Source organism: Dunckerocampus dactyliophorus, chromosome 12 (assembly GCF_027744805.1).
Source record: "Dunckerocampus dactyliophorus isolate RoL2022-P2 chromosome 12, RoL_Ddac_1.1, whole genome shotgun sequence".
Lineage (NCBI taxonomy): Eukaryota > Metazoa > Chordata > Actinopteri > Syngnathiformes > Syngnathidae > Dunckerocampus > Dunckerocampus dactyliophorus.
In genome coordinates this window covers 30,665,518-30,787,500 of record NC_072830.1, presented here as the reverse complement: position 1 = coordinate 30,787,500, position 121,983 = coordinate 30,665,518, and the positions used below count along the sequence as shown (strand labels likewise).

Sequence of the window (121,983 nt, the reverse complement as noted above, 5' to 3'; positions counted from 1 at the left end):
CCTAACCCTAAAAAAATACAAAAACTTAAAAAAAACATATACATTCTTGAAAATAAATATTATGGACCCCACGGATGGGGAATGGACAGTGGTGCGTTACGGGAGGGGGTGCTCTCGTGGCCACCAGACCACAAATGTACGCCCACAGGCGATTGCCAATACAGGGACCCGCGTGGTCCCTGGCTCAGGGGCTCGGGGGCGGGCTCGGGCCCAGGGGAAGGCCAGTGCATTTTCCTCCTCCACCTCAGTTAGAGGGGGAGGAGCTCGAGCTCAAACGCCTAACCCAACCCTAACCCTCCCTAACCCTAACCCTAACCCTAACCCTAACCCTAACCCTAACCCTACCCTAACCCTAACCCTAACCCTAACCCTACTCACCTCCAGGGGCCCTAATTGACGCACTTGCAGCTCACCTGGCACCTTTCTTATACCACAAGCAGACATCCGTTTGGTACCAGATTGTTGCCAACCGCGCCAACTCAGGCTTCTCGCTGCAGTGCTCCTCAGCTCTAGTTGTGCTAAACCTTGCTAATCCTGTCATCTCCCTGCCTGTCCTTCTCCCGGCAGCGTGAGTGTTTTTCTGTTTAGCATTGTGCCTGCTTGGTTTTCAGCAGTGTCTTTTGTTCTTGTACTTTAGCATTTTTCTCTGCCTGATTTTTGGCAGCTCTCTTAGTTTAGTTATCTATTTTTCCCCGTGTGTATTCCAGGTGATTTTCTGTTTTGTATTTTTCTACTTTTTGCTATTTATTACTCCTGCCTTGTAATAAATAGTCCTTTTTACCACATCCTACTCTCGTGTCTTGGGATCCAAATTCCGGCTGACGCCGAACCCTAACAATTACAATTATTATAAAGTGATGACACATTATATTTTGGACCTAAGCCATTTGCTATCTTTTTCACTTGAGGTGAACAGTGGCTAAATTATATTATTTTAAAAAAGTTTTAAATAGTTTATTACAGCAGTGGTGTCCAAAGTGCTGCCTGGGGGCCATTTGTGGTCCACGGCACAGTGTTGAAATATAATTAAACAAGACCAAAAGAAAAAAAAAACAAGCGAAAATTGGGAAAATAAAGCAGAACGGCACAATGTGTGGACAAAAACCTGAGAAAAAAATCAATAAAAATGTCCAAGTGGGCCCCCACAGCCTTTGACTTTTCAGTTTGCAGCCCTCAATAAAAAAAGTTTGGACACACATATTCTGTAGCAATTTTGACACACTCAAATAATGCAGCCACAGCACGCAAAGCATCAATATACACCAGAATATGTCAACATGACCAATGATTTTGCACATTTGGGGCTCACTTCCGATTTTATATTACTCTTACTTATTTACTTACTAAAAGGGAAGACGGTGCAACACTACCATCTTGTGGACAATTGGAAATTACTCTTTTATTCCCCCCTACTACTCCTGTAACGTGTGCTCAACTACCTTGGCTGAAACAGGTTGTCGTGCCGATTCAAGAAAAATCGATCCATCCGTAAATATCCAATTTGGCGTCTGTTTTATTTATTGTTTGTAGAAATATCGTCACATGGATCGCCTGTCTTCATTTGGAAGTAAGTTCAACGGCACCCGAGTTATGTTTTTTATGTACCGTTGCGGTTAACAAATGCGGTACATTCGCTTCACCGAGTTATTATGCTATATTAGCATATAGCAGTACAAAGGACGAGTTTTCGCTGCATGAGCGATGTCCAACTAGAATGTGGTGCTTAAACTCCTGTTTAATGGCTGAATGAGCGTTTATACGTCAAAGCTGAAGACTGCAGACAGCATTGGTTCAACTAGCTTTACTTATAGCTTTGATGCTAACCTCGAACACGATTCACTTAGATGACCCCTTCGACAAACCACCATGCAGAGGCTGCTCATCCTACCTAACGGAGCCTTACATCAAGTGTGCTGAATGTGGACCTTCTCCTTTCTTACTCTGTCTCCAGGTGAGTAGATGGCAAATTAAACGTCTCTTGATACCAGCATCCCATTAAAATTCAGTTTGTCCATTTCTTTGTCAAGTGTTTTACCAGAGGATTTGAATACAAGAAACATCAGAGTGATCACAAGTATGAAATCATGGTAAGTCGACGTGAATATGTTCAGATTGCCCCAGCATGTGTCTTCATTAATCTTTTTCTGTATTCAGACATCAGACTTCCCGGTTCTGGAGCCCGGTTGGACGGCGCAGGAGGAGCTGGCGCTGCTGGAGGCCGTTATGGACTGTGGCTTTGGCAACTGGCCAGTGATTTGATTTGCTTCAGTCCTTCTCAAACCTGGCTGTTGTTGCAATCTTAACTGTATTTGATGTGTTTCTAAACCTCCAGGCAGGATGTCTCCTACCAAATGCGCAGCAAAAGCAAAGAGGAGTGCGAGAGCCACTACATGAAGAATTTTATCAACAACCCGCTCTTCTCCTCCACCCTGCTCAGCCTGCGCAAAACTAAAGATGCTTGCTTTGCGGATGGTGCCATTCCTTTCAAACGTGAGTAGCCATGTCTTGGACTTGGGGACTATGATTTCCGCGTTAACGGAATCGATGAACACAAAATGCAGTTTTTATTATGAAGGGAGGGAAAAAAAAGCCCTGTGTGGAAAAAGTGATTGCCCCCTAAACCTAATAACTGGTTGCCACCCTTAGCAGCAACAACTGCGACCTTAACTGAGGCAAGTGAGGCCTGCACTTCTTTGGATGTTGTTGTGGGGTCTTTTGTGACCTCTCGGTTGAGTTGTTGCCGCACTCTTGGGGTCATTTTGGTTGGCCGACCACTCCTGGAAAGGTTCACCACTCTTCCATGTTTTGGCCATTTGTGGATAATGGTTCTCACTGTGGTTCGCTGGAGTCCCAAAGCTTTAAAAATGTCTTTATAACCTTTTCCACACTGATAGACCTCAATTAATCTCAGTTTAAGTTGTTTTAACAGGGGGGGTCAATCACCTTTTCACACAGGGCCATGTAGGTTTGGATTTTTTAGAATAAAATGTAAAAAAAACCCTGCATTTTGTGTTCTGCTGTGTTGTCATTGACTAATATTTAAAAATGTATTTGATCTGAAACATGTAAGTGTGACAAGCATGCAAAAAAATATATAATATAGGAAGGGGGCAAACACCTTTTCACACCACTGTATGTGATTGAAGTATTTCCATTTTATTGTTTTCAACGGGCATGTCATAAAATTCCATAAAAAGAAAAGGGCATCATTTTTAGACAAAACTAGTATGTTTTCCTTTCTTACGCGCTTGTTTGGGCACCTCTCAAGCACCGGCAGTTTCAAAAGTACAGATTTGGCGCCGGTATTTGGATGATACGTAAAGGATACCGTAAACGATTGGGTAATGGGGAAAGATATTTTTGGCCGTGACAATGTAATGTCTATCATCTTTAATTACAACCTGTATAACCCAATTATTAACACTGTCAAGAAGAAATGTTGTCTTTTTTAATGGCCAACACATGCGTACTCATGTCTTTGCTAACATGTTCATTTCACAGCAACTGATGAGCCCCCTCGGCCCACCTTTGACTCTGTGCTGTCACAAGACATGGCGGGATACATGCCTGCTCGTGCAGACTTCATGGAGGTGAGGGGCTGTGCCCTTTTTAATTCATATGACCAAACTAGATGTGAGGGTCAATCATGCCCCGATCGCTGCCTCGCAGGGAACGTCTCATCCTTTTATTTACCTTCGCCTCTGACATTGTTGTCAAACATGAGCCCTTCAATCCAGATGACTAATAACTCTCTCGCTGTGTCAACAAGGAGTTCGACAACTACGCAGAATGGGATATCAAGGACATTGATTTTGTGGATGATGACTCAGACATCCTGCGAGGTGCGTAGTAACCGATGCGCTTAGTGACCAAATGAAAGATTTAACAACAGGACACGCAACTTTATTTGTGTGTCTGTTTCAGCACTCAAGCTGGCAGTGGTTGATATATACTATTCAAGATTAAAGGAGCGACAACGCAGGAAGAAGTAGGACAGCTGTTATTTATCACTTTGTAAAGACCACTGTCTGTCACTAGATGGCACTATACCCACCTGTACTTCCAGCATCAATAAACGTATTCACAGTAGACTTTCAAACCGATTCAAACTCAAATATGTTTTGCAATCCAACAAAGCCGTAAAAATGGCTAGAAGTGGTATTAAAATATTTAAGCCGTCTTTCAAGCTGCTTTGCCAAAGGATGTAGGTCCTCATCCATACCTTAAATGCTTCATATCGTGTATGATAACGCTACACAGCCTCCATGTTGCGCTCACAATTATTCTGTCTCTATTGTTATGTTTTTCTTTACAAAATGTGCAATAAATGACTTTACAAGGGCAATTTCAATGACCCAAAGGTACTACAGACCTGCCAACGTGTTTCCTTTTTTTGTACTTGGCACGCATTTTGACCCTTTAATACACTTGCACGCATCGCTGCGCCGGTTTCAGTTTTGAGTTCAGTCTGTGTCAAGGCATCAGCGTATACGAGAGTTATGGTTGCTCACAGAGTTTAAGTCATGTCACACGCTAAACCCAGACGAATAGCTTTCAAAGCAGGGGTGTCCAAAGTGCGGCCTACGGACCATTTGTGGCCTGTGGCTTGTTTTTATTGGCCTGCGGCACACTGTAGAAATAAAATTAAACAAAAAAAGCCAGGAAAAAATAGTGCAAACGACCTCATGTAACAAAACAGCAGTAATGTGTAATATGATTTATACGTACGGATAATTACACAAATTGAACAAACTACATGCAGTGAAAATATTGTACTGTTCAAAGTTTCCTCATTTTGCAACATGAACAGGATTTTCTTGTTTTCCAGAATTATTCGAGACCATGGACTGATCAACATGCGCAAATTCCAGGGTGAGTGTTCCTCTCAAAACCGGGGGAAGCGTCTGATACGTTGCTGTCTGCGGTCGCCATGGTTACGGGCAAAACAGCCGCAGCGTGAAATGAGCGCAGTTAACCCCTGTAGCCCTTCTCGGCGAGCGAAAAAGCATCCGGCACTGCTCGCTTCGACCATCAGGGATGCACAGAAGCATTATTACACTGCGAATGCTCCTCACCGGGAACGCCATGTTGTCCGTAATCCGCCTCATGTGGCCTCAGAGCTCAGACATTGAAATGAGACGTGCCGCCACGTGTGGCTGTGAAACTGATTGGGAAGTTGAAGTTGTCCGCTCATGATTTATTTATTTTAGCGCCCTCACTCCCTCCTTTCCTTCCACTTATTTCTCTGGTCTCTGGAGACAAAAGGCAAGTCAGAGTAGCCGACGAGCTGCAGACTGGTTGTCATGGAGACTGTCAGAGATTGTGTGTCTCCCTCCAGTGTGTGCTCAGGTGTGTGCGTGTGCGCACCATAATGGAAAGCACTACCCGGCCCTGAGAGGCTCACACACACACACAGTATCGTGTGTCGGCGCCCGGAGGGAAGCGCACAGTCAAGGCAGTGTGTTCAGCGTCATTTTGTACAAATGTATGATGGCACGTTGCCACAGTGACATGCCAGCATCCACTTTGTGTGCTCGGCAGCAGCTAATTATATAGGACGGTGGAACTTGACCGACACACACATCTTCTCTCACACACACACACACACACACACACACAAACACACGCAACCTCTCATTCTAGCCTTCTTCCCTTGAGCGTTACTCGGCAACGCAGGCCAAGTGTTGAGACAATGGGCACACCACAGTTAAAGACCGTTGTCTTTTTCCTCTCTCAAACACCTCCGTTATTCTGTAGTTCAGAGTTTCCCAACTTTTCTTGAGCCAAAGCGCATATTTTACAGAAGAAGAATCTCATGGCTCGCCACCAAACAAAAATGTTAGATGAATGGTGAACACAGAGGTGAATTTTGTACCTTCTGCCATCTAGTGGAAGAAATCCGTAATTTTTTTTTTTCAAAATGCCATTCAATTTTTTTTTAGAATTCTGTTTTTTACCTTTGCCACTTATTTCACCAGCATAGAGTGTGTGCTCTTTGGCCTAGGGAATAAAATGTATGTTCATGAAATGCAAAAATCCTAACATCTATCGATGCAATACATCACTGGACAATTTTACCCAGTAATTCAGCGACGGGTGTGGCTTGGGTAATTTTTTCTAATGGGGTGTCAGCCTCTGCACACTTTGCTACAAAATCCTCAACAAACTGTAATGCATGTGCTTGTGGGTAAGGAAGATGTAGTCACTAATGCAAGTCCAATTGTGTTATACTTTTGGATACTTTTTATGACACACTTATTACACAGTGAGACAGGATTTGGCCAAGGTCGCTGTTATTGTGAGTAGTTGAGTAGTGATGTTCGAGTACTTTGTGGAAATTCACCTAATGTGCCTGCTTAATTTTAAATAGTAGTGTATTTCATACCATAGCATACAGAATACAAGAGATTTTATGAATTAAATAAATTACTAATTCATTTATGCATTATTACGAATTGTTAATAAATTACTATTTAAGTTATTTATTTATTTATTGTAAAGTATCATAAGAACTATCATAAGAATGAAAACTTTATTAACAATTCACAAACGACTGTTTCATTCCACAAACATCAGCTCAAATGACTGAACTATCGAAACTATCGATATTATGATTTGAGAATCGATTTTAGAGCATGAAGAGCTTGTATCGGAAGTATTGATATTTTGGTATCATTCTGCACATCAGTAATGTTTAGCATGTTTGTTGACGGAATGAACGTGCCTGGTCTTATTTCACGCAGAACTTGCACGACGTCGCATTTCATTCACATTATGTCCATTTCTGTGAGATTCCGCGTTTAAAAATACGGTCTGTTAACACAGAAATCATAGGGCCGTAGATATATCGCTGGCAAACATACATTATTTGTAGTTCATAAATAAATAATTTTATCACCAATTAAATTAAATTCTATAATTTGCTGCAGCACAATGGTTGTGAATTACTCTTGTAGTTATAGCCCCCACAGTAACTTGTGTCTAAGAAAATATTAGCATTCCTATAACGATGAAATATAGCAATGAGGTGACTTAATTTTTTTTTTTTCTTTTTTTTTTTTTTTACCCTGAACCTGTTTTGTGTCTCAACTCTTACATTTGGGATAATCTGCTTAAAAAAAGAAAAAAAGTAAAAGTTGTCGTATTTCAAACTTTTTTCCAAGTGTATACTCAATTTCCACAAATAAGTATGATTTCAACTTTAAAAAAAGGAAGACCTTCTTTCAAGTTAGCTGATTTAGTCTGATGAAAAAATGTGCTTGCTGCTTAGTGTAGTTTTAGCTTAACGTGGTTGTAAGGTATATTCTATATATTATTATGTGGTATATTCCCACGTATTTTATTAAGCAGATGCTTGCTTGTTATGTCATTTTTTTAGGGAGATGTGTGTGCGTGCATGTGCCTGTCCTCACCTTCTCTTCTTCTCTGTCCCTTATGGTCTTGCAGTTCTGGAGCGTTGCTACCCGAAGGAGGTGCAGGAGCTCTATGACGTCATGAGACGATTTGCACGAGTCACTGGACCTGTTGAACACGACAAGTTCATTGAGAGTCACGCACGTTAGTATTTGGAAGCACCCGAATCTTAAATGTCAATTATATGCTTGCAACATGAGACACACTTGCACTTGCACCTGATGTGATGTACCTTTCATACATACTGTACCTGTGTACAGTATTCATACCAGGCATACATCATAATCTTCTACAATCATGCATTTGTATTTTTTATGGTTTTCGAGTTCTCGCACTTTCCCAGTAATGTGTCACCAGTGTGTTAAATGAGGAGTTCTATTTTTGTCCCTGCATACTGTAGTGGAGTTTGAGCTGAGGCGGGAGATCCGCAACCTGCAAGAGTACAGGAAAGCCGGGATCAAGTCTTTCTGCAGTGAGTCCAGGCCAAACCTATCCCACTTTACTCACTTGCCATTGCATCGTTTTTATAGCCGAGCGTGCTGTGTGCTCGGCAGGCGCCAAAGTGTACGAGCGGGTGAAGCGGCTGCGCGAGGACGAGCGCAGGAAGAGGACCATGTTGTGCGACGTGCTGCAGTACATCCAGGACGGCAGAGCATGCCAGCAGTGGCTCAGCAAACAGGCCGCCATGTGAGTTTGATGTCGTTACCGTGTATTTGTGTGGCTCCTCTGCAAAGTTCTGGTATGTATTTTTAGCCTCCTTAATGAGCCTCTTGTTTAGTTTTCCATCCCAGTGGGTTTATCTGAGCATGCGCCAAGCGTTTGTAATTACTCTAGCTTCACTTCAGTATGATGATTCATCTTTTTTTTAGTGCAGTAAACAGAAGCCAGAAACACTGTCCTTATATAGTGTGTGTGTGTGTGCCCGTGCACGCTCGTAGTGACTCGTATGTTCATTTTATCTCCTGGCTACAGAGATGCTGGCATCACACCGGCTGTCACTACAATCACAACATCAGGTATGAAGCCTCCCAGCACCTCCCAGCACCATCCCATCATTTGTCACAACACTTCTCCATGAATACTCCTCTATGCATCAGGAGCACTCTAAAGGTTCCAGTGTGCTCACTTTTCCACACACACACAGACTGTTATTGTTGTGTTTCCACAGCAACAGGCAGGCGGAGCGCCCCTCCCCTCAACCTAACCGGGCTGCCCGGGACGGAGAAGCTCAATGAACGAGAGAAAGAGGTAGCGTTTTTTTTTTTTAACATTTTTTATTTGAAATGTGTGCCCGGCGGGCTGGTGTCCACTATAAACTAGGTCATCTGGCCAGTGTGACGTGCGGCCGTATTTGAGCATGAAACCCATCGTCAGCTTATGTACGAACGCTGCCCAGAAATGCACATTATTTAAGAGCAACAAATAAATCCGACTAATATCATATGACATGTCATCATGTGTGTTTTTGTGCAGTTGTGTCAAGTGGTACGCTTGGTGCCAGGCGCTTACCTGGAGTATAAGCAGGCGCTGCTCAACGAGTGTCGGCGTCAGGGCGGTCTACGTCTTGCTCAGGCCCGAGCGCTCATCAAGATCGATGTCAACAAGACGCGCAAAATCTACGACTTCCTGATCAAGGAGGGATACATCACCAAGGCGTAGGAGCCTACGTGTGTGTGTGTGTGTGTGTACTGTCTGTGTGTAGTTTGTGTGACTAGTGTTTTTTTGCTCTGTGTTACGTGTATTAAAGTGATACGTTTGGAACACGAGTCAAAAGAGATGGATTTATTTCTAGGAGTGTACCGATCCAATATTGCCATCGGTCCGATATCAGCCAAAAAACAGATTATATTGGCTTGCTTCTAAAATCTCAGCTATTGGAATCCTGATACAAGCAGTCTATTCCATTATGCTTATTGTGGATGAAACGATACACCACATGCAGCAACTAAATGGGTGAGTTTTTCACATTCCTACTGTTGCTATTACACTCTGGTTGAGTAATATCACTTCAAGCCTTTTGTAACATTCCACCCTCCTAAACAAGTAAAAGTATGTATGATCGGTGCTGATATTGGATTGATATCCGTACTCCCCAATATTCAAGGCTGCAATATCGGGAGTGAAAAAGTTGTATCGGGACACCCGGATTTATTTCTGCTGTCATAAACTATGTGTGGTGATATGAAAAAACATACTTCAACTTGGACTTGGATTTTGTTGCATGCTCAACTGAATCGAGGATGGCCAGAGGGGTCAGTATCTGCTGTGACCACCATTTGCCTCAGATACCGTATACAGCCAAGCGGAGCATACCAAACATGCTGAATGGGTGTGTATGCTGGCCATGCAAGTATGGGGATGTACTGACATGAGGTGATGCTTGGGGATGAATGACACAACAATGGGCCTCAGGCTTGTGCATTCAAAATGCCATCAATACAGTAAAATGCATGTGTTGTGGATGGAAGGGCCCACACAGGTCACAGCACACACACACACACCCTGTAGCTCATCCTCTGGGTCGAGGAGTCGTGACTAACCAGATCGGCGCCCCGGAGCTGAACTCTGCTCCGCCTTTCTCCTCCGCCACCAGTTTACGTGCTTCCTCGCTCTTAGCCTTAAACAAGAAAGCCGTGCATAGCCCCCCCCCCACCCACTCCTATACATACAAAAAATAATAGTTAATTTTTTTTGCATATTCTGGCTGAGCAACCACCTAATATAGAAATATTTGTGTTTGGGGGAGGTACCTGTGTTCACTTCGGTTATACCATCAATCAATCAAAATAATATCAATATTATTAATCCAGAACAAGCACTTTTACACATTCATTTTGATGTAGCTCTTGTGGAACCTGTTAGGTGTTCCTAATGTTGTGGCTGTAGTGTGAACAAGCATGTGATCAGACAAGGCCTATCTAGATAGAAGCGTGACGAGTTTGGTGGTGGTATCACCATTATCTTGTGACACACGCACGGAGGTTAATCAAATTCACCGGTTGAACAATGTGGCTACGGGTGCTCATCATTGAGAATGTCTGAGTCCCTGACTCATCTTACATTTCTAAGTCTGTTCAGCCTGCAGCGCTCTATGCTTTTGTGACATTACTTCCTGTGTCCTGAAACACTTATCAAGGACTTTTCCACAGTCCAGAAAATTATAGTAAAGATCCACGCATCCACGCTCTATACCACTTTGTCCCCACACTAAAGCACTGCACATAAAGTACATAAAGTTTTGACAAGAGGTGACAGTTTGACCCTGGAACAGATTATTAGTACTTCTGATGACATATTGTTCAAGTAAACAAAGCTTTGTAAAGGCTGAATTATTTTAGTCATGCGTGTTATGGAAAGTGGTGGTACCTAAAACGGCCAATTTCAAATCTAACAAACACAAGCATCAAAACTTGCATGATTAAAAAAAATGTTTTAAGTGTAATGTTACGTGGCGCCGTTGCGTGTCGCCGTTACGCCCTTTACGTTGACTGTGACGGGTGAGCTGAGCAAGAAGGCGGACGCAGTAAGCCTCTGGCGTTTTTGGGTGGACTTTGTCGTCATGTTGGCGTGTCGTGCACATTGCGTGGACTCCGCCGACCCCTCCCACCCTGCCGGCACCTCAGCGTGATTTGAGTGGACTGACTTTGACGCTAAATGTGGAAAGAAGCCCACCCGAGCACGGTGCACTGTTACGGCCGTTGCGTTCAAAATCCTCCATCGTCATCTTCACCATCTTCCCGAGCGGTGAGTTGACTTTTCTAACACCCGACACCCAACACTTAAAAAAAAAAAAAAAAAAGCTGAGCTGTTTTTTTTTATTATTGACGAATGCATTCAGGGTACGATATACAGTATATAACTACTAAATACTACTATATATGTATATATACAGTACAGTCCCTATATACATATACGCACACACACACACACACACACACACACACACATTATATATACACAGTATATTCCAAAGGTGCTTGATAGTCTTGGAATTAAAGTTATTGCATAGCAAAGGCGAATGTGACGCAACAGATGAGGAATTAAAACAAATGTGCATATAAAATTGGTGAATTATCGCAAAATATGCAGTTTATGCATTAAAGTAAAACTATCATTTTGAGCTGTAAGGTGCTGGGAAGGCTTTATAACAGATCTTGGGTGTGCTTTAATGCACTGACACTTGTGGCATCAGTCACTTAAAAGTTAAAAGAAAAAGTATTATTTTGTTCCATCCGTAAAAAAAAAAAAAAAAAAATCTAAGCATCACTTCTGTATCCTGCCAACTGTTGAACACAGACATTAAAACGTAGACTGACCTGTTGACAAGGAGGAGGTAAGAAAAGTGTTTATGCCACATGTGTCAAACTCGTGCCCTGGAGGGCCGAGACGCTGCAGGTTTTCTCTCCAACCAGTTTCTTCAGCAGGTGATTTAATTGATGAGCTCCTTCCCTCAAACTGAAAGTGTGATCATTAAAATCACCTGCTTTAGTGACTGGCTGGAAAGACAACCTGCAGTGTCTCGGCCCACCATGGCACGAGTTTGACACCCCTGGTTTATGCTTTGACACGTTACACTCCTCTTGCAATACACCAGCATATCTAACAAAATGCTAAAGTTGCTCCTTATTTCCCCCTCCCTTTTATTTTTCTAAGAAGGCTAAAAAAATGTTAAAGAATGTTAAAGACATTAACTATTAGTTATTAGTATCAACTTGGTAGCTTCCTTCGTGTTATCCCGGCAGAAACCGACTGATCCCTTACAACAGCCCTTTTTACTGCAAATGTTGATCCGATATCGTAGGTGAACCTCTGAACACCTCGTATGCACGCAGGAAATAAGGCTCTTCCAGGAAGTTCGCTTTTTTTGGGAGGTGCCGTTAATGTTACACAAAGGGGATTGCAGGGAGAGGAGCGAGCTGGTTTAGCTAAGATGACGCCTCGACACAGTAAGGTTTCAATCCCGATTTCACGGACTGAAATCAAAATTGAAACCGGTGAAATGCAACAAAACGTGCACCTGGAGCACAGCGAAGCATATTCAAGGGTCAAAATGCGTACAAAAGCACAAAGAGTACAAAAAAGTCATTCATTTCAAAGAGACGACTCCTAGAGCCGATTCGTTCGCTACCGACACATCACTAGTTTGATCAGCAAAGTAAATACAAACGGAACGGAGCAGCACAAAATGGTTTGCGTTCACAGAGAGCCTACTTTAATACATCGCCAAAGGAATGTACAGTTGAAAAGCCAGCATTTAAAGAAATGCTGCAAACATCTGACAGCACAAATTGCCGGTGAGAAAATACACGTCACAAACGGCAATTCCACGACTTCACAGAGTGAAGGATGACATATTAAATATTCTCAATGTTAAATAAAAAAATAGTACAGTCCTGTCATCCTGTCCATCATCCTCCATGAACAAAGAAGTAGCTTGCTAACATACAAATATGGCAGTGAGCAATGTTTGTTTTTCACTTTGTACTGCTGTTAACAGTACCTGGTGGAGGTCTGTGTTCTAACTTTTCTAACCATTCCAGTTATTCTTATCACATGGCTATTCCACTACTTGGGTTCCTCAACACACAGTCAGTTGTCAATGTGCGTGCAGTCAACCTTTTTTGAGGAAGCGTGGCTCTCGTTTTTCCGGCTGGTGGCTCGGGTTTCCTCGTTTGTGTCAGGCAAGGTGGAACCAGAGCCCTGTGGAATCTTTCCACACCAAGCAGGTGCGTAGAGGCAGAGGCGCGGCGGTGGTGGGCCACCTACTGAAAGATAAGAATGATCAATGATGCTGCGTCAAATAAACTGGGATGGTGCACACTGTCTTCACTGTTTGATTCTTTTGAGTGACAGCATTCCTGTTGTCCAGCACAGAAGATTAGTGCAGCCATAACCTCCAAATTCAGTCCCTTCCTCCTCCACCATGTGTATAAATAACCATGTGCTGCTGGTGGTGCATCGTTTATTTGGTTCCCCTGTCTTCTTCTTCATGTGCCTGTTGATATGGCAGCCATGTTAGGGTGCTCCGTGGGTTGCCACAGCAACACGCTCGTTCGTGATAAGGTGATGTTTGCTGTTTCCTCTTAATTAATCAGTCGGCTCTTTCTCAATATCGACAATTTGGGGGCTATGTATTTATTATTAGTATTACGAGTATGGCAATAGAAAAGACACGGAAGCTGCAGGAAGGTAACAGACCTCATGTTGCCACAAAGCTGCCACAAAGGGGCCGAGGTACACATTTTAAAATACATTTTCTACAGTGCCTTTTAAAGTGTGATATATATTTTCAACATTTTGTCTCAACAAAAGTCATTAAAGAAATCATGACCATTTAAAGCAGTGGTCTCAAACTCGCGGCCCGCCGGCCATTTGCGACCCACCAAATTGTATCTTGCGGCCCGCGACTGGACATCAAAGAGTAGTGTAACTGCAGCCCGCAACATCCGGGCAAGCTCAGTGTTACTTACATACTTCCAGGGGCAAGTAAACACCAACACTGAACTAAGAGTGGTGTTATCACATGGATGTATTGTGAATTGTATCGTATCGTGAGGTACCCTGAGATTCCCAGCCCTACTCCCAATACTTGATGCGGCCCAGCCTCAACCAGACTCTACCTCCGCTGGCCCCAAGTGAAATTGAGTGTGAGACCCCTGATTTAAAAGGAAGACGCCTTACTTCCTCCTCGCGGAACCCGCGCTTTCATTGCGAATTGAAGCCGTTTCTCTAAGATGCGTTAGATGCCATCTGTCAAAAGCGTAGTGTTTTTAGTGGGCTGTTTTGTCTTTAGGCTTTTGACAGCTGTGTGGCGTGACAAAGCCACATCTGACAACTAAAAAGTGCCTCCTGTGCTCCGTGGCTGCTGTCCTCTCGGTGTGTTGAGCTTGCACGACGTCAGCTGGCATCTCATGAAGACCTTTGCTTACACATATTTACAATCCAAAAGGCCAAACTTGGAAATAATTCCACACGTCGGACGCGCTAACTGAGCTACCAAGCTTGTTGCTCTGTGGAGCATCTCCCCATCAAGCCGATATCATTTGGCACCAAAGTTTTTTCAATAAAATATTCAGTTTTGATATGACGATTTTAAAAGGCTGTAGCTTGAAAATGGTTAGAGATAAAGGAATACTGTAAATGAGAAAAATCATCAGTATGACGCAACGTTTGGGATGGGAGTAAATTTACTTATCACCAGGCCAGAAATTGTCAGATTCCCTTCTCCACGATACCTAACAGGCTCATCAATATGTCTGATACACTTGTGATACTCTTCCACATCTCTCAAGCAAACCCAGCCATCATCATCATCATCATCATTTACCACTGGATCTTGAACACCACTGCTGCCTCCTCCGCTATTAGTAGTGTATTTCCAGCCGCGCATTCTACCACGACTGCCCGTTTCCGCATTTTGTTACATTCCCGCTACCCTCCCCCCACCCTCCTTTAGCGGTGTTTTGACCACCCGTGCCACACGCACCGTACATTGTCTTTTAGGAGAAACATATGAAAAACATTTTCAGACAAAATAGAAACTAAAATGAAATCAAATTTGTCTTCTGAGCTAGTAAAATGCTCCTCTGGGATGTCCCCTCCTGCGACCCTGAACTCGTTGAAGCTCCAAAATGTGCTGCTTTGTGGACTGTCATAGCGGGCGGACTCGCTGCCACCAGCAGCCGTGAGCTCCCGTGTGCGCGGGGGTTCAAACTCCTTAAACTCCAGAACTTTGCTTAGAAACACATCCACAAATGTCGCTCAGATTAAAGTTACAGATGTCCACCATCTCCTGGTGTAAAATAGTAACTACATGAGGCATCATATTTGTCTCTATAGCGTGTTAAACTCAGCTTGTCACAATTTTGCGACTTTGGTGCGTAAAGGGGTAATTTACTTACTCATAGGCTGTTTTTTGTTATATATTTTTTTAAATTCACAGGCCAACAACAACAACAACAACAACAACAACAACAAACCTGAACAGCAGGCAGCAAATGGTGCACAGACCGGACTTTGGACACCCCTCTGCTCTAAAGCCTTCTTTTTAGCACCCTTTCAAAATGACATTAGCGTGCATGTGTCTGATTGTGATGAGTGAAGGAATGAACAGTCGCTCTATTTTGGGCTGCTGATTAATATTTGAGTACATGGTCCTGAGTTTGCAACTGCCGTTTCTCTTGACAGGGTGAATTCCGTGTGGAACCAGTTGACCCATGTCTTGTTATTGCTATGTTGTTACTATAACTAGAACATTGCTGAAGATGGGGAGGAGGGGTTGGGGTGAAGCAACAACAACAAAAAAAAGGTCCGCAGGGCAAAGCCGTGCACAAGGTGTGGATGACGCACGACGACAAGCGCAGCGGTGTGTGAAGTAACTCCTCGGGCTGTAGCAGCACTGTGACAAGAAGCAATTTCCGTCACACACATGCTGACACTTGATTCATTTGATTCTTCAAATGAACCTGGAATCGTACTAAAATGCCAAATGTGTCACCGTGGCACGCAATCTTAACGAGTACAAACAAATAAATCTCATCTTTGTGAAGGCAGATATTACCATGGAGCTGTTATATTGAGTCAGGTGTACCTCATGTTTATCATGCAGCATGTCTTTAGGAGCGAGATGTGTGAGAACATGAGATGAGTTGCTCGCCCCAAGGAATGATGGGGGGTGGGTTGGTTCTGCACTCACGTGTCGAGGACATACAGAGGGTAGCCTCACAACTGAGTGGCACATTGTGTCTGTTGTTGTGTCAAATTTGGCTTATTTGAGAATATATTGTTAAAAATGAGCATCACATGACTGCACGATTGTACGTGTGTTCATCAAAGGAGTATGACAATTCTTTATGCCGATTATGATGCGAAAAATGCATGTCTTTCAAATCTCTGATACAAATATGACGCACAATTGACTTGTTTGATACCTATGACATGCATTATATGATGCTAGGTGGTTGTACACAGTAAATGATTGGTAAATTTAGTGGACAACCAAAAGACGCCGCTACTTAAATGATGGTAACGAGAGAAGACCGGAGAGACCACTGGTATGTAACAACTATTGTTGCTTCAAGCTACAACAGTGGTTAGTCTGACTAGTAATTGGATACTATTCCTCTTTGATTCAAAGGTTATCAACCTAACCTGCCAAGCTCCGGTAAACAGATGAAGTGTGAAATAAAACTCAAGAAAATCTACTGGAGTTTTAGTTGATAGTGTCCTTGACGATCTTCTCAGCCTTCAAGTGCAGGCTGGCTTGAATCCAAAAGAACTTGACAGTTGACAACCACGGAGCACTTGCTGGATGGAAAAATTCCTTAAAGGGTTCCAAGTCAAACTGCTGATGAAACTGAGACCAGTAAAATGGAAGCTCAATTACCAGAACTAACAGAACTTGAAAGCAGCGGGCTGTTGCTAAAAGATCCCTTACAAGGCTAGTCTACCTTATTTGGTTTAAGGCAGACAAGATGAAGAAGGAATTCTGAGAAGAATTTGCTAGACTCTAGTTATTTTCTGATCCATTTGAATGCCTGATACAACTAAAGGTACATTTGTTTGGATGAATATAATAACAAATATAGCTCAGAAGAGTTTAATTTAAGAGCTGATATCTAGCAACTTCCATGGTTTTCTTGTCTTACATGAATAGCTATAGCACTGTACTGCCCAAAAAATTCCCTTTTATGAGCTATTTTTGTTGTCATCGTTATATTTGTCCAAACAAAGGTACCTTTAGTTGTATCAGGCAACTGAAGAAACAAGGGTGGTCTAATCATTTTTTTCCATGACTGTACATTGCTTAAGTGAACCTGTCAACACTGTTGAGAGAAAGCAAGCATGTATCATAGCATCAACCTCAACAAGTGACTCTGAAAGCACATGCGTTGTGTGTGGAGTTGATTGACATAAAATCTTCAAAAGGTCTTGGACTGCATGACAAAAGGTTTGCTATGGCTAAATTAGGAGCCTGCGAATTACGTCACACCCAAGAAGAGTACTGCGATAGAGCGTACCTCAGTTAGAAGAGGTCAGAAAGCTTGTCATCCAAAGGCGAAACCAAAAAAAAGCTTTTACCAACAAATCACTTTCATCAAGCATGATACATCAAAGATGGGTGAAAATAGCATCACTAAAAGTCAACACTGAAGACAGACCAACCGGTTGCATTGCTCAGACAACTATACAAGAAACTACATCTCAAGAAGTAGTTTCAAGAACACAAGGTTTCTGAAGTATCTGATATCTTGACCTATCCCAAATGTCAAGAAAAAATTGACAAAACCAATCTGACGACCTCTCTAAGTAGTTGAAGAACAAACCATTCTGACGACTTCTGAAGTAGCTGAAGAATACAAGGTCCTTGAAGTACCTGATGGATTGACTCGCCAAACCTCTCAAGACAGTCAAGAGGAACTTGACAAAACCATTCAAGAGATTGAAAAGATCCTAAAGGCGGGATACTTTTTCCTTAAACCTCGGGCTCAATCAGGCCAAAGTGGGAGGAGAAAGTCCACTAAAGCTCCAATGACTAAGCTCCCAAAACAAGTTGTCAAAGCCTTCTAGATGCACAAATCGAACTCCACACAAGTTTTGCAATACCAGACTAGCAAGGAAGTCTGAATAAAATCAAATTTGACGACGGCAGTGACAAACACATGGAAATGTCCTGTATCTCAAATGGAACACAAAGTGATCCAAGTAGGACTTGTAAAGTCAAAAGGCAGCTTTAACACCACTAGATCAGAAGGGCAGAGCTATTCAGACTGTTCAGGAGGCTACTCGATACTTAAACATTGCTAAGATCATCACAAGCGGATACACTGACGACACTAGATGGCAAAATGGATTTGAAGCAGTATGCATTCAAGCAAAATGGAGAGCAATTAATCCAAAAGAAATGGCCCTAAAAAGGTCAAACCATCAATGGAAGAGTGAGAGACCGCTCTGGAAGACCCTTTCCATTCTTCCCAGGACAAAACAGGTATTCCAAATGCAAACCTTCAATAGGTTAGCGGTCAACCAAGATGAAGATACAGAGCTCTTATTGCTCCTAATATTTCGAGTCAAAGCCCATACATTTGCAGCACAAATGCATCCTTCAGTCGACAAAAGAGTCGAACCATCAACCGAGTCAACCAAACTGTGGTCAAACATAGCAGCAAACATCGGAACAAACATTGCTCTTGGCAAACTTGCAAGTTTGAAAAAACGCTCAACACACCGCGTGACACTGAAGACACCAGAAATGGAACAGAATCAAACAAATCAGCGGGATCTTGGAACATCAACCTCCTCCGGATTGGAGAGATCAAGGTGACCAGTGTCCAAATAGGAAACCAAGACAGGAAATTTTGTTTTGATTTGGCAAGAAATCCAATTTCTCCTTATGGTGAGCAACTTTTCACATGAGAGACCCACTGATGCAAGGATGCCAAGCCAGGAACCCTAACCCTAACCCTAACCCTAACCCTACATGTTAGTGTCAACACACTTATACAACGGCAAGCCAGGAGAAAGCCAGGCAATTTTCAATTTAAGGTTGGAAAACCCGGCTGCACGGTGGTCTAGTGGTTAGCACAATGGCCAATACAGGAACAGCCTGGAGATCGGGAAGACCTCGGTTCGATTCTCCCCTGGGCATCTCTTTGTGGAGTTTGCATGTTCTCCCCGTGTGCGCGTGGGTTTTCCAGGCACTCAGGCTTCCTCCCACATTCCCAAAAACATGCAGGTGAGGTTAATTTGCGACTCTAAATTGTCCATAGGTATGACTGTGAGTGTGAATGGTTTGTCTATATGTGGCTGGCGACCAGTCCAAGGTGTACCCCGCCTGCCGCCCGAAGTCAGCTGGGCTAGGCATGCCCCCGCGACACTGAGGATGAAGCGGTATAGAAAATGGATGGATGGGTTGGAAAACCCATAAACTGGTCTGACCTCTTTGGGTTGAGGAACCATGAAATCAAGTGGGAAGAGTTCTGTTGAATTTGGCCATGGCAGTCAAACCTGTCTATAGCGGCCACTTTTGCCGTTTCCCTTTAGTGGCCGCTATATAGCTATATTTGGCTTATTTGTAAAAAAAAAAAAAAAAATCACATGGCAGTCAAACCTGTCTATAGCGGCCACTTTTGCCGTTTCCCTTTAGTGGCCGCTATAGACAGGTTTCACTGCCATGTGATTTTTTTTTTTTTTTTTTTTAACAAATAAGCCAAATTCAACAGAACTCTTCCCACTTGATTTCATGGTTAGCGGCCACTAAAGGGAACGGCAAAAGTGGCCGCTATAGGCAGGTGGCCGTTATAGACAGGTTGGTGGCCATTTTGAATTTGTGCACGCACATATTAAGATTAAGATGTCTGTGATTAGAAGCTTGTGTTTGCAGATGCATATAATTATACTGTTACATGTTGACCAGAAGAGGGCACTGTGGGACTGCGGATAAAAGTTGTAAAGAACTACAGTACTAGGTTAATAAACCGCTGTTAATAAAGCGATTAAAGTGCATCGGCGACGTGAGTCTCTCCTTCCCCACAACAAGGGGCATTACAGTATTGACCAGTGCACATTGTCTCACACCAGGAAATAAACGGTGTCACGGCCTGCAACAAGCTCCAAAGAAGACGGCTTACTGACAGTTTGTGTGGATCTTGTGAATGATTGTGACTGAGCTACGACTCAGTAATTAAAGTCTACACACGACGGCTTCATTGCTTAAAAAAACGAAACTTCGTGCATGAAGCTTCTGTTGAGTCTGCATTTTAGCCGCTACATGCGGTCAGATATTGACCAAGGGATACAAAATGGGTGGCAGCTGGCCGCATAGACAGGTGGCCGCTATACACCGGGTCTACAACACGTAAATTTTCTGCGGGGGATTTTTCAGTGGCCGTTCTATACAGGTGGCTGCTAAGACAGGTTTGACTGTATATGACTGTACGTGTGTTCATCAAAGAGTATGACAATTCGTATGACTACTATGCTAAAAATGCATGTTTTTCAAATATTTGATACAAATATGATGCAAAATTGACTTGTTTGATACCTATGACACGCATTATATGATGCTAGGTGGTTGTAAAGAGTAATTGGTAAATTTAGTGGACGAGACGGCACTACTTAAAATGATGGTAACGAGAGAAGACCGAAGAGTATGTAACAACTATTGTTGTTTCAAGGTACAACAGTGGTTAGTCTGAGTAGTAATTTGATACCATTCCTCTTTGATTCAAAGGTTATCAACTTAACCTGCCAAGCTCCTGTAAATAGTTGGAAGTGTGAAATAAAACTTAAGAAAAGCTACTGGAGTTGGGATGATAAAGCCTCCTCGACGATCTGAGCTTTTTCAAGTGCAGACCGGCTTTAGTCCAGAAGAACTTGACAATAGTATCAGTATCCTTACAGTTTAAAAATGATTTTGGAGTGTCTATAAGCAAGAATTCAACAGAAATTGTGTTCCAGAATAGTCTGCCTGATTCTCTCCTACAGAATACCCATTTTTCAAACTTCCTCATCATCCTTGAGCTCCACTATTGAAACTGGCTATTTTACAATGAACTTAAATGGGTATATTTTCCACATGCATCTGATAGGGCCCTATGAAATCAGTTTTTTTTTCCCCAAATTCCATTTTTTTTAATTCTTCCCTTTTAACTTTTTACAATTTTGTGTTTTACCTTTTACACTTATTTTACAATTAAATGTAAAAAGTCCTTAAGCTTTCTGGGTTAGTGAATAAAACGTCAATTAATTAATGCAAAAAATCCTTAAAAGTACTGATGCAATACATCATTGGACAATTTTGCCCAGTAATTCATAAAGAAATGTAGCTTGGCTAACTTTTGTCAGCTTCACAAATGTTCCTTTTCCTCACAATGACTTCATTCACATTAAGTCACTTTACGCGTTTAACAGTAAATTCTGTTTATATTGGCCAATTCCGTGATTCCGCACGCGATTCCAGTAACGTGGAACTCATAGGGCCCTAATCTTGCGTATCATTTCTCTAACCAAGAATTAAACTAATTGTGTTGCATTCCAGAGGCGTCTGTCTGCTGGACTATGATTCTCGCCTCTTGAAGAATTGCCCATCTTTTCAAACTTCCTAGACTCTCTTTGTCAACTTCCTCCATGGGTTCCCGCAGCCAAGGCTTCTTCCACCAGCACCATCATCACCATCGTAGCTCCGTGGTACCGGCAACGGTGCCCAGGCTGCTGCCGGAGAATGGGAGCCTTCTTGGGGGCATTGCACAGATCACTCCCAACCTGTTCCTGAGCAGGGGCAATGTGGCGTCCAACCGCAGCCTGCTGCTATCCAAAGGCATCACGTGCGTGGTCAACGCCACCATTGAGCTGCCCAACTTCAACTGGCCGCACATGGAGTACGTGAAGGTGCCGCTGGCCGACATGCCGCATTCACCCATCTCCTTGTACTTCGACAGCGTGGCCGACAAGATCCACAGCGTGGGCCGCAAGCGTGGCGCCGTGTTGGTGCACTGCGCAGCGGGCGTCAGCCGCTCAGCCTCGCTGTGCCTGGCCTACCTCATGAAGTACCACCGCGTGTCCCTGGCTGAGGCCCACGCCTGGGTCAAAGCCCGCCGGCCTGTCATCAGACCCAACGGCGGCTTCTGGCGCCAGCTCATCGAGTATGAGAGGAAGCTGTTCGGTAGGAACTCTGTGAAGATGGTGCAGACGCCCTATGGGGTCATACCGGATGTTTACGAGAGGGACCGCAGGAGTCTGTCTCCGTACTGGGGCCTGTGAGCCACCACTGGACTTGAAGACCGAGGGAGCTTTTTGAAAGAACTCTGGTTCGCTTTGAAGGAGGAAGTCAGTCTTGAAAAGACCCACCAGGACCACAATGCAAACACCGGTGCCGTCTTATCACCTGGTGTTTGCTGTGCTTGGCTCCGTTCCCTGTCATGATGTCATGTGATGGTCTTGTGCAAGTCTTACAGAGCAGCACGCTCAAAGTCTATGGTAGCATTTTTAAGTGCAGTGTACAGAGACAAAATATAAGTTTAGATTGCAATGTGTTGATAAGCCCCGTTTCTGCCAAGCGATTTCAGTTTCTATTGTCAAAACTTGGAAAGGCTACCTAATGATTTCGATACTTCACATATTTGGTACTGATCACGGTACGGTACACTGCTTTCTACTGCCTGGCTGACAAAGAATGATCAACAAGTAACAGAACAGGAAGAACAATTTATTTTAAATAGTCGATTGCAGAGAACACTGATTTTTTTTTTAATTCCATATTTTTGTTAGTACTGTAGTGAACTAAAATGAAAAAAACTTCCATAGGTACTGTATAAAAACACATTTACAAGATTTAGAAACTGGATTTTCATATTACTCTACGTTTTTCAGTAAACATGTCAAAATTCAATACAAACTTACCACCATTTACTAGAGGTTTTCCACACACTGCAGCCTTACTCTGTGCTGGTCTAGAACTCTACCCCTTTGGCGGAATGATGCCTATGTTAGGAAGAAAATAACTTAAAAGATGCTATGAAATCGTATTTTTTAAAGGCTAAAATACCCACACATAAGATGTACAGAAAGTTCTAGAGGAGGCTCCAGTGTAGCACAGGGCAAGTGCTCCTGTTCTTGTCCAATCAGAGCTGTATTTCAATTGACAAATATATACTGCTCAATTACAGTAACAGTGTTTATTACAAAAAGGCTACATTATTTTGCAAGTATGATGCAGCACAATATACTGTAGATCCTGCAGTCAATTTGGGGATATTTTTAAAGTGCAATATTCAACCTTACACATGATGTGATAATTTTTTAAAACTATCTGGAGATGAGATGCTCTTATCCTGCTTTTTACTCTGCAGTCTGACAAATGAAGCAATTGTGCACTTGTTTGTATTTGAATTTGGAAAAGAGAATAAAGACCTTAAGATGTGACATTGCTGTTTGTATTGATGCAAACCCGAAAATAAACTTCCTGTCATCTTCCATCAAGAGATGTTTCAAATTTTGGAAATGTCAAAGGAACAAACATGTTGTTCGTTTTCATTTGGTGAAGTCACACAGGATCAGGCACCTGGCAATGAAAGCTATTTATCTTGTTTACACACTTGTAAAGTCGCCGCTAATACCTGTAGAAACGGCCGAGCTGGTCTGATGGTAGATGCACCAGTTTCAGGCCGCAAATTTCCTCCAAACGCCATCTTTTTCTCCCTCTCCCATCACTGGGCCTCCTGCCTCTGTATAGAAAGTAAACACATCCCTCAGCATGCGACGGGGTACTAACGTCCATCATTAAAACAGCGAGAACAACCATGCCAGGCTTCAAGGGAGCCGACGGAGGTTAAGGAGACACACACCAGCTTGTGTGTCACTTTTATTTAGTACCACAATTTTCCTGGAGTCCAATGTGACTCATTGACTAATTTGTTGTGTCTTAGCCACACATCTACATGATGGAATTATTCAGATGGAACAAATCCATCGTGATAGTCATTGGCTTCATTAATGTGACATGATCATTTAGTAAATTTTCGAACTACAATTAGAACAAGAATATGGGTTTTTAATTGCTATATTAATTGGGAACTTAACAGTCATCGATTAATCGACTGAATGCAATAAAATACACATTTGTATACTGTACATCTGTGGTAAAAGTGAGCAGAATAATGTTCAAAATATTACAGCGCTGCTGCTGGTGGCAGTCGAGTAGTGCACTCAATGGACATCAATATTTGGTCTATTTTGTTACAGATTTGGAATTTATCGTATTCTAAATATTTTCCATTTCCATTAATTTCAATACAACTAAGTAGCCAGCTTGGTGTGTTTTAATAACGAAATTAAAAAGCATATACAGTACAGCGTTCATTAGCATTGAGGGATTAGCCGCATGCTAACGCTAGCATCGTAGCTACCGGTGTGCAATTAGCGTTTCTGTCGGCGGCCGTTACATTCGTTTTGACAATTAAATTGAACTTATATCTGAATATTCACTAGTAAGCTACTGCAAAAATGGTTCAGATAAAACCAAGTTACCACCCGAACTGTTACGAAAGGTGTGGTTTCTTCTTCTGCGGAATCACGTTAAGAAGCGTCACTGTGCCACCTATTGGTAGAAGAGTGCAATTGCACCAAATACTGCTTTCACTCCTTAACACTGCCCCAAGTGGCGAATAATGGCTTTGTAAAGGGATTGGACAATCAGTACAGGAATGATTTACAGGAACATCTGCGCATTCTGTGAAATACGTTTAGTCCAAGTCGGATCTTATACCTACATTAACTCGCAAGTTACTCATACTGTACACAGAACACATGGACATATAAAAATACAGTAATATAACAATTAAAAGATGATAAAAAATGACATGAAATAGTAATAAAAGAACTACTTACCTTTATCTCTGCGGTTCTCTCACTACGTTCTTAAAATATTGTCCCAGGCTAATCTGAAAGGATTACCTCTTCCCCTTCCAGGTTTCCTTGCAACAGCGCACGGAATCCATGATCCCTCTCGCATTCAATAATCTTTATCCTTAATGATGGTCGCAACAGTTGAGCGGTTCAGACCAAAAGAGTGGCCAATGTTGGTGGGCGTGTCTCCTCTGAGCTTTTTATGATGCTCATTTTCACTTCAATGGCGGTGGCTTTCCTTTTTTTTGGCTCAGTGCCCCTTGGGAGACATAGACGATATTATTCATCGTCAGTGAGGCTGAGCAGGCACATACTGTATTCTTCCGCCCAGCACGGGGCACACACTGCATTGGTGTGCTGCGGGCCGCACGAGTTCTTCCACCGGTGCATGCTGTAACTAGTTCTCGAGCGAGTCTCAAGCTTACGGACCAAAATCAAGTTATGCGAGTGCATTCTTAACCACAAAATGCTGTACCACGACCGACCCGCTGTAAACTCCGGACCACCTGTGCTCCTTTCCAAAAAAAATCCAATTCAGTGTTTCTTTTCGCTCACGGAAACATCCATCTCTCGTCTGCAAACATCCGCGTAGATTCCGGTTGCAGATGGCATGCAGCCTCCGATCATAATAATACAAAGTATGCACACTCCACAAGCACAATCAGTGCGAGTATCAACACTCATACATTTCCATTTTAACAAGGCCGGGAGCTCGAGGCCTGTTATCAGCATAAACATGAGGCTCTCACAGCTGCTTTGCATTCATATTCACACAAGGCTCCTGTGTGATTCCACAACTGATTGAGCTACACCGCAATGCATGCTGGGAAAAAAGAGTGGCTGTATTATGTAGGAGGCAACATAGTCATAAGTAAATAGCTGCAAATCATGGAAAATAGTAAGAACTATATACAGGGTCAGGCAAAATGATCTGACACATTTGTAGGTTAAATAAAAGGCAAATAAAGTAAAGAAACAAAAAAGTGTTTTTATTTTCGAAAAGTACATATGCCATTTTTTTCATATAATGCCATTTTGCTTCGTTTCTTTTTCAGTTGCTGCCATGAATTGTACTGGTGAGCATTGCGCTTTCATTGTGGAAACGTTTATCAAAACAAACGAATCTGTAACTGCAACACAACGAGCGTTCCGTTTGCACTTCAATCTTGGTAGACATGATCCCGTACCAGCTGGAAACACGATCTTGTTATGGGTTACTAACTTCAGAGCTACTGGATCTGCATTGAGTGTGTGGACAATAATGGATCCCATTTGACTGATTTAATTTTTAAAACATAATGAAACAGAATGGCATTATATGTACATATGTACTTTTCGAAAATAAAAACACTTTCTTTACTTTGCCTTTTATTTAACCTACAAATGTGTCAGATCATTTTGCATGACCCTGTATAATAACCATAATAATAATGGATTAGACTTTTTTATAATGCTTTCCAAGGTACCGATGACCTGCTCTCCCTCCTGAGCCACTGCCACTCGTACATATAAGAGCAAGAGATATTACTTCCAGCAATACCTATAAAACGCCACTAGTTGCCAGTAACACAGCTGCCTTGCCAGTGTTTATTTTAACTTTGACAGCAGTTAACGTCCATCTATACTATTACAGAGTGGATATAGAATTGCTGTAGAATGAAATAAAAAGCTGCATAATTCAAATTGATGCACTCATTTATTTACATTCACATTAGTTACCATGACCCCTCGTCACACACAAACAATCATTGCATTTTCACCAAATTTGCCACAAATCCCAACCTTAACGCCTTTTAAAAGCCTAAAATGTACATGGTTTAAATACCCTGTGGAGGCCAGACATTCAAAACAGACTTGTTTAAATAAAAATAAAATCTACCTTCCAGCCAAGAAGTGAGTTAAAAATATTCAAAAGTGAGGTTAAAACCATAACAGCCACAGAGAAATGGAAGCTGACTGACACATTCAACGATCTTGTGATGCAAACAAAGGAACACCGGTTCTACAAGCACTTTCTACCCTTATACTTACTTAAAAGCACATTTAATATTGAATTAAATCCGACCCAGCCGACATTATCATTCAGTGTGCTCCACAGTTTGTGACAAAATAAATAAATGACAAGGTGAGTCAAAAGGTCAGAGCAGGTCGGGCAGGATGAGGCCCGGCGGTTTGGGCTCCACGCAGTTGATCCAAAAATTGGCACAGCTGGCGTGGTACTGGTGGCCGCCGTACAGCAGCTTGAAGTTGTCCGTCTCAGAGTTGAATGCCTGCGGGGGTGGAAAGGTGAGACTTGAGACGCTGATAGGACATTTGGACACTCAGCGGGAGGGAGCTGCGGCTAATGGTTGGTTTTGCTTCTTACTATAATGAATGCTACCAACACGAGAAATGCATGGTGAAAGACTGCCACAATGTATCCCACAGGGCTATATTTGTCATATACTGTAACTCTGACATATAGACTGCTTTTCACATAACTAATAAATCTAAGCCTCTACCTTAAAAATATCTATATGTTACATTTATCGTCACACTTTTATAGCAGGAACCGTTTTGGGACCAATGGGTAAAAAGGCTGAATATTTTTAAATGTTTGCTCTAAAAAATAATGGATCAAAACCATTTATTTACCTAATAAAAAGTAGGGATGCACCCATTTCATCCCTGAATTTGGATATCTGCCAACGCCAGAGCTCTGTTTGCTTTAATATGCAACCACACCAAAAGAATATCAGCAAATGTAACTAGAAGAATATCAGCCAACATAAGTTGTCTCCAGGGCCGCACGGTGGTCTAGTGGTTAGCATGTTGGCCACACAGGGTTTGATTCTCCCTTGGGCATTTCTGTGTGGAGTTCGCATGTTCTCCCCGTGCGTGTGTGGGTTTTCTCCGGGTACTCCAGTTTCCTCCCACATGTTAGGTTAATTGGTTGGTTGGTTAATTGACTCTAAATAGTCCATAGATGTGTATGTCTATATGTGCCCTGCCATTGGCTGGCAACCAGTCCAGGGTGTACCCTGCCTGTCACCCAAAGTCAGCTGGGATAGGCTCCAGCATAGAAAATGGATGGATGGATGGATAGTTGTCCACACACACACACACACACGTGACTACAAAGCCCTCAAAAAGAACTCTCCAAAAAACGACAACAATGTTCTGTTGACATAAATGACCTGTAGATTACCCAAGCTACAACGACATTGTTATCGTAGCAGCTTACACGAAGAACTATTTTTCTAGCGTAGTGACGCAGCGCCTCATGCCTCTACTGAGAAATAACGCGTCCACACCTAAACAATGCGATAGGACACAAACCTATACTGACAAGGAAACAAGAACTAAGAATAGACAACCAAATGATCTGTAAAGTATTTGCCCACATTCCATGTTTTGTTTATACACGGCTACATGGCCTGCGTTGTGATATCATGTGCTCTGTGCTCCATGTATCGCAAAGATGTTTTTTGTAGGCACGTGCATTGTTAGCTCCCTCATGCTGACTGTCTTCCTCTCTTTAGAACGCACAGAAAAGAGAAAGACATGTGCTCATGTTTCACATAAGGACTGTGAATGATAGGCAAAAGAGCGGTTTTCCTCTAAGAGTTTGTGATATCTGACTGTTTTGTGTGGCTGTGAACGCCAAAAGCAAGAGGAGGGCTTGTGTGTGAGGGGCACGGCTACAGTGCACATGTGGAGACAGCTACGTTCACTTATACTCTTTTGGCTACATTTGTTTATATCCTTACGCCTACGTTTGCTGACAAGCTGACAACTTTAAAGCACAGACATGGCTCATGAATCGGAAATCTCCGCAGGTAGCAACTTCTGATATGTAAATTACACTGGCCCCATTCCTAAATATCAGCTATAATAACCTCATCCCAACAATTCCACTTTGCGCCTCATTTTTGGAAAACATTGAATATTTAGTGTTTTTCTCCCATTGAAAAAAAGTCCAATGGCAAAATAGAGACACAAAAACTTTAAAATTGTGTTGCTGAAAAGATGTGACGCAGTCATTTTGACAAAAATGTATAACATACATTTTTCTAACTAGTGGGACCGTTTTGGGCCCTAAAGCCTTTGACAAATATAACAGCATGACTATAAATCCGTTGCAATGCTTAACAGGTATGTGATGATAGCAAAATGTAGTACTGATTCAACAAATAACACAAACAGTAGCCAATGAGCAGACACATGTCAAATCTTTAGGTCGAGACTCAGCAGTCTCAAAGAGAACCGCACTCCTCTGAGGACAAAAATGTACATATTCTGGAGAGAGAAGACGGGCAGTTTGAAGGAAGAGTGAGGGAGGTTATCTACGTCAAGGCTGAGAAACCATTTCTGAACAGAACAGGAGGGCTGCAACACCATCCATCTTCCACCTACAGTACAAAGCTTCCTTTCCTTTCCGTCCTCTAACAAGTATCAAACACAACACAGCCACTTTTGGTTTCAGATGTGCACATAACCATTTGGATTTGACTGTTCCCTGGCAGAGGCCCAACACCAGTGCATCTTAACGACTGTCGTTTTGCGTATCTTACAAAATAAATACTGTGGAGCCTGCACCGTCCCTATCTAGTCAAGAGCATGAATTGATGAAGCCTGCTCGGATGAGAGGCAAAACAAAACGTGTTCTAAGGCAACCTGGGATTGATTCAGTGTCCTGAGAAGGCAAATATTGATGTTTGCATAGTTCTGCAACACACTGTTATTACCAAAACATTTGAATGGTGGGTGTTCATACATGAAATGCATGTAGCATTTGACTACCTGCTCAGCAGAGTGCACTCTAAGGATGCTCATGGGTGTGATGGGTACCTAAAGAAAGGAGTGAGTCATGTGAAGTGAATCACAGCCTCCCACACACAAGAAGCAGCCCTGCATACATATTTTTTTAAAGCTTCTACAGAACGTAGTAAGTCAAACACTATCTCCGCTAGGCTGACAGCAGCTGTCTGGATGAAGAGCATCCTCACACACTTAACACACGCTTGACACATTTTTCAACCAAAACTTGTACACTGTGAGATGAGCCAACCATGACAACAGCAAAACATAATGCTCATCAGGCGGATACTGCAAACGCTCCAATTAACATTTGTATTAAATTAACTGCCCAGTCTCCTATAGTTGCGGGTGTGCATGAGCATTAAATGTTACTCGGCTGTTGTTGCCGTACACTTGTTTAAAATTAATTCATATATAACTCTTATATAATACAGGCTGATCACTTTGCTCCTTAACGCCACTTAGCGTTGCAATTAAAATTATTTCCAATTAATCTGAAGGTTGTCGTTTTGATTAATCGAATAATAGAGTAATCGAAACAAAAACGGACCAAATCAATATGAAGCAAATGCCAACAGTTTGTGGTTTGCGTCAGAAAAGAGGTAAAAATGCTGGTTTTGAAAAGTCAAAGCTGACATGTGTGAATATCTTGTTTTTCCCTAAAATGCAAAGATAACAGGTCTGCTTTCATGTCATGGATGACTGAGGAAAGTAAAACACATTCACGTTTCAGAGACCGAAATCACAGAACATTTACATTTTTAATAAAAAAAAACAATGAACTGAAAACCAAAATGGTTGGCGATTAATTGGATAATCAATGAATCATGGATTTATTGATTAATTGTTGCAGCTCTACCGCCATTACAACATTGGTTCTATTGCTGCTGTGTTTGCTGTGTTTTCCTTTCCACTTTCTCATGCACTTGAATTTTTATTTTTACATTATTAAAGTTAAAAGTCAACCGTTGTTACATACAAAATTACGAAAACAGCCAATTATCACAAGCTTCCAATTAACGCCTGTTTCTCTTTGCAGTTTAGGTAAAGCCCTGGCTATATTGAAATTTGTTTTAAAATAGAACGTGAGCCAATACAATAAATAGCTTGCAAAGTATTCTAAATTCGAGTTCATTGCTGCGCAATGCTACATGTGATGATAGAGTCTGAAGAAAGGTGGGATAGTTACCCTTGACCTCCTGACACTTTCTGGAGTCAAAGCCTGGAATCACAAGAGGAGTCAGCATGTTGGAGCTCAATGCAATGAGAGGAAGCGGAAGCAGCAGCAGGTGTAGTGAGAGCATCTAAGCTGCAGCTACTTTCAGGCTTTTGCACAGTTAGCAAGCAACCACAAGCAACAAGTCTTTCCACGGGAGGTGATATGGGGCAAAAGTTTCAATTTCAACTTCCACAAGTGATATCTCCTCGGTGTTAAATCCGTGAAGAACCCGAGAGAGATTCATTATGCTAAACAGCCTGGTGATAAGATAAATGATTCAATCTATTCCTGGGTTTCATATTGGAAGGTATCGATGTGCAGACCAGTGAAAGCTGCTGGAGCTCCAAAAGTGCCAAGGTGACACTTGAGGACACCTTAGATGCAATTTCAGCTCTAATTCAGCTTGATGACATAATGATGTGACATTTGCTTGAACATTTTGAAGAATCATTTGCAACAGAAATGAGAGGAATGAGAACGGAGGAGGAAGAGGAGAAGCTAATAAGCTAGCGCGCCGTCAACAATTTGTCACGTCTGGCTTGGCGAGCACGTCAATATCTGTGCACCTTTAAGCGGTAAACAAATCAGCGCCTCTTAGCTGAAAGGACAATGCAACAATCAGTGGTGCCTGCCATATGCAAAGCACTTCTTTCACTTCATTATCCTCTGAGGTGACTCTCCTCCTCCCATACTCTCACCAGTGTGTCAATATGCAATTAAAAGAGGGGTTATTAATCTCATGCTAGTGGCGCACAGACAAAACTAAATTCATTTTGGGAGAGGCGAGAGACTGAGCGTGTATGTATCGTCTCATCTGGACTGAACCATTCATGTAGCTGTTGAAAGGACCCACGCCACCATCATTCCCTGCACACTACACCCTCTCAGGACACCATGGATGAAAATGGAGGTGTAACACAAGTCTTGTATGGCCTTCAAAAATCAACCCATCGAGGAGCCAAAGTGGCAATTCTGCTCTCCCTCATGTTCGTGTTTGCAGCTCTTGAAGAGCAACAACAATGACCTACACTGATTGTGTGCTGAAATGAAAGCTCCTCTCTGACCGCTGATTGTTCAATCATAACTTAGCAACCGTTACCAAGGAGCTTTGTCAAGCTTTTGATTTCTCCAAGCTGCTGCAGTAAGGGTCATACTGTGTGTGTATACACTGCAAAGCAGAGGTTCGATTTATGATGTCACTCGCTGAGCTTCCATGTTCTGCTCTTATTGTGATAAATTTAAAAGGATTAAGTATCTAGGAGGCGGAGCTTAACTGAGCCACCAAATGTCTGGAGAGAGGTGAATTCTGCCACTTTAGCCCCCCCTTGCAAGGCTCACCCAAGAGACCCCCCCACCTACACCCCCTAGAAGGAGAAAGCAAAACAAGATTTAAGTCTCATACTCGTTTAAAAAGGCGTCCGAGCGTGCTTTCTTCTTTGCTCTGTAAATGTTTCACAGTCAGACAAGAGTCGCATTGAGTAAAAACACCAACTGTGTGTGTGTGTGTACCAACCTTGCTGCGAGAGTCAACGTTGAGCAGGCACAACCCACACGCTAGCTCCTTGGCGTTCTTGATGCCGTGCCTCAGAATGCACGAGGTGAAATCCAGAGAAGGTTCATCAGGCTGCACAAGCACAAGACACACACGTATTTCCTCAAAACCTACTCAATCATTTTTACTTTTGGCTTTTTCCTTGTTGAGGGTTGCCACAGCGAGTCAAACGCATGGATGGTTTTGGCTTAGTTTTTACACCGGATGCCCATCCTGACGCAACCCTGGCTGGGAATCGAAGCCCTAAAAGGCAGAAGCACGTACCAGTACTAAAGCAGCAACAATTAATCGATGGTTAATCTATTACCCAATTAATCAATTGATTTTTTATGTAAATATGGAAATATCCTGATTTCAGCCTCTCAAATGTGAATATTTTTGAATTTCCTTCATCATCCATGACCTATTATCTTTGTGTTTTAGCCAAAACAAGATGTTCACACATCTTTGGAAAACAGTGGTGGGCAATTTTGCCTCTTTATGAAATGCTGCAGACCCAACCAGTAACTTGAGGTGTTTGCTTCATATTCATTTGGTCCATCTACGGCCTAACCCATTACTCCATTAATTGAAACAAGCTTCAGGTGAACTGACTAAGAAAATGATCATGATTGTATTTTTGTGTACTTTTATTGTTTTACGGATGCCAATTGACAAACATTTAGTTTTTTTAAAATTATTTAACATGATTTTAACAGAATAGTCATGTCAGGTCAAATCTCCTATTTCTGAGGTGGAAATTAAATCTGTGTTTTTTTTCAATCCGATTCATTGATTTAATAAAAATAAATAAATAAATAAATAAATAAATAAATAAATAAATAAATAAATAAATAAATAAAAGTAAAATAATTGCTAGTCCCATTTTTGCTGTTTTTTTTTTGTTGCTTATTTTATTTCTGTGTATGTATGTGCCGTGAGCCAATAAAAATCCAGCCATGGGCCACACTTTGGACAACACCTTTAACAGCTCCTCATCAGGGTCGAGCACGTGACGTGACGTCAACTCTGTGAGCAACCATATCTTTTATCGACTATTTAGTTTGCTAGCTTCCTGTCATGAGCTAACGATGGTAAATTAAGAGAGAAGGGGAGTGTAGCAGCCGGAACTAATCGATGCGTGACAAGTCAGTAGATCCGAAATCGGAGGAGGCGGCATTCGCAAAGGCGGGCCGTCCCTCTCTGAAAGAGTCGTATACACGTGGGGAATAATGCTCTCCCAGCTGACCAATCACAGCCTTAGTGGTCAGAGCTGCAGCTCGAGGATGTTTTAGGAGGTGCGGGGCATGCTACGTGCAGAGACTGAACAAGGAAACTGAAACCGGCAGAATGCAAAGTGTACCTGAGAGCAGCAACGCATATTCCAGGGTCAAAATGCATACATGTGGACACGTCACGGCTTCATGAGCAAACTACAACTCTTATTTGGCTTGTTGGCTCAGTGTAGTAGGAGAGCGATGCAGACTGGAGGTGCACGTCTATGGAGTTACATTTGTGCCACAACTTTGAGGTAGCAAAGGGAGATTTTGAGCCCTATTGACGTGCAATAATTACTGTTGTGTGCGCAGGCACCTCACTGCATGCGCTCTGTCACTCCCTCCCTCTCTGACCCGACCTTTTTGTTAGCGCAGGTGGGCGAGTCGGTGTACGAGCTGGGCTCACGGGTTGCTGCCAGGATGGCGGCGAGGCGTACGGGCGTGTTGAGTGGGCAAAATGCGTGCCTGTTGGTCGCTCTCTGGAAGATGAGGGCACTGATTTAATAATAATTTTTTTTTTTCAAATGTTCTCATGATCGACCGGCAAAGTCCCAAAGATCAAATAGTAGCTCATGATCGAAGGGTTGGCGACCCCTGAACTGTGCTATAATGAAATAAGATAGATTTGGGTCAATGTGGTTTTTACTTCCAGTGAACATCTCCAAGCAGTGCAATGGACACCTGTGATGGTTAAGAATGTGGCCTAGAAGCATGTGACCCTGACATTCATGGCAGAGGTGCCCCTGAGCAAGACAACAAACTTCTGTATGCTGAAATATGTTTTTTCAAGGTAACGAAAGAGTCTTAATGTTAATCTGTGTGAATGCTTTCAGGACAAATCACCATACATTTGTCTCATCAATAGGTCCACTTTGTCTTCAGCAGCTAAACAGTTGTCTTGCACTGGCTCTATGGATGAAGACAGCCCTGTGGTCTCATCGCTTCTGTTTGCAGACACTTGGTGACAACCTGGTTAAATAAATCAATTTCGTTCTTGTCATCCCTGCCGATCTGAACACGACTTCAGCAACAGGCGGCGGCTACACTGCATCTGACTCAATTGATGATTGATTTGGACCTAATGGAGCGGCCGCAGTGGATTCACTAACATTCCATTATCTTATTGGCAGCCTTTTCATTGTGAACCTGATCACTGCCAGCCTATTGGCAGAGTGCGTCTGGGCAATAAACATGATGCGTGCGTCAATCTGTTTACAACCGAGCGTCTCACCGCGAGCTTGGCCAGCGACATGAAGCCCGTGAGGTTGTTCCACACACGGCTGACGTCCTTCAGGAGCTGCTGCAGTTTCTCCGAGCATACCGCAGTCGCCTTGATGCCCAGCTCCACGCGTCTTGTCACACGGTACACTTCCACCACACCTGACACAAGACCAACATTCAGCGTACTTTCTGGTGCGATGGTGTGTGTGTACTCACCCAGCAGATACTCCATGCCCTGGGCAGACTGGATGACCTCTGTGCAGACGGAGGAGCTGCTAATGCCATTCAGCGTATTGTTAGCTTTGGTGATTACCTTCACATGAGAGAGCAGGTAACTTCAGATTTACTTGTTTTAACATTTCCTGCTAACTAAATGTAGCCTGCAGAGTACAAACCTCCAGAGCACTTTCCAAACACCTTTGCCACTCGTAAGCGTAGCGCTCGCTCTCCTGCAACGACAAAATGAGTCAATGAGTCTAACCCAAGATTCAAGATTCAAGAGTTTTATTGTCATATGCATAGTAAAACAGGCAATTATACTATGCAATGAAATTCTTATTCTGTTCATTCTCCCAAGAAAAGAAAGAAAACACAAGAAAAAAAATAAGAACATAAGAAACATAAATACCAATAACTTAAGCAACAACAACAGAAGAGACATTAATACAGATAAATAATACAAATTAAGTTAGTTGTGTGCCGGCGATTTAAATTGCCTGACACTATGGTGAGTCATAGTGGGATCGCCTCACCTCCACCTCACCAGTCAGGTCTTTGTACTTGTCCCGAATAACAGGTAAGGTGGGCTTCTCGCTCAGGGTGTTAGATCGGTCTCTGAAGGGTTGCTCTGGAGCCAAAGATGTGGGGGAACGTCCAATCTCCTTCTCGCCCAAACTGTGACTGCGTTTGTGGGACCCTGGAGGTAAGAAGGTGAGAGGAAGCACCTTTTAATGGCTTGTAATAATAAAAAAAACCTGTGTATTCACAATCACCATTCTAAAATACATTTGTTTTTTTCACAGTCAAAAGAGGGATGAGTAAATACCTAATATGGAACAGAAAATAATCATGTCACAGACTGATGCATAAATAGGCACCTATGAATAATTAAAAAAGGGACTCACAGTGCCAGATGGACAAATTCTGGCAGGCCACCACAACAGGCACACACAAAAATGAGCCAGGCTATTCCAGGTGGGGCACGTGAGCAGGTGCCCCAGTTGAGGCAATCTAACCCAAACACTCCCTAAAAACCAGCATCACCTCCCACAGAGATATGCGTCACTCTCCACTGCCCAGCTCTGATCAGATTACGCTCCGCTGGGCAAAGAAGGGAGTGCAAAGCCTTCATCTTCACACTATTTAAATCCTCAGCTCAGGGAGATAAATCTTTGGCAAATTAGCTTGTAGCACACTGTGGAAAATATGAATAAATAATTCACGGAGCATCACCAGAGCCTGGACCCCCACACACTCCAGAAAAAAACAACAAAAAAACAGTAAGAGGGCAGTTCATGAATGTTGGCCTTTGTTGATCTCAACACTGCCATCTAATGCATGACAGCTTCACTGCAACCTTCTGTACCATTCTGAAACGTCTTCTTTACATTAGTGCAACATTTCTTACTTATTTAACAGCCTGAGACACATGAACAGACCACAATCAATCACAATAATTGATTCCTCTCAGAGCACCAGCTGACAATGTAAGACAAAAAATACATTAAAGATTTAGACTACACTTTATAGAGTGGAGAGGCAGAAGGGCCAAGAAGGACAACCAGTCAAGGATCAAGGACTTAGTTTTATTTTAACAATTTATTTGTTGTCATTACAGACTGCTTGAAATGCTGGCCCCATTACTACTATTGAATAGAATAAAACTCTAAAAACATGATGGCGGCGTCTTTTTGGATTTAACCTTGCAAGAAACAACAGTTGCACACAATCGCTATCATTGATGCCTCTAATAAATTACCACTAGTTACTTGATGGTGCATGTAAGACAAAAAAATAGGTTAACGATTGTATCGGGGCCAGGTGGCATCCTGTAACGGTAACTTTTCCTACTGCTTCCATGAAATGGAATAAAACTGGAAAAACACCATGGGACTGTCTTTATGGATTTAAGAAGGGTTGTACCCAGGCATACACGGTGCTGGGTACAAGAGTTCTCTTTAATAACAAAATCATCCAAACAAGTATACATGGTAATCATCATCCCAAATGACACTCAGACCTATGATACCAACCTGCAACTGGGTACTGTCCCAAAGTGAGAAGGTTTTATCTTTACGAAGAAGGAACACCACATGCAGTGTTTCCCATAAAAGTATACATAAATGTATTTATAACACCACAGATACATTTGACGCTAATTTAAAAAAAATATATTTTTGGTTACCTGTTCGCCCTCGGTCATTAAGACATTATAATGAAACTGAAGAAGATGGAGTCGTAACTCCGCTTCTTAACACACCTGGTCAGCTAGAGAATAAGACGTAGCAGGAGGAATTCAGTGTTGCCTGCTTAAAAAAAAGCGACTCGTGACAAATCTAGCGACTTTTCTGACTCGACTTTTGGAGAGACTGACAAAGACTGTATCGCTCTACGGGTCCTGCTGTCGGCCTCCCCTCCTCATCTAGGGCCTTCACCACACGAACAAAAACGTACTTTCCCCCATACTTCCCCGTACTTTTGGTCAAGATTATGGTAATAATTAGTAGAAACATGAGATGAACTCACCTTGGACAGACAAGTCAAATGTAGCCAGCTCATTCTTGATCATCTCCTCACTGGATTTGACTTTGGGCTGAGCGCTGGCTTTCAGGAAGTCGGACTTGCCAAACTTTGGCTTGTCTCCCTGAAAAGCTCCGAACTCATCAGAGGGTTCGCTTTGTTTGGCCTCGGAACTGGCCTCAGCAACAGCAGGAGGCGTGTCTGATTGTGTGCTGGCAAAATCCCCAAAGTCATCCTCGTCATCACCGCTGCCACCCTTTTGGTCCTTGGTGCCAAAGTCAGCGAAGGGGGCAAACCTGTCATCGGAAAATGAGGCGTCGTCTGTGTGGAGGGAGGTCTTGGCTGGAGAGGTGGTTGAGACGCTTGCGTTACTATCAAAATTCAGCTCCGGTTTTTGTGTTAGGACTGAAGGTGGGGGGCCTTCCCCATCGAGGCCCTGAGGCTTTTGGACCTCAACGGTGACACATTCCTCCCGGTCCAACCAGTCGTAAGTGGCCAGGCTGCTGAGGACCGAAGTCCCAAAGGGTTCAAATTTCATGTCGTCTCCTTCTGTAATGACAAGACAGACATGCCAGTGGTTCCTGGGAATAGCAAAGATGCTGCCATGACAGACTGGAGATGGATGGGCCTTAAAGAGACATTCCTATCAAATGGTTGTCCGTCTTCGGCTCAGGTGATCGATATTCTCTGTTAAGGCTCGAGACATTGGACATACTGTAACTTACATCTGACTGATACACAGGATAAATACAATGGTGAATCTCGCTTTCTAATTCTAACTCTAAGGGTGGAAGTAAAAAACATGAAAACATGGTAAATTACCACACATACGTATCACATTGATATAAATATAGAGTAATAGCATAATTCTACATAGAATATACAGGGTTTCCGCTGCATGTAATTGATAGTGGCGGTGCGGCACTACAAAATAAAAGTCGCCACACCTTAAAAATTGTTGTTGTTTTTTTTTTAAACTTGAAAACAATTTTAAGTAATAATATAAACAATTGAAAATACCATAAAAATGTTTCACTGCGCTTTATTTTGATAAGCATGCACCGTAATTGCCTGTCTGCCTTGCTGGCATTGGACCAGTGAGCAGATACGCGACACTTCTTGTGTTGCCTTTTGCTTGTCTTCAAAACACTAGTTGTGTGTCCAAGTGGTGCAACAGAAACACAAAGTGTGTACTGTACAGCTTTAGACAGTGAAGCTATAACAGGGGTCTCCAACAAGTAGCTGGTGAGCTAGCTGTAGCTCACCAGCTGATGTTGAGTAGTTCACCAAAGAATATTTGCTTCACAAGTGTTCTATTCAAACATGACACTGGTATTTAATGACAAGTGAGCACACTGAGTGGAGATGTGCTTTGTAAATAAAGGGCAATTTGAATGTTGGCAGCGCTCTCAGCGACTTTGCCATTAAATGAAGAGTTTTGCAATGTTCTCGCTTCATGTTCTGCTAGTTGTTGAGAAAAGTTAAATAAATAAATAAAATAAGTCCATCCATCCATTTTCTATTCCACTTCTCCTCATTAGGGTCGCGGGGGCATGCTGGAGCCTATCCCAGCTGACTTCGGGTGACAGGCGGGGTACACCCTGGACATTGCTATTTGTCTTTTTTTTCTTTTTTTAAATTGCAGAAGCAGCACCGGCACGACACCGCGGCGGCAGTCCACCAACGCATGCAGCCCACCACCACAGCTTCAAAAATATCCTAGTGGAAACCCTGATATATATGAATCGAAAATGTACTCATGAATTTCAATAAACTAGATTTGATTTCAAGAGGACAATTCAGACTACAGTCAAACCTCAATTTTCGTATGATTCAGTTTTTGTCAAAAACTTTGGCCAAAACTCTGCCTCCGTGTCCGTACACTGTGTTGATTTTTGTACAGTATTATGCGTTTGCCTTGTACTGTATTGTTCGGCAAAGTCAAAGGCCCAAACGAAGCAGCCTACACGTTACTGACTCACTGTTCATGTAGTTTTTATTGGGTGCCACAACAATCTGCCATGGGGCCAAAGAAAGTTGACAGCAATTTCATAAAGGTGAAAAACACTATAGGATTCAATCTTGCCAGGACGTACGGGATGTCCACATGAACAATAAGTTCCATCCATCCACCATTTATAATTGCTCTGCATAAATATAACTTCTGCAATTGGCTGGCGACCAGTGCAGGGTATACCCCGCCTCTCGCCCGAAGTTAGATGGGATAGCCTCCAGCATACCCCTGACCCTAGTGAGGGATAAGCGGCATAGAAAATGGATGGATGGTTAAATATAACTTTTATTAGGGGTGTCCAGGTCCAATATTGATATCGGATATTGGGCCGAGTACCGGATTATGTTGTATTTCTTGGCCTGCATCGAAAAGCTCCGATATTGGCATTCCAATCAAGGGCAGCCGATTCCAGCCTCCGCTCCAGTGCGCCCGTCCAGAAGCAGCCAGATCGAGCTTGATAGAGCCCACGTGATCATAACAACAGTGTGTGCTAACATGTTTAGCAGGGAGTAGGAGTGAAGTCCCCCATGTGGCTGTATTTTTTGTTAAAAGTAAAAAAAAAAAATGCTGCAGCTGAGTGCAAAACCTGTCATGCACAAGTTCCTCGTGGTGGCACAGAACCGTGAAGTTAAATACACTAAGTCCCCTACTAACGAACATCCGACGTGCAAACACTCATAGATACGAACACAAGCCGACTGGTCTATTTTTTCATGTGTTTTGCCTCATAAGCCCATAATTATTTATATTTAAGTCCATATTTCACATGCTTGACCAGTAGAGGGCCCTGTGACAATGCTAATGGGACCAACAGGCGATTAAGACCAGTGGGAGGAGACTGAAGAAAAGCTAAATTTTAGCTGTACATGCATGTATGTATACATGTACATGTAGTACCTATATCATTGGTAATATTACCTTTTCCCCTACTTAAGAACGATTCGACTTAAGAACGGTCGTCTGGAACCATTGTGTTCGTTAGTTGGGGACTTAGTGTACAATCAACGTCATCGCATGTTTGACGCAACATTGCACTGGAAACCTCCCACGGGATGGCAAAAAGTCATTCACCATAACTGAAAAGAGCCGGCCCGTGCTGATGGTGAGAAATGTTGGGTCTAAACTCTCCTTTGAGCACCTTGAACCTCGCTGTATTATGCCCAGCTGCCACTACATCATTGATTCAATCTATACTCCAGACGCAGAAAGATGTACATAGGTCAAGTTTTCTCATGCCAACTGTTGCTGACTATTGTTCTGAGTAACAGCAGCCGATCAAGCCTTTTCTAACATTTCACACTATAAAATAGGTCATAAATGCATCGTGCTGATATCAGACAGACTGATATTAAAGGCAGCAATATCAGTAGTGTATCAGAAGTAAAATAGTTTTATCAGAACAGCACTAGATTTACTAATATTTTTGGGTGTCTCAAACGGATTAACTGGACTTGACATTATTTCATATGGAAAAAAAAATGCATCGGTCTTTGTACGCTTCGGTTTACGTCAAACCTTTTGAAACAAATTGTGAAATGAAATCACAAAAACAGAGGTAGCACTGTACTCAGAAACCAATCTAATTAAAGGTTCAGGAATTTGTTGCAGTTCATTTGCCGATTAGAGTGCAAACCAACAGTTTACTATATTGAAATTTTGACAATTTAAACATGATACTGAATTTTGGCCCACTCTCTAATAAACTCCTTACCCCTAAAAAATGCCTGTTACTCTCTGCAGTTGAGTAAATGCTAAGCTACATTTGTCATATATATATATATATATATATATATATAACATTACACACACACACACACACACACACACACATATTCAAACAAAATGTGTGTTTTTTTTCCTAAATATTCAGGTCTGCTAACACTCACACAGTCACACAAACAAGCATCATTTAACACTTTTATGGTGTGCAATGCAAACCCTTGGAGGACACAAAAAGCAATTTGTGAAATTGACAAGGATCGAGTGCTGTGTGCAATAATGAGATCAATTTGAAGCATCTTAAGCAAGGGAAAAAGAAGAAAAATAAGACGGTAGCCATTTCAGAGATACCAACAGGAATGTTTATTACGACAACATGAGAGAGAGAAAAAAAAAGAGAAGAAAAAGTCACAAACTACTGTGAAAGAGGTCTATAGTTACAAGAGGTTTGTTTTTCTTGCAAACTAACACGTGTAAAACTATAGAGTTCAGTTTTGTTATGATACAAGAGCATGCAGAGTCAGGAGGGCAGAAAAAGAGATAAATAGGTGAAACCAAGAAAACCCGAGGATAGAGAGAAGCACAAGGCACATTCACAGACTTAAAAAAAAAAAGTCATTCGAGGAGATTCATTTAACTATTAGCTTGTCAAAGCCACAGTTTGTTTTGGATAAGATAAAGCTCGGGGGGGGGGGGACCCTTTGAGGACTTGACAGACAAATCTGGCAGAGAATGGCCCCAAAAATACATAAGGATAGAATACTTTTACCTTGATCATCTACTATTCATTTGGATAAGAAACACTTTATTCTGCCTGCAAATGTGCAAAGTGATCTGGATCAAGCAATCAAAGGGTTAGAGGAAGCAAAGAGGTTCTTACAGCGCACATCCCAATCACAGATGCAATAATAGTTATTATTAAAGAGACAGTATCCTTTTTCTTTTGTTGTGGCGACGGCTTGTAAGAATAGACGCTCAATAACAGAACATCATTTCTCAAACAAATTTGTAGTAGGACTAATCACTAAGTAGTAGAATAGGCAATGTTGAATTTACACTGAGAAGACAAATCAAGTTCTCCTTGTGCCAAAATAGCGGCTTATTTTCCTGTAGTAAAAATACCATTCTAAAACTGTGCAAATACATTTCCGTCCTGTTCTGCATAAACTGGCGTTGTGTCCTGTGTACTTGTCAATTTCACAAATTGAAAAGGCAGTAAAAAAGCAGGGCAATACTGACGGAGGAAGCACACCATAGAACCAGACGTGACAATTTCATGCGGCCGCAGGTAAAGATGACAACAGTTTCCTTCTGTGCACCATACTCCAAAAGCGACCTCACAAAAGGAATACTGTCTCTTTAAGATTACGTCAAGTGCGTGCATTGTTAGAAACACTGTGCAAAGCATGAGGCGGCTCGGCCTGCTACACATTAGGAACACAAGATGGTCTACGGCTGTCCAGTAATTAAAAAATAAATAAATAAAAAATACTGGAGCGCGTAAAACTAGAGGAGCCATACAGAATCACAAGAGCTCTTTTAAAACGCTTCAATGTTGAATTACTTCTTTTGTGTCTTAAATGTTGTGCTGCAGCTTTTCGAAGTACACAGGAGCCTGTTCAGTTCATTCATAAGGCAATGAGGAGGTGTACATTTCTGATATTGGACTGCTGTATGTAACATTAGGCAGGGAGCGGCAGACGCAACCATTGTCAACAAATGGAAAAAATACATCTTGATAAATGTATGAAGGACTGTGTTGTGGAAGGTGACATGCTGGATGAATAAGACATGACTGCAGCAGGTCATCATTAGATGTTTTTGTGACTGGATGGTAAATAATCCCATGCAAATTCTCTACAAATGAAGCGGCTCTCATCTGTTGTGTGCACAGTGCAAACATCTACGCAGCCGTGTCCTGATCACAGTAAATGGGGATTTGCTCATGTTGGCTGCATATAGACAAACCTTTCACCTTGCCTAGCTGCACAAACCAACAACAACAACACACACACACACACATTCAGTCAAACCTGTGAATAAGCAGGGAAGCAGCCACAACCACAGAGCTTAGCAGGGGCACGCAGACACCATCTGGGGGCCTTGTCTATGAAATACGACTGCAACCACATCAACTAATCTGCCCACCACAACACTTTAGGTAAGTAGACACTTATGTCACCACGACAAGTGCGGAGGGGATAATATGGAAAGCCGATGATTTTGGGGGGGGAATGAATGTTACAACTTGAAATGGAGAATGAAGCCAAACACACAATCTGATATGTTATTATATTGTGATGTCTCTCTCGAATGTTTAAACATATTTAAACATATTCAGCTGAGAACTCCTTACTTGCCCTTTGACCTCCTTGTCTGACAGAGGCACAGAGAAGGAGGGGCCGCAGCTGGCCATGGAATCACTGCGTGTGCGTGTATGTGTGTCTGTGGGAATGCAAGGGGCCTCACCAGAGCAAGCGCACTAGTTCCTCACCTGTAGCAGGGGGCTGGTGGGACGACAGACCCGGCAAATCCAGCGAGCTGTCCGACATCACGTGCTTCAAGTCTCCGCCCATGTCGGTGAGCTTCATGTCCAGTTGTACTGAAAGCGCGTCCTCAGAATCGTCCTTTCCCATGCTGCTCCCCCCGATGGATGGGAGGTCGAGGGACTTGACAGACACGCAGTCCTCCTTGCCCTGTTTAAAAGCGGCCACTTTGTCCACCAGGGTCTTTTCCGAGGCGCCGAGCGCCGTGCAGAACTTTGAGGACTGGAAGTCGGCAAAGTCGTCAGTGTCGCTTTTGAGGGATGAGAAGGAGCCACCGCCGGTCTCCTTTGTGTCATCGTAGGCCAGGCCGCCGTCAAGAGACAGCTGTTTGAACACGTCATACTTGTCTGAGCGCTGCTGAGACTGCTGCTGGGACGGGTTCTCACCTTGGACCCCTGCACTGCTCTCACCTTTGGGCTCGCCTCCAGAGCTCCCAAATGCCATGAAGTCAGCAAAGTCGTCCTGTGGCGCAGCCGCCGCTCCCCCTGCTGCTGCTGTAGCTTGAGTGGCATCACAGGAGGAGCCAAAGAGGGCAAAGTCACCAAATTCGTCAGTTCCTCCCCCAGGGGGCTTGGCTCCGCCTGGGAGGAGCACCAGAGAGGGGGGTACCGTCACAGAGGGGAAGGCGCTTGTCTGTGTGTCAGTCACTGGCTGGACACAGGAGGTGACTGAGGAGAAAAGGTCCAGGTCGGCCATGTTGAGAGAGTTTTTGGCTTGAGAAAGAGAAACGGCTGACGGCTGTTGCGGGTGTTGTTGCAGCGATAGAGAGTTGGGGAAAGCAGAAGGGAAGCAAGGCTGGAAGATCTTGGCTGGTTCTGAAGGGTCTAGTGGGGAGACGCTGTCGGCGGTTTTAAAGTCCGTGAAGCCGTCATCAGTCCTGACAGACTTGAAATCTGCAAATCCTTCACCTGCAAACCAAAGAGAACACAAGACGCATTTATAGCAGATAAACACTGGGGGCTATAGACATTCTGTGATCAATTCACACCCCTAAAAAGAGAAAACGTAGTAAATTACACACACTGCACCGCTCATTGGGAATATTAAAATCAAAGTCATATGTGAGGACTTGGCACACAGAGACGGTGAAAAATGGAAGATAGAGCAACACTGATACGGCGTGCAGGGCCTGATAAGGAAAGGTCACCGCAGAGCACGACTTACTGGAGTTGTAAGATTGGTCCCCATTGCAAACTGTTCTAATGAAACAGGGACGGCAAAACAACTGCTATCAACATTAATGAAGGAATTACAGCCCAAGTGGATTAATAACACAAGAGAGTGATTCATCCTTTGTGAATGCGGATATATTGCAGTCAGAAATGTCTTACCTAGTGGCTTCTTGTCAGCAGGTGGCTCTAGCTGTCTAAACACGCTGTATTTGTCTCCGCCATCTGGATAGAAAGCGTGTACAGCGTGAAGGGGGGGAAAAATGCATCACTTTGTACTTTGGTATATTTTTAAATTCACTGCAGTGGGCACACAAAGCTCGAGCGTGTACCTGAGGTAGGCGCTGTGGCTTCTGTCGGCTGGTCCACAGACAGCTGTTTGAAGACGGCGTACTTGTCAGAGGAGGCAGAGGTGGTTCCAGATAGTGGAGTCAACATGGAAGGTGCACTGCGGGGACGTTAGGCAGTCGTCATAGACCACACCATTATAAGCATCAGTGGGCAGGCTACTATTATTTCAGCAGGTTTAAAATGAGTCTGTCAGCATCTGCCTTTCATAAAAATAAGCTGACCTACAAGCAAATGTGGTTTACATACACAAGTAAGTGCCGTCAAAAAGCTCATTTATTCTTCTCATTATATCTGCAAACATGAGATTTAAACAGAGGTTCTGTTTAATAAAGCTGTAATCTCTGTGTCTTGGTTTTCGTTGCTACAAAACAAGTCTCACTATCCTTAAAGGGAGGAAATATGAAACATAATGCCACTCAGATAATTTTGTTCTGCCTCATCCTTTGTCTCTTGACGAATAATTGCCTTTCCGTTTGGGCTTGTGAAGTAATACAGGGAAATGAGCTTATCGACTGTCCACCGAAATTAATTCATTAGGAGGTGACCCCAAACTCATTGTTATTCTGAGAAGGTTTCTGTTAGGTAGAAAGAAGCAGTGTTTCCACAAGGTACCAAATTAGGCACAATATGAAGTGCTTCATGTAATCACTGTTACTGAATATAAGAATTGTTTAAGCGTAAACGTTACCTGTTTTGATGCTGCGATGCCATGCTGATGGGGAAACTTGCACTGGACTCTCCCTGGAAGTCGGTGAATGCCTGGTCTCCCACGCCAGCCTTTGGGGCCTCCTGGAAGTCCTGGAAGTCGTCGTCGTCGTCAACTTTGGTCCCCTACAGGCATCAGCGTGTTAGGGAGGAGGTTCAATCACGTGAAATAGAGTACATCTGAACAATTTTACCTGAGCAGGTGGGAAACTGGCAATAAAGTTGGTGTTGGCGGGTGCTGTAGCAGGTGCAGGAGCCGCCGGTGTCATGGCCATCACGGTCGGGGCCGGTATGGACATGGCCATGGAGACTGGCGGATGGGTCATCATGGGCTGCTGGTGCTGAGGCATGACGGGGGCCACTGCCATAGAGAGGGCTGGGAGATTGGGCATTGGTGGAGATGGGAACTGACTGAGGATTTCCACATTCATCGCAGGCAGGCCGCTCTGAAAACATTTGATGTTGTTTTTAAGGACTTGCACTGGATGTCATGAGACTCCACCTTGTTGTGTTTTAGGATTTAAGATTAGGTGCAATAACAGCAGGAATGAGAGCAATAACATCTGGTGTTTCGTGAACTGCTCGCAGATCCTCTGAGGGGCTCTGATGACAAGCCCAGGATGAGGATGATAACTAGCCAGCTGCCAAACACCAATCCAATCCAATCCAATCCACTTTATTTATATAGCACATTTTATAAACACCAGACATAAATTCCCATTTTAATGCTCCACAAGTCCTATGCTGATTCACCTGCACTACCTCTTCATTTGTCTCCTGCTAAGCCTTTCAAATTTCAGTGAGCGAGTGGGTCTTTCAAGCCAAGAAGCACCATGAGGGATAAAGTGGTTGATTTTTGTCTCATCACTCATCTTTTTTTTTTTTTTTTTACCTGTGCCACAGCAATTAATGCGAGCACGGTGTAGAGCTCCTCCTTGGTCAGCATGCCAGGTGTCGTGCGGTTGGCAGACGCCCAGATTTGCCCCAAGGCTTCCCTGGGAAGACCTGACGACATGAGGAGAGGGTAGAGCTTGGCGGTGTCGATCCCTGCCGGTGTCATGGTGAACTCTAGAACCTTCTTGAACATTTCTGAGTGAAGGAAAACAAGAGACAATCATTTATTTATAATGGAGGAACAGGCTATGTCCGTAGGTGTAGTTTTTTTAAAATATTTTTGTAATTTATTCAATAAGCTATTGTTGTTACTGTGCATTTTTCAAAATGTAAGCTCGTATATTGTAGTGCCATCTGTCGTTTTGGCACGCTCCTTCATGCTGCAAATTGTTTTTCAAGTGGATATGTTTGTGACCCGCTCCCCAGAATACCCACAAACAGCTACCATACAGCTGAAACAAAATAATATACAAAGTTAAGCTTATAATCTTTACAGTGTAATTATATGCGGGGATTACCTGGGATGAGACTGTCATTGTAAAGCCAAGATGGCAGCATGGACTGGATGTGCTCTTGTTGTGGATAAACACCAACACCCGCTGTCAAAATCAAGTCAGACACACACGCACACACACACACACACACACACACACACACACACACACACACACACACACACACACACACACACACACAGAGTCATTTGTTGTAGTAAAAGCCTTGCAGAGGAACATGAGCAGCCAAGCCTCTTGGCAGCTGTGCCCTTCTGGTATCCAACTGCGTAAAAAAAAAAAATCATATCTGGCCGGCCCAGTGCAGATGTAACACTCTCTTACACTGACTCACAAATAAATGTCATACCGCAACACGCATAAATCAGCCTGTGAGCCATTTGCAAAAGAAGATTGCGGTTGACAAAAAATAGCTGACACTGACCTAGTTAATAATTTATGTAAACACACACATCCAGAAATTTAGCAGGAAAGCTGCTTTGCATACAACACCCATTGCACACAACTTCAATAGTGTAATCCTGCATTACCATCATCTCCTCATCTCAGTATTTGCCCTTGCTTTTGATGACACCAAAGGTGAAAAATACCAACAATAAAAAGGGAGCAGCAGGCAGCATGCAAAGCTTTTGGGTTTGTTGCACAAGTCGATGTGCACCCATGTTAGACCCAAAGCAGGCAACATGCACCTTAACAGTATTGCACTACAAGGAAGCTTAATGAATAAGCAGATACTTTCCCAAGAGCCCAACACATTATAAACAAAAAAACTTGAAAGAAGTGCAGCAGAGAGCAAAAGAGGTGTGAAATCAGATAAAGTACCGAAACAATAATCACACTTAGTGGAGAAAATGTCAGCCGGCTTCATTGACTTGCTAGAAAAACAATTATGGCCCAATGGAAGAAGCGTGGTGCGGCAAGTGGTGGCGCAAAATGATTATGTCGTCGTTAAAAAGAGTGAACACATTAACTCACAGCAAAAAGCAGCGACTGGCCCGGCAGGAAGAATGAGCTGTACAAGTCTGTAATAAACCAGGTGCTTCTCTCACCACTGCTTTGAGTGTGGGGTTCGCTGGCAGACGGGGCCACGCCAGGTGCCAACACGGGGGCTTCAGGTAGCCTGTCTGCAATGAAGATGGAACCAAAGTCCCCAGTGGCTGTAGCCCAATTCCTTGCTTTACTGCTGGCTTGAAACTGGGCTGAAATTTTAGCTCTGGGGCTCATTTTAGTCAAACTCTGCTTGGATTTAAAGTTCATCTGGGCCGTCTTATGAGCCGTGAGGTTGCACGAGGAGAAAAGCTTTTCTTCCAAGGACGGGCCTAAAAGGGGTGAACGAGCATTTTCATCATCCAGCTTGCCTCTTTCGTTAAAATCGACCATTACTAGCTGCCTTGCTGGTTTACATGTGTGGTCATAACAATTTGCCACATTTTTCTCTTCTGGATTGTCCAATTCAAACTGCATCGGGGGAAGCCAACAAAACAGATTGGGATTTAATGGTGGCAGGCCTACAAAATGGTTTAACTGGTCTTATCCACCACAATGTGTTTAAGCTTCATTGTGGCTCGCTCTTCATTACAAATGTTTAGGCCATCTGCTGCACTGGCTGCCTGAAGCGATACATGCTGCATCAAAAATAGAGAATAGATGTGGTCCACGTGAACTGGAGACAATCAAGAAAAGAAGGTGAGCAGAAAAACATTTACCTTGAAACGCAGATTGGGAGCTGGTGTTGACAGCAGAGGGCTGCGTGGCAGTGGGAAGGGACATAGAGGAAGCGAGGGCGGAAGGTTGGGAGCAAGCGGAATTTAGCGGAACCTGAACAAAGTCACTAAACTCCTCATCCTCTCTGGAGAAACCTGTCATGTGGGAGGAAGACGAGGAGGCCGGAGGGAGGTGACCATGGATGGTAGAGGAGGAGGAAGAAGTGGGAAAAGATCCTGGGGTGTCTACAGGCCCCTGAAAGTCACTAAATTCATCACTGGCCTCTGAGAGAGATGGGGGAAGGGAGGTAGTGGTGACAGACGAGTGAGATGATGACGATGATGATGAGTCTGCAAGAATGAAGAAATAATGATGATGGAATACGACACATATTCTACAGTGAAGCACTAACTCTGGGAAACGATAAAAGAGCTGCAGATGTGCAAACAATGGCAAAAACCCAGCAGGCTGCATTTTCATATCTTCAAACAAAATGCTATTTAAAACATGGAAAGCTAATGCCATTTAAAACAAAAACATCTGTGCCGCCAATCCAGTTATTTCTCCCAGAAGGGGCACTCTAGTAGCATGCGTTCGCTACCTGGCTTCTTGCTCTGTGACGACGGTGTGGGGTGCATCTTGGCGTCTCTGCTGAAACCATCCAGGTTCCCCTTTATAGCCTCCAAGGCGTCATCCCGACTCTTCTCCCCTGTCTGAGTACGAAAGAAAATAAGTGACGGTAGGAAAACAACGTCAAGAGAAGGAAGCTGTGGAGACATTCACCTTGGGTTTGACGCTACTGAGCAGCCTCAGCTTCTGTTTCTGCTCCTCAAACTGTCGCCTTTTCCTGTCCTCCTCCAACATCTTCTGCTGCTGCTCTAGACGCTTCCTGAAAGCAATAAAGTGTAACTCTTAACATAGACACCATGGAGAACAATAACTCTATAAATAGCTGAAGGACGTATTCATGTTCAAAAGAGTGGAAAGCACAAAAAAGCTGATATTAAATCAGTCTTTCATTACTTTTTAACATGTCGTGAGGGTAGATATATATCTTACTGGTGCTCCTCTGCCATTTGTTTCTGCATGTCTGTAGTGTACTGGGGTCCAGCAGGTCTCATACCCATAAACTGGGGTTGGCCCAAAAATGGCATCCCGGGGGTTTGCATCCCAATTGCCATCCCGCCCTGTTAGATAAAATCGCAGGATAAATGTGTTTCTTTTCAGCAGCTTTTCAGCAACAGTGGACTAGGCACAAAGGCACACCTGCATGGGCATGGCTCCTGGAGGCATTTGACCGCCGTAGTTCATTCCCATCATGCTTTGCATATTTGGCTGCATGACCTGCACCATTGGGAAAGCCTGCTGCTGCTGCTGTTGTTGCTGCTGCTGCTGCATGGGCACCATGCCTGCAGTGAAAAAAAATAACCGCCGCTGTGAAAAACCGTGGACAAAATTGTCATTTTCATGAATATTTGCAGGATGGCAGTGTTTCCAATTTGAAGCACGCTGAGAGGAAATGACTTGAATTGATAAAAACAAAACAAAACAAAAACAAAAAAAACAAGAAGTCTGACCATTATTCGGTAGTGCAAATCAATTTCCAGAGCAGCTGGGAGAGAGACATGAACTCAGCAACAAGCCAATCTGTTTATTTCTTTTTTTTCCTGCCGACTAGTTTGACAGCTTGCAGGGGAAAAAAAGGAAAAAAAAAAAAGGAGAGAAAAATGGAACTCTGCATGTTTGTCAGCACAGACGCCGACAAAGACGACAGCTGGCGCTGCCATGTGATTCTCTGTGGTACGGCTAAGCCCAACTTTTAAAAATCACTAGTTTTGCTTGCTAACTTTGTACTAACTTGACTGGCGTTGCTAAAAAGGAGAATGCAAGGACACCAACAACACTAAATGCGAACACCTTGACCTCTGCAATAATAGACACCATTCCTATGCGTCATCTACTAAACACCTCAAACAAATGCACCCTTTTCCCGGTATTAAAAACAAATACAGCCATTAATTGTGTGTCCTGGTAAACGTCATTACCAAAACATACACTAGCTGAGGGCAGACATGGCATCTGTAAAGCTGAAGTTTGGAGTAAGAGTGCAGCTGCATGAAGTATGGAGCATTCCGTTACAAAAAAAAAAAAAAAATCACAAACCATTCCCAGTCACTTCTCTAACTTCTGTCAAAGGCTATTCACTGACAGCATCGTGACTCACCTTGTGGCAGTCCCAAGCCTCCTCCGACAGGATACATGAAACTGCAACAGGAAGGAAACACGGTTACAAAGGTAACTTTTAAGGAACAGCATCATGTGGAGAAGAAAAGGTTCAGACAAGACCACTTAATAGCCTTACTTCCTTACTACATGAGAAATGGCTGTTTAATCACTTCAATTATGCTGACATAATTTACATAAAATGTATTTGGACATTTGCAAACACTAGAGTTTCCCCCTGCTGGCCGTTGAGTAGAATGCAGATTCAAGGCCACTTCCTTGTAGGCTTTTCTCTGCGCATCAACATATTTTGCACAGTGCAAGGTCAGATATTAAATATATTTAATAGATATATTTGTATTTTTTCATCTCTGAGCACAAATGCAAAAATCAATCAACTCCAAGATGCACTTTTTGTTTAGTACTATAAAAACTAGCTTGTTTAACTTTCCATTTAAATACCTGTTTATGACTTTCTAAATATGATTTTTACCATTATTAGAGCCCTGTACAGCCCGTGCAGGCACTTTTACACTTCTATTATTCTTTGTTTACACGACATTGCGCAACACTAATGCATAGGCTACGGGATCATTGCAGGGACATAGGGGACGGCCGCCGCTCATAGCAAGCTATCGAGCTAGCTTGTTAGCCTCCAATTTATTTGTTCTAAATGTAAAGGGTTTCAAACCTAGTGGGGAAGAAGGACAAAGTAAGAAGCCAAAAACTTACCACTTCCACACAGAATTGGAGAACACTCCCTTCTTTAAGGTAATGTAATCTAAGGTAACGTCTCATCAGTGTAACATTACTGACCAGCAACCAGAATAATAGGACTTGTCTTTCAATATTTATTGACTAATAATAGACCATAGCCAATTTGTTAATTAAAAAAGAAAAAAACGCTATACAGCGAGGGACCACTGTACTTTGACTGTGACTTTTTTTGAATGAAAAAACTACGTAAATGTCATCTCGGTAAATCTAAAACATCTTCAGTGACAATGCTTGACAGACCACTTGGAATAATAAATCAGGAGGAACTAGGGCCCCGCTTTCGCCCACTATAGCACCTACTAAGAGGTTACAGATGAGCAGATTAACATTGACAGAGATCAGCAGCAATGGCAGATGTGTACGTTGTAAACAGGTCTGTAATCGTGCTACTGGCCAGCATCGCAGAGGAGGCTTTAACTATCACGAATCATTCAAATATCCTCATCTTTCTGGGCAGAGAGCGCCATCAACACACCGAGAGGACTGCAGATTCTAAATATCACATAAACATCTCCGTATTTTTTTTCCACCTGGGTTTGGGTTTCACCTGAGCTATCAGTGTCAGCTAGTATTATGTCCATTCATTATTTACCGCGCTCAGGCTCAGAACACGAACAAATAATTCCATTACAGATGTCTGCACGGTCCCTAAACATATAAACAACCTCTTGCTTGCTGCTGAGGCAGAGGTTAAGGGTCAAACAGGGCTTATGTGTGTAAATAAATAACGATTCATTTTACAAACAGGCGATGAATAACAAGAGCACAAAACACAAGCATAAAAACTTAATGGAAGCCTAAAGTACGCTGCATAAGCTTAATGGTGAAATAATGCTAAATATCAAGATTACAATATATGTTGACAATGATGCAAATCCTCTACTGTATGTATGGCCTTATAATTAACAATACAGTAGCAGTTTATATGCACACATAAGAGCTAGGCATCTGGATTTACGTGTTGAAAAAAGACATGACGGGTAAATGTGTATCCATTATCCTCTGACAGGAACTAGCTAGCAAGCTAACGTTAGCTATGGCAAACAGCCATCTCATCACCCGCCCTCTCGGCTTACAAATGAAGCGAGTGTCTTTTAAAACCTGCTCAATTGTCAGAAAAGAGGCCGTAGGTGGTGGCCATGTGGCCAAAGTAGGGGACAATGCGGAGTGAAGGCGGATTGTAAAGGGACTGAGTACCTGCCGCCTCCAGCTGATCCCGGCCGCAGCGCCATCTTGATAACTGCAGTCAGCAGTCAGAAGATGACGTAACCAGTTTTTAACGTTTGTACTACCCTGGGTTCGGTCTCGCAGGCAAAGCCGGTTTAAATATTGGGTCAACTTTCTTTTAATAGGATGTTTTATTGTAAGCAAATTTTCTGTGGTCGGTGTAATTTCACTGTTGTTTATTATCTCTTTGAATCAACTCGACAGCTTCTGGAATGTCCCACCGTGTTATTGCTATTGTGTTTATAATGTTTATGATATATATACGTATGCCATAAATCATATGACATAAACATTAAACAGTTTGCCATCGAAGCATTACTTTCATAATAGCGAACGTCATAAAGATAAAAAAAAATGGGTTGTTGGAGTGCTCACATACACCAGCAGATGTCAGCGTTGTGCTAGGCAACTCCTCTCGTAACATAAAAGTTACGTGAAATGAAATGCTAAATAATACATACCAACCTGAACCGTTTGCAGATGGATTTTTCTTGCAGCAATGCAATGTAAAAAGCAAATAAGTTTCAAACATATAATTAAAATTCTCAAGAGCGTACAATTACCATAACAAATAAAACATTTAATTAAAAAAGTATTATGCCCATACATTATCATTATTAGTACTGTAATATTAATTATAATTGTTTTCATAATAACAACAATAATCATTTTTAAGATGCTCAAAGATGTTTAAATATAACACAATTTGTTATTATTTCATTAATAACATTTCAAAATATATATGTATTTAATGCAGATTTTAAAGTATTATGTTTTTTTAAAATGAAAATTATTACACAAGAGCATCTAAATTCATTAAATTATCTTTTAAAAGGCAATTTTTTTCAGTAGTGCAATTCGAGAGGTCTAACTCTTATATTTTATAACTTCACTACAGATCACTACAGATATTTCAGTGACATATTTCTTCACAATTTTGATGATTATCTGATGAAAAACCCAAATTCAGTAAGTTATAAAATGTGAAAAATGGTCAAAAAAGGCTGAAAATTGTAAAATTTGGAACTCCTGTAATTAAATACCTTTTGCACCATATTGAAATGCACCTGTATATTTAGAAAATAATCATGTGAAACTGTAAAATAAAGTGATTATATTATAATTCATCTTCTCTCCTTCCACTTCTTGTTGTTCTACTGTACATTTATCATGAAATCATATGACAACAACTGCAATAATTCAAGGTAGCTGCGGATGTCGTGTCAGACATTTTTACAGGCAGTCCCAAATATGGTGGCCATTGTGTGCGAGGTGCCAAAGTGATTCACGTGGTGATTTCATTGTCGCTGCTGACAAGGTGGAGTAACGAGGGGAAAAAAAAGCCTCCGTGGCTTTTGTGTCATTGGCTGCGGTGAAAGATTTACAGCTTAATGGGAGGCGAGCAAAGCGCCCGATGACAAGGCCTTCGCTGCTATCCATCAGTCGGCCTTTCATACGCCTCACTTTGATTCGGCTGCGGTGATTTAGAGGCCGCATGTACGCATGACACCATGCCACCAGCTAGAAGTGAAGCTTTGGGTTTGTTACATTTGATTGTTTCTCTTATGTAATCAAACTTTTCAATACTCATTTGATCATTCCATACAAGTAAAAGCCTTTTTCTGAATTGCCAGACACTTTTTGGGCCTCAAAGGGTGCCGTACTCAGGCATATTCCAGACCTCAGGGACTAGCCATCTAAGCTAATAGCCGTTGCGCACTAGCGACACAATTAAGTGAATCAATATAGATGGTAATGCCCAATTTTACAATAAATACACAATATTTTACTATCATTTCACAAAATTATTCTACTGATAACAATAGAAAAGAATAACATGGCTCAGTTTAGCAGGATATTATCAAACAAGGCACAGCAAACTACGACGTGTACATCAGGCAAACCTACGACACGAGTATCAGGGCCACATTGAAACAAAAAAATATTGTCAGATTTCGAGAATAAAGTTGTAAAAAAAAAAAGTCCTAAATTTACTATTTGGCCCAAGGCCAAAGGTCACATAAGTCCCCCCTTTTCATAGCTGTCACAGGGAATGCCTGTTACATAAAATTACAAGTTTTTTTCTCGTAAATTCATGACTTTATTCTTGTAATATTACAAGTTTTTTCTAATTCTTGAAATCTCAGATTATTTTCGTACTTGGCGGTAACAGGCATTACCTGAGACAGCTATGGCAAGGGGGACTTATATGACCTTTGGCCTCAGAGGTAATATTACGTTTTTTCTTGTAAATTTACGACTTTATTCTTGAAATCTCGCATTATTATTTTTTTCAATGGGGCCCTAATACTCAAACCATGTGCTCTACAACATGACAACAAAAACAGACCTAATATTGCGTGGAGAATATCTAAGAACAAACATACATTTTTCCCCAAAATACCATCGAACATCGTTCCCTCACTCCATCGCGTTTTAAAAAAAATGAATGACTTAATATGTATGGCTTAGTTTCTCTGATTATACCTACTATACTGGGCAATACGAGTGTAAAGGTGACTATAGGGGTGTTATTTCATGTCTAGAGGGCTCTAATAATGGTATAAATAGTATTTTAAAAGTCATAAACATGTTTGCTATGCTCTAAACCCGAAAAGTTTATTAATATTGAATCCTACCTTGCGGACATGAACCGATCGCTCTCTAGTCTGGAACCAATTAACCGCAATAAACGAGGGATCACTGTTATGCAAATAGGAGTAATCATCATGTCACCATCATAAATTACTGTATTACTTATTCAGTCAATGTTTAAGTAGCACAACTGTCCACAAATGTTCAAATCAGTTGAGAATAAAAGCAATAAGTTGATGCTATGTGCCATGCTGAAAATACAGGAGGTGAGTGGCTTCATGTGAAAAAAGTACTTTTTTATCAATCATGTTGACTAAGCAGCCAGGACAGAAGCTTGTGTACTGTTACTGTACATTGCAGTAATTTCTGTTCTACGGTTATCATCACATTTTCCCCTCATCATGCCCTTCATCTTGCACGAGATTTGCTAGCAGCTGGTGCTTATCGATGACTCTGTTATTGCTGTGATGCATTTAGCATATTAAATGGTTGTCTAACCCATGTTTTCCAAACTATTGATGCTTTGAAAGTCAATCGTAAGACATCCATTGGTAATCTAATGAGAGACTAATGAGGGAAATTAAGGCTTGCAACTACAGAGCTCATCACAAGATGTTTGCATTCATTGATGCTCGTAAAAAGCACCATCAGTCTCTCACTGAGTCCATTCACAGGTCTGCCAACATCAGAGTTGGCCCCCTCCCTGCAGTGAGAGCCAGGTCGGCCCCCCTTGTCCACATGCAGCCCCACACGGTGAGGAGGCCCGGCCAGAAAGGTGAACATTAACCCCGCTCCTGTTCGGCAGGCCATAAATCACCACGGCATCCAACGTGATGAAAAAACTTTACGATTCTGGTACATCATGATAAATACAAAAATAATGAAAACAAATCATATGAAGTGAAAAAGTTCTTGTAATATAATGAAGTACAGTTGTATCATTATTTGATTTTTTTATACATTTAATATTTATATTAAATTAAATTAAATATGTGTTTATTACATCCGGTGGTGTGAAAAAGTGTTTGCCCTCTTTCTGATTTGTTATTCTTTTGCATGTTTGTGTAATGGATGCCAGACTGTGAGGCTGTGCATGTGTACGTTGGTAAAACCTCACTCCCTCAGCCTCGAGAGCTGCGCTGAACATGCGGTCGACAGTCAGGGCTTTTGGCCGTGTGGTCAGCGCTCTCGTCTCCCGTTGCGAAGGTCCTCTGTTCGAGCCTCGGAGCGGGCAGTGCGAAGCAGGCCGGGTTACATTTGTCACACTTGAATGTTTGAGATCATCAAACAAATGTAAATATTTGTCAATGACAACACAACTAAACACTTTGTGCAGTTTCTAAATCAAACTTTTTATTATTAAGGGAGAAAAAAAATCCAAAGCTACATGGCCCTGTGTGGAAAAAGTGATTGCCCCCTCAATCTAATAACTGGTTGGGCCACCCTTAGCAGCAACAACTGCAATAACTTGCAATGAGTCTCTTCCAGCGCTGTGGAGGAATTTTGGCCCACTCATCTTTGCAGAATTATTGTCATTCAGCCACATCGGAGGCTTTTCCAGCATGAAGCACCTTTTTAAGGTCATACCACAGCATCTCAATAGGATTCAGGTCAGGACTTGGATTAAGCCGCTCCAAAGTCTTCAGCCATTCAGAGGTGGACTTGCTGGTGTGTTTTGGATCATTGTCCTGCTGCAGAACCCAAGTTGCTTTCAGCTTGAGGTCACCAACAGATGGCCGGACATTCTCCTTCAGCAGAATTCATGCTTTCATTTATCACAGCAAGTCTTCCACATCCTGAAGCAGCAAAACAGCCCCAGACCATCACACTACCACCACCATAGTTTACTGTTGCTATGATGTTCTTTTTCTGAAATGCCAGATGTAGCAGCAGTTACATCTCATTCTAGTTCTAGAATCCAGGTAATAACGCGCTCCAATAATGCAATGTCCAGGCGAATAATTACGTTGGAATTAATGTTGTGTTTATTGTATACAAAGGAAAAAGGATTAATTATATGTCCAAGATGACACATGGTATGGCTAGTTGAATAAAAGGAGGGTGTAAAAGAGATGCCATGATGTGCGTGTGAGCGGTAAAAAGCGTGTGACCTCCCGTCGTCACCCTAATTCCATGCACCATCACATCCGCACCTATATATGCAACACCTCCACACTGCCACCAGTGGTCAATCAATTATAGCGCTCCACAATTACCGTAAAACAAACCAGGTGAACTAAGCCCAAAAGCAGCATAAATGGCTTTTACGTAGGTACTTAGTAGGTTTTTTCTCCCTTGATAATAAAAGTTTCATTTCAAACCTGCATTTTGTGTTGATTTGTGTTGTCATTGACTAATATTTACATTTGTTTGATGATCTGAAACATTTAAGGGTGACAAACATGGTAAAAAAATAAGAAATCAGGAAGGGGGGCAAACACTTTTTCACACCACTGTATGCGGAGAATGTTTGAAAGGTAAAAATTATAAATAAATAAATATAATACAAATGTATAAACCCACATTAATATGAATATATCCTACTTGGCACACACATTGTTTAATTTTTTTTTAAATGACAGGAAACTATAAAAAGACACGTTGCATCGTGCACTTTCATTATCGAAGCAAATATAAAAAGAAATACTGAAGTGTCCCTGTGGGTGGTACAAAAAGGTGAGTGAGTGTTGCTGTGGCGACGCAACTCATCTCCATGACACAACAGAGTGCTTAATGCGGGATGTCACGATGGAAGACTGCTGTCAGGTCCTGGCATGTGTTGTATTTCTTCAGCCAAAAACTCTGCTCGGTTGCAGTGACCAATTAGCCCTGGAAGAGAGTGGCCTCCTGACCCTTAACCCCTGCTGGGTAGTCTTATCCATTAACCCCTTTGGGCCTCAGCTGGAGTTGATGTAGCATCCTTTCTTGTGACACGCCTAAACACACGGCAGCATTCAACCCCGCAGCTTCCACTTTCGGTCTCTTTGTAGGTGTCCACCATTCCCATTTGTGGTGGCAGCTCGCTTCTTGCCGTGACCTCGGTAGGTCAGACGAAGCATCAGTACTTTACTTTAGGTTGCCGTTTACTACAGTTTTCTCCTCATTGGACCTTCAACTTCAGTTATTCTAGTATGCTTAATCGTGCTTCCATAGTATTATATCAGGCGTGTCCAAAGTGTGGACCAGGGACCTTTTGCGGCACGTGGCTATTTTTTTTTATTGGCCCACAGCACATTCTAAAAATATAATTTAACAAGAAAAAAAATGAAACAATGGTAAAGGAAAAAAATCAGCAGTAATTCTACAAGAATAGAGTCAAAATATTAAGAGAAAAAAAGTTAGAATCTAACAAGAATAACATCGTAATATTATAAGGAAAAATAATGTTAATTAATGAGTATACATATAGTATAGAAAAAAGATGTGTTTTTTTTTTCCCAAAAAAAGATATAATGATACGAGAATAAAGTCATAATTATGAGATGAAAATTTACTGTAAAGGACCAAAGTTGAAATAGTTGGGAAAAAAACAGCTGTAATTTTACGAGATTAAAGGCTATTTTGCCTTGAAGAAAAAAACAAGGGAAAAAAGTCAAAATTTTACAAGAATAATATAATAATGCAATAATATTATGAGGAAAAATAATTCAATATTAAAGAAAAAAATACATCTTTTTTAAAAAGCCGTAATATTATAAGAACAAACAAAACAATATAATTAGTGCTGTCAAAACAAATTGATTTAATTAAATACGTTCCCCCCGTGCGTGCGTGGGTTTCCTGCCACATCTAAAAACATGCAGGTTAGGTTAACTGGCGACTCTAAATTGTCCATAGGTATGAATGTGAGTGTGAATGGTTGTTTGTCTACAGTATATGTGCCCTGCCATTGGCTGGCGACCAGTCCAGGGTGTACCCCGCCTGTCGCCCGAAGTCAGCTGGGATAGGCTCCAGCATGCCCCCGTGACCCTAAAGAGGAGAAGCGATATAGAAAATGGATCGATGGACGTTAAAACGTTAGCATAATTAATTAATTAATATTGTAGTGTGCCCACACAGTCTGACGCTCTTTTATAACTATTCTCACCTAAACAAATCAACAGCTGTGCAATTCCAGCACCAAATACTGTATGTACTGTATCTCCAACTCATTGGCTGTGCTGGCAAACCTAGCAACCCTAAATCTAGACATTTCCGGTAACAACTTATTGCCACCCCTACGTGAGTAATGGTCTCACCTTGGACGCCGCAATAAAAACATTTCTGGCTCCGCCACTGCAGTCCAGCTCACAAAAAACGTCTCCTTCTAGTGCTCCTCGGAACGACGCTTCCTCATTGTCACGAGACGACCGCGAGATGCATTCATGGGCACTCCGAAATCACAAAATGTCTTAATTAAGTGCATAATGTGGTCTAAATAAACAGAAAGACAAAGAAAAACAAGAAGTGGATTTTGTTGTCACTCACTTGCCTAACTCTTACTTTGGAAGAACAATTTGATGCATTTAAGTATGCTCCGAAAACCCAGAAAATACATCTACACTAAAAACGTGAATTTAATTAAGTTATTTGGTGTCTTTCAACGAAACTCTTCATGGCTCACGATAACACGGTTAGAGTGTGATGGAAATGTTGTGCTGCTATTAAAGAGACTAGTGTTCGGCAAATAGATTTTCAGACATGTGTGTCTTTTAGCTCGAGTTAAATTTTTAGTTCATTTGAAACTAATACATACAAATGTATATGTAATTGTGTTATGTCATTTTTGTTCACAAAATACAGTAATACAGTGGGCTTATTTCACACATAGCTGCAAATGGTGATTAGTCATGATTAATTAAGTGGAAAACTTGGATTAATTTGATTAAAATTTCTCATCATTTGACAGCCCTAAAAAATAATTTTGGGAAAATTATCTTGGGGAAAATATTATGGGAATAAAGTCAAAATATTATGGGAATAAAGTCATAATATTACAAAAATAAGATTATTAAAGAAGTATAGTGTAAATAAAACTGTTATGAGTGTAGATAAAATTGTTGAAAAAGAAAATAAACATTTTAAATAAAAAAATAACCATTTAAATTAAAATTCTGGACTAAAACAACAATACTGTTCCTATTTATTAAAGTGAAGTAAAACAAGTGAATTTTGAGAACAAACCTAGATAAATACAACTTATTCAATCCATAGTGCAAAGAGAGTCGTCATTCAAACTGCATTAGCCTTCATGTTGGCAGGTTTGCCTAACAGACCCAAACAGATGCGGGCAGCCCTCTCTTCTTTTGTAGCTTCAGTTTCTTTTTGTTTGGGCGGGTGAGAAAAGAAGCAAAAAGAGGCCTGCTCAGATCTCTGGAGGCTTCCTGGGTGTGAAAATCAAAGAGGGCATTGAAAACCAAATTGAGCAACATCAGTGGATTACAAGGTTGGGCCCAGCAGGATGCCAGGCTGCGGGTCAACATGAGGATACAAGGAAGGACACTGCCGGGTGGCTAGCTCGCGTGTTGTGTTACATCATTTAACCATCTTTACTGCAATGCCTCATACTGGGATGTGCTCTAAAGGGGTCAACAGCTCGCAGTATGAACCACGATAACGCACATATTGGTGAATTATTGCTGTATTTTCAGCATATTTCAATTTTTCCGCCTATGTTCCAACTTCGAGCTATATAAACATGAATGCTGATTGGTTTGAAGCATGTCAGGTGATGTGTATTTGTGTAATGAGGGGTGGTGAGGCCTGAGGAGACAAACATGTCAAAGGTGCACGCAATTATGAGGCATCTTCTTTTCCTCCCGTAAGGACTCTGAAAAGTCAGAAATTAGTCTTTCAGAGAAATGTAACACTCTTGAAACTGTTGTCTGATTATAAAGTTAACCTCAGACTAAACTAAATCTGCATTGCAGTCTCTTCGTCATAATGAACACACGCTGACACCATTTTCAAAATACAAACAGCAAATTATGAGGATGAGCTAACATTAGTGCAGTTTTGCTTGTGTTTTTAACCTACAAAATGCAAGCAGTTGACCTTAGAAATACAGTTTGACGTCGAATTTCAAATAAATGAATTAAAAGATTAAACGCTTCCAGCTTATCAGTTTCCTGTGTTCTCTTCAGTGTTGCACAAAGTATAGCATACAGTGGTTCCTGCGCCCTTATGTTCACAGATTTCTTCTGAAAAAATTGCATATTTTATTTGTGGGAAAACCAGCCAGTTGTGCTTTTTTGCTCAGGAAATAGGCAGTGTTTTTTTTCCCCGCAGAAAACCCATTTCAGTCTGTAATAATTCACAAATACATGATAATAATACAGCATGTACAGTACAACGTAACGACGTGACATGGGTCTAAGATGCCCTGTGCACTAGATTTGACAACCGGCCTCAAAATTTGCAGCCGGGTGGATAATATAGTGGTTAATATATGATTGTTACTGCAATTACACCAGTATTGTGGATTATGCAGACGCGGCTTGGAGAAAGGCTTTCCCTGGGCACGGTACCACCGCCACCAGCTTTAGTAGGAGGTGGAGGTGGCACCACAGCAGACGGAGGACCAGTTGCAGCACTAGCCTGACAACCAGGCTAAAGGCGAGACCCAACTCCGATTCCATCTGTTCATGCATCATCTTACATTATCATTATTCTATGTTATTCTTTCAAATGTGTGTGAAGTGTGTGAAGAATACTTCAGGGCCTGAATGATGCATTTATCTTATAATTTATAACAATTTATAATATTATAACAATGGCAATTAAAGAGAGATGGGGAGGTTTCTGGAGGTGAATGTAATCTGAGAAAGACAACAGTCACTTTTATTGCAAATGTTGATCTGAAATCGGAGAGGCTTTGAAGGGGGAGGAGATCAGAGTGTCGAAAAAAGGTATTTTCCACTATTTGCTTGAACATTTGCGGGGCTCTACTGTACATTTTACAATTTAAAATGTGTTTAATAAGTGTGTCACGCACAGTTTGAGGATCAGCCTGTCAAACAAGGGTGAGTCCATTATTTGTGGCTTTTAGTGGGGATCTACTGTATCAAGTTGGCCTACTGTGAAAAACACAGCTAATTAGTATTAAAGCTACAAACAGACAAAACGTCGTGTTCCCAGTAGAGCTTACTAAAAGCTCCAGAGTTTGTCCATAACCCGGATGGACAAACTGATCCGGAAAGCCGAACAAGTTATCGGCACTATTGGCACTGAGTTGGAGGCGTTTGTAACCCACCCAACGGATGATAGAGGGGCAGCGGAGCTCATTCTTCAACGGACTCCTCCTGTTCCATTCCTACAGTGAACGCTACAGCACTCCATTCATTCCACACACCATCCTGCTCTACAATACCTCACCTGTGTGTAAAAGATCATTCACAACATTATTGCACTGTACTGTCTGCCCTACGTTGTATGAAGCAGGGGTGTCAAACTGGTGCCGTGGAGGGCCGAGACACTGCAGGTTTTCTTTCCAGCCAGTCACTAAAGCAGGTGATTTTAATGATCAACACCTTCAGTTTGAGGGAAGGAGCTCATCAATTAAATCACCTGCTGAAGAAACTGGTTGGAGAGAAAACCTGCAGCGTCTCGGCCCTCCAGGGCATGAGTTTGACACATGTGGTATAAAGTGTAAATTACTTGTATTACTTAAATTTTTACACACTATTTGTAAATATGCAAATCTTGTTTATCTAATATTGTTTTTTATTGTATTTTATTCATATTGCATTGCATTTTATTTAAGAGTGTTTGTCTTTTTCTTCTGCAATTGAGCGACTGTAACCAAACAATTTCCCTTATGGATCAATCAAGTTTGTCTAAGACTAGTCTAACAGCATCAAGGTTACACACTTTTGTGGGACCTCCTATTGAAAATAGCTGACAAATACTATAATATCTGAGCCTTTCAATGTACTGTATGTGTCACACAGGGAGAGCAAAACACTTTGTTCACTTTGAAAAACAAAACTTTTACTCAATATTTTCTCAGAAGGTATAAATAATGATTTATGATTGATTTATGACTTTATACAAAAATAATACAGCAAATCAGACGTACGAGCGCCCTCCGATCAGATGGCAGTAAGCGGATAACAGTCACAACAAGGACTAAACAAACTAATAATGACCTAATGCTCAACAGGACACACGCGTGTGGAGGCTTGGGTGAGGGCACTGGGATGATCTAATACTGTTATAAGAATGGCTGTTGGGACCCCCAGACTCCCTCCTTTCACTTGGGGGTGGACTCCAATGTGACAAGAGCTGCTCACAACAACAATTTATGTTTTCATTCAAGCTAGGATGCTGGGGGAGAATTGTGAACAATACCAAAACAGCGGAGTCCCATTCCTTGAATTCGGCTTGTGTTTTTTTTTTTGTCTGCAGGCATCTTAAAGCACAACTGCCTTGTTGTTATATATATATATATATATATATATATATATATATATATATATATATATATATATATATATATATATATATATATATATATATACACAGTATATTCATTATTTATAGTCTTGCACAACTTTGCATAGTCCTCTCAAGATTGTCAAAAAATATATCACAGTATGCACACAAGAAAAAAAAAAAACACCTCGCAGGCATTCGTCTTGTCAGCGCCAAAGACAAACACGGAAGACTTTGTGGAGAAGAAGGCAATCACCCGCGAGATCATATTTGTCGGGATTGTCGCACAGTTCAAAGACTTCCGCTTTCAAATGTTTTTTTTTTGTTTGTTTGTTCCTTTGCAAAAAGGGGTCACCAAGGAAATACTGTGTTGAAAATCATCCATCCAGCTTGATCGTGTGACCCTGTTGCTCCTCTTGTTTGTCCACTGACTTCATCATCCATGTTAACATTTACCATGGTTACACTGGGAGGAGGACGAGGAGGGTGGAAAAAATGCACTCCGGTTGCCGGGCAGCGAGGAGGTCAGGTGTACTCGCGCTCACCAAGCTTGAAGGGGACACTGGAAAAAAGAGAAAGAAAGAAAAAAAAGTAGGGCACAGTTACATAAAACAATAAAAGCAGTTTGATCATGTGACACTTCCTGACACACAAAACCTACGCAAACAGCCCTCGCCGCGACACACCTGCCCAAATAAATTCCTCGCCCCTCTCCTCAAAGATTGTTTGTGGAATTTATTTCTGCAGCTGACCTCCGGCGCCGCGGCCCCGCAAACACCTGATAAAAAAGGGTGACCTGGGGCCGAGACCCGACTCATTATGGAGACGCGGAAAGGTGAGCGCGGCAGGCAGAATGGAGGCTTGCTGGGCAAACAGGGAGTGTTGTAAAAAAAAAAAAAAAGCTGGGAAGAACGCTGCGCCTGATAAGGAAATACCTGGGAGGGCCCTGGTGAACTAATTGTTGCTTCAATAAATGTAACGATGCCACGTAGTGCTGTAACGTAGGAAGCACATTGCAGTTTCCCTTACAATACCATCTCATATTCATTATTTTGATGTTTTTTTATTTTGAAGGGCTCACTCACACTACCCCATCACCGCCATCACTTTGTAATACAACACCAGAATACTAGGACTTTACCAACTTTGTGGCTGATTTTGTTCAGTTGTTCTGTTCATACATGCTAGTATGTGTACATTACGTACTAGTGTATACATTAGGGGTGCCATGAGACGATACACGGGATTGGGCCTACAGGAACGAGACGAGATTTTTACTTTTCAGAAAAGTACAATGAAAAAAAAAAAGAGGATATATTGCAATCTGCTAATATAATTTCTACTACCTTACACTCTTCTGCACTCTGTGTGTATGACAAAAGGGCTCACTCCATTCATTCCATTGTTCTATAGAAAGTGCTGAAACGGGTGCACAGAGTGAACCCTGTCATGTTTCGCAGGACAGGAGCGAGTGTTTCCTGTCCTGCGCCCTTATTTTGGCGAGGTGTAGTTCCGGTGTGGTGGAAGTTACAGCCGCTTCATGCCTGGTGTCCGCACAGCTGCGGACAATTTGTATTAGCGGCGGTTAAAAGGCCAGCGCCATCGTATATGCGGCGCTGGTTAGTTGTTTATGTCATGGTTGATGAACCTCGTTGCTCTGCCAGTGCTGTCACCTAGACTTACCATATCAATTACTTTTGAATTGTTTTTCCTTTGTCACTTTTGGTTTTGTTCCTGTTGCCTTGTGCAAATAAAATTATTTTTATTTATGCACTTTGCCGCCTCGTCTCTGCATACCGGGGGTCAAGTCTCCGACAGCAGCAACCCCCGTCGTGACAAACCCCTTCCTGAGAGAAATCTTGTCACGTTTTAATCTCATGCCATATTGTGACACCCCAACTGTAATAATATACATCAATGGCTTTTTAAAAAATATGTTTAAAAAATATATTTTACTATAGCGTGTGCATACTGTATGTTCGAGGATTTAAAAACATTTTTTGAATGTATTTTTAAGTTTTATTCTCTCTTTTTAAAATTTTTTAAATTCTACATATTTAAATTGTACTGTGTACACGTCAATGGATTGCGTTTTTGAAGGGGATTTTATTTTTAATATTTTATCTGCAGCATGCATATGGCAATGGAATGACATTTTTTTAGACTTAAAAAAAATTGTAAAAATACGATTAAAATACTATAAAAACTGCAGTTTATAATGTACATGTCAATGTATTTTTTTTCCATTGTATTTCTTTTTTTAGTGGAAATTAAATTTTAAATATTTTACCTGCAGTGTGCATATGTGAATGGAAATGTATTTATAATATATTATTAATATAGTATTTATGATAAAATATGTATAATAATAAATCTATTTATTATTTATAATATAATATAATGTAATGTAATGTAACGATATGTAATGTAATGTAATGATATGTAATGTTAATATATATATATATATATATAAATTTAATATAAGATAAGATAATGGGAAGACTTGCATATTGTACATCAATGTCAGCGTAATCTACATGGAATAACGGATAAAAATGAGCTGTTCCTGTTGAACACTTCCATCTCACTTAAACACCCACTCGCCCACAGGGATGCTCCCATCACTCATGCCGTGGGCCTCAGTGTGGGAAATTGAGCGTGTGAACACACCGCTGATGATGACGTTTCAGGCAAGAGTGATCGGCAAAGTCGGAAAGAGGAAGCAGTGCAATCAAAAAGAAGAAGAAGAGGCAGAAAGTTGCAGCACCCCCACCACCACTAGTATCACCACCAGTATCACTTGCTCCCTGGCTGGCTGGCTGGCTGTGCTCATCTGCCAGAAAGTGAAATCTCCACCGAGCTTGAGAAGTTTGATTAGAATAGCGAGGCTCATTTCCTGCTGGAAAGGGGGCGGCATCAATGACGGCACGTTCAGCTTGAAGGAGCGAGCGAGGGATTGGAGAAGAAATGGAAGGATGGAGGAGTGTGCCATCTATCCTTTTGCCCCATATTGAGTGCATTTCTTGAGGGGTGACAAAGTCGACTAATAAAACAGTATTTACCCAGGAGAGACTCCCGAGTTGCACCATCTTGTTTACTGGAGCGTCCTAATGTGACAGGAATTACACAAGTCAACACACCACATCATAACACACACAAAGCTCTCTTGGTGCCGTCTACTTCCTGCCGATCCCGTGTGCGGCGTGCAAATACCAGCGTCGTGAGGTGTAGGGGAGCGTGAGGAGGAGCTGGACAGAGGGATGTGTAAGAGGGACTCACCGACTTGCTGGAGGACATGGAGCTGAGTGTGCTGATGCTGTTGGCGTCTGTCACCACCATGGCCGAGGGGAAGCGCGACGGGTGGGAATATTGAGGAGGCTCCTGCTTGTGAGGGTACACTGGGGAGGACAGGCACATGTGAGATGAATGAGTGGGTTTTTGGACATGGACAGAAGTATTGGGTCACACCTTTATCTGTCTCATCAATAAGGGGTACAGTCTGCGAAAGTCCTTTTGACTCTCAATCATCAACGGCATCAGTGATCTCTGACACTTGCTTTAATTATTATTATTATTATTATTATTATTATTATTATTTTGTGAAATTTAAATACATTAAAAATATATTTTTTATTACTTTTGTATGTGTTTCTCTACAACGTATTATTTTAATTGTAATATTTTGTTAAACTATTTAGTTGATATTTAATATTTTTCAGTATTGTAGAAAAAAATTCAATATTTTGGAGCTTGTTATTTTTGTTTATATTATTAAATATATGATTATATATTATATTATTATATATTAACTAACCATCATTTATATAATAAATACCACGAAATTATTGGAAAAAACCCGAAAATATACTACATATTTTTACAATATTTTACTATACTAAAAAATATTTTAAAATAACTTTTGGTATAATGTGTCACTTTCTGTTCTGGTCAAGTATTTTTGTTTTGTTTTATTTTGACATCTTCCTGTTCTTTCCCCTCTGATTGGTGATTCGTTATTAGTGGCATATCTAAGCAGTTTGCCTGCCCATATGAGTCCACAACACGTCACATAACGGCCCGATACTGTGTCCCAATGCTTTTTTTCAGGGTTTATCTGCCACTACTATCCAATGCCAGTGAGAGTTTTAGATGGAATAATAATAACTACAACATAAGAGGGCCGGGTTAGAAAATTTTGCAACAAAATGCAGATTAACGGAAGCTTTTTTGGCCCAGAGTCCAATAATTAGACCCATATAGAGTAGCTTGTACCTAAATAGACCCTATTCATTGACAAGGATATGCATAATATGGCATTTTTGTTGATACTGACTGTGCGAGTGTGTGACGGTGGCCATGAAGGGCTGCTGGCTCATGTGACTGGGCGACTGCTGCATTAGGCTCTGCTGGTGCGGGCTGTGCAACTGCTGGGAGAACTGGACGGGTTGCAGCGCCGCCAGGCTGCCCGCCACGCTGTTTATCACTGGCACCGTCTGAGACTGAGACGTGTTTAAACCTGGCGGCGAAGCGTCATGCGGTCACACAAGGAGAAGACACACAATATGTTGGTTAACACTGCTTGTGGTCAGGATAACATACTCTGTGCGATGGCCATGACTCCAGAAAGAGGCATGATGAGGTTCTGTGTCTGCTGGTGGCTGTGATGGGAACTGTGGATGTTGGTCAGCGTGCTCACTGGGGGTAAGCCTCCGCCCGAACCTGAGATCTGGAACAAGATATGCTAGGAATTCATGTCTTTTTACTAACAACAGCCTGGCATGCACTGACCCGCAACAATAGGCACACCTTGAAACAATTCACATTTTAACCTTTATATAAACTAATCATCTTTATAGATATTCCTAAATCTTGTCATTCACATTTATGTACAACGTTCCCTCACTGCATCGGGGTTCACCTTTCATGGACTCGCTGTTTCGTGGATTTTTTTAGTGCAATTTTAGTACTTTTTTTTTTTTTCAGCTGTTACAGGCAGAGCCTGGACCTTTAAGAAGAATTGCATTGTGGGAAGTTGAGTGCTGTAGTTCTGTGCTTTAGCAGCGGTGGTGTCTCTCTAGTCTCTCTCTTCTGTCTGTAGTGCCCATTGTCTTCTGTGTCCTGACTGGCTGTAGACCACTGTCAATCAATCTCCTTCGTGCCGTCTCTTGTTGTGGTCATGGCTGCAAACTACCTAACCGGGTGAGCTGCTTGCTAACCCACAATACTGTAAACAACAGAAGAAACAGATGAAGCTAACCGCGTGGGATTCTGAATGCTGTATGGCTGAAAGTTTTCTCCTCAACAAAACCCACAATGTCGACGGAACGTTCTGCACCCAAAAGGCAGAGGAAGCCAGCCATCACACAAAAAGTTGGACTTCTGGACATGATGAAGGAAGGCAGAAGTTACGCGGGTGTAGGGCACCATTACGGAATACTGTAAACTAATCTTCGGTTCGTGGAGGACAACAAAAAGGAGTGAAACACCAACAGGAACAATATGTTTTAACAAGCAAACAAAAACGCTACAGTACAGCGGAACTGCGCCAGGACAAAGAGGCACGGTCACAGGAGTGAAATTCATGTGAATCACTTAATAATTTCTTGTGTCCAACCTCACAGGTTGATCATTAAAATTCAAACAAAATTTGAACTTTGAGAAACAAGAGAACAAGAGAAAATGTTCATGCCTGTCTGAGAAAAGTGTATAAAGTGTACGGGGAGGGGGTTTACAGCCTTAAAACATATAAAATAATTGTAAAAAAATATATCTGGCTACTTCTTGGATTTCACTTATTGCGGGCTATTTTGGGAACCTATCCCGCGCGATGCGACTAATTTATGGCTAGCAGAATGACAGTTCCTATGATGCTTAGAGAAAAGATTCAGGAAGTAGTGAAGTGGATGTTAATGTCACGTTTTGAAGTCTTATGCAGCGATCGTGTTTAGATCCAACTCAGATGAAAAAAAGCGTCTCACGTGGAACTCATCGGAACTAAAGAGTGATGCTAGGAACACCGAGTGTCGGTAGGATTGCAAGGTTTATAGTGTGTCTTTCTGTGTAAATATGGACCTGCGACTTATAGACATGTGGGGCTTATATATATATATGCCCAAAATGTTTATTTCTTTTTAAATTTGGTGGGTGCACCTTATATTCCAATTAAGTCCAGAATTTACGGTAGTCACTGAAAAATTAAGGAATATGTAATCAATCAATCAAGCAGGAAGGAGAGACGATGCTGAGAGATGTGTGTGTGTTCTGAGCTGCTGTCTGATGGCCGTGTTCAATAAATAAAGTTGGCAGAAGCAACAGGAGAAGTTTCCTTCTTTGCTTCGGAGCTGAATAACACTGACAAGTTAACAGACTAGTAGCGAACGGAAAAGAAGACGGCTTTGTTTGTGTCGAATACAGAAGATGAGGACTTTGATGGATTTGTGGATGAGGATTGATCAAAAATAATGTGAGTACATTCTAAAATACTTCAATTAAGTACAACCGAACTCAGTTTTGCTCCCGCTGCCGCATGCATGCTAGCGTATGTTTTTTTTTATTGTAGCGTCGCTGGGAGCACGTCCTGTTCCCAGCCTACTTTGCGGTAATGTTTTGGTGCAAATGCTCTTAAAGTTACATGTTTGACCAGGAAATAGCAAGCTCAAAAGAAGACGGCTTTTTTATGTGGAACAACTGACAGTTTGTGTGGATCTTGTGAATGATTGTGACTGAGCTAGGACTCAGTAATTAAAGTCTACACATGACGGCTTCATTGATTGAAAAACAAAACTTTTTCGTGCATGAAGCTTTTACTTGAGTTGGTAATTTGGCCGCTATATGCAGTCAGATATTGACCAAGGGAGACAAAATGGGTGGCTGCTGGCCGCGTTGGACAGGTGACTGCTATACACAGGGTCTATAACATGTAAATTTGCTGCGGGGGATTTTTCCGCGGCTGCTATAGGCAGGTGGCCGTTCTATAAAGGTGGCTGCTAAGACACTAAGACAGGTTTGACTGTATATATATATATATATATATAAATCCCTATGAATTAATCAATAAATAGCATTACATATAAAAAATATACAGTATATATATATGTATACAGTATATGTATAATAATATTGTTTATCTTGTTGACAGGGTATAAATTACAGTGGGCCTCATTACATGTGCTGTGCAGGTGTACCTAGTGTTGTGGACAGTAAGTGTAGATGTTGACTTAGTCCATTTAGGACTGGTCCCTGGCTAACACTCACACTAAGTAAAACACTGATATGGAAGAAGAGGGCGTTAAAAAAATAAAACATACTAAAATTAAAAATTTAAATCTGCAGTGTCATTTTTGTCCTTTTCACGGCGGTCCTACTACTCTTGGATGATAAATGGTTAAATATTTTGGTGGCAATTAAAAGAAAAAATGGAAGGAACTTTGTAAACAGTCAAATAGTTGTCTAGGGTTGTGTTGCATGTCTTCAAAGTGCCTCAGTGCTGTGACTCATCATATGGAAAGTACTGTTGCACCACCTTCCCAACGCTGCACACGAGATTCCTTGTCACAAACCAAATATTAGACCAGGGCAGTGGGGAGAAACAAAAAAAAAAAACATAATCAAATGTATGCGTCATTTATCTGGCAGCGCTCCACTTGGCGTTTAATCAATAAGAAGAGAATGTTTCTTTGTTGGCCCAAAGGACGTGCACGCCCGCTGTCACTGCCACGGTGCACGCTACAGGCCAGCACAGTCTCCAGATCCACAATGTGCTAATTGTTGTCTCCATGGGAGAGGAGGCTTACGCTAAATGCAGGGCTGCTCTTATCTAATCTGAGGGTGACGGGGGCCCCCCCAGGTGTGCTCGCTCACCATCTTGGCGTCAGGTGACAGCAGACTGTGGTTAGGGTCCAGTCCTCCCGGAGAAACCTCCTGGAGCGCCGACTGGGTGGTGGCCATGGCGCTGCTGACGTGATGGCTGATGCTGGTGGAGGATGTGACTTCGCCGGGACCCTGGCTGTATCGCACTGACACACACAAGGAGACAATGTTAGCGACAGATGCCATGGACCGCCGTGACAGCACATGCATTGGCATTGTTTGACGCTTTTTCATAAAAGTTTCACATTATCAGGATATTATCGGTACCCTTGACGTCCCTAAAATAGCACTTGGAATAGCAGTAATGATTTCTACTGTATGACAATACAAGTTTTAATGCATTGTCTTGACAATTGCATTCTGGCTAACTAACTAAGGCAGGGGTGTCCAAAGTGTGGCTTCCAGCTTCTTTTTATTCACCCTCGGTAAATTAATTGATTATTAATGAGATATACATTAGATATTACACTATAAGGATGTCCCAATCCACATTTTTTGGCTTCCAATCCGATCCCATCCAGTAGCGATGTAAAATTAAATTCTTTTTTACAATAATAAGGTTTTGTTACAAACATGAATTTGTGGAATTGAATATGGTTATGAAAATAGGTCTTCAAAGCATTAAAAATAATGCAAGCAAAGTATTGCCGAATGTACTTTTTTATTCCACAGCATGACCAAAAGTATAGTTTGGCTTTTGTAACAAACCTCTGTGAGTCAGGTCCGTAACCCAATAAAAGATCCAATAAAAGTCCATCCAATAAGAGATCAAATTGGAAAAAATGGGCGTGCACAATACATTTAGGGTAGGACTAATCATTTGACATGGTTATAGATCAATGTGTGGTGTGATTTACAATATATGACTTTTTTTTAACAAACTCTCTTCAACTCAATAGAAATTTATTGACGGACCCTAGTATGAACAAACAGCGGTTAGAGCAGCGCTTCCAGTGAGAGCTCCCCGCACCATGACACAGCAGTCCGGGTACAGTGAGGGGGAACTGCCGCTGTAGCTACGGAGCCGAATGTCCAACGTCCGACGCGAAACTAATTTCACCACGGTACCCCACGGACATCCCCACAAACTCACGGATAAGCTCCTCGCACTTGGCCTGTCACCCTCCCTCTGTAACTGGGTGTTTAATTTTCCAACAGGCAGGCCCCAGTCAGTCAGAGTCCACAATCGCACATCCAGCTCAAGAATTGTGAGCACTGGGACCCCACAGGGGTGTGTGCTGAGTCCACTCTTCTACACGCTCTTCACCTATGATTGCGTGGCCTCCTAGAACAACACCAGCATCATTAAATTTGCGGATGACACTACAGTCATCGACCTGATCACTGGTGGTGTTGAAACATCATACAGAAGAGAGGTGGCGGACCTCATAGCTTGGTGTCGTGATAACGATCTCCATCTCAATACAGATAAGACGATGATCATTGACCCAAGAACAGGGGAAAAGGAGCCACATAGACCCCTGTTTATTGATGAGACTGAGGTGGAAAGGGTGAAAACCTTCAAGTTCCTTGGCACATACATCAGCGAGGACCTCACCTGGTCTCACAACACCCAACAAATTATGAAGAAGTCCCAAAGGAGACTGTACTTCCTGAGAAGACTGCGAAAAATTTGGCATGTCCACCAAAATCCTTAGTTGCTTCTCCAGATGCACTATGGAAAGTGTCCTTAGCGCCTCCATCACTGTTTGGTACGGTAACTGTACAACACGTGATAGGAAGGCACTCCAGCGGGTGATCAAGACCTCACAGAACATTGTTGGGGCAGCCCTGCCCTCACTGCAAGACATTTATAAAACTAGAGTCCTACAAAGAACACACAACCTCATCAAGGACAGCACACATCAACAACACTCATTCTTCACACTCCTACCATCAGGCAGATGCTACAGGAGTTTGAAGTCCAGGACCACAAGGCTGGCAAACAGCTTTTACCCACAGGCCATCAGGCTTCTCAACGAAGCACTCACACACGCCGCACGCAACACACACACACACTCATAACACTTTATTTATTTATTTATTTATTTATTGCTATTCATGTCTCTTCTGTTGTTGTTGCTTAATTTATTGGTATTAATGTTTCTTTTGTTCTTATTCATTTTGTGTGTTTTCTTTCTTTTTTTTGGGAGAATGAACAGAACAAGAATTTCATTGCATAGCATAACTACCTGTTTTACTGTGCATATGACAATAAAACTCTTGAATCTTGAAATGTGGAAAATGTTTGGACATCCTTGAAATACGGCATTTAGTGCTACATTCAATAAAACTGGGAAATGTGAATGTTCAAAATGTATCAATACAAGTTCCTATTGCTGTCATTGTACCTCCTACTAGCTTTCAGTGTCCAGTGTTCTTTTCAGCTCGTCAGTACACTTTTGAAGGTCTTCAACCAGCTTTTTCTTTACTTTCCTTATGGATCTCATAATCATTTCAATTTAAATTTTTGTTTTTTGCTTGCGGGGCACCACTTTACAGTTATAAAGTGCTCTGATACTCCCAGTGAATGGAGAAAATTGCTGCTGGAAAGTATTGAGGGAATTGCCTTGTGAGACACCACTCTCTGCTGGCTTCATATCTGTTCCCCTGCAGAAAGCGCCATCATCTATTTGAGGTACCGTTAAGAAAAACACAAGCAGAGAAAAGAAATCAGCAAATCTGTGGGGGTGCGAAAGCTGAACAGGGGTCGACTGTATTGCGATGCCTTGGTTTTTGTTATGAAGTTGTTCCAAAAGTTCGGCAAAAACTGAAACGTACAAAAACAGAGGCAATTTTTCACATGAGAAATACTGCAAATACATTTAATCTGGTCCAGACATCTAAAAATAATAAAACATAGATTTTATTGAGAATAATTATAGTTGTTATAGAAAACAATACAAACTAATATTAACTGATGAATGAATGTAACTGATTGTTGATGTGGAGTCCTGTATGTAATAGTGTTTCTCACCTTCTTTTATCAAATTGCTGGTACTTGCAACTTTCGGCGGTCCCATGGCAGGTTATTTAGCAGTCGCACTCAACAAACAAAAATGCACAGACAGTGAGTCGGCAACACGTAGGGTGCTTTGTTTGGGCACTCCACCGATACAGTACAGGGCAAACAGACTAGTTTGTTACGTGCAATACTGTACGAAAACTGAAACGGTGTACAAAAACTGAGGCTAAGCCCATATCATACAAAAACTGGGGCGTACGAAAACCGAGGCTTGACTGTATTAGGTATTTTAAGCCACTGCTCCTCTTGAGTGTTCACCATAAGGCTCATAGCAATTGAATGACTTCTTTATACATCGTTAACAACCTAGTAAATGACACATTGATAAAGCTTTTGTAAGGGTACCCTTCATGTAACGTGAATTGTTATCATGTGCTAATGTTAGCTTTCAGCTGAGGAAAAAAAATATTCGATTTTGGTAGTCATCATTTTGGATTTAGGTCCAAATCCGAGGAATTTATTGTCTGTTTTTGCCTATTAGACTTCCACAGGTAGGCATTTTTAACATCTACCATCATGCGTCCTCTGTGAACCAGAAAGTTCAAATAGGGCACTAGTTTGACCTTAGAGGGGGTCTATGCTTTACGAAGTCCATAAGAGACCATCCATCCGTAGTAGACTAGCTTATTTCCAAAATGTACTGGTTGCAAAATGCTGCTGTAGAACCTATACTATAGATTGTCGCTCTCCAGTCGTCATCCACTCAGCTCACCTGCTCGTCCTTTGCCTCAGAGTGAGGAAGGACAGAGCAAGCAAACACATTGACCTGTGTCCATTGCTGCTATCTGCTTAGCTCAGCCAAGGACACGCACTGTGCGCCATTACATGCACTTTCCAAAAACTCCCAGCAACATTATTGTCCCCATATTGACAGTGCTGAGTTTTAATACCATGACCAGACTGCTTGCGTTGTCTTATTGGAGGTTTAAAGGAATGCTAGCCCTCCTACCTGAGCAACACCACTGACAATCAGATGCATGTTTGCTGATGCAAGCCCCCTCTGATATCACCAGAGTAAACATTACACAATTACAAGCAATGTCAAACACATTCTAATCCCGTGCTCTCACGCACACACAACGCACACTGTGCCCGTCGCAGAGACGGGTTTTGTTTGCGCTCTAGATCTCCCATCTTCCTGTCCATGACCCAGGTGAGACAGCTGGAACGCCCTAGCGTGGCGAGCGGGGATGCATCGACGCATGCGGACGGGTTGGCGATAAAGAAACGAGGCGAGGTGCTGACACTGAATGACTCATTGATTTTGTGTCGCTGCTGGAAACTGCAGCAGGATGTTTGTGGATGAAAAAGGAGAGCCTCAGGTGGTTTATCTATTCCTGTGAAGCAGACACTCAAGGTGCGATACCTGTTACATACTGGCGTGCACAGTTTGGCCAGGTGTGGGCAGATTACAGCCGTATACAAGAACATTTAACTTGGCCCGGCATACAATGATAAAAACAGGAGTTGCTTAAAAAAGGGTCACGGGAGTATGCTGGAACCCCAGCTGACTTCAGGTGAGAGGCGGGGTATGCTCTGGACTGGTCACCGGCAAAGAAGTCCATATGCACACAGCACATATCCATCCATCTTCTATGCCGCTTATCCTCACTAGGGTTGCGGGTATGCTGGAGCCTATCCCAGCTAACTTTGGGCGAGAGGCGGGGTACACCCTGGACTGGTCACCAGCCAATCACAGACACAATATATAATAAGAATAAACATTTGTTCGAGTGTTGATCATGCTTTTTCTGAAATTTTGTGTGAGGATCTTACTTTGGCATAAAGTTGACCTAAATGGATTTAATCAAATACGGCAATGGTTCCCAAACTTTCCACAGTGGTGTACCCCTTCAGACGTTTGACATTCCTCTTACACACTTAAAAAAAATACACCTTTTTATCTTAATTAACATGGAATATTGAACATAATTAACTGGTTAATCCATTTTATAGTAATTGCGGGTCAAAAATGTGCATTCGGCATGGTCACGTTTTGCTAAAGTTTGACATGAGCACTGTAGACAAGTCATCAGAGATATCTTGTATTCCAGTTTGATGTTGTCATCCTTCCGTATGAGTGGGTTGAATTGAGCTTCACTTTTTTTCCTCCATTCATGATGACTAGGGTTTAAGTCTGCTTATTGATCGAATACCAAACGGAAGGGGGAAGTTAAACAATCACGATAAAGCAGTATCCCAAGTACAATAATACACACAACCAACGATAAAGACTCATTTTTGGGTGGATCCCCACTCACAGTGGCAGGTTTGGAACACCATCCATCCATTTTCTATACCGCTTCTTCCTCATTAGGGTTGCGGGGGCACACTGGAGCCTATCCCAGCTGACTTCAGGTGACAGGCGGGGTACACCCTGGACTGGTCGCCAGCCAATCGCAGGGCACATATAGACAAACAATCACATTCATACCTATGGGCAATTTAGAGTCACCAATTAACCTCACCTGCATGTTTTTGGAATGTGGGAGGAAGCCGTAGTACCCGGAGAAAACCCACACGAACTTGCAAACTCCACACAGAAATGCCCAGGGAAGAATCGAACCCAGGTCTTCCCGATCTCCAAGCTGTTATTGTGTTGGCCAACGTGCTAACCACTAGACCACCGCGCAGCCCTTTTGAATGAAATCTTCAAAGTTAAACACTCTTAATGCACAAACTAATTATCAAACGTACTTATTTGTTCATATGATGCACACAGAGCAATGACAACAACTTCATGCTCTGTCTCCTTTCTGCTCCGTTCTTCATGTGCTCTGAGGCGTTCAGGCGCACTCGTAATTGCGAGTGTTAAGCGCTGGGGTACTTTGGGAACTTCGAAATACGCAGTATGACAATCAACCTAAGATTTGTGGATCATTTCAAAGTAGCCCTACTATTTTTTTTTAAACAAATTACAGTGAGTTCTGCCTCCAAACCAACTACAGTCAAACCTGTCTATAGCGGCCACTAAAGGGAAATGGCAAAAGTGGCCACTATAGGCAGGTGGCCGTTATAGACAGGTTGGCGGCCATTTTGAATTTGTGCATGCACATATTAACATGTCTGTGATTAGAAGCTTGTTGTCTTTGCAGATACATATAATACATGTAATACTGTTACATGTTGACCAGTAGAGGGCACTGTGGGACTGCGGATAAAAGTTGCAAAGAACAACTAGACTTGTTATTCTACACCACCCACAGAACAAAGCTGTGCTACTATACAGTATATACGGCAGAGTGTCATTACAGCTTTAGTTCATCAGGAAGTGACGGGAAGTGACGGCGCGATGTCACGAGAAGGAGAGCTAGGCTGAGTGCTAGCTGTGAGTGTCGAGAGAGTTGGGAAGTGTGTGGATGTTGGCGTGGATGTAAAGTCCTGCAGTGTTCTCCGCTGTTAATAAAGCGATTAAAGTGCATCGGCAACGTGAGTCTCTCCTTCCCCACAACAAGGGGCATTACAGTATTGACCAGTGCACATTGTCTCCCACCAGGAAAAAAAACAGTGTCACTGTGTGCAACAAGCTCCAAAGAAGACGGCTTTTTTTTATGTCGAACAACTGACAGTTTGTGTGGATCTTATGAATGATTGTGACTGAGCTACGACTCAGTAATTAAAGTCTACACACGACGGCTTCATTGATTAAAAAACAAATCTTTTTCGTGCATGAAGCTTCTGCTTGAGTCGGTATTTTGGCCGCTATATGCGGTCAGATATTGACCAAGGGATACAAAATGGGTGGCCGCTGGCCGCATTAGACAGGTGACCGCTATACACAGGGTCCATAACACGCAAATTTTCTGCGGGGGATTTTTTTTTTCAGTGGCCGCTATAGGCAGGTGGCCGTTCTATACAGGTGGCCGCTAAGACAGGTTTGACTGTATGTATTTTCATGTTATAAATACACTTTAATTTAATATCAATCATCAAATCTGCTTTTTATTTTAGTATTATATTTCTACATTATATATTTTATATCTATTTTCAATTGCAATTATATTTGTTGGACTCATTTCTTTTCTTTTGCGCACCTTACTGTAGTAGACACAAACTTAACTCACTTTTGCCTTTAGCATCGCTGAAAGCTACCTTAGCAGGTGTAAAAATACCACCTGTCTTTATTTTTTTCAAGCTTCTGCGCCTCTGCAGAAAACACATAAGCAGTTGTAAAAAGCTCCAAATTACATTTATTAGTTCCAAAAAATGTAATTTGGAACAAGTTGCATACAGTTTGGTTACAAATATAGTTCACAGAAGACATCGCTGAAGCCAGTGAGTGTGTGAGTTGCATTTATGTTAGCTTAACTGCTACTATGACTTGAGCACTTGAATACAATGTTAGAATATAAGGGGAAAAAATCACATAGTAAACAGCTACACAAACAGTCTGCATCTTCAACCGTCAAATTAGAGGCAAACCAGCCATTTAACCTTGATTTATATTCGTCCTCCATTTTGTCCGGCCCTCCCGACTTCATATTGTCTCCGCAACATACTCGTGGCCCCGCAACACTCCGCCGGGCATTGTAAACACAGCCGCAAGACAATAAAGAACTCCATTGGACTCATGACCCCCGTGGCCACACAATGGAAGGGTGCTCATAAAACGGCAGTTATCTTGACCTCTTAAAGCATCAGAGGGAGAAAAGGATGCTATTCAGGCCCCGTTTTGTTTTTCTGGTCATAATTCTAACTGCTGGGACAACTTCTAAAATGTGTTTAAAGGCTGTGAGTGGAGACACTAGAAGTTTAAATTTGGAGGTTTGGTTTAAAAAAAAAGTGTCGTTCAAAGAGCAGAAGGAGAGCAGGGGGAGGACGAAAACTTTAAGGAGGGATGTGGTGGCGAGAGAGTGGAGCAGCTTAAAGGCCTCCAGCTCCCTGTGTGAGCCATGTAATATCAAAGCCTGCCTCCCCAACCCCAGGCCGGCCTCATTGTCGCGGGCCTGCATATGACAGACCTCCTGGGTTTCTGCAGGACGTACCCCGTCCTCTTTTTGCAGTGCCGGGCCATCTTTTGTAAATGTAACTAGCCCTGAGGTGACTGAGAGCAGGTGGGCTGCCCACGGATCTCGCCCTCTCACCCTGCTGCAGGATCCGAGCGTGCGGATTCTGAAAGCTTACACTGCGCCCACTCGGTTTGGCTGCATTTTGACGCTAGAAAATCCAGCTGTTCTTCAAATGTTAAGTTGCTATGGTGCCAGAGAGGGAGCTTAAGTGAAATGAATGTGTTTGTGGAGATTCACACCTCATTGTGAGATGCCCTAAACTAGATGGATGACTTAATTAACCTCAGTCAACACAATTAGCTGGAGACAGTGTGCATCATAAGGACACACAGCACTCTCAATGCATGTGTCCAAAGGCAGACTATAGCCTGGATGGCCACTTTATTAGGTACACATTTCAATGGGATTCAATACTGTATGTGACACATTCTTCAAACCTGCTGACTAAAAAGGGAATGAACATCTTAACACTTAAAAATGTAGGTTTTTCCTCCAGAGAAACTGCAGTGTTCTAAAACTTTTGAGCAGTAGTGTATCAGTGATAACTATCATGACGATGGGACACCACACGATGTAATTAACTTAATAACGACTTATTCACGTGGAGCAATTTGACCCCATAACTATAACCTAGCTTCTTGCTGGTTTGTATTAGAAGCACAACAGACGGCGTTCAAGGCACTTCCCACGCTAATGATGATGGCAGCGGACATGAAAAGTAACAATTGTTATTGGATTTCCAAAGTTCCTGTACTTGGTCAGGGTTATCTGTGTAGCAGAAATAGTGAGCGTATTTTGTAAGCAGCACATCTGTAATGAATTCCAACGCAAATCATTTTACAGGCTGCAATTATGTTCATATGAGAGCCATTCAATTAAACCAGAATATTTTGTGTGCTTTTTTTTTTTACCCCAATATCCAGAATTCAAGAAAAGACCAAACAGTATCCTGGATTAATTCTATCATAACTATACCTAAATAATAATATAATAACAATAATAGAATACAAATTCCTTGTAAAGCTCTGTGCAGGTGTTATGTTTGTAAAGGCCAATCATTTTGCATTCAATTGTGCAGGTGTCCCTCCTGACACAACTAGAGTACATCGCACTGTTTGACTATCTATTCACATGTCATCCACTTATTTCACGGAGCAATTCACAATCAATACAAACTGCCGAAGTGAGAGCAGAATTCTTTTATCCGACCCTGCGATGACCTTTCTTGTATGACTAAAGGTACCACAGTGGCGATGGAGGCTCAAGAAAGGGGGAATTAGCATCTCTCCATCTCTCTTTCTATTGGTGAGCAAAGGGTCATCAGTCCTGTCTGGCCAAAAAAGAGCCAATACCCCAGTGGACAGCTCCTGCTGCTCCAAGTCTGCAACCAGCCACTGCTACTACACTACAGCCCATAAAGGTAAGGGGGGATGTAAAAAGTGTCCCCTCCTTAAGGGCCCAGCAGAGATAAATGAACCTAGTTTGCAACCACTGCAGTCTTCTAATACAGCAGACAATGGGGACCCCCGCCGAGGAGCGGTATAGAGAGTAGAAGTCCGAGGAGCCCCTTATCAAAGGCCTGGGAGATGTAGTACCAAAGGATTTTAATTGTCCATTAAGCATGCATAATACAGGCCGTGCCCTAGCAACGCAATGAGACACCCCGCCGGGGTATTATTGTCCAGCCTGGGCTGACACTGAAAAACAGCTGATGCTGTCGGCAGGACGCCAGCAGAACACCTTGTAAGCAGCCAGCTGAGACCCTTCCGTCCTTCCAAACTGGAGGTCATAGCCTGGTCAGGTGTTCCGAGCGACGGCGGTGCAACAACAGAGAGCTCGAGCAAACAGACGATCCGCAAGTGGTTTATCATCAGGTAAAAAGAGCAAGCCAAGGCAAACAGTTTGTTTTCCCTACAAAGCTCGCATCGTGTTCGGACACGGGTGGACACAATAGGCCGTGAGCCGTCCTCACCGATCCCACTTTTATGGAGGGTGAGTGATGGCATGGAGGATAAAGCTCGGCGAGGCCTATCAGCTTTGTTGTTATGTCGTATACGACACCAGGTAGACTCTGTCAACACTAATTACTCCCAATGCAAACACCAGGTCGGGGTGAAATGGTCACAGCAATACCTCGCTGCAGTTTCCTCGTTTTGGCAACGCCTCCGAACGGAGTCATTAGCAACAGGCACAGGAGGAGGAAATGCGGAAATAAGGGCGTTATGTGGTGGTAACCTGGCCCAGCCCTGCTCAACCCCACCCCCTCCTCCTCCTTTAACCATCCCCTGACCCTGGCCTGACCCAAAACCTGTCACGGGATGGCCGCCCTTTGTGTCATGCTTCTCCATGCTGACTTTGGAGTGGAGATTGCAGGTACAATGTGGATTGTTCTCAGTGTGTTTTCAAAGATCAGAATAACAATGGCATTTGCTCAGCTCACTCACTCACGCTCATTGATCACTTGTCCTCTCTTTCTACGCGTCCCTGATCGCATCAACGCAGCCTCCCCGAGTGCGTTCTGGCTGATACCTGCCGCAGCTTCTCTTGGAACTTTGATTTCAGGAAGTGGACCAATTGGCCATCATGCAATGAGCCCCAAGAGAAGAGCTATCGCTTTTTGTCTTCCTGCTTACTGTCACTGTCCTTTCCCTGCATTGTGGGGCAGCATAGCCTGCTGACCCATGTTCAAATCTACGCATGAAAGTTTTTTATTGGGCTTGGAAGCGTAAATGATTGTGTCATCACGAGTTCTGCCTAGCAACAAGTGACCAGTTGTTGTGCAAAAAAAATCTTACGGGCAAATGCTGGCGTGCTTTGATGTTGCTGTCACAGGAATAACAGTGCATGATAAGGTGCTTGCATCAGTTATATGAATGAATAAAAGACAAAACGTAAACCAATATTAACCAGTATTTCATCAAGATACCTGCTTCACTGAACTCAGGAAAATGTAATAAGAAGATATTATATACAAAGTTTCAACAGTGTTTTGTCAAGAGAGCACATGATATGCTGTTTGCTTCACTGAATCCAGAAAAACAAATAAGAAGATAGTGGACCCAAAAATTCGACAAATCTGCAGATGTCACAAAAACAAAAGAATTTAGTCGTGATACTGCATTATATGCTGCTTGCCTCACTAAACTCGAGTAAAATGAATAAGAAGACATTAAATGCAATATTTCAACCAATGTGCAGATGTCAGAGAAATAAGAGTATTTCGTCAGGATAGTGCATTATATGCTGTTTGCTCCACTGAACTCAGGAAAATGTAATAAGAAGATATTAGACACAAAATTTCAACAAATCCGCAGATGTGACGGAAACAAGATCATTTAGTCACGATAGTGCATGACACGATGCTTGCCTCACTAAACTCAAGTAAAATGAATAAGATGATATTAAATGCAAAATTTCAACCAATCGCCAGATGTCACAGAAATGACAGTATTTTGATAGTGCATGATATACTGTCTGCTTCACTGAACTCGGAAAAAATGAAGACAGTCGACCCAAAAATTCGACAAATCTGCAGATGTCCGGGAAACAAGATTATTTAGTCATGATAGTGCATGATATGCTGCTTGCCTCACTAAACTCAAGTAAAATGAAAAAGAAGACATTACATGCAACATTTCAACTAATGTGCAGATGTCAGAGAAATAAAAGTGTTTCGTCAAGATAGAGCATGATATGCTGTGTGCTTCTCTAGCCTCAGAAAAAAATGAATAAGAAGATAGTAGGCTCAAAATGTAGAAAATTCTGCCAATGTTATGGAAACAAGAGTATTTATTTGCAGACAGGTTTATATTTTTGATGCACTTCCATTTAACACAGATTAACACACAACACGCACAAAAATGGAACTGAGCAGCACTTTTGCTGAGCACAAAGTGACACGCTAGTTTTGATCTTACTTGGTGGTGAAGTGCTGGTCTGCGGGTGATGTGGCGAGCCGTGGGACAGCAGAGGGTTGATGCTGTGCGTGGGAGTACTGTAGGCGTCCATGGCCAGCTTCTGCCGGAAGGCCTCCTCCTTGCGTCGGTTGGCAAACCAGTTGTACACGCGCACCTCTGTGACCAGGTTGGAGCCCAGTCCTTGGGCTTTGGAGGGCGACACGCCCCTCTGGAGACATTCGGCTCTAGAGGAGAAGTGGGGAAAAATTCATTAAACATAACAGAGCCCACATGATCCAAGAGTGCTCTGGTAGTTCACCAACCTGTTGCACTCCTCCACCAGAGCCTCCCTCTCCTCTTTGCTGGGATTTTTCTGCCTCTCGTAGGCCTGGTAGAGGATCTGCTGCGACGCAGGCCCCCATTTGAAACGGTTACGTCTCATTTTCTTGCAGGAGGGCTCGCTGCCGACCTCATCGCCGGGCTGACCCATGCCCTGACCGGATGGGTTGAACTCTGGGAAAAAAAACACCGGATCCTGATTGCCTTTGTCTGTCATATTGCTGCCAGAACCTTGAACTGCCTGGTTGAACTCTGCAAAAATAGGAAAAAAAGCATGTTTGTTACAACTATGGAAAGAGTTGTGCAATGTTTGTGTTGTCAAGGAACACGGTCTAAGAAAATACAATAGCAAAACAATACACTAGACTTGTGCAAAAGTCTTAGTCCACCATTAGATTTACTGTTTTATGATAGCTATCGTAACCGTATACAACAACAGTGCCACTCAGTAGAAGCATTGACCTCTGTTTGCTAGTTAGCAGGTTACTTTCTGGTTCGAAGGGAGGGTGACTTTTCTCTTGACTCAAAATGTCATTAAATCTAGTCATGCCACAGAAATGAGCATTTAGTCTCAAAAGTGCATGATAAGCTGCTTGCATCGACCTCATCTGACATTTGGGTTTGTTAGTTAGCAGGTTACTTCTTGGTTTGAAGGAGGGTAACTGTTCCATTGACTCAGAATTTCATATCTCGAAATGTCACGCAAATAAGAGTATTTTGTTACAGCAGTGCATGATATGCTGCTTGCCAAGCCTGCTGAACTCCGGAAGAAGACATTATTTCAAATATTTTGCAGATATGCAACTTTGTCCAATCTCCACAGCTTTCCTGCACATTTTGTCCAATCGTTGTCATAATTTATCCCTCGAACGTGCACGTCAACTGTCTGACCGATCAAATGTGTCCCTGCATCTCCCATCCACGTCCTCACTTCCTTGTTTACAATGACACAGATGTGAATGTGTAATGGTAACCTCTCACTGTCCCTCATTTACCAACAAAAATCACCGCTACAGATCACTAATTATCATTAAATTTGCTAGAATCGCATGCTTTCCAGGGTTAAGGTTACAAAGAACACTTCAAACACTAATAACAAATTCAGAAATTACAAGCTGATGCAATGTTATTGAAAAAATATGACTCAAAACATCACAACTTTGACTGCAACTTTTTGAAAAAGCTGCTATAAAATCAGACATTTTAGGCCAGAACAAAAAAAAAGCCTGCAAAATCCTGGAGGGACTGATAAGCATTGTAGTAATCAGGGTATTGCATGAGAGGCTGATTGCCATCCTGCTTAAATCAGGCAGAAGACATTCGATGCAAGGTGTCAACAAATCTGCAGATGTCACAGAAGTAAGACCGTTATAGTAGTCAGGATAGTGCATGAGAAGCTGCTTGCCCAGATCACAATGGACATTTGTGTTTATTAGTTGTCAGGCTATTCTTGGTTCATAGAGGGGGGGCTAATTCCATTGACCCTAAACGTTATCAAATATGCACACGTGTATGGCAAAAAGACTATTTAGTCACGATAGCGATGATATGCTGCTCACTAAGCCCGCTGAACTCAGTAAGAAGACATCAGGCATAAAATTTCAACAAATCTGCAGATATCGCTGAAATATCAAATATCAAATTCCGAAAGTGCATGATAAGCTGATTTCCCCGGCCTCATTTGACGTTTGTGTTTGCTAGTAAGTAGGTTACCTCCTGGTTCGAAGAAGGGCGACTCTTCCATTGAATCAAAATGCCATTAAATTTCAAGCTGCACCTCAAGAAGTGCTTCTTAGTCCTGATATTGTATGATATGCTGCATGCCAAGCCCGCTGATCTCATGAACAAAAAGTCACAAAAATAATAATATTTATTGTAGCCACTGTAGTGCACTGTAGGTCAACAAAGGTCAACAAAGCTAGTGGTGGCCAAGACTTTTGCACCGTAATAGTACAAAATTATAATAAAAGTAAAAAAAATAAAAAATAAAAAAAAAAGTCCAAGGAAGATGTAATATTTCAAGCCATATTAGAGAAATGTAACAGTCTTGAAGGACGGTTGGGGCTTTAGGGCCGTATTGGGCCTTTTGCGTGCTCTCATAGCAGGTGTGCATGCATGCAGACATGACTAAAAAGCCAACTTACGTCTGAGGATCTCCCGCTGCTTGCGCACATACCAAGTGTAGAGGGCCGCTCTCTTTTGCGTCTTCATGGGCGTACCCTTGTTGAGGTGCTGGGAGAGGTGCGACTGGTTGAGCCCGGTGATGTCCACCACCTCCCTCTGGGGAATATTGTGCTGCTGCATGTAACCTTTGATCATGCGGGCAGCCCGCCATGGATCCTCTCTGTACCAGTTTGAGATAAAAGTGGAAAAACACAACATGGAATCAACTACAGTACGTGTATCTTTAAACATGGTGGATATACTCTTCACCCACATACATTATAAAAAGTTGTATTTCTATGAATCATGTGGCCTGTTTGCATGAAAATAAGGCCTAAACACTTGTGTTTATCACAGCTGCAGCCACTTGAATATTGCTAATATTTCCCCAGGTGAGTTCAAGTGCTGGAAAACTTTGGACTTTACAGTATTTGTTTGGAAAGAGCATAAAAATGCAGTACTTGACAGACATTTTGCACTTTTGTAATAAATCGAGTTTGACAGGTGGAAAATGTATCACTTTTTCTTAATGTTAGTTTAAAAATAGTAATAATAAACCTAGCATTTTAAGGACACACAAAGGCAAAGCAATTAATATTTTAAATCACTGAATTTACAGAAAGGTTTGAGTGACACGTCATCAAGCAAGAAAAACACGAATGTCACTCAGACGAACAAAAGTTAAATCATGGAACGAACACAAACTTAGGGGAAAAACAGCCCAAAACGTCTCACCTGTACCAGCCGCATTTTCGTCAATTTTGAACAAAAATAAAAATAAGAAAACAAGCAGGAGAAGCTCCCGTGAATTAATATTCGCGACTCAGGCGCGCGTCTGTTTGTTTTGGAGAATGTGGAGGCCCGCATGGAAGTGTGCTGCTTAAGTGGGAGATGTTAGTTTATAACTTTTGACAATGAATAACCAGATCGCCATTCAAGTCTAATCGCACGACACTGTGTATCTTTCAGTTGATGATTTATAGAATAAAATTAATAATAACTCAGCTACACGTGGTTTAGTTGTGGGGATTCTTTCCGGTGACGAGACACCCCCACTGCCACCACTCGAATAGTATTTTTTTTTTAAAGAAGGAAAATGTCTATTAAAAATGATTATTGACGTTATTATTGCCGTGCTGTTTTGGTCCTAAATGAGTAACGTGAAGTTCTAACACACTTCCTCTTTAATTTCAATTTTTGTAATGTTATTTTCTGTACTTTATAATCAATGTAGCAAATAAATAAAGTATGGATAATTAGTGATAATTCGTTCGAAACCGTGTGGGCTATCAGGCCCGTGACCTAGATATTAAATATCACGACTTCTTCAATAGCTTAGAAATTCAACCAAAAATAAAATAATAGAGACGTCTTATTTTGCGCAGACAAATGTTAGCATTGAAAAAAAAGATAGAATCTGATTATTATTTTGTCAATTTAGTGAAGAGCAAAGTGCAAGAGAGAGAACTCACGCCAACATGCGCTCCACCTCGGCCCGCTGCTCGGCGGCCTCCTCCGTGTTGAGAGACTGGAGTTCCTTGAGGATGGGCGGCGTATCGTAGTCGTCGCCGTCCTCGGAGCCCTCGTCCCCGGACAGCTTGGCCTTGCCGTGGCCGTTGGTGAGCGTGTGGAAGACGGGCTTTGAGTCGCACTCGGCTCCGCTGCCCTTGTGCGAGGGCGACAGGGGCAAGCTCTCCAGTTTGACCCCGAAGCCGGCTGCCGGGATGTGAGGGTCCATGTCGTCCAGCGCTTGGATCAGAACCTCCCTGGTGACCCCGGAGTCCAGCAGAGCGCTGAGGAGCTCCTGCTGCAGGGATGTCAGCTTAGAGACCATTTTGGAGAACATTAAAAACACAGCATAGGCCTAACGAGAAGGGGGAGGGGGCGCAGGGGGGAAGTAGAAAAATAATAAGTTCCGTTTGGGCTCTGCAGGTCCAGTGTGGTGAGGAGCAGAGTGGTGCTGACACTTGTTTTAGAGGCCAGTGGAGGGGAGGAGGATAGTCGTACTATGCCATGATGCTGCTCCAGTGCTGGGAGATATAAAAGATGGTAATGAGTGGGCTGGCTGATGGCTCTTTATGTAAATCCAGCCCCAAGAAGGCCCTCTCTGGGCCAAGGTGTGTTTACACTGCACTGCTGCTGCTTTTATTGGCTTCGCTTATCAGCAAAACTTTCATGGACTTTGGACCGGCTTGTATATGTGCCATAAAGAGTTGGAAGAAAGGCCAACAGCAGCAGCGGCGGCGATGCGACCCACTACCACCACCGTCGACATACATGGCAGGGCCTTGTTCTGAATAATCTGAATATAACAGATGTATAGGTGTATAAACCTTTCCCAATGAGTGCTGCATACTGAAAAACCAAATGACGCTATATAGCTTACTGTACGCATTTTGTTTTGTAAAAAGTTTTAAAAACATTCTAGTTTTGTGTTTTATGAGTTATTAATATCAACATTTGAGCCTTTTCTCTTCAAATTGTGCAGTTTTGCTCTATTTTGCCAATTTTTGCTCGTAAAAAAAAAAAAAAAATCTATATTCCTACAACGTGTCACAGGCCACAAATGGCTCCTGGATGCATTTATGACACCCCTGATCAACAATGTTAATTATACTCATCTGTCTGGGGGATCATTAATTACTGCTTATCATCATGTTGGCAACTGTTTTTATCAAAATTAGAAACAAAATGTACATTTTTGTGTGTGGACCAAAATAAATGGCATCTTACACTGTGCGAGTATACACCGAATGAATATCTTTGAAAAGTTGATGTGTTTTAGTAGTTCAAATTCAACAAGTGAAACTCTTATAATCAGGTGAAATATTTCAAGAATTCATGTCATAATAAATGGTATGATTATAGCTCACAACTAATGAAAGAAAAAAGTGACAAATGGTCAATATTGTAAACTACAAACGAACTGCAAAAAAATCTCCAGCCTATGATTGGTCTCTTAGTATGAATAGAGCTCCGGAAATCAAATCTTCTTTGTGCACCATATTTTAATTTATTAAGATGCACCTGTAGGGGTGTCACGGTCACGGGACACTCAGTTGACAGGATGAGATGATGCACGAAATTGGGCCTATGAGACAAGCCGAGATTTTAACATTATTTTTGAGAAAAGCGCAATGGAAAAAAAAAGACAATATATTGCAATGTGCTCATTTCATTTCTACTACTTTGCACTCTTCTGCACTCCGTGTGTAGCCCCGCCTCCACCCGCTCAGACAAAGAGACTGTATGACTTGACAAAAGGTCTCACTCCGTTCATGCTGTGGTTCTATGGAAGAAATGCGCCAAGATGTTGAAACCAAAGCACAGAGTGAACCCTCTTCCTGCCTGTATGGAGGTGGGAGACGAGGAAAATCGATATGCATGCACTTGGCGATATATTGAGGCTGGCAAAATGATTAAGCCCATTTTAATTTATTGTGTGATGAATGAATTAATTGATTCAATTATTACTATATTATTATATAGTTCTATTGTCTATTCTCGTGTCTACGAGACATTTTTTTTTCTGAACGAGAAATCTTGTAACGTTTTAATCTCGCGAGATGTTATGAGATGATACAAGATCTCGTGACACCCCAGTATATACGGTATACTGTATGTATCACTGCCTGTTCATCGTCTGTACACAATGAACATCCTCAGCATTTTTAAATGTACTTCTTTAGTCTTACTTCTAAAAACAGTCCCAAATATTGTGTCTCACACATATTTTGTCTTTAGTTCTGTCTAGAAAGCAGAAATGCAATATTATAGCTAATGTAACTAAGGGAAGTTTTATTTATTGTTTTGAAATAGTAAAAAAAATGCTGCAGGAGTTGAAATGATTCCCCTTTAAAATGCCATCATTTCTCCAATAGATTGACCACGTGGAGTTGAATACACCCTCAAACTCCTAAAAGGTTATTAAGGCAGTTAACTGGTGGCTTAGTGCAGTAAATAAACCTCATTAGGTACATCTGCATCAATGGGATCCAATGCAAAAGCGCCCGTTTTGACTGACAGTGTCAGGGAAGTCTACAACTAATAATACATGTTTGAGTACTGTGGTTGTAGTGTGCAGTGGTGTACTGCTGAAATATACTGCAATATTTTGGTCATCATTTTAAGCTCCGCCATGCAGGGGTTACTGAGCATTGTCATCTTGATAAAAGCAGAAACAGAATGGCTCAGACTCAGCTTTGCACATTTATTTATTTATTAAACATGGTGAATTTTTTTTTACATGTCATATGTGATGAATGTTACTTCAAGCACTGCTTTTGCAGTTAATAAAGTTTTTTTTTCATACTTTTTTCCATTTTTTCCTAAGGGAAAAATACATGTTTGATTTTTGGTTTTGGCTACAGAGCAATATTTTGGTTACACTGTTAGGCACCATCAGAATGGAATTCTGCATTATTATCTTTGCAAAAGACCCGCTTTCAGTTTCCAGCATGAAATGGACAAAAGATGTATCAGTTGCCATGGCAACGTGTGTTTATCCACAACAGCCCACTAGTTTAACAGGACTATTCCTCTACAGACGATTTGCAAGCACATTTACATTGGTAAACAAACAGGAACAGCTACTTCCCTATCCAAATAATGGCTAAATAAGTGGTCTTTGGTTGTAGTATCAATGTGGTTGATGATTAGTAATACTGCTCTGATGCTTTGTTGTGAATTATCTGCTAAATTAGCCACCTTACATCTAAACATGTGGAGATAAATGGGCCATGATGTTGAGGAAGAAGAAAAAGTCCATCAGATCACATACTACTGAGCCCTGGAGAGTGGAGACACATTTCGGGCCAATAGGAATGTTAATTATCGCACCATATTGATTTTATAGCAGGGTCATTTTGTTTTTTCACATCATCAAAGACTCGCCAATATCTTTTCTTTTATACATGTTCTCTTATCTGCTGCTGCTGCTGTTGTATAAAGTTGGAGATGCAGGCCTGAGCTGCCCTTCGCTCTGCTGTAAAGAGACCTGCCGACATGTTGTGTGCGCATGTTTAAATACATTAACAGTGCACCTCTCACACCTACAATGGCGATTCGTAGGGTATTTATAGGGAAAACACAAAAAATGGTCATTTAAACTTGAGTCTAAATCAGGGGTCTCCAAAACGCAGCCCAGTGACATTTGCGGCCCACGGTAAGCAAATGGCGTTTTTTTTTTTTTTTATATATTAGTCTGCGGCATATCGTGGAAATAAAATTCAAGAAAAAAAACAGCTCATATGGGGCAAACTAGAGAAAAGCCTTTCCAAGAATAAAAAAAAAAAATGGATAAGAATATCAAAATCCTAACCACACCCCCACCTCCTTTGATGGTCCAACTATAACGCCATAGAAGCATCATTATAGTGAATAAACATTTTTAAAAATAAGTTACTACAATTTAAAAAAAGCACATAAAATTCAATAATAATGTTATGTTTTTTAAAATTTGACTTTGTATGTTTTACATTTTTTAAGCATTTCTTTGAGGGCTACATAAAAGGTTAAATGTTGTGTTTTGTTGCCAAACCTTTTCCCAATGCGGAACAGCATCATGCAAAATATGTCTTTAAATGGTTGAAAAATGACATATTAGGATCATACTGAGGACTGTCATACTGTATTTTGTCTCTTTCCATCCATCCGTCTTCTACTGCTTATCTTGTTCGGGGTCACGGCTGGAGCCTACCACAGCCGACTTTGGGTGAAAGGCAAACTACATCTTGGACTTGTCGCACATACAGAAAGATAAACATTGACAGTGGTAAAACTACATTTCAAGGAAGTATAACCATTTATTTTTTTCCGAAAAAGAAAAAATATCTTGTCTAGCATTTTTCACTTGAGAAACATAATCTTATATTAAGGAAGTATAGCTTATGGAGATTTTTTTTTGTTGCCAGAAATGAGTTCTTTTTTCTAATAACAGCATCATGCAAAATATGTCTTTAAATGGTTGAAAAATGACATATTAGATCATACTGAGGACTGTCATACTATATTTTGTCTCTTTCCATCCATCCGTCTTCTACTGCTTATCTTGTTCGGGGTCACGGCTGGAGCCTACCACAGCCGACTTTGGGTGAAAGGCAAACTACATCTTGGACTTGTCGCACATACAGAAAGATAAACATTGACAGTGGTAAAACTACATTTCAAGGAAGTATAACCATTTATTTTTTTCCGAAAAAGAAAAAATATCTTGTCTAGCATTTTTCACTTGAGAAACATAATCTTATATTAAGGAAGTATAGCTTATGGAGATTTTTTTTGTTGCCAGAAATGAGTTCTTTTTTCTAATAACAAGCTAAAAACTTTATTTGGATTATTTGTCAACTACATATGAATATATATTTGTCTTAAATTAAGAATGAAACTGGTTTCTAGACTTTCGCAATTTAAGAATGGACTCACAAAGAAAATATATCTACACTGCAAAACCTACATTTCAAGAAAGTAAAAAGGTCCCACTTTAAGCAACCATTTCTTAAAGATTTGCTGATTTCGGCCCAATGTGAAGGCTGCACAGCAAATTTCATAGAGCGTACCGAGATTTATGATATTAAATCTAGGCCTAAATCGTGGGTAAATGGGGAAATGATTAACCTTGGTTCAAGGAAATATGACTCTCGTTTTATCTTGTTTATAAACTTAAAAACTATAGTGAATTTACATGCAAGTCATGCCAAAAAAGAATTCTGATAGTGTTTATGACAATAGGTTTTCCCAAATGAAGTGAATTTTAGATACAATCACGCGTTTTTCTTTTTAAATAATAATAAATGATAATATGCTTCATGCTTGTTGAAAAGAAGTAACCAACATAACTAACACGCGGACAAGAAGCAATGTTAGCTGCACGGTGGCCGAGAGGTCCGTATGTTGGCCCCACAATCAAGTAACCTGGATACAAATCCCTGTCGGAAGACCTCTGTGCGGAACCCGCACACTCCCACCGTGGGTATCCTCTGTGTATTCTGGCTTCCTTCTGCCTTCCAGCAATATGCATGATAGGTTCATTGGAGAGTCTAAAAATGGTCCATGTTGTAAAAAGAGCATTTTACTTAAATCTAGCTATGTGATTAAGAACAATTTGCTTTTTTTAGGACTCATCGTGTTCTTAAAAGTCACAAGAAAAATATTTTACATATAAGAATTCTAACCAAGCAAATTTTGCTTACCCCATTGGCAGAATTTTTTGCCTGAAACAAAAAAAGTTGTCTCATTTTAATCTAATTTGGGCTTCTTTCAAGTATGGCTGTTTTCACAGTGTGTACACTAGCACTGGGTGAGGTCTGAACAGAAGATAAGCAACTTTACTTTCTCTTTCATGTAACTAGTAAATTAGGAAAAACAGCTAACAGCCACAATGACAAACACAGTACATTGCTATAAATGCAACACATGATTATCAAGAAAGTAGAATTCAGTGTTTCAAGCATGACCAGCAGCCTACACACATCAGTGTAGGCTGGGTTAGGGTGACACACACACACACACACACACACACACTTGTGACATGTCCTCCTGTCTCCATTTCAAAAATCCGTCAACCATTAACGGCAAATAATAACAAACGGCGTCGAAAAGTTGATCCAGTACACGGAGCATCCCGCCTGTTGTGAAAGCAGGGCCTGTGCACTGGAGCGCGCATCGGGACACGAACTGCCCATTACACGTGCACGCTGGCTGTCACCTGTTTGTCCACACACACACACACACGCACGCACACACACACACCAAGCCATGGCAAAATGTGTCTGATGGAAACTTTACTTAAGGAGGAAAGATGGTGACAAAGTAACATTCTAATAAACCGAAATGAGCATTGGCACCCAAGTGCCCTCAAGAGCAGCGATTCCCAACCTCCGTGCCCGCGGCACACAGCATTATCATATTTCACTTAATTGGTTTGAAAATGACTACAACTAATTGACGTATATATGCAACAACGTACTGTATATGTCACGGGGTGGCGATAGCCGGGTTCTGGATTCCAGAATGCAGAGCAGAGACACAAAGCGAGTGAGAGAGAAATTGTATTTATTACCGACGGATAATAATAAAAATAAAGGTGATAAAAGGGTAACCAAAGGACACAGGGCACTAGCCAGAAAAATACAACAAAAAAATCACTGCAAGCCTAAGGCAGGGAAAAAAATAGTAGTAATGAAAGATGCTGCAAATACAAAAGGTAGCAGAAAAACACTTATCCTGAGCGGGAGCAGGTTTACGGGTACACAGGCAGAGAGAGGACCAGTTAATAGCCGCCGGAGCAAACGGGAATGGCTGTAGGATCACAGGGTAGCGAAAGGAATAACTGGCACTGCTGCCCTGCCCGGCAGCAGCTGATAAAGGTCCCGCGGGATTGCGAACAGGTGTGTCTCATCAGTGATCAGGAGCAGCATGCACTGAAAGATACAGCAGACAGGGGCAGCAGAGTGACAAGCACAGAAACATGACAGTACCCCCCCCCTACAAGTCGCCCTTAGGCGGTGTACCTGGCTTGTCGGGATGGAGAGAGTGGAAGTCGCGGATGAGTGACGGGTCCAGGATACAGGAGCGGGCGACCCAAGAATGCTCCTCTGGTCCATATCCCTCCCAGTCAACCAGGTACTGCACCCCCCTATCCCTCCTCCTCGAGTCCAGAATGGCCTTCACCGTGTAGGCTGGTAGGCCATCGATCATGCGCGGAGGGGGCGGAGGCTCGACCGGGGGACACAGTGGGCTGGAAGCAACGGGCTTGATCCGGGAAACATGAAATACGGGATGGATCCTGAGTGAACCAGGCAGCTTGAGTTTGACCGCAGAGGGGCTAATGACAGAGTCAATGGTGTATGGTCCAACAAATCTAGGGGCCAGCTTCCTGTTGTGTTAGCTAGCGGCAAGTCCTTAGCCGACAACCAGACCTCCTGGCCAGGCTGGTAAGTGTGTGCCGGAATCCTGTGTCGGTCTGCCAACCAACGGTTACGGGCTGCGGTCTGGAACAGTGCGGCCTTGGTTTTCCCGCCAGTTCCGGTGGGCCCGGCGGAGGTACTGTTGCACAGAGGGGATTGCCACTTCCTTTTCTTGAGCTGGAAACAGTGGGGGTTGAAAGCCATATGCGACCTTAAAGGGAGACATCCCAGTGGCTGAACAGATGAGGGAATTGTGGGCGTACTCAACCCAGGGAAAGTGGGAGGCCCATGAGGAAGGATGCTGGTGGCAGATGCACCTCAGGGCCGCTTCCAGGTCCTGGTTAGCCCGCTCTGTCTGGCCATTGGTCTGAGGGTGATATCCTGAAGACAAACTAACAGAGGCGCCAAGAGTCTTGCAAAATGTTTTCCATACCTTGGAGGCAAATTGTGGTCCTCGGTCGGACACCAAGTCAGAGGGGATCCCATGAAGTCTGAATATGTGCTTGGCAAGAAGGCGAGCTGTCTCCATAGCGGAAGGGAGTCTGTTAAGTGCGATGAAGTGAGCCATCTTGGAGAATCTGTCCACCACGTTGAGGATAACTTTGTGGCCTTGGGATGGAGGTAACCCTGTGATGAAGTCGAGCGCTATGTGGGACCAAGGACGGGACGGAACAGGTAACGGTTGAAGGAGTCCGGTGGCAGGTCGGTGAGAAGCCTTGTTTCTGGCGCAGACAGAGCAGGCGACGATGAAGTCTTTAACATCCGCAACCATCGAGGGCCACCAGAATCTCTGCTCCAGTACGAATTTGGTTCGTGTGATGCCAGGGTGACAAAAAGGCTTGGAGTTATGTCCCCATTGGAGAACCTTAGACCTGAGGCCCTCAGGAACAAAGAGTCTATCCTCAGGGCATCCTGCCGGAGGAGCACTTCCGGAATTAGCCTCTGTGACCAACCTCTCCACCTCCCACTGGAGAGCCCCGAGCACGCAGGTTTCAGGAACAATGGGAACCGGGGTCTTGTCCGCCTCCGCCGGGCCGTAGATCCTGGATAACGCGTCCGGCTTGACATTGCGTGAGCCGGGTCTGTAGGTGATAGTAAAATTAAAGCGGGTTAAGAACAGGGACCAATGGGCTTGTCGTGAGTTAAGTCTGTGAGCTGCTCTGATATATGCCAAGTTCTTGTGATCAGTGAAGACTATAAAGGGTATGGCTGTGCCCTCCAGCCAATGCCTCCACTCCCTCAGCGCCAAAACGATGGCCAGCAGCTCTCTGTTCCCCACGTCGTAGTTGCCCTCTGCAGTGGTGAGGCGGCGCGAGAAGAATGCACACGGATGGAGCCTCTGGTCAACCGGGGATTTCTGAGATAGGACCGCACCCACTCCTGTATCTGAGGCGTCGACCTCAACAAAAAATTGTAGAGAGGGGTCAGGATGACATAGTACGGGTGCGGAAGTAAATAGCTGTTTGAGTCTCATAAACGCATCCTGAGCTTCCTTGGACCAGGTGAATGTATGTATGAATGGTCTCTTAATGGATGTTAGCCTTGTCAGAGGTTCCGCTATGGAACTAAAGGTCCGAATGAATCGTCTGTAAAAATTTGCGAACCCCAGAAACCTCTGTAAAGGCTTTCTTGCTGTAGGAGCGGGCCACTCGACCACCGCCTGGATCTTGGCGGGATCGGCACGAAGTTTGCCACTCTCCACAATATACCCTAGGAAGGACACAGATGTAGAATGAAATTCGCATTTTTCAGCCTTGACGTAAAGGCGATTTTCTAACAGTCGCTGTAGGACTTGTCGGACATGCAACACATGTTCCTGTAAATTTCGGGAAAAAATTAAGATGTCATCAAGGTAAACGAAACAGCACTTGTTCAGAAAATCTCTCAGCACATCATTTATAAGGTTCTGAAAGACCGCAGGAGCGTTAGTCAGGCCAAAAGACATAACTAAATACTCAAAATGGCCCATAGGAGTATTGAACGCTGTTTTCCACTTGTCCCCATCCCTGATGCGTACCAAATGGTATGCACTGCGCAAGTCTAATTTAGAAAACACTTTGGCGTGGTGGAGGAGAGAAAAGGCGGAGTCCATAAGCGGTAATGGGTAACTGTTGCGGATAGTAATGTCATTAAGACCGCGGTAGTCAATACATGGTCGGAGGGATTTGTCCTTCTTTTCAACGAAAAAAAAATCCGGCACCGAGCGGGGAAGAGGAGGGACGAATAAGTCCCGAGGCGAGGGACGAGGAGATGTAATCCTTGAGAGATAGGAGTTCGGGCGCAAAAATATTGTACAGACGAGAATTAGGTAGAGTGGTGTTAGGAATTAAATCTATGGCGCAATCGTAAGGGCGGTGAGGGGGGAGAGACTGGGCATGATCTTTACTAAAAACCAAGCGGATGTTGTGATACTGACTGGGAATATTAGACAAATCTATAGTTTCGGTGCTTATGGCAGTAGGGACAGCTTCCGGAACGGCGGAGAGTAAACAGTTCCGTAGGCAATATTCACTCCAAGAAATGACACGAGCCTTGTTCCAATCAATAACAGGATTATGTTTTTTAAGCCAGGTAAGGCCGAGTACCACTAGGGCGTCTTGTGAGGGTACAATAAAGAAGCTAATGTTTTCATGATGATTGCCCGACAGCTGTAGCTCAAGTGATTCAGTCTGGTGTGTGACAACCACCAGCTGAAGCCCGTCAAGTGAACGAACCTTCTTAGGGTTAGCCAAATTAACGAATTTGAGTCTACTCATCTTGGCTAATTCAAAGTCAATAAAATTATCGTCAGCACCAGAATCAACAAGAGTGACCACAGGTAGGTTCTTGACACCGAAATTATTCCCTTAAGTTGAAGTCTCTGTTTTTCATAGCTTGGTTTCTTTTCTTTGTTCGTGTACTCACAGCAAGTTGTAGCATTGCGTCCCGTGGTATCAGGCTGCGTCTGTGTGGATTACATGATCCTTCCATGTCGTTGTTACGCGTGCCGGGACTGGGGCGTCGAGGTGGGCGAGCTGGGCACTTGGAGAGCTGGTGACCGGGTTTGCCGCAGTACAAGCAGAGATGGACGCGGCGTCTGCGAGCCCTCTCGGCGGGGGTGAGGCGTCGTCCTCCTAGCTGCATGAGTTCCTCCTTAGATTCGAAGACGCCTCCGGGAGATACGGTGGTGTCCTCATTAATATCCTGGCGGGAGGTAGGGAGGCTCCTGTGCCGTAAGGAATGTGCTGTCTTGAAGGAAGTATTCCCCTCAGTAAGCTCACGATCACGTTCCCTTAAACGGTTGTCTACCCGAATAGCCGTATCAATTAGTTCATCCAGGGATCTAGTGCTCTCCCTCAGGGCTAGTTTGTCCTTAATACGTGGATTCAGAGCCTTACGAAAAATCCCGCGAAGAGTGACATCGTCATATCCACTCTCCTCTGCGAGCACCCGGAAGTACACCGAAAATGACGCCACCGAGCGACCTCTCTGCCTAATGTCCAAGAGGCGGTCGCCAGCATCACACCCCCTAATGGGGTGGTCAAAAAACCTTTCTCATCTCCGACAGGAAGTATGGCAGGGATAATACGAGAGTGCACTGGTGTATAAACTGCTCACACGCCATAGTCTCACTGGAGAAGCGCAGAGGATGCGGCAGGACAGGTTCACGCCCCGTAGGCGGGCTCTGAGCGGCGTCGACCCCAGCGATCGGAAGAGTAAGATTGTCGGCAGTAGATTGTGCACTAGCTAATCCGGGTGAGAGCGCCTGCTCCAAGCGACGGTCAAAGGAGCCTACCGTAGTGGCGAGTGCTGTAACGGTGTCCATGAGCTCGCGGAGGGACTTGTCATGGTCACTGACCAACTGTCCCTGGTGAGCCAGAGCTGCGCGCAGGTGTTCATACTCCGCGGAATCCATGTTATGGCCAGTTATTCTGTCACGGGGTGGCGATAGCCGGGTTCTGGATTCCAGAATGCGGAGCAGAGACACACAGCGAGTGAGAGAGAAATTGTATTTATTACCGACGAATAATAATACAAATAAAGGTGATAAAAGGGTAACCAAAGGACACAGGGCACTAGCCAGAAAAATACAACAAAAAAAGGTAGCAGGTTTACGGGTACACAGGCAGAGAGAGGACCAGTTAATAGCCGCCGGAGCAAACGGGAATGGCTGTAGGATCACAGGGTAGCGAAAGGAATAACTGGCACTGCTACCCTGCCAGGCAGCAGCTGATAAAGGTCCCGCGGGATTGCGAACAGGTGTGTCTCATCAGTGATAAGGAGCAGCATGCACTGAAAGATACAGCAGACAGGGGGCAGCAGAGTGACAAGCACAGAAACATGACAGTATAGTGACTGGGAACAATTAAATGCTCTTCCAGTAGATGGCAGAAGCTACATAATTACCCTGTGTATTCACCTTTTGCCATACAACAGAATAAGTCATGGCATTTTTTTCTTAACGCAAAATGTGTCGCCTGGGCTCAACAAAAGTTGGGAAACTGGGAATATTTTATGATTTTGCACAAAAAAAGTTGTCGGTGGACAACGTGCAGATTTTTCAATTCCGCTGGATAGCTTTCAAATACATTTTATTAGTATTACTTCCTCCACAAACCGTGTCATTATAATCCTAACCAGGTTGAGATGACGGAAAAATATAACATTTTGTGGCAGAAATTTTCATTTTAAGCATTGGAAAGTTTTTTGGCGTGCCGTGCTACAGCGGCTCGTTTGCTGGAAAATAGTCTGCAGTGCGTGGACGTCTAAGCAAGATTAAATATCGGAAATCAATGTCAAAAGTGCTTATTTTAGACTTTTTTTGTTACCAGGCACTTTCTATGATAGACCAGTTTGGCTGTCTTAAGTACCATTTATCCTGAAAACTACTAACAGAAAAGAAAATATTGTTTATTTTGCGTATTTGAAGTAATACAGCTCACATTTCGGAATATGTATTACTTAAGATAAGCAAACTGGTCTAAGATAACAATGTTTTGTCGCAAAAAGGGTCTTTTTAGTCAGAAATAGGCACTTAATTTCAAATAAGTAATGTAGAGCGGTACCTCAGTTTTGTTTCAGACAAAAATCGAGGCAATTTTTCTTATAGGAAATAATGGAAATCCAAATAATCTGTTCCAGACACAGACACAGTATACTTAACAAAAATACACTGTATAGAGAATAATAAAGGTTTTACATGCAGAAAACAATGCGACCTACAGTGGTGCCCTAGTTAATGTCATTAATCCGTTCCAGAAGGTCCGGCTCAAACCAAAACAGACTCTAACCAAAGCAAAATTGCCCATAGAAATTAATGTAAATCCAATTAATCCATTCCCGATATCCAAAAATGTTATTTTATAGACAATAATTATTGTTTTACATGCAGAAAATGATGCAAAAAAAATTACAAATGACAAATGAATGGACAACTGAGCATTTAACATCACTTTGACCTAGCTTTGCTGAAAAAAAACTCCACAAAAACATAAATTAACAAAACAACACAAAATAAACACATGATTCTGCTGCAACCACAATTTGCAAGAACGTAAAATATATATCACTGTTAATATCAACCTTGTTGAACCAATAAACATGCACCTTGCCGCTTAATATAGAAAATAGGAAAAAAATGGCGGCAGTGACGTCACGGAAGTGCGTTGGCGAGTAAGGTGTCTGGTGGCGTGTGCTGTGTTTGACTCCATCTTCCGCGAACATGCTATGGTGAGTGTGAATGCTTACGTTTTGTTGTTGGAACCAGAAATGAATCTTATGGATCTAAAATGAGGCAGGCAGAAACACCGAGTGTCAACCTTCATGCGCCGCCGAGTTGATAGACCGTTACGCAGGAACCGGAGTAGATGTGTGTGCACCGCACGGACGGAGCCACTCCTGTCACATTTACATGCCTCTGAAATGACGACGGTCTTCTCTGTAAACCGTAAAATTCAGAGGTCTTGCACCCTTGTCTTGGTACGGTACATCGCCTTTCTCTTTTGTGCGGCCCATGTGTTTGTTACGTCATGTATCACTCTACAACTCTAACTCTGATACAAAAAAACGCCGTTGTCCTGAAATGGCGCCCGCCGCCCACAATGCATTGCGCGATCAAGTGCAAACAAGCGGGTGAACGCAAGCCAAGGTAAAATTTTAGCAAACATTTTGGCTGTTAAACGAAAAACACGCTAACTGGGGCGGACGTTAACCAAGGTACCACTTTGATTATAAATGACAAATGGATTGAACTTATTGTTGATGCGGACTTCCCGTACACTCTGGCGAGATTGCTGCCACATGCACCTTTCTTTGGCTCCATGGCGGGTTATTTAGCAGTCACACTCAACAAAAAAATACACTGACAGTGAGTCAGCAACACAGAGGGTTCTTTGTTTGGACACTTGACAGTACAGGACAAACGGACTAGTTTGTTACGTGTGTTGTTACGTGTGTTGTTACGTGTGTTGTTATGTGTGTTGTTACGTGTAAATGACTCGAATGAAATCCAATACAAGAGTTGTATCAAAAAGTCAGCAGTTTTGTATGTTTGAGATTTTGAGAATAAAGTCGTACATTCAGGAGAAGTCATAAATTTGTGTGAAAAAAAATGAGTTACAATTTTTAATTGAATTAGCAATGCATGCGTGATTATTGCGGCTACAGTTTGCAGTGGCGTCCAAGCGTAATGTACAGTACTGCAATACTTTGGTCATAATATTAAGCGCCACAACAAGAACACTTAGCGTTGTTATCTTTGTAAAGGCAAACATTTCTGACAACACATTTATGTATTTTGCGCGTAGGCAATAATAAGGTGCAGAAAGTGAAAAGTAAATTAGAAATGTACATACATTATGTGCAAATACAACCCCCCACGACCTTTTCTCCCATCGCTTTAAATACTGTGCGGTACACCAAGCGGAACATTTGGAAAGTGGAAAGGGCAAGGGCTACATGGCGTGTGCATGAGATTCGGGAACCAGCGGCTGTGTAGCGTTCCGCACACTGAGCCGGACCTTAGCCTCAACCTGAACTCTGCCTGGGCTCAGACGCCGACCACCCTTAGCGCTCCTCATGCTCCATAATCCCCCACCAACTCTCGCCTCTCTGCAATTGGAGGTGATTGCCTGCATTGATCTAGTCACCCCCTACCCAAAATGATCATCATCATTCAATCAATCAATCGTGTAATTAAACAGCACTATAAGCGGTCATCTCATCTTATCATGTCATCATTGATAAGACTAATTCTCTCAAATGATCTCCGCACTGTCAATCTGCGCTACTTCCATAAAGCCTCCTCGCAACTTGGAATGCATCAAATTAAATTAATTAAACAATTCATTTAATTCACGTTTTTTTTTAATTGTACAAAGACATTTCAAAAACATATCAAACCGGCCATATTGATAAATACAAATATTTATTTGTTTATTCCAAAGAGTCTATTTATTAATGAATACATTTTAATATCGGCGCCATCATGTAGCGTATTACTCCGAAAAATAATAAAGACAGGCAACACAGTAAGGGTGCATGTTTTTTGTTAGCTTCCACAAACAAATACATTTACACACACATTTACATATTTGTAAAGATTCATTCAAAAGTATATTTATTAGGGCTGTCGAAAATAAGGCGTTAACAGTGGTAGCTAATTTATTTCATTAATTACGTTACATTTTTTTGTGTAATTAACGCATGCGCATCATAAGCAAGCACGCCTCTCTGTGATGACGGCAGATGGAACCCGTCTTAGTTGTTGGTGTTGGAGAACATGCTGTTTTAGCTGACTACTGGTCAGGATTCCTAATGACTTCTGCGGAGACAAAATGTTTAAAATGAATATGGCACTTATAACTATAACTACTGTATAACTTACATTGCATATTTGTCTTACTTTGCACACAGTGGCATCCAGTGGCATCACAGCAAAAGAAGCATAATGAGTTCACTCATTACACGAGATGTGACCGGACACTAGTTTGAAGGAAGAGTTATCGCTAAGCAAGCCAAGTAGTTATGTCACTTGTTATCAAAGTGAAGGTAGACTGATTTGTTCAATTCTTTTTAAACGCGTGCGATTGTTAAGGATGCCAAAGAGCGAGAGGGTTGGCACGAATCGCTTTTACATTACACCTTCATATTGTGTTGTTTTTTTGTACTATGAGCAGTGGTTAACTTATTTGTACACTTGTATTACAGTTTTATTAAAATGTGACTTTAAACAGGGTCCGTTCACTGAAAAAAGGGTTTTATGTTTGACCCTATAACAGACTATTTCTATTTGCACTACTTCCTATGAGAAACTTGCTTGGAAATGGACCAGTGGGACAGATGCTGTTGGATCTTTAGAGATTCCACTGTCGTTAAAGCTGTGTTGTTCAACTAGGGTATGCCTATCCTAGCTGACATCGGGCGAGAGGCGGGGTACACCCTGGACTGGTATCCAGCCAATCGCAGGGCACTTATACAGTAGAAAAAAAAAAACATTCACACTCACATTCATACCTACGGACAATTCAGAGTTGCCAATTAACCTAACATTCAAGAGTCAAGATTCAAAATTCAGGAGTTTTATTTTCATATGCACAGTAAAACAGGTTGTTCTGCTATGCAATGAAATTCTTATTCTGTTCATTCTCCCAGAAAAAGAAAGAAAAACACAAGAAAATGAATAAGAACATCACAAACATAAATACCAATAAATTAAGCAACAACAACAGAAGAGACATTAGTACAAATAAATAAATAAATAAATAAATAAAGTGCTATGAGTGTGTGTGTGTGTTGCGTGTGGCGTGTGTGAGTGCTTCTTTGAGAAGCCTGATGGCCTGTGGGTAAAAGCTGTTTGCCAGCCTTGTGGTCCTGGACTTCAAACTCCTGTAGCGTCTGCCTGACGGTAGGAGTGTGAATAATGAGTGTTGTGGATGTGTGCTGTCCTTGATGAGGTTGTGTGTTCTTCGTAGGACTCTAGTTTTATAAATGTCTTGCAGTGAGGGGAGGGCTGCCCCAACAATGTTCTGTGAGGTCTTGATCACCCGCTGGAGTGCCTTCTTATCACGTGTTGTACAGTTACCGTACCAAACAGTGATGGAGGCGGTAAGGACACTTTCCATAGTGCATCTGTAGAAGCAACTCAGGATTGTGGTGGACATGCCAAATTTCCTCAGTCTTCTCAGGAAGTACAGTCTCCTTTGGGACTTCTTGATGATTTGTTGGGTGTTGTGAGACCAGGTGAGGTCCTCGCTGATGTATGTGCCAAGGAACTTGAAGGTTTTCACTCTCTCCACCTCAGTCTCATCAACATGCATGTTTTTGGAATGTGGGAGGAAACCGGAGAACCCGGTGTACCTGCAGAAAACCCATGCATGCGCGGGGAGAACATGCAAACTCCACATGCTAACCACTCGGCCATCGCGCGCCCCAATTTTAGTATTTGTTCCATCAAATTATATTAATTTATTTCCACCGGTCTATTATTTTTATTTGGTAGCTAACCCTTCTTTGCTGCACTGCTTCCAGTAGTGTATGCTTGATTTTTTTTTTGTTGTATCGGATTTCAACTTCTATTTGTTGCCATATCAATGTAATCTGCCCAGGGCCTTCAGAATCAGTAGTGCTGGCCCCTGCCACATACACACTATTAGCAATGGGGCTGTTTTTTTTTAAGACAATCAGACTTCAGCTTCCTGGGCCAGTGACATCAGCACTTCCCTGGCCTCTGATTGGTTGATCTGAGCAAAACTGTTGAAGAAGCCATCTTAGGCCCACATTGGTTGACCGAGGAAGAGAAAGTGACATCTCCAGTTTTACTTAAAATGTTTTATATTTTTGTCATGTCATTAGATAAATATTGATTGTGAACTGCTTCAGATGCTTTGAGATGTCTGAACCTTTAATTACTGAGCCATTCTATTTACGCTCACATTTGGCTGAACGGCAGCTTTACGAGCACTGGTGTACCACTGATCCACCACCAGTGGAAATTAGTCACTACAGTAACTCAAAGTTACCAGCAATAATGCAAAGCAGATGTATGAGTGACTAAGTATTCAAAGTGGTTCGAAACCCTGCCATGGGGCATACCATATACAGTATACTATTACAATTTTTTGTTTTTGATACTGGCTTTCATGGTGTCCACTGAAGGCTCAGGTGCCAAATGCACCGCTGTGTTAGTACGTTAGACAGGCCAAATCGATGTGTGTTCTTGCTGTTGAGTGCAGCTTAATGGCATTTCTAATCCTTTTTTAGCTACTCTTGCCTCCAGGAAGTAGAGACAACATTTGCGCTGACTCATTGTCTTTCGATGGCTTTGGCAACAGCGAGTCAAACAAGGGAGTGCCAGCAGAGAGAACAGATTCCTCCGTGGAGAGAACGACTCATAAAAGTCCGCGAGATAAGAAGTTCAAGATCTCCTCACACAAAAACCCAATTAATCATGCAAATCCTTGTTGCGCTTGTTTTATGGCGATCACGAGCGTCCATGTTGTGTTGTCTGTCATAAAACCATCAGCCTGAAGACTTTTCTTTTTTTTCCCATAAGAGCTCTGATTGCATCACAGCGTCCCTGTACGAGATGGAGCAGCAACTTTGATCCCAATCAGGCTCATGCGATTTCATCACCACGCCCCTCTGGTTTGACGGCGGGAAGGTGTCTGCATGACACACACACACACACACTTCTTGTGTGTCTTTTTGTTTGCTGCCCTGTGATAGCAGCTAGGAGGCAACAAGGAGGAAAGTGATGGAGAAGCCAAGTGCTCCTCCCAATTCATAAACATGACCCGCTGCTGATCTTTGGCCACTGAGGGCCCTCGAGGCTGGCACTCTGTTAGGCCACAGGACGTGTGCGCTCTGTCAACACGCACCACAGCAAGGTGTGTGTGTGTGTGGGTTTCTGCAGATTGGAATCGGGCCCAAGACTTGAGCACAAATGCTCTACAAAGCATGTGTGTTTGTGTGTGTGTGGCAGGGACCAAGAGTTTCTTTTTCTTTTCTTTTCTTTTGTGAAACCGCGGCCCACCAGAGCAGCTTTGAGCTTTGTTAGTCATGACACTGAAACATGCTCGCCGGGGTCTCGTGTGGAAGACGATTTGGAAAAATGACCGCCAAGGGTCGCATACTGAAAAATCAAAAGGATGTGGAGGCCATCCGTGATATTTGTTTTACATTTTGTAAAATAGCTAAAAGCATTTTTTTTTAAGACAAAGCATTGTGTTATCAGTTATTAGCAGAGGCGGGAGCAAGTCAGTGTTTTGCTAGTCTCAAGTCCTTAATCTCAAATCAAGCCACAAGGAAAGACGTGCAAGTCCAAGTCAGGTCGCAAGTCAAGACAAGACAGGTCGGCTTGAAATTTTCTAGTCCTTAAGATTCAAGAGTTTTATTGTCATATGCACAGCAAAACAGGTAGGTAGTCTCTCCCAAATCAAACGTGTAACAATCTATTACAATAAGACCAGTGACACAAGACTTGGTCACAGAACTGGAAAAGCACTCGGAGAGTGTAGGTTCCCCCATATTGTCATTTACACCAAAATATGAGTCCTACTTTTATTTGATCTGCATATTTACAGTCCTTGACCATGAAAACATAACATTAGCAGTGGGATTCATAACGATATTGATATTAGTTGTTATTCACAAAAATTGCATTTTCCGTAATGGCGTGTTTTTCCTGGATCTAGCTCCATAGCTTTTGAAGATACAATAAATCTTGGCTGTATACAGCATCATAGTGTTTGTTGCGTGTTTACAGCTTCATTTGTATCCCTTTCCAAAAAATTTACAAATTATTTCATTTTTAATTATTGTGTGTGTTTTTTTTTAAAATCATTGCACCTGAATGTTTCCTGCGGGCGGGTAGTTTGTGACCCCCGCCTTACAGCGTGCCTGCGGCTATGATGTGCTCTCTTACACATTTGAAAATACTGTAAGAATGACAGTTTTATACAATTGGCTTCTTCGTTTTATAATGGAAGATTAACGCCTGCATCAACAAATGTAATCGTTGAATCATATCGAATTGAATCGCATGCTTTGTACACTTGATCCAATTGTTCTGTTTTAAAAAATACATCGTTTTTTAATTGTATCTCAACTCGTGTATCTAGATGCGTATGGAAGTGTTTACCACAAAGAGATTTACATCCCTACTTATACTGTAGATAAAAACTGTAATTCATTGTGATTAACTATGGGCCAGCTGTGATTAATCGCGATTAAATATTTTAATCGATTGACAGCCCTAAGTTTTATACTTAAATAATGGTTTAGCATTTAAAAAAAACAAATAAAATAACATGATGCTGAATACAAGCACATCATATAGGCTTGGCCTGTGTACGGGTGGCGCAACAAGCGTAAGGGTGATTAGGCTGACACCGCCTCCCCCCACCTCAAAATGCTGCCACTCTCTCTCTCCTGCTGGCTGCTAGTCAATATTGACTGAGGGATGGAAGCAACAGCGGAGGGCCGCCATCTCTGTGGCGTCAGGTGACAACAGCGAGACAACTCAACTTGCACGACATGATGACAAAAATATTCACATTTACTCTTAATGACAGCAAGTATCGTAAGGCTTGTTTGCTCTCCTGCTATATCCACTAGAGCAGCTTCAGCTCATCATTCACTGCCCGAAAAAAACATCACACCAGTCACAGTATCAGGCACGCCTACACAATCTAATGAGCTGTATCAAAGTCTGCTCATACCTGTGCAGATGTGCGCCGTTTATTCCCTGGTTCTACACGAGTGGCTGTTCAACACTAACGCCATTTGCATAGCAGTGGCACACTTTGCATGCTTGTGTGGTGACGGAGATGACACGTAGACCTCTTTTGTTTTAAGGAAGGGCTGTCCAAGGTGCAGCCCGGATGCTATTTGGAACAATGTAAAGAGAAAAAGCTGAAATGTGGACACTGATACCTAATTATAACACAAAGTTTGTCTTTAAATCAGGGGTGGACCATTAGGCAAACGCAGCCAATTGCCTGGAGCCCTGAGATTTCCAGAGGCCTCCAAACGTCTAATAAAAACAGATTTTTTTTCTTTCAATTTAAAGTACTGTACATACGATGGTTTTAGTCTTGATTCACATGCTTAAAACTACATCAAAAAGCTAAGTAATCTTTCATAAGCGTTTTGACCCCTCCTGGACTATTCCGTGTTACTAAGCATGCGCACATTGATGCCGGAACAAACTTGTTGGCGCAAAGTTACACCAGTGGAGTGGAGAAGAGAAGAAAGCGAGTGAAAAAACAAAACAGTTTTTTACTAAAACTACTGAAGGTGTCAACCTTTTTCACAGTCGCAGCAAACGTCAGCCGAGGAGAATGCAGTAGAGGACGCCGAGAGTGACGCATTTCATCACAAAGTTGTGAGCAGTAAAGCGGTAAAGTATGTTAAATGTCGCTTCATGTTTGTATCAATTACAGTAAAAGCGTTGAGATGATTCACTTTAGAGCTGCAGCAATTAACTGATGAATCGATAGTTAATCCATTGCCCAATTAATCAACAACTATTTCGGTAATCGATTGTTTTTTGATTTAAACATGTAAATATCCTCTGATTTCAGCCTCTCAAATGTGAATATTTTTTAATTTCCTTAGCCATCCATGAAAGCAGACCTATTATCTTTGTGTTTTAGCCAAAATAAGATATTCACACATATCAGCTTTGACTTTGGAAAGCAGTGATGGGCAACTTTGCCTCTTTTCTGATATGTTGCGGACCCGACCACTAACTGTAGGTGTTTGCTCCACATTCATTTGGTCCATCTATGGCCGAACCCATTACTCCATTCATTGTAAGAACAAGCTTCAGATCAATCAACTGAGAAAATGATCATGATTGTATTTTTGTGTGCATTTAGCTTTTTATTGAAGCTATTTGACAAACGTTTAGATTTTGTATTATTTAACATGATTTTAACAGAATATTCAGGCAGCAACCTGGTGTTTGTGCACTTATTTGTTCTGTCAGTTCAAATCTTCTATTTACGAATAGAGAGGCGGAAATTATAAATGTGGACTTTTTAAAAATCCGATTCATTGATTCATTGAAAAAATAATTGACCGATGAATCGGTTATTAAAATAATCGTTAGATGCAGCCCTAATACACTTGTTAGGTAATAATAATCCCCCAGGAGGATTTTAAGGACTTTATCTTGTTCAGGAAATAGGAGAATGTACTTGTGTTCACACTTGTTAGAAGATGATAAACATTAATACTGGGAGTGTATATAAACATGACGATGCAACTAGCAACTTACGCTGACAGATAACTGGAACAGATTTCTAAAGCAGGAAAAAAGTGGCCTAAATTACATATTTTGAAAAATTGTAAAAACAACAACAACAAAAAAAAAACAGAAGAAGGATGTGGAGGCCCCCAATGACTAGGTCTGCAAAATTTAAAGAGTATATGAAAATATCAAAGTGGCAAAGCCGCATCCTTTGAAAAAGTTGAGACACCCCTGTTTTAAGGTGCAGAGCTGGAAATTCACAGAAGGGTTACGGTGGCTCTTTTGGCTTTTTTGGACTCACTGCTGCCACCTCGTGAACATTAGGCCAAACATCACCGTGTAGGTCAGACTGCTGAGGATGATGCATACCAGAATAGGAATAATAATGACATAAGAAGATTGTAAATGATGTATTATAAAGTATTGAGTATTACAAACATACTTATTTTCATTTTCAGCATCAGAAATGCATTACTTGAACAATATTGTGGTTATAGAGGATGACTGCCGGACAGTCCAGATGTAAGCCTCCCCAGGGTCAACGGTATGTGTGATTTGGCGATTTCAACCCCCACCCGCCCACCTCCTTCGGCCACCTTGTGTTTTTCTTTCTCCAAATTCAAAAGTCATTACTTGCTTGGCTTCCTCTGCCACTAAACGGCGGGTTCACAGTGAGCTCATTAATGCGCAGACACGCACGCCTGCCGTTAGCAGGCCAGGAGAGTTGGAATGTTCTGACTGAAACGCGGCAGAACAAACACAGCAGCTGCCGAGACCTGCAACACAGAGATGGATGCAAAAGAAGCCCAATACATGCACACTATGTAAACTGTGTTTAGTGTTGTGCTGCCATGCACTCGTGTTGTTTTAGTAACATGATTCTGTCAAAGACAATTAGAAGTATTACTAATAGTCGTACACTTCTAGCAGGATATGCGATTGCTCTCATTTTATTAACAGACGAATACTGTCCTTTATCAGCTAATGTGATTTTTTTCAAAGCGCATTTGTAATTATAAAGTCAATGTATTTAATTTGTTGTGTAATTATTCAAATGCCTTGAATGCCTTTCCAACAGGGCTAATTGCTAAAAACCATGAATACAGCACGTTTGAAAGTTTCTACTGATTTGTGTATGGTGCACCGTATATATGTATATTTTAATGTGCCAGTTAATCATTAAACATTTCACACAGCTTATTAGCTTGTTGAATATGTCCTTCCTTAGATTGACCAGATGTCATCAGCTATTTTATTACTTATCTCTTATGATGATGATGATTTTTTTATTATGATATTGTTTACTTAATATTTATAATGTTTTTATTTTATTTTTAATGTTTATCATTTTGACTTTGGTGTCATTAAATAGAGTTAGTATAATAATAATAATAACAATTAAATTTTTATTAATAGTATTATTTTTTCTTGTTATGCTTTCCGAGTATTTTTTATGACTTAACATTTGCTATACATTTGCTACATAAGCTTCTACACAGTACGCATCAAAGAAGTCCGGTACACCCGAATGATTCTAAATTCATATCCAAAGTTGTAGTTATTTTTAAAAAGGAGATATTGGATCACTTGTGTTTGCATGTAAAGCCATCAGTGTGACGTTAAAATGGTAATAAATCTAAAATCCACAAACTGAAGTGGCTCTCACAAAGCTCTCCAAGACATGGAGTTTAAAGACACTTAAATTTACGAGTAAAACGTCTCTCCTCGCCGACTTTTATTTTGGCCATAAAGGCACCAATAACAAGAAAATGTGACAGTAGCTCCAACGACCTTTAGTGTCAAGATTATTTTTTCTGTCAGCAATTTATTTGCCCGCTCTGACAGACGCAGTAGCAGGTTATCTGTCCCGAGCCGGCTCTTTTTTTTTTCTTCTTCTTTTTGGCGTTAACGGTTAATATGTAACCCGGTGTGCAAGGAATCAGCACATTTCCTTCTGCCTGTATACGCGGATCGATGCTGGCGTGGCGAGCCAGACAAACGGGATCTTTGTCAAGAGTTGGACACGGACACAAGCAGATAATTATAGATCATATAACTCCAGATCCGTTAAGCCACCCCAGACAAGTTTGGTACCACAGACAGTGAAATGTATAATGTTTATTAAGCTACAGCGAAGATTGTTAACTTGTGAGTGCTAACCAGTATCAGCCATGTGAAAAATGAGGACACCCCATGGTTTGTGTGCGCTAACCCTTCTTACTCCTGAACCGTTGCTCGCAAAAGGTTGAAAATGTGTCAAAACACGAAACCCTGCTGTGTTGCCTGTGCTTTTATTTTTCATGTACGGTATTCATTTTCATGGAGGCGCTCGTATTAAACCCCCTTATTAAGCGAAGCTCCACTCCCCCCCCATGAGTCGGACTGGCTTGAAATTTCTCACACCGCTCTCCAAAACAAACCACTGTAAGGGTGTTTAGGCTAATCACCGTAAAATTTGGTACACACCTTTCGGGGACCAACAAGAATGTACAGTAGTCCCTTGCTACTTCTCGGTTTGAACTCTATCGCGATTTTTCAAAAAGACATGATTGCGCTTTCATGATTGAATACAGCCTATTAGTAAAAAAAAATGCATATTTAAGCAAATTTTACTTCTTCTTCGCTTAGATTAAGAATTTTCAAGAATAAAAATGCCTAAATAAACTAACTAAATGAACTAAAATACCAATACAAGGCCGAAACAGCATTGTGTGAATGCAGTATTCTGTATTGGCCACTGAGTGTCAGTGTTCGGCGAAACAAGGCCAGACGTGAACGCTAGAAAAGATATTCAGTGCAAGTTTAAATAATAACATAATAATCATGATAAAAACAACACAGGCTACTGTTGGGGCCACAACTCACGACAAGCTGAAAATCAACTCTGAACCTCTGCTCGCCACGAAGGTCCGCAAGGGAACACATTTGCTGTGACACAAACGCACAGAAGTTTTATTTACATCGTAAATGGATTATTTACGCTCACTATGTCTAACATTGGGTAACACGAGTGTAAAGCCTTTTAAAGCCCCCGTTACAGTACATTGATGAGACAATAGCCACCACGGCAAGCACACTGTCCAGAAAATAACAACAAGGAACTGTTAACATGGGAGTCTATGTTATCTTATTTCTAATATGTCTTATTCATTTTTTTATTGTCATTGTATCTACTATATTGTGTAATGCGAATGTAAAGGTGACTATATGGGGGTTATGTCATGTCTCGAGGGCTCTAATAGTGTTAAAGAGATAGTTGTGATTTTTTGACATCCCCATCAGCACTGTAGTACATTAACGATGACTTACCCCCACAACTGGTCCTGTGAGCCCAGTTCTGGTCGGAGATCCGTGACGAAGAACATAGCTCTATTTGTCTCCTTCTGCGTCCCTGCGCACTGTCGCCTCTCCATTCTTGTGTATACAATGAAGACGCCCATCGCGGCCGACAGTGCGCAGGGATAGGGCGGGACATGTATACAACACCGAGCGATTTGTGAGGTCTGATTTTTTTTGGAGGAGGCATTTTTGTCATGGAAATTCAAGATTCAAGAGTTTTATTGTCATATGCACAGTAAAACAGGTAGTTCTGCTATGCAATGAGATTCTTGTTCTGTTCATTCTCCCCAAAAAAGAAAGAAAACACAAGAAAATTAATAAGAACATCACAAACATAAATACCAATAAATTAAGCAACAACAGAAGAGACATGAATACCAATAAATAAATAAACAAATAAATAAACAAACAAACAAACAAACAAACAAATAAATAAATAAATAAATAAATAAATAAATAAATAAATAAATAAATAAATAAATAAAGTGCTATGAGTGTGTGCGTGTGTTGCGTGTGGCGTGTGTGAGTGCGTCGTTGAGAAGCCTGATGGCCTGTGGGTAAAAGCTGTTTGCCAGCCTTGTGGTCCTGGACTTCAAACTCTTGTAGCATCTGCCTGACGGTAGGAGTATGAATAATGAGTGTTGTGGATGTGTGCTGTCCTTGATGAGGTTGTGTGTTCTTCGTAGGACTCTAGATTTATAAATGTCTTGCAGTGAGGGGAGGGCTGCCCCAACAATGTTCTGTGAGGTCTTGATCACCCGCTGGAGTGCCTTCCTATCACGTGTTGTACAGTTACCGTACCAAACAGTGATGGAGGCACTAAGGACACTTTCCATAGTGCATCTGTAGAAGCAACTAAGGATTTTGGTGGACATGCCAAATTTCCGCAGTCTTCTCAGGAAGTACAGTCTCCTTTGGGACTTCTTGATAATTTGTTGGGTGTTGTGAGACCAGGTGAGGTCCTCGCTGATGTATGTGCCAAGGAACTTGAAGGTTTTCACCCTCTCCACCTCAGTCTCATCAATAAACAGGGGTCTATGCGGCTCCTTTTCCCTTGTTCTTGGGTCAATGATCATCTCTTTGGTCTTCTCTGTATTGAGATGGAGATTGTTATCATGACACCAAGCTGCATGGTAGTGTTGACTGCATCATCAGTGGACCGGTTCTGGCGGTATGCAAATTGTAGAGGGTCCACAGTGTCTGGGATGCTCTTTTTGATGTGGGTCATGACTATTCTTTCAAAGCACTTCATAACAATAGGAGTGAGTGCTATAGGGCGATAGTCATTCAAGCAGGTCACGTTGCTCTTCTTGGGTACGGGCACTATGGTGGTGGACTTAAAGCAGGTCGGTACAGATGCTTGTGCAAGCGACAGGTTAAATATGTCAGCAAGCACATCAGCTAGCTCTGATGAGAAAACCCGAAGTGCACGGCCTGAGTTGTTGTCTGGGCCTGCTGCTTTTCGTGGGTTTGTTTTGTTCAGAACCCTGCGCACATCAGCTGATGTCACCATGAGAGGTGAGTCCTGTGTGCTCCCCAAATCCAGCCACCCTCTCTGCTCATCAGGAGTTTGGGTGTCAAAGCGGGCATAGAACTCATTCAGCTCATCTGGAAGTGTGATTTGGCTGGATGTGGCTAAACTACTCCGCTGTTGATAGTCTGTGATGTGCTGGAGCCCCGCCCACATGTGCCGAGGGTCTGAGGTGGAATAGTAGCCCTCCAGCTTCTGTCTGTACTGTCTTTTGGCCTCTCTTATGGATCTCCTCAGGTCATATCTGGCCTTTTTGTAGTCCTCAGCGGTGCCCATGACAAATGCAGACGAACGAGCACGTACCTTAGACCTTACATCACAGTTCATCCACTGTTTTTGATTGGGGTATTTTCTGTAATACTTGGTGGTGGTAACAGTCTCTATGCATGTGCTAATGTAGCCAGTAACAGCAGAAGCATATTCATCCAAATCAACAGTACAATCTTCCCTTCCTGCTGCAGTTTTAAACACATCCCAGTTTGTGCAGCCAAAGCAGTCCTGAAGTACTTGATCAGTTTCTTCATTCCACACTTTAACTGCTGTACTTACAGGGGGAGCTTTTTTAAGAAGTTGTCTGTATGTTGGATAAAGGAATATGGAGATGTGGTCGGCCTTTCCAGAATGGGGTCTTGGAACAGCCTTCAAAGGACCTTTCATGTTGCTGTAGACTTGGTCCAGGATGTTATTTTTCCTCATGGGAAAGCTCACATGCTGGTAATATTTGGGGAGAACAGTCCTGAGGTTGCAGTGGTTGAAATCGCCAGATATAATGAATACAGCATCCGGGTGTTTGGTCTCGTGGAAATGTTTTACACTTTAACGCATATTGTTTTGAGAAGCCAAACTCTTTACTTAAATGGCCCCAGCAACTAACCAGAACTGGACAAACAGGACCAAGTAAGATGGGGATGTCATACAAATTCATGTCAAAAAATCCCAACTATCCCTTTAAAAACCGTAAAAGATCGTCAACAGGTTTTCCATGCCATAACTACAAAAATATTCCATTAATTAATACTGAATCCTACTTCATGGTTGAGTCTGGGACAAGTTAACCGTGATAAACGAGAGACGACTGGTCTGTGTAAAATTTGAGCAAGATTGATTGAAAAACATGGCCGCCATCAATCAAAACGTCTTTGCAGGGGCACAGACGGGATTTAGCAACTGATATTTGTCTAAATGTTTCTGTATTACATGTTTGCTTGCATGTCTTCCAAAGGATTTGCACCACAACCCACAGGGGGTGTCCATGTTTTTTTACATGACCGATGCTGGTTAGCACTCACCAGTTAATAATCCTCGCTGCACATTATGTACCGTTTAGATTTGTATTCAACGTCACTGTATTTTCTATCATGTTATGTTTGGGGTTTTTAACAATGACAATAAAATATCTTATGTCTCATGTTTTGCCCTGCGATTGGCTGGCGACCAGTCCAGGGTGTAACTCGCTTCTTGCCCAAAGGCAGCTGGCATAAGCTACAGCATACCCCCACGACCCTAATGAGGATAAGCAGCATAGAAAATAGATGGATGGATGTCTCATCCCCTTGAAATTGACTTATTTTTGGGTTTTGTTGATTTAAGACAGCTTTGGAAGGATTAGCATCCTGGCCGCGTGCCACCTAATGTAGAAGCCAAAGTTATCTATTATTTCATGAGTAAAGAGAAACGCTTCACACTCAGTCAACCATGACGTCTGTCTTGTCCCCATGTGATTGCTTAAGGTACCTTCCGTTACTTCACTGCCATCTGACACGACTCTCTAATCCCCCCCTCCTGCCCATGCCCTTCATAGTGATATGAAGTCGGCATTAATACTGCGGATGAGTTGTAAAGAACAGGCAGCCTTTTAAAGCGCATGTAGAGGCAGATACAGCTGCTGGATGCTGACTGATACTGCAAATGCATCTACTGCCATCTTGTGGCGTTAGTGAAAACCTACATCATTAGGTTGCCTACAGCCGCTTATTAGAGAGCCATTAGACTGGAACAGAGGCATTGCTTGGAATACTTGTGGTTTGCTATTGTAGATTTTTGATGTGTCAGTAGTAATTATATTTGTACAATGACTGCATTTTTCTGTGATGGTGATGTTATGAGGTTGGATGAACTTTGAGTAAAAAAAACAAAAAAACCAAACTAACATTTAATATATTTACCTCTTTCAATACCAAAGACGTATTTATACATTTTTATAATCCCGCACGCCCGATCCCGACAACATATTTATACATCTTTTGCATTTTAGGGTTAGGATCTCTGCTAATGCATTATCATTTCTGAGCCGTCTTAAGCCATGAAAACGGCCACTAGGTGGCAGAAGTGCATTTGATAAGAGCTCAGTAGGTATCATTTCAATGGAAGAATCACACACGACAGGAAGGAGGACGTGAGAGAGCGTGGCATGCAGAAGGTTACGCATTGTAGGGAAATTTTAACGCATGCACGCGCACGCACACACATAGTTCAGTTCCAAACGTGAAAATTGTAAACAGTCCATGGTGTTATATTTGCACATAAATTGTTATTTTGATATAAAACAACCCCTTTTGTGTTGTTTATGTTGTGGTTTAGTTGTTTACATATTTGAGCTGTCACATAAGCACAGAATATGTGTCAAAGTGAAAGTTATGCTTGAAAGGTATCTTTTCAGAAAAAGCTATTTTTCTCCCTTTGTTAGGATATTTTCCTGAAACTTACCTACGTTCTACTGCTGATTACTAAAGAACGGAAAAAGGTAGAAACACACATTTTTTTCTGTTGAAAGACAGTAGTCTAATGTTTCTTTTGGGAGGTTCCATGTTTACACAGCCATACAGCACAATTTTCTGTGTGCCTTGAAAAAACAGTCAATCGTCTAAAATGGCTGGGATTGAATGAGTTAATAACACCAACAGTGCAGCACTCATTATTGTTGCCTATTGTGATTCCTTTACAGTTATGTGCTTAGCTGTTGTGAAATTGAGCTAAATTAAATTTAATTTTGGTTGTATAATTTTTTTTTTTAACACACACAAAGCTTCACAGTTCTTATGCTGAAACAATAAATAACCACATCTGTCTCTGTTGGTTAGCTATTGTCCAGAAAAGTGTCTCTGTCACTCTTTAAGCTTACTCTCCAGCATCATCGCATGTTCAAAGTTCAGGTCAGCATCAGTTTGGAGGGGGTTGGATGACAGATGTGACGAGTGACACCTTGTAAGCAACTATGAGGAAAGAGAACATGTTAACCGAGCTTTCTATCTATTTTTGTCACAGCTCTTCTTGTTGTACAGTCGCTTCGAATTTTGTGGCTTTTCATAATATAATACTTCATGAATCATTGCTATTTCGTGGTTGACTTCGGCCTATTATTACTCAAAAAAATATACATACTTAAGCACATTTGACATATTTTGACCTAAATTAAGCATTTTCAAGCATAAAAATGGCTAACTGAACAAAAATACAAAATATAAGGCATTCAGAAGACACATTCAAAAACATGCTGTGATACTGTACATAGTATTCTACACTGGTGTCACTAGGTGTCAAGTTATGTTACATTGATGAGACAATAGCCACCGCAGGAAGTACTCAACAGAAACCGCAAGGAAACAAGAAACAAGGAACTTTCCCAATGCTAAGATGTGTGAGTCTATATTATATCTTATTTACTGTATGTGTTATCTGTCTTATTTTCTCTTATTACGTCTACTATTCTGGGTAATACAAAAGTAAAGGCGAATATAGGGGTATTGTTTCATGTCTAGAAGGCTCTAATATTGTTAAAACCCATATTAAGAAGGTCGTAAAAAAGCTTTCTATGCTCTATCTATGGAAATACTCTTTTAATAAACAAGGAATTCTACTTTCAGGAAATCCACATATAGGCCTGTCACGATAATCAATAAATCAATTAACCAAACGGTAAATACAATTTTGCCGGCCTCGATATATTGACACGTGCATGCGCGTTTGTTTTCCTCCTCTCTCGCTACCAAACAGGCTGGATGAGAAGAGCATTCACTCTGTGCATGTGTCTCAACACCTGGGCCTGTTGGTTCTATAGCAGAATGAACAGAGTGAATGAACCCGCCTGTCAGTCTCTTTGTCCCCGTGGGTGGAGGCGGGGCTACTACCGAGTGCACACAGAGAGTGCTGCAAGTTAGCGTCATGAGGAGTAACAAGCAAGCAAACACAAATATGAATGAAGACACAAAAGCGATGGTTTCTAAGCCGAATACCACAGCGCCAGTGTAGGAATATTTTGGTTTTAAACACAATGAACAAGGTGAACTCATCAACATCAACTCGCCGATATGTCGCATTTGCTGGAAAGTAGTGGCGACGACGAAGGCGAATACGACTTGCATACGCACATCAAACACAACCATCCTGTCCAGTTTTCCCAACTGGGGAAAAAAAGAAACTGCAACTACAGGTGCAGCGGAGCCTTCGTCACGACAGTCAATGCTTACTTAGGCGTTTGGTCGGCAAAGTAAATAAACAAAACAGCGCAAAATGGTGCGTTAAGTAAGGCATAATACCCGATGTTCTTTGCTGAAGTGCTTTTGTTTTGTTTACAGAGACGTGATACTCAATTTAATGTATTGTTTTTATTGTTGTGTGTCGTTTTTATTGGAGTGTTTTTTTTCTTAAAACAGAGACAGGGTCTATTTTTTATTGTTTTTATGGAAATGCAATTTTTGCTAAAAGAGACAGAGTCCATTTTACTTCCATTGTTTTTTTTTGTTGGTTTAATTTATTATGCTGTTTATTAAATGTATTTTATTTAAAAAGCTCTTGGCATTCCATTGACAGTGCTTAATACTCTTGACAAATTCAAGTTTATTGCTTTTGATGCAGTTTACTCGCATTATTATACCATATTTTATCATGACAATGGACAATGCCATCGTGTGTAAGAGACAGGTTTAGCTCGCTGTCTGCAGAGGTTTTGTGTGCAGCGGTTCAAGAGTAGAGAGTTTTTGGGGCATTTAGCTGTGTTTCTTTATTCTTCTTTATTCTGTGACACAAGATGACATATGGCCTGGAAACAACTCATTACAATTCAGAGACAGTAATATTGTAATTTGATAATTAGGGTTGTCAAAAATAGCGTATTACTGCCAGTAACTAATTTATTTCATAAATGACATTAAAATGTTTAGGGTAATTAATGCACGCACATCATGGTAAACCACACATCTCCACTGTGACGTCCCGACTGTCACAAGAAGTCTGACGCTTTTTTAGAACTTTATTCTGACCTGAACACAACAGCAGTGCAATTCCAACACAATATCCAGTGGTGTGAAAAAGTGTCTGCCCCGTTCCTGATTTCTTATTTTTTGCATGTTTGTCACACTTAAATGTTTCAGATCATCAAACAAATTTAAATATTAGTCAATGACAACACAACTGAACACAAAATACAGTTTTATATGAAACTTTTTATTATTAAAGAGAGAAAAAAACCCAGCCAACCACAGTGAGAGCCATTATCCACAAACAGCGAAAACATGGACCAGTGGTGAACCTTCCCAGGAGTGGCCGGCCAATCAAAGAGCCCCAAGAGCGCAGCGACGACTCATCCGAGAGGTCACAAACGACCCTGCTACAACATCCAAAGAAGTGCAGGCCTCATTTGCCTCAGTTAAGATCAGTCTTCACGACTCCACCATAAGAAAGACTGGCAGAGGTCCAAGACCAAAACCACTGCTGAACAAAAACAACATTAAGGCTCATCTCAATTTTGCCAGAAAACATCTTGATGATCCCCAAGACCTTTGGGAAAATACTCTGTGGTCTGACGAGACAAAAGTTGAACTTTTTGGAAGGTGTGTGTCCCATTACATCTGGCATTTCAGAAAAAGAACATCATAGCAACCGTAAATTATGGTGGTGGTAGTGTGATGGTCTGGGGCTGTTTTGCTGTTTCATGACCTGGAAGACTTGCTGTGATAAATGGAAGCATGAATTCTGCTGAAGGAGAATGTCTGGCCATCTTTTGCTGACTTCAAGCTGAAAGCAACTTGGGTTCTGCAGCAGGACAATGATCCAAAACACACCAGCAAGACCACCTGTGAATGGCTGAAGACTTTGGGGTGGCCTAGTCCAAGTCCTGACCTGAATCCTATTGAGATGCTGTGGCATGACCTTAAAAAGGCGCTTCATGCTGGAAAAGCCTCCAATGTGGCTGAATGACAATAATTCTGCAAAGATGAGTGGGCCAAAATTCCTCCACAGCGCTGAAAGAGACTCATTGTAAGTTATTGCAGTTGTTGCTGCTAAGGGGGCCCCAACCAGTTATTAGATTTAGGGGGCAATCACTTTTTCACACAAGGCCATGTAGCTTTGGATTTTTTTCTCCCTTAATAATAAAAAGTTTGATTTAGAAACTGCACAAAGTGTTTAGTTGTGTTGACATTGACAAATATTTACATTTGTTTGATGATCTCAAACATTCAAGTTTGACGAACATGCAACAAAAAAAAAAAAAAAGAAATCAGGAAAGAGACAAACACTTTTTCACGCCACTGTATGTATGTCCAACTCACAAACACACCTCTGTCGTCAATTCAGCCTCGGAAGGACACTTCCTCATTGTCACTGGACGGCCGCGAGGTGTGTGTTCAAGGACACTTCATTATGCTTGCATGCATTGTCTGAATAAACAGAAAGACAAAGAAGAGTGGATATTCTTCTCACTCACTGACGTTAAGTCTTACTGAGGAAGTACAATTTGCTGCATTTAAGCATACTCCGAAATCCCGGAAAATACACGTACCCTCAAAACGTGAATTCAACTGAAAACTTAAAAGACATGCCGGCACGTCGAACAATTTTCCTGAGAACTAACCCCCCCCTCCTTTCCTCTAGTGGACTCTGTCCCTCTGCTGTCTCCACGCTCCTCTGCTCATCCCTAAAATGAATTCATCTGCACATCTCTGTTCGTCCAACAGCACATTAACCCCGAGCACGGGAGGCATCCTATTTGAAAAAATGTCCCTGCTGTGTGGCGTAGTGGTGAAACATCACTTTGACCTCTCCACCTTTACGTGGCCCCTCCCCGCTCCATTCCCACCCTCGCTCCACTGATTTGAGACTCCAATATATATATACTGTATATACTTTCTTGCTTTCTTAGCATTAGCTGCTATGCATCAGATGGGGGGACTCGTCGGGGAGGGTCACGCAACACTGGCTGCTTTCTGGAGGACAGAGAAACTGT

The 121,983-nt window shown here is 42.0% G+C and overlaps 4 protein-coding genes and 1 long non-coding RNA gene across 16 annotated transcripts; 2 read left to right on the top strand and 3 right to left on the bottom strand.

The window, feature by feature from the left end:
* The first annotated feature begins 1,411 nt into the window (after positions 1 to 1,411).
* LOC129190790 (transcriptional adapter 2-alpha-like) lies at positions 1,412 to 9,578 on the top strand. Its single transcript, XM_054793384.1, has 15 exons — positions 1,412 to 1,567; positions 1,845 to 1,951; positions 2,028 to 2,087; positions 2,155 to 2,246; positions 2,333 to 2,490; positions 3,502 to 3,590; positions 3,770 to 3,842; positions 3,925 to 3,988; positions 4,829 to 4,872; positions 7,447 to 7,557; positions 7,814 to 7,885; positions 7,968 to 8,100; positions 8,386 to 8,429; positions 8,582 to 8,661; positions 8,887 to 9,578. The coding sequence occupies exons 1-15, from the start codon at positions 1,543 to 1,545 to the stop codon at positions 9,070 to 9,072; spliced, it is 1,338 nt and encodes a 445-aa protein (XP_054649359.1). The 5' UTR covers positions 1,412 to 1,542; the 3' UTR covers positions 9,073 to 9,578.
* A 1,308-nt stretch (positions 9,579 to 10,886) lies between these two features.
* Positions 10,887 to 29,651, top strand: dusp14 (dual specificity phosphatase 14). 2 transcript variants are annotated; one of them, XM_054793386.1, is made up of 2 exons: positions 10,887 to 11,157; positions 21,519 to 29,651. In XM_054793386.1, exon 2 carries the CDS (start codon positions 21,541 to 21,543, stop codon positions 22,171 to 22,173), a length of 633 nt encoding a protein of 210 aa, XP_054649361.1. In that variant the 5' UTR covers positions 10,887 to 11,157; positions 21,519 to 21,540; the 3' UTR covers positions 22,174 to 29,651. The 2 variants fall into 2 exon arrangements, with proteins under 2 accessions (XP_054649361.1, XP_054649360.1); XM_054793385.1 differs by having other exon boundaries at positions 10,888 to 11,157; positions 21,452 to 25,163.
* LOC129190792 (uncharacterized) lies at positions 12,050 to 24,477 on the bottom strand. The gene is made up of 3 exons (XR_008573079.1): positions 24,439 to 24,477; positions 23,529 to 23,636; positions 12,050 to 13,178 (listed from the first exon to the last, which is right to left on the bottom strand). It is a non-coding gene; the product is annotated as an uncharacterized LOC129190792 (long non-coding RNA).
* Positions 25,756 to 53,457, bottom strand: synrg (synergin, gamma). 11 transcript variants are annotated; one of them, XM_054793373.1, is made up of 25 exons: positions 53,415 to 53,457; positions 51,442 to 51,482; positions 50,484 to 50,626; positions 50,277 to 50,404; positions 50,001 to 50,106; positions 49,819 to 49,930; positions 49,220 to 49,567; positions 48,563 to 48,832; positions 47,520 to 47,600; positions 47,000 to 47,196; positions 46,302 to 46,553; positions 46,091 to 46,233; positions 45,384 to 45,499; positions 45,214 to 45,276; positions 43,831 to 44,790; positions 37,610 to 38,152; positions 35,617 to 35,780; positions 35,260 to 35,313; positions 35,081 to 35,177; positions 34,875 to 35,023; positions 32,349 to 32,459; positions 32,238 to 32,276; positions 30,806 to 30,838; positions 29,599 to 29,646; positions 25,756 to 27,086 (listed from the first exon to the last, which is right to left on the bottom strand). In XM_054793373.1, exons 1-25 carry the CDS (start codon positions 53,447 to 53,449, stop codon positions 26,955 to 26,957), a joined length of 4,365 nt encoding a protein of 1,454 aa, XP_054649348.1. In that variant the 5' UTR covers positions 53,450 to 53,457; the 3' UTR covers positions 25,756 to 26,954. The 11 variants fall into 11 exon arrangements, with proteins under 11 accessions (XP_054649348.1, XP_054649350.1, XP_054649349.1 ...); XM_054793375.1 differs by lacking the exon at positions 29,599 to 29,646; XM_054793374.1 differs by lacking the exon at positions 32,238 to 32,276.
* Positions 53,458 to 64,545: 11,088 nt separating this feature from the next.
* On the bottom strand, positions 64,546 to 88,816 carry hnf1ba (HNF1 homeobox Ba). Its single transcript, XM_054795206.1, has 10 exons — positions 88,225 to 88,816; positions 86,734 to 86,933; positions 84,574 to 84,841; positions 84,272 to 84,495; positions 72,312 to 72,466; positions 69,051 to 69,177; positions 68,785 to 68,967; positions 67,731 to 67,849; positions 67,514 to 67,558; positions 64,546 to 65,013 (listed from the first exon to the last, which is right to left on the bottom strand). The coding sequence occupies exons 1-10, from the start codon at positions 88,596 to 88,598 to the stop codon at positions 64,993 to 64,995; spliced, it is 1,716 nt and encodes a 571-aa protein (XP_054651181.1). The 5' UTR covers positions 88,599 to 88,816; the 3' UTR covers positions 64,546 to 64,992.
* Between the last annotated feature and the right edge of the window lie 33,167 nt (positions 88,817 to 121,983).

Coding starts and splice junctions, on each gene's coding strand:
- synrg (XM_054793372.1), bottom strand. CDS start 53,449: ATGGCGCTGCGGCCGGGATCAGCTGGAGGCGGCAG. Junction 47,197..47,519: donor CAATGACAGTCTCATCCCAG/GTAATCCCCGCA, acceptor TCCTTCACTCAG/AAATGTTCAAGAAGGTTCTA. Junction 35,314..35,616: donor ACCTGACTGGTGAGGTGGAG/GTGAGGCGATCC, acceptor TTGTCGTTGCAG/GAGAGCGAGCGCTACGCTTA.
- hnf1ba (XM_054795206.1), bottom strand. CDS start 88,598: ATGTTCTCCAAAATGGTCTCTAAGCTGACATCCCTGCAGCAGGAGCTC. Junction 69,178..72,311: donor TGTCACCTGACGCCAAGATG/GTGAGCGAGCAC, acceptor ATCTTGTTCCAG/ATCTCAGGTTCGGGCGGAGG. Junction 67,559..67,730: donor CCATGTCCTCCAGCAAGTCG/GTGAGTCCCTCT, acceptor CTGTCACATTAG/GACGCTCCAGTAAACAAGAT.
- LOC129190790 (XM_054793384.1), top strand. CDS start 1,543: ATGGATCGCCTGTCTTCATTTGGAA. Junction 1,568..1,844: donor TCGCCTGTCTTCATTTGGAA/GTAAGTTCAACG, acceptor CGATTCACTTAG/ATGACCCCTTCGACAAACCA. Junction 7,558..7,813: donor GTTCATTGAGAGTCACGCAC/GTTAGTATTTGG, acceptor TGCATACTGTAG/TGGAGTTTGAGCTGAGGCGG.
- dusp14 (XM_054793386.1), top strand. CDS start 21,541: ATGGGTTCCCGCAGCCAAGGCTTCTTCCACCAGCACCATCATCACCAT.